Consider the following 118392-nt stretch of genomic DNA (forward strand, 5'->3'; position numbering starts at 1 on the left):
ACTGATCAATTTCTCCGTTTGCTCCGTTTGCTCGAAGAATAATGAGCGCCGCTTCTAAATTCATAAAGTGCGTCACCGTCGGTGACGGCGCCGTCGGGAAGACATGCCTATTGATTTCCTACACCAGCAACACCTTCCCCACGGTCTACATTTCTTTCAATCCATTGCTATATTCACTTGCAGATTCTATTTTTGTAGAATTTTGATAAGAATTTGAAGGGGGTAATTTAGACGATTGATAAATGGTTAGAGGGAAATAATATTAAAAATGCACATAAATAAGCTAAAATATCAGAAATCCCTTATTACGAAGAATACGCATGCCTCGATCCCAAATTACGAAAGGTCAGTGAATTGAATCCTTAATTACGAAAGGTCAGCGAATTTAAACCCTTATTCTGAAATTTCTCAATAATTAAAGTACTAATAATTAAAAATTATAATTGCATCTATGAAAATATTTGTGACATGTGATAATTTACATCCAAATCTTTATGACATGTGATAATTTACAATGTAAAATTTTCAAATTATAATTTGATTTTTTTGGACTACTTAATCTGATTGTGGACATGGACAAATGAAAGACCATGCCTAATTACAATTAAGATCGTACTAATAATTAAGAATCACCTTTTCGGACGTGAGCCCAATCATTTGTCTTCTTGTCTACGTGTTCATGGACAATAAATGTGCTTCCACGTGGTGTACCCTCAGCCTCACATGTAGTACTACAGAGCCCAATGGGCCTACTTTCTTGACATTTGGGGCACCTCAAACACCAAATTTAATTCATTCGACATATTGAAATATGCTTACACTGTCACACTGTACTATCACAATCACTTTATTATTTTTGTCTCATCAATTACAAAAAGGATTTTCATTTTTTTTTATAAATATGAACACTGTTTTCTCCATTTGATTAACTTGATTTATATGAAGAGATTTATGTCATTGAGAGATTTCTCCACGGAACATATTAAACTAAATTAATGAAGTGTAATGACCAAGGAGAGTGTTAACATTATTAATTACGGCATGTATTTTAGTTGCATTCAGATTTGGAATGTTTTTTACATTAAAAAAATGCAAAATCATTAAAAAAATCGTACACCATTCTACCTTTTTTTCTCTTTTTATTTTTTGTCATAGAGCAAAATGCATTGATGATGGTGACTTTTTTTTAACATTTTTAATTTGTTGCGTACAACTGTACAAGTACAATGCTACTTTCACACAATATGAATATAAATATTTGCTTCCCCATAAAATTAAGAGAGATTGAATTCTACTTTTAAAAAGTGATGAATCTGTTACATATTTTCAAGATATTAGGATTGAAAGTTCATAATTTTGACGCTAGACTATATATATACTACTATAGGCGTTTTTATATTTATAAAATAACCGATCCTATCTGTATTAAAATAAATAAGTGGTAAGCTATACATATAGTGTGAAAATGTGATAAAATAGAAGAGTGTTAAAGAAATTAGCAAAAATGAGTTATTTGAAAACCTCCAAGAGCCTCCAATAATGACACATGCTTTGAAGCTTTTTTTTTATCTACGAATTTGAACACTTCTTTCACAACAAATTCAGCCTCATGTAGAGTTACTCTTATCATAAAAGGTTAATATATCTGATCTTTCATTAGTTTTATGATTAAAATTGTAAAATAAAAATACACGCAACAAATAACTCATTTTCAATCCCAATCCAACAATTATGCTTACGTAGCTCTCATTGATGTGCGATAAAATTGATATATATAGTCTCTTTTTTTCTTAGCTTTGTATCTAATTTATTTCTTAATTGTTTGTAACTTGTAACACATATATCATTTTTCTAATTTGCAATTACAAACACAATTTATTTGAAAAAATTAGGTCGGTGTATCTAATTCGAATTAAAAGGTGATTTGTATAAGAAGATTATTTTTCCCTTCATTTTAATACTATAATTTCAGTCAAACTTTAGTATCAATTCTTTAGTCAAATTTTCAAAGGATCCTTTGTCACTATTTGACATGCATGTTCCTGATCGTTTTTTCACTAGTGAGTAGTGAGCATAGTATGTATATAGACAAAGTTATATCCTTCATTGTCAAATACTATTACGTAACAAGATATGAGGTAATAAATAAATAAATAAATAAGGATATTAAAAAAAAATTAATTTGGGGGTGTGGTAACTCTTAAATGGATCCTATGCTTTTTCAATACCTCTATTTTTTGGAGTAGTAGGTTACAACCTTATGCACTGCAATACAAAAAATAAAAGTTGAAAGAATCATCGTGAAAACACATAATTATTTCAATTCTTTGGTAGTAAGAATTTTTCGTCGAATGCAATCTCATTGTTTGACAAATGCAATAACAGATAAGTTCAAATCTCCAATTTTTATTCTTTTATTCCACTTGTTTAACTGTGAAATATGCAGTAACTACTAACTTTATACTCCGTATATTACATGGTGCCATATTGTAAACTTTCTTGCAAAATTAAGGTTTCAAGGATAAATAATAATTACATAGAGTAGTGATATAAGGCAATCATTATTTAAATGCATAACTAGAGAACACGAATTTAGTTACTACAAGAGCGATTTAGTTCACTATAAATGCGTTTTAGTTCACAACACGAACTGAAAACACAGAGTGAACCAAAATGTCATTATAGTAAACTAAATATTTTACGTAATAAATACTTCACTATAAATTATAATGAACTAAATCGCTCTTACAATGAACTAAAATGATTCTAATAGTGAACTAAATTTGTGTTCTCTAGTTATGCGGTTAAGATTGGTTATACTTCGATCATCCCCCTTTGATCATATAACTATTAGTAAGTACTAGTAAGTAATTATCATATAACACTATACTATTTATTTCTAATCTATGTAGTATTTATTAGTATCATGTAACGATATATATGCTGATTATTAATTATGTAAAAAATACACTGATTATTATTCTATAACTATATAATAATTGTCGTATGACATTATACTGATTATTCTGAAATTATGTATAATGTAATGATGTACTCCGTATTGATTATAATGTAATGGAGTATATAACACTATATTGTTTATTCTGAAATTATGTAGCTAGTATTGATTTTCATATGTAATGATGTACTACTAACTATTCTGAAACTATATAATACTAGTTATATTGTAGTAATAGTATTTTGTAACAATATTCTGATTATTTTGTAACTATATTACGATTATCATATAAGAGGGAGTACTATTGTTAAGCAAACCGGCCTTTAACAAATTATATATACGCCTACAAGATGCAATATGTTATATATACTATCTAGAACGAGATGTGATAAAAAAAATGTACTCCATGTTATATTAATTCAGTATATTCAACTAATTACTATAATATTAAAAATACGAAATTGATTAATTAGTTTGAGTCATCTCTACATCATTTATGGATATTTGCATAAAAATAATTAAATGAGCTGACTTGGATTGAAACTTTAGTGTTATCGAAGAAACTCTAGTGACGTAAATTGACAAGCAAACCACCTATAAGATTGGCCATGGTCTTGTCTAATTAAGTCCTATATTGATAAGTAGAATTTCGATGTAAATCATTATTAATCAATATATGAATGGTCGTTTTCTACTTCTTCAATTTATTCCTTCCAATCCATATATTTCTGAATTTGTATAAGGTGGTTCTTGATTAATTTCAATTTTAGTATATATTTGAACAATACGCGATTATATCAGAAAGTGAGCGAACACGAATTTGAACACATAATTTGATTAGAAGCCACGCAATTTTTTAACTCTCTCCAAAAGTGTCATATTTTCGGTAACTTTATTATAATTTTGAGATACAAAAAATAAAAGAAGAAAGATAAGAAGAGGGGCAATGGAGCATGCTCATTAGTTTTATTTGGAGTGAGGGTTCATTCTCAAAGTTCATTGAAATTAGGAAATCACCGTGTCAAAACTTGTTCTTGACCATCCAAACTACTTTTTAGGTTGTGATTATGTTTTTGCTATATTAGAAAGTTAACTTGACAGCCATATGGCCTAGATTATGAATTTATGATACTGCTATTTTAATTAATTAGTACTCCTACGTACAAAAGCATATAAGATCATGGACTCAGAGTCTGATACAATTAATACTCCATGGTGGTGTTCGGTTTGCAAGATTGTATCTCGTAATTAAATATGTAGTGTGTTTGGTTGATGAGATTCAATACCACAACTCAATCCTAGATGAATAATCATTTGATAATTAGTCATAGCTGCCCCCTATGACTAAAATAATCTCACAACTCTATCATAGATTGTATCTTGTTATTATTTTATCTAGAAAATTGAACACCACCCATATATTTTTCTATTATAGCAAAATATAAGAAAATATTAGAATTTTAGCTATGTGAATCATTTTATTTTTTGTCTACTTTTACATATGTTTAATTAGAAATTATTGGCCTTTTCAGATTAAATTGTGTGTTTGAGAATATTTCTACATCAGGTTCACATGTGTGAGGATATCAAATTAAAGTAGTGGATTCACATGTACTATAATTCGAATAAATACGAGAAACTATTAATAGTAAATATATGTTTCTATCTTTTGTGTTTAAATGCTTAATTAACACAGAATATATATCAATCTATCTATTTTCTTATTTTTTTCATTGCGTGTCAACATGAATTTCTAACAAAATTATCATTATTTTCAAAATAAATAAAAGAAAAGACCTTAATTGGTATTTAAAGTATGCGGACAAATTTGAGTGACCAAACCTTAGCCCAAGACTTGGTTTTTTGTAAATATTGAATTGATTGTCGATATCACATAAGAAATCTTTATTATGTAAGCCAAATGCATACTATTATCCTTAAGAAAGTGACAAATGACTAATATGATTAAAAAAGTGTTCATAATTTTTCTTCAATTCATTTCGTCCCAAATTATTGAAAATGATGACTCTAGATATACAGATTAAAACTATTTACGCAAAATCCAATGATTTCCTTTCCTCCCTTCATGAAATCAACAATTAATTTATCATGCATTAAGGCTGGTACAAGTAATTAAACAATTTAGCTGCAAAACACATGTTTTCGTGTTATTCATATTAACACAAATTTCATTTTTAACTCCTATTAATACATTAAAATTTCCACATTAATTCCCACGCGGTTTTATGAGGTGCGCAGTGATTAATGGGTACCCTTCAGAGAAAAATTAAAAAGAAAAAAACAAAAAGAAATTGAGAGAGAGAACATGGCTCATAAGCAAACAGCTGACTTGTTGAAACACAAGAGTAAATGCTCTTTGCTGTCTACATTTGACTATTTCGAAGATTAAATAGCCCTTTTCCTATAGTCAGCCTCTGCCTCACCACCAAAGAACTTGGTCTTTTCTCTATATATTTCCTTGGACAAGTTAGACTCCTGTCTCTACAATCTCTCCAAGATTCAACACCAACAAAACAAAACAAAACAAACCCTCTTTCTTCTTCTCTTCTTCTTTTCTTCCAACACACACAAATTAAAAACTAGCTAGTGCACTACTTGAGAGATAGAATTATATTGAAATGGGGAGACCACCTTGCTGTGACAAAATCGGAGTGAAGAAAGGGCCATGGACGCCGGAGGAAGACATCGTCCTCGTCTCGTACATCCAGCAACACGGCCCTGGCAATTGGAGGGCTGTTCCTACTAATACAGGTACTAATTAATCAAGCATCACAAATCTTGATCTAATCTCTAAACATGTTTGAGTTAGTTGAAATCATTTAATGCTATGCAATAAATAGTGCCACCTTCTTCTTTGATTGCATATTAACTTTTTCCTCAATTTTCATTTTTCTAGGTCTACTGAGATGCAGCAAGAGCTGCCGCCTCCGGTGGACGAACTACCTCCGGCCGGGGATCCGCCGCGGCAACTTCACCGAGCAGGAGGAGAAGATGATCATCCACCTCCAAGCCCTCCTCGGCAACAGGTGATTTGATTTTATTTGATTTAATTTTTAATTTAACACAATGATTCGAAATTAGGGCTTTGATTAGATCTGATATTGATGTGTGCATATTTTGTTTGTAGATGGGCAGCCATAGCTTCGTATCTCCCGGAGCGAACAGACAACGACATCAAGAACTACTGGAACACGCACTTGAAGAAGAAGCTGGGGAAGATCGAGGGCGGAAAGGGGGATTCATCGGAGTCGAAATGGATCTCGAAAGGGCAGTGGGAGAGACGGCTTCAAACCGATATCCACACGGCTAAACAAGCCCTATGTGAAGCTCTCTCCATCGACAAACCCGCTGTGGAATCAAACAAAATCATACCAACTCAACGAGCTGAGCAGGCTCAGACAACAACGTATGCATCCAGCACCGAGAACATCGCTCGTTTGCTCAAGAAGTGGATGAACAAGTCTCCGAATACGTCTTCCGAGGCCGTCTCCTCGGATAGCAGCTCCTTCACCAACAACAACTTCTCCGCCGGATTGAGCTCCAGCCCTAGCGAAGGGACGTTCCACAGCTTCAACTCGTCGAATTCGGAGGCCTCGGCGTCGGTGGAGATGGAGATGGATCGTGAAGTCAAGTTTGAGACGCAAATGCCCCTCACTTTTCTGGAGAAGTGGCTTCTTGATGATGCTGCTGCGCAGGGGCAGGATGGGGATTTGTTGGATATGGCTTTGGGTGAAACTGCTGATTTGTCTTGAAGAAAAATAAGATTTCTTCAAAACAACTCAGGAGTATAGTTTAATTGATGAAATTGTGGTTTTTTTTGGGATATTTCAACTGATGGTTTTTATTTTTAACTTCATGTATGTAGATGATCTCTGATTACTAATGGTGTTTTGGAGATCTCAAAGTGTAATTATTTGTAGCCTTTGCATATGTGCTGGATAGAAATAATTAAGCTCTGAATATTTCTACTTTATTAGAAATCGGAATTAATTAGGGTTTGATTGTAGATTTGTAGTTAGTTTTTTACTTTATAGTACTATTAGATTTATGCGCAACTTAGTTAATGATGAACCATCAAAGTAGTATAGTAGTAATTAGTAAATGAAAATTCAATTAAAGATATTCATAGACGAGATTTTGCCATTTTTGTTGGTGACAATGTATAACTTTATGAGCTGGGATATTAATGAATTCTAGAGAAATACTAGTGCTATCTCTTATCTATTGAATCGTGAATTTTGGATTTTAATTCTACGGAAGAAGCTTAACAAATTGCCAACATCTATGATTTAATCTGAAAGTGAAATTGCATCCCTTTTCATATTTTAGGCGTATAATATTATCTCAGCTTTACATTAATATTGCAAATTGTTTTTGAAGATCCTTACACATGATTGATAACTGAACAATCAAATTTTACTACAAGAAACATTCCGAATTCTGAAACATGCTTTTAAATTTATCGAAATGTAAATAAGTTTCATTTTGATTTAGGAATCTTAAATTTTAGTTTCAATGGCTAGAATCATCATAAGGTATTCTTATATGTTAATCTTGCTACAACTGAAGATTTTTCAAACGGTATTCTTATCATATGTCATATTTTTTTACATTAGAGTATTTAATTGTGTATGAAGTTAAATATATATCATAAAACTATCAGAATTAAATGTTTTATAAATGAGTAGTTGTCATTTGATTGTGTATGAAGTTAAATATATATATGAATGTTTGATACGATGGGATCAAAGGCTTGATCTCATGGAAACTCCATAATCTTGGGTTATGCATGCAGATAATTCAATGTTCAATGAGGCTTTGAGTTTTACTTATAGATTTGGTGAAGAAAGGAGATACCAAACCTGATTCTTTCACCCTAGGCACCTAAGCAGTGCTCTTGGTGCTTGCGCAGAGACATGATCTCTAAGGCTGGGGATCGATACATTACTCTTTTGTTGGTGGCGCGCTCATGTATTGCCAGTGCAACAAAGTAGAAGCTGCAGAGAAAGTGATGCAGAAGGTGGAAGCTATGGATATTATAGTAATATGGAATGCTTCATTGCTTTGCTTTCTGGCTATGCTCATTGCAACGAGAGATGATGGATGAATTTGAACTGGATGTGTACACATGGAACGGGATCGTAGCCGGATGTGTGGAGAATGGGCACCATGAGATGGCAATGCAGCTGTTTTCTCAACTGCAGAGTAAATTTGTATATACAAAGTTAGGATAGCTAGAGGCTGGCTAGTGTTGAAAGAGGCTAGCAGGTTCATGCTTATGCTATTAGATGTGGATTCGAGAAGGATTGGTACATCAGAGCTGCGCTCGTGGATATGTTCACAAAGTGTGGAGCTATGGAGTATGCTGAATGGGAGGCTATGGAGTTCTGGTGACTCAGAACGCGATGCTGAACGCATACACGAAGCATGGATATGGCGAGGAGGAGATAGCTTTTTTCAACGCATACACAAAGCATGGATATGGCGAGGAGGAGATAGCTTTTTTCAACGCATACACAAAGCATGGATATGGCGAGGAGGAGATAGCTTTTTTCAAAGAGATGGTGGCCTGGAACAAAACAATGTAATGTGACTTTCCTGGCAGTTTCTGTCTTCGTGTGTGCATGCCAGTGCAGTGGAGTCTGGGCAGGAGTTCTTTGATCTGATGGGGTGTTATGGTGTAATGGCATGGACGTTGAAGCACTATATGTGCATGGTCGACCTACTTGCCCAGGCAGGGAAGCTGAGCACCCATATGGGATGGTTGAGAGGATGCCGATGGAGGCTGATTCAGTGATCTGGGGCACTTTGCTTGGTGGTTGCATTATACACGGGAAGTTGGTGTGCGTGAGAAGGCTGCACACATACCGGGGAACTCGGGGCACCACGCGATGTTGGCTAATTTGTATGCTTCAACAGGGAGATGGAATAAACTGAGAGAAATAAGACAGCGGATGAAGCATGAAGAGCTGCATAAGACATCAGGGTGCAATTGGATCGAGGATAGAGATGAAACTCATGTGTTTATGGCATGAGACAAATCATACAAGAGAGCTACAGATATTTATGACATGTTGGGTAATCTAACAGCTCAGAAACATAAGAACCATGTTTTCGATAATCTAACAGCTTGTGGTACAAACTAGAATGTTTAAAACCTGTCAATTGTTTTCTGCTCAGTAAAGATCGATTGATTCGAGCACCCTTCGGGCTTGAATCTGCAATGCTGTAAGCCTTTGCTCCGGGTCCAGAGTTGATCCAAACTGGCTGGCTGCCCATATTAAGGAGGCGGATTTTTCACCCAGGTATTGCCTTATTTCATCGTGTATGGTCATCATCGGAGGTGTTTCCCTTCCATTGACATGCCCGATAAGTAGCAATAGAAATTCACCGCATTTCAACCTGGTCACACAATGATAGAATCATGCAACTGAAAAATATGATTGGCTTGGGAGACTGGTGATACAAACAAGAATACCTTAGATTTTCCTCTACTTGTGTGTCTATTATAAGAAGAGCGACTTCCTCTATGCCATTACATTCTTCAAAATCCTGGCACGTAAGTAAGCAGAAGCTATCATTCGATGAGTAAATATATTCCCAACGACAATGTAGGGAAGCGAGGAAACCATTTAGTATTGTTTACAGTTCTAAGTTTCTGATTCTGTTATGAGGCATTAAGAGATTACCATTTGATTGGAAGATGAATCTAGCATGATTGCAACCAAAGCATCGAGGCATGCACTTTGCTCGAGTACTCCACGCGTTGACAAAATATTCATCAGGGCCTACCAAACATCAATGGAAGCAGAAATCTTGCATTAGCAAAGCATGATCAAAACTTGTGAGCAAATTGCAGAATTTCAACCAACACGGAGTCGATGATCAAGTTGGCATTGATGAGAGGAAACACGGAATTTCCAAAAACATACAGTGATTGCCTTGTGCTTGTGAGCCAAGATTGTGCTCTTGCGATGAAGAAGACAACAACCTTCAAGAACTCGTAGTGCAATAGCCACTTCAGCATCAGTAGTCGGGCTGCTTATCTTCATGGGTTCCACGGAGAAGATGTGATTCAAATTAGTTACCGACTGATCCTCAGCCTCTTTAAGGCTGTGTTGAAACAGAACCGGCACCACTGTTACACGAAGCCTAATTGTCATCATAGTATAATTTAGCTTACAAGAGAATTACAGAGGTTGTGAGCTTCTATATGCGTTTGATTTACACTGCAGAATAAGAGGTGATGCTAAGTCCAATGACTGTGAAAAGCCAAGTGTTTATGACATACATTGCTCCTCCACCCAATACTGAGGTCGAGTTTGCTTAAGTGAACATCAATTGAACAATTTAAACGAAGAATAGAGCAAAATCGAGCATGAAACCCTGATAGCAAGATTGCATATCCAGATAAACAGAATCATTTACGAATTGAAGAGTCAAATCTGTTGGATAAGAACCTTGGAGTGCGGGAATGGATTGGGAGTGGCAGAAGAGATTGATGGTGTCGTCGGACTGAGCAACAGATCGGAGAAACTTGAGAATGCTGCGGAGACCGCGGATTCGGAGGAATGAAAATTCAGCTCGCGCCTCGCGTAAGCCGGTGCGGAGGGCGAGGGTGACCTCGCGATAGAGGCGCTGCTTGTCGAGAGACTTCACCAGCTCCGCTACCGGCGACTGTTGCTCCGCCTCTGCCTTCGCCTTCACGGCGTCGCTCCAAAACGGCTTGTTCAGGTACATCTATTGACAGAGTGTTTGTTATTTCGGTTCAGATTTTATAATTTCTGAGGCGAATGACGAAAACTTTATTGCCAACGGAAGTAAATTATGCGAGTTTATGTCAGATTTGAATCAGAGGCGTGTAGATGGATGAATAAATTTGCAATCTTCCATTTCAACAGAATAATTCATAAATCCAACCAAAGGGAAATGAAATTGTTCATCTTCATACCTCAAAATAAGGGCTGCAGCGCAGATCAAGAGATGAGAATCCAATAGGAAAATTAAGCGCTCTTACTCAGGCAATTAGATCAAAAGCATTTTTATTATTTTTGAATTTGAATATCATAGATGGATAAGAGCATCCTCCACGGACACTTTTTTTTGTCCACAACCATTTTGTACTTATCCGCGCTCATAAAAAAAAGTGTCCGTAGCAATAGTGGACACTTTTTTTAGCCACTTTTCACTTTAATTTTTTATTTTATATTTTAATTCAATTATAATTAAAATTATCGGACTACATGTAATTAGAAAAAACAGCTATAATTAAATAAATTAAAATTGAACACTAAATTTTCATCGTATTAAAGTAATGGAAAAATTATACAACGAAAATTGAACCGCCCGCGCTGCATCCTCTCGTCGGCTTCCCTCTGCATCTCTTGAATCAGAGAATTCCACGCGTCATTCCACAAATCATCCATTTTTAATACCAATGGAATCCACAAATTTTAGTGAGAGAAAATATGAATAAAGAGTTGGAATTGTGTGAAAATAATGAGGGAAATAAGGTATATTTATAGGTAAATTAAATAAATTGTTAAAAAAATGAAAAAAATAAAATTGTCCACCCCCTACCGGCGCGCTGCTCACCGCCTAGTCGCCGATCGCCCTTCCGCCCCCAAAAAAGCGTATGCACAGGGGCGGACGCTTCTCCCGCTATAGTTAGTCGCAGCGGCGGCGGTTCCGGGGCGGTCGGCGCGCCGCCCCTATAGTGGATGCTCTAACATCAACTTTAAGCATAGTAGTAGATGATGAAACAAGTTTATATAAAACTGAGTAATTAAAGACATTATTGATACACTTAAATTCTAAATAGTGAGTGAGTGAGTGATCAATTTTATACACTTTCATACAAAAAAAATAAAATTAGTAGTACTACCTAGCTAGAAGTGTCAAACTGGTTCAATTCCAAGTCAAACGAGTTATTTCCCAAACTTGAGTCTAGCTATGTGACTTCGGAAATAGCTCGCTTAACATTGGGTGACCAATTTGGTGCACTTTATCTAGGTAAACTAAATAGTAATAGTAGTATAATTTATTTGATATTTTGGTGATTAAATATTAAAATTAGTTGCAGTTTTATAGCTAAAATGTTTCAACTAATACCAATAATATCCTCCAAAAGAATGCTAGTGTATAAATATTATATACCCAGTCTTTGTGAGTTAAATTGATTCAATATCGCTTGTCAAATTAGGCTATTTCCAAACCCAAGTTCAGCCTGGAACTGAAGCGGGTCTAGGCTCGGTTGGCCCGGGTTGTGTTGGAGGGCTTTTACTGGGCTAGATTTAATTTCAACGTTTTATTAATGTTGTTGTGTGACATATTCATATTGTTAGTAATAAATATTGATTTTTTTCTCAAAGCGTGGAATGTCATGAATAAAGAATTTGGCGATTTTTTAACCGGTGAAATAGTATCTGAAAAATATAGATCAACCAAAGCGGAATGGTAATAATATCCCAAAAATAATGGCACATTTGAATATTTGATATCATAGAGTGTTCTATTATAAAATACTTACTTCATCGTCTTTGAAAATTTGTCACTTATTTTCATTTTCATTTATCCTTAAAAATTTACTTTTCACTTCTATTATTATTGGCAGTGGGCCCTCATATTACACTTAATCATTTTCACTCATGTTTCATTATTAACTAATACTATATACAAATAGGATCCACGCTCCATTAATTATTAAGGACCAACGAAGCAGTACTTTATTTGTTTTAGCATAGGAATCTCGATTTGATTTCACCCAAGTTAAATTTGAAATAAATGGATTAAGCATGTGAGATAGTTATTTGAGTGTGATTTTTGATGAAATATTGTTGAAATATACATGGTATACATTGCTTACTTATCATAAATAATAAAGAATTAATTTATAAATAGTTATTGAACTTTGATGTTCGTATATTGGTGGTCTCTATTATGAGAAGTGTCTTAATTTTGCAATTTGCACCAATTTTAAACACTTGCACTTTTCAATTCTTTTGGACTAAAAATATTTTTAATGGTATTTTATTAAGAGCACATTGGGTATTTAATAAATATGGTAACATATTCATAATACAAAATCCAGATTGTATTATACTGCTAATGAAATAAGAAAAAGGAAAAGACAGAAAATTAAATAAAGGAAAGAAAAAAACTAAAAAGTTGAGTATACGCCTCACCGTGTCTAACACACAGACACTCACAGCGACGTGCCATCGCTTCTCTGGCGATCAGTGACCGCCGCGCTGCATCAACCACGCCGCAGCTGCATCCCCGTCCCCTCTGTATCTCGACCTCTCACTCTGCACACCCACACGTACTCCTATCTCTCTCTGCACGCGGCTGTCCGGCCGATTCGCCGCTGCCGTTACCCGATTCCGGCGATACTAGGCTAGTTGTACCTTCAATTTTTGTAAGAAACTTCCCTACACCTCTCATTCATTCAATTTCAGATTCAAATTGATGCTATGGTTTAGATCATGTTCTTCCCCAATTTACATTCAAGCATATCGGGTGCAAATCTATTCTTCAAATCAAACGGATTTCTTCCAACAGTTTTTGCAGCAAGGAGCTTTGGGACGATTGGTTAATCCTAGGTGTGCGGGGATTCTGGCCGGATTCTCGGTATGTATTGCTGCTTACATAGTAATGTGGGTTGATTGTTGTTGTTGAAGAGACCGTTAACCCTAAACATTCAATAATTCCATGGAATCAAATTGATATAAAAACACATATGTTAATTCAATTATCTTTTTTTTTTGAATTTGGGGGTTTAGATATAAAATTGATAAAAAACAACACTGACAGTAGGTTGTTGTTGGTTGTGAGTCGGATAAGTCCTCAAATATAGACTTAGGTTCCGAGAGGCAGTACACTTACATTAGATTTCATCGACTAAATTAGCAGTGGTGTGCACCTGTGCGCACCTGATGTATAGTTAAACTAAAATGTGCATATAGTTAAATATGAATATGTAGATCCTCGTGGCCTGGCTCGGGGCATGGTGGTTTTTCCAAGAAGTCTTATGGCTCGAACAGTTTCTGTACTTAAGATAGAATATATGTCAGTTTCCTTCTATATGTATTTTTCATGCGATTTTTTCAACTAGGTATTGTAGTTTTGTATCTTCCTCTGTTTCTACAAATCAATTTTTTCATGGACTTTTTAAAGTTTAACTTTTTGTGTCATTCTTAATTTGTCAACATCCATAACAAATTTATTTGTGGTGCAAAAATTTGGCCCTAATAAATATACTATGGTGGTCATGGCTCTTAATTTTGATATATGCTTTATCAAAATCATGAAGTTTGGCAGGAATTGGCCTGCCAAAAGAACTGCGCTTTTATATATGGATAGATAGATAGATTTGATGCATGTGTTGAATTAATTGTACTTATAGATGGGGGAGACCGTACATAAGGCACTGTTTGAGACGCGACGTCATGTTTCGAGACCTTACTCTTCCAATTATCCTCCGCAGCAAAAGGTTTTTGTGCACCTTGTTTATTTTTTCTTTATGTTTTGGTTGATTGTTAGTGCTGTATTGTTTAGTTCCGACCCAGTTTCTGTATAGTTGATTGTTTAATTTTTTCGTTTGTTAAGCTGACAGATGGCGACGGGGGTGGTTTACTTTCATATCTTCCATTTCGAGGTATGTGTACTTGTTTACTGTGAATTTGGTGATTTGACTTTACTTGTTTATTTGAGTATAGCGATTTGAGTTTTGTTAGAGGTTTCAGTTGGGAAGTAATTTCCCAGTAAAGTGATGTTATTTGGCATCTATGTATAGTGTACTTGTTTACTGTGAATTTAGCAAATTGACTTGTTTATTTGTTCTAACTTTGTTTCAGTTGGGAAGTAATGTGCCCAGTAAATCGATGTTATTTGGCATCAATATATAGTGTACTTGTTTACTGTGAATTTGGCGATTTGACTTTACTTGATTATTGGAGTATAGCGATTTGAGTTTTGTTAGAGGTTTGGTAATTTGTTGAGTTTTGCTCTAACTTTGTTTCAGTTGAGAAGTAATGTGCCTAGTAGAATGAAGTTATTTGGCATTGATGTATAGTGTTGATTGAATGATATAGTTGGGAAATATTATTTCAATATGAAGAAATTGATATTCAAATTTAAAGCTCATTTTTCATCCTTTTGAAGTTTGCTTAAGCATTTGGATTGTTTTCTTCCCTTATTTGTTTATTTTTCTCCTTTTTTAAAATTTTATTTAAGCAGTGATTACTTTGTTGCTGATGCAATTTTTTCTGTTCTTTTGTACCATGAAGGGATTACTCAACTCAAAGAGAAATGGAATGCATACAGACAACCGCGAAGATTAAGAAGATTGGTGTCCTTGTTTGTATCTGCTAGTGGTGATTATGTTGCTGTAGCTTATGGCAATCACATAACAATTTTGCGGAAAGAAAATGACTACCAGGAGCCTGTAGGAATTTTGACATGTAAGATTTACATATGTTTTAATGTTGCGTGAATCTTCAGGAAATCATTACTATTTTTAGACACTTTTGTTAAAGGATAATTGTGTATGAGTATCACTACATGAAATTAGAAAGTCGAAGCTTTTTCAGAATTATATTTATTTGGGAATTTGCGGCGAACTCTAATTTTCTTTAATTTGTTAAGGTTTATCATTTAAGTTTCCTCTTTACACTCATGCTGATAGTAGTGGTAGTCTGGTAGACCTATAGAAAGTTGTGTAATATCTTGCTTCTGGTGTTATATGTTGTTTCTGAAGCTTATTTCTCCTTTGCTCTTGAGATCATGAAAAAGTAGCCAAATTCCCAAATAACTAGTAGTTGTGGACAATTTACGAGTAGTCATAAATAGCCCAACAATTTGTTTTTTTCTCTGACAAGATTTGGAGCTTATCACTGCACCCATTGGTACAAAGAGAATATTTAAAGATCTAGGAAGTTCCCCTGAATAATATGTCAATCTGATTCTTGAATAATATTTGCAGTTGATATTGATTGTCTTAGATGTTTTCGCTGATGTAGGTGAGTCTGCCGGTATATTCACATGCGGGACCTGGTCTGAGTCTCATGAATTACTTGGACTTGTTGATGATACTGGTACCATATACGTTGTCAAACCATACGGAGAAGAAATGACAAGAATTACAAAGAGGCATTTGAATTTATCGTCGCCTATTGTTGGCTTGATTTTGCAAGATGATGCTTCTGAAAAGAAATCTTACTTGTAAGTTTGACTAAATGTGTCTTTATCTTTAAAAATTTGTCTTTCACAGGTGTTGGATCAAAACTCTTTCGTTTTCCTAATTTATGAATACAAAACTTTTTGGCAGGTGTAGCTTCACAGTCTTTGCTGCAGATGGTTCTTTTCATGATATCGAGATATCAAAGGATCCTAGTGCTTCCATTTCTTCAGCTAAAGCCATGAATAATTCATCGATGCTTAGACAATTTCCTTCAGAAATTTGCTGCTGGGACTATCATCCAGAACTTTCTTTATTTGCCATAGTCTGTAGCTCTACTGATAGCAAATCTGCCATTAATGAGAGTGCTGGTATTTTCTGACATTCATTCTCAATCTTAATAACTTTTTGTAGGGGGAAAGAAGTGATCATTAATGAACAAGTATTCCGTGACACAAAATCCATCAGCCAGCTAGGAATATTATAAGTCACATAGATGGACCATCGATGGTTGTAGCATGGTACACCAAAGCACGAACTTCTTTATTAGCACTATAGACATTTGAGATGCCAATTAAGGATCATTATGATTACATTGTTCCCCAGGGTTGTCTGACTTATCGTAGTGCTTATTCTGTAGACTATAATACCAAGTCTTACAACTTTGTGGTGCATTGCATGAGTTTTAAAGTTTCGCGCCAAGTTTCAATTGATTCTTTGTGTTCCTGCAGATTTATCAGCCACAAAACATTTTCTTTTGCTAGCTAAGAAATTAGAGGAATCTTTTTTTTCCTTTCAAAAACTCCAGTGGTCTAATTTTAGCTTCTCAAAATTTTACAATGACGAGTTCACCATCTTGTGTAAAATATAGACAATATGAACAGATGCGGTTCCCCTGTTTGGAAACTATAGTTGCTCAAGCCTTTGCAAATGTTACCAATTTTCCTTCCTTACTAGTTGCTCTTAACTTCACAAGAATTTGCAATACATTTGTTGTCTAATAATCAAATTACACAACTCTTCTGTTTCAGGATCCTATACTGTATCTATTTGGCGAAGAAAACAATCTTTGCAAATGGAGCCAGTGGTTTTTAGCGAGTCTGAAGGTTCATACCGTGTAACAAAAGGACATCATGGCCAACTTACGTCTCCAAAAGTGCTGTTTTCACCTAATGGAAACCTTGTTGCTTCCCTAGATGTTAAAGGATGCTTGTTCACTTTTAAATTTGATGAAGAAACATGTTCATTTTTTAGCACTGGAACAGAGTTCTTACAAGATATTGTGGATTTTACTTGGTGGTCTGATGATGTACTTACTATAGCAAAAATAAATGGCATCATCACCATGGTTGACGTTCTTAATCATGTAAATGTATCGGGGAATGATATTTCATACTCAATGCCCCTACTAGAAAGAGCTCATAAGCACCCGGGGCTCATATTTGTTTTAGAGAATAGCTCATCTGAGGATAGCAATAGACCATCTGAACAGAAAGGTGTCTTTGATCGTCTCACAACAGAGAAGCCTGATAAATTTGACTTTTCAAAGCTGGAGTGGAGTTTAGTGTCGTTGACAAAAAGATCTGTTATTGAACTTTATGACAATCTGATTAGAGATCAAAAGTTTCAGGCTGCACTTGACTTTGCTGATTGTCATGGGCTTGATAAAGATGAAGTGCTAAAGTCTCAATGGTTATCTTCCTCCCAAGGAGTGCAAGAGATAAATACTATACTAAACACTATCAAGGATAAAGGTTTCATACTCTCTGAGTGTGTAGAAAAAGTAGGACCAACTGAAGATGCAACAAAGACTTTGCTTTCTTTCGGGCTTCGCTTAACAGACTCTTACAGATTTTCTGAATTGGAGGACGATGAGAATGAGCAGATTTGGAATTTTCGTCTCACAAGACTCAGGTTATTGCAGTTCAGTGACAGGCTAGAGACATTTCTTGGGATAAACATGGGCAGGTAGTAGTTCAAGGTCACCCTTTATCTTTCACATGATCATATTTTGCTATTTGTGTAACTTTCATATTTTGTGGAGCTAGAGTTTTTTTTTTCTTTCTATTTATAGGCGAATGCTTAGTTTGCCTCCTAAATTTGGCTCTTGAAACATATTCCTGATATTCCCGAATAGAGTTCTACAATATGGATAATAATTATTTGCAAAATCAACTTCTCTTGTTGGCAAACATATGTATGATCTTGTAATTCTGTTTCATTGGCACAAATCATTTGCTGATACATATACATGAATATGAACATGCATATACTTATCCGCTAGATTGATGTACAGTTACATGGTTATGACACATACTTGTAATAACAAGAATCCGTTTGCATCCTTTAGATTTGAAACTGAAATGGTTACCTAATGAATGGCGTTAAATGAGCTTCTTTCACTTGTTGTAATGGTAACATCATTCTTCATGTTATCACTGACTTGCAACTTAATAACTTAGCTTTGCAGATTCTCTATGCAGGAGTATAGTAGATTCCGTGAATTGGCCATCAGCAAAGCTGCTATAGTAATTGCAGAAGGTGGGAAGATTGGAGCCTTAAATCTTCTCATTAATCGTCACCTATATTCTTTGATTCCCTCCATATTGGAAGTTTTAGCTGCTATACCTGAAACAATACCTGTTCAATCTTATGGACATCTGCTTCTTGCAACTTCTGCCCCCACACATGTTGTTGTCAGAGATGAAGATTGGGTGGAGTGTGAAAAGATGGCGATGTTTATAAAAAATTTCCATGTGAATCATGAGAGTTCTATCCAATTTATTACTGAACCCATCGCAATGAAATACTTGCCATTTCAGTGGCCATCAATATCTGAACTTTCTTATTGGTACAAGAAAAGAGCTAGAGATATCGATTCCTTAAGTGGCCAACTAGAAAACAGCTTGTACTTGGTTGATTTGGCAATTCGTAAGGGCATATCGGAGTTGAAAGATTTCCTTGACGATATTCATTGTTTGTTCCAACTTATATACTCTGATGAAAATGAAGATGACACCAACTTTTCTATGAATCTTGCTAGCTGGGAGCAGTTATCAGATTATGAAAAGTTCAAGTTGATTATGATGGATGTTAAAGAGGACAATGTGATTCCTAGATTACACAAGAAGGGTATTCCATTTATGCAAAGGAGGGTTAGTATATTGACTGGGGTTGATGCTACTGTTGGTCAACCTACACCAGCTAAGTCTGCCGACTCATTTCTTGTAAGATGGCTGAAAGAAGTTGCTGCACAAAACAAACTAGAATTGTGCTTAATAGTGATTGAAGAAGGGTGCAGAGACATGGCTGAACCTCCTATATATAAAGACAAAATGGAGCTTGTTGATTGTGCCCTCAAATGTATATACTTGTGCAGTGACGTAGATAGGTGGAGTACCATGTCCACTATTTTGTCTAAACTGCCACAGATGCGAGGTACATTTTCTTTAGATATTATAAATAGCAAGAGAATTAGATCGTGCTTGTTTGATCACATTGCCAAATTTGCTTACTTGAAAATGGATTAGTGGATATCAAACCTTCTTCTTGTGGTAGTGTCTCTCTCTCTCTCTCTCTCTCATATCACTATATTTCAAGTATTCTTTGCCCATTCAGCCATTGTTGTTTGTCTTGCAAAGTTTTACTAATAATTACCTGAATGTTTTCTGCTCAGTTTCTCACTGGGTAGTAGTGTGTGCCCATATGTTTAAAGCCTTTCATCAAATATATTCTTGTAACTTTTTAGTAAATCTGCGGAGAGCGAAGAATATAGTGTGTTTACTTACTGTTTCTGAATTTGTGACACAGTTTGCTTGAGGTATGTCCAGACTTAGAAAAGGCAGATAGTATGAAAACTACTTTTTCTTACGGTCTAATCATATAGTACTGTATTTCTCTTCCATGTGATCTCCATTCATTATCTTAATTTTCCATTTGATTACACCAAGAAAGGGATGTGGAAATCAGGAGGTCTGCATCAAATAATGTTTTAAATCACATGTAATGACTAGGCTTTTTTTAATATGCCAGCTGCGGATATAAAGAAAAGGCTTAAACTTGCAGTGGGCCATGTTGAAGCAGGAAGACTATTAGCTTGCTATCAGGTGTCCTTAACTTCCATGTCTGCTTAATTTCTATATGCTAAACCTGTTATCAATATAGTTTTGCATTCTCCCTCTGTTTTATACCCCTCCGTCCCGTGCTACTTGCACTTTTCAGTTTCGGCTCGTCTCATACTAGTTACACTATTTCTATTTTAAGTAAGAATTATGGTATTTAATTAATATATTATAGTTAATTAAGTGTTCCTTTATTAAATGATTTCTCATTAAACTTAAAATAATAATTTAACTATACTAAAAAATCAATTTCAAATTTACGGCCTAAAACGAAAAGTGCAAGTAACATGGGACGGAGGGAGTACGTAAGTAGGGAAGCTTATGTTGTTCCTGGTATTATAAGATATATAGTATATTTCAGTGAGACCTGAAAGGCAGTGAATAGTTCCTTTCTTGACCTGAAAATTCTAATGTTCTTCTTAAGGACCTTGTAGGTACTAATTCAAGATGTGTTTTAAATAGTTTTAAGTGAATTGAAGGTAATGTTCAATTACTTAGGCAGTTTATCTTTTCAAGTAGAGCAAACATAACTTGATATGGCCGCTGTGAGCTGTCTATACTATCATCGTTCTGGTTGAGGATGCATGTCAATACATTTCATCTTTGCACATGCATCACATGCACTGCAGTTTCAGGGGTTATATCCAATTTGATGCTCTTTCAGAAATGCATCCCTTGATTCATGGTACTCATTACATTTATTTCATCTCTGTTTAGGTCCCAAAGCCCATTAACTTCTTTGTGAATTCACATTTGTATGAGAAGGGTGTAAAACAAATTCTCCGTCTTTTACTTTCAAAATTCATTCGCTGGCAACCAAGCCGTACTGATCATGATTGGGCACACATGTGGCGTGATTTGCAATCTCTTCAGGAAAAGGCTTTTCCTTTTCTAGATTTGGAGTTTGTGTTGATTGAGTTCTGCAGGGGATTGCTTAAAGCTGGAAAATTTTCTCTAGCTAGGAATTATTTGAAAGGTACCAGTTCTGTTGCTCTGGCAACAGACAAGGCTGAGAATCTTGTTATTCAAGCTGCAAGAGAGTATTTCTTCTCAGCGCCGACTCTTACTTCCCCTGAGGTTATTCTTGTTCTTACCTCAGAATATTTAACTTATTACTTGTGTAGTGGGTCTATACTGTGTTTCTATTGGCATCTTTCTATTAAATAACGTTAGATTGTGTTGTTGACTAGTGTCTATCAATTTATTCGTTGGCAAGAGGAAAAATGTAAAAACACTAATGCAAGAAACTAGCTCTACGCATATTCTCTTTATCCAGGCACCAGGCTTCATTGATATGGTGCTCTTTTTGGCTTCTCTGTCTTACAATGATCTGGTATAGAAAACTGTATTTCCAACCATAGATTTACTAATCTATCCTCTCAGCTATATGATTGCTGTTTTGATTTTTCTTGAGTTGAATTTTTTGTCTTGGTTTGACACTTGCGGTAGAAAATTAATAAAATTTTGTGGAACTCTTGTGCAGATCTGGAAGGCTAAGGAGTGTTTGAATATCTTCCCTAGCAGCAGAACTGTCAGGGTTGAGGCTGACATCATTGATGCTGTTACAGTTAGACTTCCAAATCTTGGGGTTAACCTTCTGCCTATGGCATTTAGGCAAATAAAAGATCCTATGGAAATAATTAAGTTGGCAGTTACAAGCCAAAGTGGATCTTATCTAAACGTTGATGAACTTATTGAGATTGCTAAACTTCTTGGATTGAGCTCGCCAGAAGAAATATCAAGAGTCCAAGAAGCTATTGCACGAGAAGCAGCGTATACAGGAGACATACATCTGGCTTCTGATCTCTGTCTTGCTTTGGCCAAAAAGGGCCATGGTTGTATTTGGGACTTGTGTGCTGCTATTGCAAGGAGTCAAGCTCTTGAGAGCATGGACTCAAAATCCAAAAAGCTTCTTTTAGGATTTGCTTTGAGTAACTGTGATGAGGAATCAATTGGTGAGCTTCTTCAGGAATGGAAAGATCTCGACTTGCAGGACCAGTGTGAAAGTCTGACTATGTTGACTGGAAGAGTGCCTTCCGAATTATTGGAGCAGAGTTCCAATGACCAAGGTGAGTTTCCCGAGAGGAGATACATAAGTGTTGAGAACCAGGAGCCACAATTTGCAAAGTTGAAAAGTTTACTCTCCCTGGTTGTTCAAAATCTGTCATCTGAAAATGGCTGGGAACACCTTTTTAAAGAGAATGTGAAAGCATATTCTTTTGCTGCCTCAAAGCTCCCGTGGTTGCTCAAATTGTCTGATGATGGAGAACTTGGGAAAAGTTTTACTTCAGATTGGGTCTCCAGATTCGAGCATGTGAGTATAAGGACAAGAGCAGTGATGACTGTATTATCATGGTTGACAAGGAGCGGTTTCATTCCAAAGGATGATCTGATCGCTTCTCTGGCTAGGTCAGTTATGGAACCCCCCGTTTCAGGTGGGGATGATGCTATAGGTTGCTCTGTGCTGTTAAATCTCATAGATGCCTTTCATGGAGCTGAAATAATTGAAGAACAACTGAACATAAGAGAAAACTACAATGAATTCTCTAGTCTGATGAATGCCGGAATGATTTATAGTTTGTTGCATAGTTATGGTGTTGAATGCAGGAATCCTGCTCAAAGGAGAGAAGCTCTGACAAATGCACTTCAAAAAAAACAGAAGACACTCAGTTCAGGTGAAATTCTTGAAAACTTGGGCATTTCTTTTTTTTTTTTACCCAGCATATTTGCAGAAGTCACCTCCTTTTCTTTTCTCAATCTCCTTTTGGTTTCTACGTGCTACCATTCAAAAATTACTCAACTCGTGTTTTATAAAATCCAGATGAGTGCACTAAAGTACACGAAGCACAATCAACATTTTGGAATGAGTGGAAAGTCAAATTAGAACAGCAGAAAAATGTAGCCGATGAATCGAGAATATTGGAGAAATTAATTCCTGGAGTGGAAAACTCTCGCTTTTTTTCTGGGGACATGGAGTATATACAGAGTGTTATTTTTTCTCTTATTGAATCTGTTAGAATCGAGAAGAAGCAAATTTTGAAGGATGTTCTCATTCTTGCTGACACCTATGGAGTGGACCGGAGCAAGGTACATCTATTTGCAAACTTTTTTGGCCGTTATAAGTTTTTTATAATTAAACATTTCAGTGTGCTGTGTTGTTTTTAGGTGCTCCTGTATTACCTTAGAACTATACTTGTTTCTGATGTATGGAGTGTTGATGATATTCTGGAGGAGGTTTCAGTATATAAGGAAGAGATACTTGCTAATGCTGCAGAAGCCATAATGTCCATTTCTTCATCTGTCTATCCTGTAATTGATGGCCATGATAAGCAGAGGCTTGCATTTATCTACGATATACTCTCTGATTGCTATAAGCAGATAGAAGTATTAAAAGAGTTGCCTCCTGAAATTGACCAAAATCTAGTGCAAAGAAGTGCCTTGGAGCTAGCTACATTTTGCAAAATTGTTGGGAAAGAATGCAGCAGGGTCTCCTTTATTAAGAGCCTTGATTTTAAAAATATTGCTCTGTTACAGACTCTGAACTTAGACTGCTTCAATGATGAACTTTGTGCTCAGATAAATGAAAATAATGTGGAGGCATTAGCAGAGATGGTTCAAAACCTGGTTCATATGTATGGTGATATTGTGCCTGGTGGTCTTTTGTCATGGAAATCTGTATATACTCGTTATGTAATGAGCTCTCTCATCACTTTAGAGTGTAGAGCTGGAGATGAGATGCATTTTCAAAGCTCTGAAGATATTAACTCTTTTATAGATGAGTTGGAGCAGTTGTTCGACATATGCAAAAAGTATATTAGATTGATGGAATACCAAGATATGTTAGACGTAGTGCGGCATTTTTTCACTATCATCTTACCCATCGATGAAAGCTTGAGGAACTTTCCTTGTGACGCAAGTGGGAAAGAGTGCCTTGTGAAACTTATAAACTTGTGGCTCAGGTTGATGAATGATGTGGAAGATCTGGTGTCACTGGATTCTTCAGGAAAAAGGTTCTATTCTGAATGTTCTATAATATGTCTGAAAGTTTGCTTGGATTTGCTTGTAAAAGATGTTGTATTACCCAGTCAAGTTTGGTGCACAGTTGTTAATTATGTGGCGTATGGTCTTGTAAATAGTGTTGCTACTGAAGTATTCAATTTTTGTCGAGCAATGATTTTTTGTGGCTGTGGGTTTGATGCTATAGCTCATGTCTTCTGTGCAATAGAGGAAAAGTTCCCACGTGGAACGTTGTTGATAACAACCAGTGGAGAATCATCTGTTGACATCCAGGATCTTTCGAAACTCTATCTAAGTATACTTGAGACTGTCTTACAAGAAATAGCTGGAGGTTCCCCTGAACGTCTGAGTTTGCATTATTTACTTTCGTCCCTGAGTAAAATGGAAGGAGACTTGGAGCTACTGAAGAAAGTAAGGCTTGCAGTTTGGCACAGAATGTCGATGTTCTGTGACGATTTGCAGCTGCCAAGCCATATCAGGGTATATTCCTTGGAGCTTTTGCAATTTCTCTCCGGTAGGAAGAGAGATTCGGAAGCATTTTCTTCAAAAGGGTCTGCATTTCTTCTGCCTTGGGAAGGGGGTGATGATTTGCAGGACATAACTCCAAAACGTGAGAACATTTCTGATGACCCGACTGCAAAAGATGCGCCCAGTAGATTTACAAGTACCCTTGTGGCCTTGAAATCGTCACAGTTAGTTTCATCTGTCTCCCCTAGCCTCGAAATTACCCCAGACGATATTCATTCAGTTGATTCTGCTGTTTCCTGCTTTCTACGAGTATCTGAATTGGCAATTACCGCATCTCATGTTAATGCTTTGGTGGCTGTACTGGCTGAGTGGGAGGGGCTTTTTACAACGAGAATAGATGAAGGCGCTTCTCTCGATGCATCTAATGCTGCCAATAACTGGGCCAATGATGACTGGGATGAAGGTTGGGAGTGTTTCCAAGACGAATCAGTCGAGAAGGAAACTAAAGAAAGCAGTATCCTCTTGATTCATCCTCTGCATATTTGTTGGATGACCTTAATAAGTAAAATGGTAGCGCTCTCGAGCCATACTGACATATTAAGATTGCTTGATCAGAGTGTTGCCAAAAATTGTGGAGTACTGCTGAATGAAGACGATACTCGTAGTCTGACTCAGGCTATACTCGAGTTGGATTGCTTTTTAGCTCTGAAGATAGCGCTATTGCTCCCTTACGAGGCAATACAGATCCAGTGTTTGGATGCAATTGAGAACAAGCTGAAGGAAGGAGGCATACAGGACGACATTGCCCAGGACCATTTCTTTTTCATCCTCGTTTTATCATCTGGGATTTTGTCCAAAATCATAACAAAGGCTTCTTATGGCACCACGTTCTCTTACATATGCTTCATGGTTGGTAACTTGTGTCGTCAGTTCCAGGAGGCACAGGCATCACCTATCAGACATGATGGAGCTACTGGAGAGGAGAGGAAGAAAGGATTCCTCTTCGTGGGACTTATCTTTCCTTGTTTTTTGGCAGAGCTCGTGAAGGCTGATCAACATGTTCTGGCTGGCTTTCTGGCTGTAAGATTCATGCACACGAATGCTTCACTCAATTTAATCAACGTTGCAGAGGCCAGTCTCAGGACATATCTGGAAAGGCAGGTTCTTCAACTGCAGGAGAAGGAGTTATCGGAGAATACCAGCATCTTCGAACCTCTTTCGAATACAGTTAGCAATTTCAAGGGCGGGTTAGGAAAATTGTTGCAATCTGCTCTGTCTTTACTGCCAAGAGATGTTAGGTAATTGATGCAGTTCACCTTTCGCAGAAGTCATGTACACATGTTCTATAGTTTACTACTTTGCTCAGAATTCCACAGCTAAAGAAGAATTGTGGTCTGTTATGTATAGATTTTATAATGCCGACGATGAATTTATGTTTGCGTTTTACAGAATGAAAATCGTTTTTGGGGCGAGACGATAATTTATGTTTTTAAGTGATGAATTTTTTCTATTGATTCTTTTTAAGTCTTAATGAATTATTTCGATCTATACATGTTTTGAATCATCATAGACTACTTCCTTTGTCCTATAAAAATAGACATTTTTTTTTTCATTTTGATCTGCCAATAAAAATAATCCATCCGTCAGCAGTTTATTATCTCACTTAGATTCGTCATGGTTTTTAATTTTTTTTTACTTTGTGATAAAAAAAAATGGGGATATTAGTTAGCGACTATGGCCTTATTTTTACGTATATAGGTTTTATTCTTTAATTAGTAATTTAGTTGAATGTGGGGTCGCACTTAATCAAGATGGAAAACCGTAAACAAGACTTTAAATTGTGGATGTCTCAAAATAGCAAAATGAGATACATTATCTTTACAGTCGGAAGGTGTAGTACGATAAAAAAAATTCTCTAATTAGGTGGCCTATATTTTCTACTAAAATATTTTAATTACTTGTTCTTTTTATTTCACTTTTACTTTATCAATAGTGTATTAAAATCTGTAAAACATCTAGTATTTTATAGTCAAATAGAGTATAAAAAAGTGAACTATAATACTATTGCAAATTGATATGCAAACTAGAAAATATGACGATCGTGCAAGGAATACATTTTGTATATTGGGGCAAGCTCAAACATCCTGCTAAAATAAAAAGGAACGTGCCGAATAATAAACAATTTATTTGACAAAATAATTAAATTATGAGTATTTTTATAATAAAAACGTCTAACGTTTTTATAATATAATATAATAATGAGGGAACATCATTTTTGGTCCACGAACTTTGCCAAAGTATCATTTTAGGTCCGTGAACTTTGAAAATATCATTTTAGGTCCGTGAACTTTGAGTTAGTATCATTTGAGGTACTTTTTACCATTTCCAAGTTTTTTTGGACGAAAATACCCTCAATACCTTAAAGTGTATATATTTTTAATAAATTTATCATATATTCATATTTTTTTATAAATATCTTTACAATATATTTTTGACAAATTTTCTAAATATAATTTGACCTTAAATATTATCACTTAATTTTGTGACATGCAAGTAAAATTGCTTCTTCAATTTTTTATATTAAATTTTTTTTAAATTGAATAAAGAACTTTCTTTAATAATAAAAAATTGAATAAAGATCTTTTTATAAATATCTATAGAATATATTTTTGACAAATTTTCTAAATATAATTTGACCTTCAATATTATCATTTAATTTTGTGACATGCAAGAAAAGATCTTTATTCAATATTTTATTATTAAAGAAAAGTTCTTTATTCAATTTAAAAAAAATTAATATAAAAAATTGAAGAAGCAATTTTACTTGCATGTCACAAAATTAAGTGATAATATTTAAGGTCAAATTATATTTAGAAAATTTGTCAAAAATATATTGTAAAGATATTTATAAAAAATTATGAGTATATAATAAATTTATAAAAAATATATACACTTTAAGGTATTGAGGGTATTTTCGTCCAAAAAAACTTGTAAATAGTAAAAAGTACCTCAAATGATACTAACTCAAAGTTCACGGACCTAAAATGATAGTTTCAAAGTTCACGGACCTAAAATGATACTTTGGCAAAGTTCGTGAACCAAAAATGATGTTCCCTCTATAATAATAATAATAATAATAATAATAATAATAATAATAATAATGGTGGGATTAAAGTTAACGTTGTACTACAAGGAAAGTTATACAATTAAAGGCAAATTCTTTAACGTTATAAAAGGAAAGTTATACATATAAATAAACGCCTAACACCTCTCCAATCTTACTCAGAATTCCAAAATCTACTTTCGATTTGGACATAATTGTTGTGCAAGAAGATGGCTGCCTTCAGAAACCGCACGATTTGGTACGACCGGTCGATGCTGCAGAGCGACGAGACGATCTTCGTGATCCCGCCCGAATCCGATCAGAGCCGTCACCACTCAGCCGCCGCGGCACCTTGGTACGACTGCTCGATTCTGCAGGGAGACGAGACCATCTTCCTTGTCCCGCGCGATCAGAGCCGTCGATTCGTCACCGCCAAAGAATGGGGTTGTTGAAAGAATGAATACGACTTTGCTTGATAAAGTGAGATGCATGTTAGCTAAATCTGGTTTGACTAAAAAGTTTTGGGGTGAAGCTTTAATGACGGCTACTTATCTTGTGAATAGATTTCCATCTGTACCATTGTGGACAATGTCCTGAATATGTGTTTACTGGAAAATCCCTTAACCTTTCTAATCTGAGAGTGTTAGGTTGTTCTGATTTTGTGCATACTAAAACTGACAAACTTGAACCTAGATCTAGAAAATGTGTGTTTTTGGGATATCCTAAAGGTGTGAACGGGTATAGAGTATGGCTGAGAGATGAGCCTGAATTTAAAGTCATCATTAGTAGGGATGCGTTGTTTAATGAAACTTAGTTCCCCTGCTTGCAATTGACTGAAAACCCAGTTCCACAGATTGTGAACAGTGACCCTCTCACTGAGGTGGAGTCCACAGACAAGCCCACTGATGTGGAGCATCCAGAGGATGTTCCAAGTGAGGTGGAGCAGCCATTTTGGAACTCTACACCAATCTGTACTCCTAGTGAAACACCTAATGAGGGGGATCTGCAAGATGATGCTGTTATTAATGTGCCTTTGCCTGATAATGTGAACAATGCTGCTAATATGCCAGTTAGTCCTGTTAGAATTCCTCCTGCTATGTTAGAGGAAATGATCTCTCTGAAAATAAACCTTACCTGGATACTTGTACCTCTGCCTCTCGATGCTTCTGTGGTAGACTGCAGGTGGTCATATAAGCTAAAAACTGAGGTGGAGGGTTTAAGGTACAAGGCCAGATTAGTGGCCAAGGGATTTACTCAACAAAAGGGGGTAGATTATACTGAAATCTTTGCTCTTGTTGTTAAATTTACTACTGTGAGATTAATGCTTACATTGTGTGCTCATTTTGATTGGGAATTGAAACAAATCGATGTCAAAACTGCTTTCTTGCATGGTGATTTGGATAAACTAATTTATATGAAACAGTCTGAAGGATTTGTTGATCCTAAGTTTCCCAATCATGTATGTTTGCTTAAAAAGGCTTTGTATGGTTTGAAACAGTCACCTAGGCAGTGGAACATTAAGTTTAATACTTGTATGCATAAGTCAGGCTTTGTTAGAAGTACCTTTGATGCATGCTTGTATGCGAAGAACTTGAACACTGTGCCTGTTTTTCTACAGGTATATATGGATGATATGCTGATTATGGGTCCCTGTTTGAAGACTATAACTGCTGTGCAAACTGCTTTGAGTGGGAATTTTGACATGAAAGATTTATGGGATGCTCAGAAGATATTAGGGATTAATATTTTCAGATATAGAAAAGAGTGTGTGCTTGTTTAGCATCAAGAACCCTATTTGCACAAAATTCTGAAAAAATTTAACATGTTTGATGCTCATTTTATGTTGAGTAAAGACTTGTGTCCCAAATCTGAATATGATATCAATGCCATGAAGAAGGTTCCCTATGCTAATGCTATTGGATCTGTGATGTATTTGATGGTTAGCACTAGGCCTGATATTGTCTATGTTGTGTCTTGCTTGAGTAGATACATGTCTAATCCTGGTCCTGTTCATTGGGAAGCCTTGAAATGGTTGCTGAGATATCTGAAAAATACTTTTAAATATGGATTGTGCTATTCTAGATGTGAAGATGGTGTTAAATTGACTGGTTATGTTGATTCCAATTATGCTAATGATAGAGATTAGAGGAAGTCCACCACTTCCTATGTCTTTACTGTATGCAGATCTTGCATAAGTTGGAAATCACAGCTGCAGCATATTGTGGCTCTGTTCACTACTGAATCTGAGTACATTGCCATTACCGAGGCAATGAAAGAAGTTGTATGGTTAAAGGGAGTACTTTCTGAACTCAATTTTGTGAAAACTCCTCCTGTTGTGTTTTCAGATTAACAGTCTGCGATTCAATTGTGTAAAAATCCAATTTTCCATGATAGAACTAAGGACATTGATGTGATATTCCATACATCAGGGACATTGTAGAAAAGAATGAGGTTTCTCTTTTGAAAATACAGACTGATAAAAATCCAGCTGACATGGGGACTAAATGCTTACCACTTGAAAAACTTCTTTTCTGCATTAAGTATTTGCATTTTGACCTAGGATTGCTGCATGTCCCGGGGTATAAAAAGACCTCAGCCACCTGACTACTATGGTAAGGGTGTGTGGTGGCTGGAGGCACTAAGTCCTATAGGCTAATGGGTGTCAGCCCCTTTGGAACCTAGTAGGCAAACCTGGTGGTTTCCCTAAGCAAGTGAACTTGGTTCTTTGGTGCTGTGGGGACTGCTTTGTAGGAAATGGTGAATTAAAACCTTAGCAAATAGTGCAATTGGTTTCCTAAAATAATGTCCAAGGTGGAGTATGTTGATTAAATGGGTTGTTATGTTGGTGGACTAATATTTGGGCATGTGATTAATTCTGGCCCAGGTTGTTTGGGCTTCTGCTTTGCCCTAGCACGTTTACTTGGATGATATACACCCCTCACTCCACTCCACCGCCTCATCTTCTGTCTCTCACTTCTCTCTCTCTGCTTTCTGGCGATTTAGTTTCCCTGGTGTTTCTTCTTCTCTGATGATTCTTTGAGTGTTACACGATGGTTTATCACGAGTGTTTGAGTGATTAAACGTGTGTGTGGGTGGGAGATAAGCAACTGCTTCGGTTGCTTGGGTTCCAGAGAAGTTAGGGTTTCTTGTTGAGAGGTTTCTTGTGAAGTGAGGTTCTGAGAGTGAATAGATCAAGTGTAGTGGAGTGGTTTGGGGTTGAAATCCATGGTTTGTGAAGAGTTTTCACGGTTGGATTCAACGTTGCTCCCTTGGATTGTGGTTTTGGTGAATAAATCTATACTATTAGCGGGTGGTTGAGCCATAGCTACAAGATCTATGCGATTCCTTTGAATTCTCTCTTTTTCCCTGCATTATTTGTTTAGATCCGAGAGGATCTTGTATTTTGCTACTAACTAGGGTTTCTAGTGTACAGGGTTCTCGGTGGTTCTTGGAGCTTCTGGTCCAGAGTGCTGTGTTCGAGATCTTAGCTAGTTACTGTTGTAATAGCTTGTATTTGTTTGTAATATCAGTCGCTTGGTTGATAGTTTGACTGAGCTATCTTGTACAAGACCAAAGAGGTCTCAGTAAATAGTGAATCCAAAGTAGTCTCATCCCTACACTTATATATCCCTCCAACTTCCTCCATCGCATCACCACCAAAGTTATCTCCGTTTGTGCAGATGCTGAGCTTAGGCTGGAGCCCACGCACAGCCTCGGCGTTGCTCTTTGCAAGATCTTGAAACACTCCCCCATTTATCATCAAGTAATCCCTCATGGCCAAGTAGTTCCCTCCAAAGACGCCGAGAATGGAGCGTATGTAGGTCCCTTGAGCCTCGACTAGAGCAGTGAGCCCTTCGGCCTCCTTCATCTTGGCAGGTCGCCCTCCACCTTCTGCTTCCGTTGATACAGCTCAGCCTCCGCTGCAGCCTTGACCGCCTCTGACTCCTTCTGCTTCTCGTAGAGATAGGCTTCCGCAGCTTTCTGTTTGGCGTACAAGACGGCGTTGGCTGCCTGCGACTTGGTTTCGAACTCAACGGTGGCTTTGGTGAGGAGATCCGCCTTTAGCTTTTCCGTGGTTGTGAGTGCGTTCATCCTCTCCACCTCTCTCTGGAGTTCGGCCTCGCGGATGGCGACTGTCTTCTTGGACTCAACTGTGCGACTTCAGCCTCCTTAGCCCATCCCGCTTTCTTCATGGCGAGCTGGGCGTTTGCCTCCGCAGCCATGGCCTCCTACTGGTTTTGATAGATCTTAACCTCGGTCTCCACCTTGAATTCCTGCTTCTTCCCTTCTCCTTGCCTCTGGGTGGAGATGATCTTCGTCTCGGCGTCGATCTTGGCAGCATTCTGCATTTGGCCGTTTCGGAGCTTGGCACCAACCTAATTAATGCATACATTGTTGAAATAATTAGTACTCCGATTTTTTATTTTCCTAACTTCTTAGGAATTAAGGTTTTCTAATAAAGGGGTTTCCTAAACTAAATTCCATGAAAAGTACTGTATTAATTGGAGATAAAAATGATAATGAGTTTTCATAATCATTCTGGTTAGCGGCCTCCATCTGGACCTTCTGGCCGAGATAGGAGAAGTATTCATGTCCCGGGACGTCGACGAGCTGCTTGACGTTGGCGTTGTAGATGAGGAGGCCAAACTGGTTGAGCTCCAGCTGGATCTTGTTGAAGACCTCCAGCTGTTGGTATCGTCAGTGCGGGGGGCGATGGTGAAGACGGCGGGGAGGATGAAGGGGAGCTTCTCGGCGCTCATGGCTTGGACTTGGAAGGTGTAGTTGACCGGGGAGAGGTCGATTCGGGTGCATCGTTGACCAGGAAACACCCACGACTTGCGAGTCAGCTTCATGTCTTTGATCCATCCTCCCGTTATCACAAGGTATTCCGATGCTTTAGCTACTTTATACATTATCACAATCTTTAGTTTACACACAACTTAAACTAGCTAGAACAACAAGACAATAATGAGATTTGTGATTCAATACACAAATTGAAGGTCCTATTTGTAGAGGGATAAGCAAATCCCGACAAGGGAAAGAGATGGATTATACAAGGAAAATTTCAAATTATTGTAATCTTTTAACCGTGTTTTTCGGTGTTTATCGCTATCTCTAGGTTTCCCATCACAACACTCATTCCTAAAATAAATACTAGTATAATATATACTCACTCTATTCATTAATATTATTTGGTTTTAAGAAAATTAAAGATATTGATATTTGTGTATTTTTTGTTATTGGATATTGAATATTTTTTCCTTTATGTTTGGCAATTAAACTTTTAATCACATATATAATTGATTTATTTAATTTTAATACTCATTCTTCATTAAAAAATCGACAAACTGTGTTGAACACAAACGATGATTTTTATATTGAAAAAGCATAAACGCAATTACATGTGGGGTATTTTTAGAGGGAAATCCAAAAACCATATATGAATATCCCAAAAGAGGGACTGAAGGTACAATTTGTACACAGAGATGGAAAATGATTCTACATATAACTAAGAGTTGATAAAGATACCACCTGGTGGCATATGAAGAACTTTAAAATTGGGAGTGCAAAACTTAAAATTAATTGAATTATACTATGAAAAGATGCTCTGATTAAAAATTGCAGCAAGTAATCTCACAATCATGAATTGATAGCTGAAAAAGGAGCTTTCCACCATTAACCCACAGGGTTAACATCTCAATATTTATCATAAAGGATTCATATTTTGGGAGTAAGTTGTACTCCTTGGTCATATGCTAGATCCACCTGTGCATGCAAGTCAAGAGAGGTTCATCACAAAAGTTATGTTCATTTGTGTAGACCAAACTTTACACAAGATGGACAAACCATATTAGATGGAAAAATTGTATGTTTCCTTCACAACCTTGGAACTAGCAAAAAGAAACTCCAAGAATATAGCAATAGGCACATTAGAAACCAAGCCAATACATGCCATCACAAAGGAAGTCATTAGGAATTGCATAATAAAAAAAAGGTACACTCATTATTGTCTTGGAATTTTACCAGACATATAAAATGTCACCACATAGAGTTTTTTCACAGATTATACCATCTAGGGATGTCAATTTAGCCCGCAACCCGTGGGCTGACCCGAATAGCCCGCCAAATTTATAGGGTTAGGGCTGAAAATTTCCAGCCCGATAAAATTACAGCCCGATTAGCCCGCACCTGATTTACCCCTATTGCACTTATTTTGTGTCACGATTAGATTAGTGCTCCATTGCCTTATTAATATTTATAAATTATGCATATCAATAAAAGTTTAATTTATTTATAATTTTAAATAAATTACTCAATACTTATAATAACTTTAAATGTTACAAGATTAATGGAAACTAAAGAAGAAAATATAATATGAAAGCAAAAACTGAATTGAACTCGGTGTCCCTGTCTCTAAATAAGAAAATCAAAGATTAAATCGACACATACAAGTGTCCAGAAACTATTGGGAAACAGAGATTCCACATAGCCAAAATATATGCATTAGATAGCCAACGTGGCAAAGAAATGGAACCCACCTGATCTTAGCAAGCCAACGGCATCAAAGAATTAGATTTGTAGATATGCCAACTAGGCATAAAGATAAGAGAACCCGATTCCCATATCAAAATCAGCCGTCCGATCCCAAAAATCTACATATCTAGCGGTCACCTATCAACCTCCAACCGCAACCACAATTGCACCATTCAAAATGGGCACTAACCCCCTAAAAATTTAATAATTTGAGCTAGCAGAAATGGCCGCCGTGACCACACAAGCCTCCGCCACCGTATTCCGGCCAAGCCGGTTCTTGAGCGGTTCTTCGGGAAGACTTAACCGGGAAGTGTCGGTTAAACCGTCGGCATCATGTTACAAATCATTCAAAGTGGAAGCCAAGAAAGGTGAATGGCTACCCGGGCTTCCGTCCCCCGCCTATCTCGATGGCAGGTGCGAATTATTATAAATTTCGGGTCCGTTTGCTAGGGCAGATAACTTATCTGACTTAAAATATTTGTTATTATCATGAGTATATTTCTTTCTTATCTTTTCTATCAAAACGACCCCCTTATTATAACCATATTTGTAACAAATAGTAGTTGTTTATAAAGTTTATTATAATGAAACAGTCTGGCCGGAGACAATGGGTTCGACCCGTTGGGGCTGGCGGAGGACCCTGAGAACCTGAGGTGGTTCATCCAGGCCGAGCTCGTGAACGGGCGTTGGGCAATGCTGGGGGTAGCTGGAATGCTGCTGCCAGAAGTGTTGACGTCTATCGGGATCTTGAACGTGCCCAAGTGGTACGACGCCGGAAAGGCCGAGTACTTCGCCTCGTCGTCCACGCTGTTCGTGATCGAGTTCATCCTGTTCCACTACGTAGAGATCAGGAGGTGGCAGGACATCAAGAACCCAGGGAGTGTCAACCAAGATCCTATCTTCAAGCAATACAGCTTGCCCCAGGGCGAAGTCGGCTACCCCGGCGGCATCTTCAACCCCCTCAACTTCGCCCCCACTCTCGAGGCCAAGGAGAAGGAGATCGCCAACGGTTAGGATAATAATAGTCATTTAAATCACAAAAGTTTCAATTTTTCTCAAATTGTCTCACCCGTGTGTTTCTATGCAGGGAGACTGGCGATGCTGGCCTTCTTAGGATTCATCATCCAACACAACGTCACCGGAAAGGGACCCTTCGACAACCTCCTGCAGCATCTTTCCGACCCATGGCACAACACAATCATCCAGACATTCCAGGGCTGAGACTGAAATCAATGTACTGTAATATATACTATATTGAGTGGATTTTGTCTCAAATTTGAGCTGTATTTGTAAGACAATATTAATGTACAGGGAGAAGCAACTTGGACTTGGAGTTTTTATCATCGATACGCTGCATTTATCTCGTATTTTTCACTCATCGATGATAAAACTCTCCAACAAACACATTATGTTATGTCTGTTTTACTACCAAACTAAACCAATTCTCTAGCCATTGGCTAACGAAAATACGGCCTGGCTCTACGAACCAACTTGTTAATAATCTTCTTTGCTTGCACGAGAGGGTTATAACAAACCCAGCTAACGTGTATTGTCTCAACTCCAGTAAACTCGAGCAAGCTGTGTATGAACCAGACTTTGTATCAATCACTGGAGCAGTCTGGAGGCTGCAAGAAATGACAAGTAGTTTGCTTAGAAGTTGATAATTCATTATATTGCATACCACAAAACTGAGACATGCTCACCGGAGGATAAGAGTTATCGTCTAGCATGGAAATGGCACACGGACCAGCGTTGGGAACCAAACTATGCGGAAGGTCGAAATTCCCGTTTATCTGGTAACCCAAGCTACTCAGTTGAAAATTCATATCCTTTCCAGGTTCCATCAAGTCGGGAAAACTTAAATTTCCAAACGAATTATAGGGATATTGATCACCAAGAGGCGGTCTCATGTGAGCAGAATAAGAGTAATCATCAATGGACAACAAGTCTAGTCTTCTTTCAGTTTTCATCTCTCTTGAATTGTCAAGATCCTGTTCTTTCACATTGGGGAAGTAATCGGAGCATTCCATATCTCTGGTGATGAACAATACGGGTTTTGAACACAAGTTGAAATTAAGTCACATATATCCATATGTGAAACTGCAGAATTATATATGAAACCATCAACTAAAGAAAGACTTACCGACTACCCAGGAACTGCGGTTCGCCCGATAGCATCATATGCTGACCCTCTCCACCGGGAAGCCATGACTGGTTTACACAGTCCTGATCACTGCTTGTAGCTAAGGGAAATTGCATGTTGTTTGCAAACTGTGGTTTGGGAAGTTCTTGCTCATAAACTCTACCAAAGTCTCCACACACCTATATTACACGCCAAACACTATTCAAAGAAATAAATAGAACAGGGAGAATAATGAGATATCTGAACCAGTGGATTGCATTGTTACCTGGCTTGTGCAGTCAAACTGAATAAGCGGTTCCTTAAACATCTTTTCCTGTTGAATGATAATTATATCAGTACACTTAGTTTGGTCACTCTTAGCCTGGATCGTGCAATCAAGATCTGACTTTTTTGCCTACATATTTGACCATAAAACACCTTGTACTAAATTCATAGAGCATGAAATCAGTGAAATGGCTCGTAAATTTACCTTGGTTATGTGGGTCCTATTCAGCGATTCTCGAAGAGAATTTTCCATCTGATCTAGGTGTTCAATATCTTCAATAGTGTCTGGATTACTCCACCATCTGAAGACAAATGAAACACTTCATATATCTACAAGCAATTCAATGAAGAGCTAACTTGCTAACCAGATCATGATTAACACCTCAAAACTGAATTTCAATTTTCAACAAAATCAAGGAAGTACAAAATTGCATAAGTTTGATATTGTATGGTCAATTATAGTCTATGGACCAAAAGTTGTGAGATTTAACCTTATTCTTTCATGTAATTCAGCAATTTGAGCTTGAAGAGTCGTGACTCGGTTTTGCATTTCCTATCAAGTATAAGAACATATTAGGCATTTCAGGGGTTGGGGGTCAGGTCAAACTATGGTAAGCTTGACTTTTAGATCAATTATGGCTAGTCAGAGTACCTCAATTGATGGAGTACTGCAAAACGAAAAATCAGAAAACAGAAAAAATCATCAGAAATTGCATGCTTAAGCAATTAAAATTGTCTAAGGAGTTAATAGTCTTACCTTGCATCAAGAAACTCCTCTATATCAACATCTTGGTCAAGCTTCTTGAAGTTTCTTTTTAAAGTCTTATCATATCACATATCCAAAGGGATTAACATCACTTTCTTTTCAAGAAGAACAATAGAAATTTAAGCTTACATAGTTCACATTATACTTACTTCAAGACTCTCCAACCTCCTGCTTGAGATTCAGAAAACAAAGTTAAAAGAGGTTGAGTTATTATAGCATTGAAAGACGACAGTTAGAAGTACCTCTTTGCCCTTTCTTTTGGTGTAAGTTGAGCATATTTTGCTATCATTTCATCAATGTTGCTGAAACAAAAAAAGAAGATGAATTTCTCAAAATGTCCATGCTAAAGCCAGTTTTACAGAAGGAACACAAGAAATAGCAAGTTCCTAACTAACACATCCAATTATGATCATGTTGCCTCAAACAACACATAAGGTTAATCAGTCATATCTTGCTGCATATTCTTCAGCATCAAAATGGGAACTATAATCAACATCAAACTCGTTACAGAGTCTATAACGACAGCATATAAGCAACACACACACACATACTAAAAGAGAGTCTTTCCATGTATATTGCATTGTCCATCAACATAAAGCCATAATTACAAATGATAAGCCCAATTAAAGTCCACACCAAAGCTACCTTCGCTGACCGCAGAATATGGATGGCTTCCCAGATGGAGAAAATATGATCAGTACAATGGGAATGTCACATAAAACAGAAATTTCCTGGGCCTTTTTCAAGATTCCAGCCCTTCGTTTTCCATACGTAACCTGCCGGCTGTTCAGAGTCTCCAATCTCTGTATCTTGAGCTTTACCCTTCCCATCCTTCAAGTTCACAACCACACTTGTATACACCTTTATCATTTTCACGTAACCAATCATTCCTTATGATATATAGAATACCAAAATTGGAATTAGCTTTACTACATGATTTCCAACATTATAAGAATCAAATCACACATTGTCAAATTTAAAGCTGGATTCAGATATGTATATTATAAAAAAGCGATCTTTCCTAATAGTAGTATATAGCAACAACAACCTTAATATGAAATCGCACAAACAAGTGCAAATTGCAGATACAAAATCCAGCGATAATCCTGTATTTTCCACAAACAAGGGATCAAATTAATAAGAAATGGATAAGAGAAAGAGAAGTGTGAGACAGTCAGAGTGGAGGATATTAATGGAAAGATTGAAACCCTATTTTGGCATTAGGGAAACAAATATGCAGAATAATGCAAATGGGAAATGACCTAAAAATGGGATATCCAAATCAGGGGACGAATAGGCCTGATATATGTGAATGTGGTATAAGTAATTTGCAAAAGTTCATGAAAATGAAAAAGGGGAAAACAGGGGAAGAAGGAGTGATTTTAAGGGAGAGATGCAACGAGAGAGAGAGAGAGAGCTATGGAGAAGGATTGAGGAGAAGACAACAGGTTGTACTATGATTTCGGCAGTTAAAACTCGCGGGAGAACCGAACCTACGTTCACTAGATAGGCGTATCAACCAGATATTTTACTTATGTTTTCATATACCTATACAATTTAACAATATTCAGGTAATATTTTTTACAATTAATTGTTCATTATTGTTATTATCACATTCGGTTAAGATTTTTTTAAACATTTGGGTAGGGATGTCAATGCAGCCTGCAACCCGTGGGCTGACCCGAATAACCCGCCAAATTTTATAGGGTTAGGGTTGAAAATTTATAGCCCGATAAAATTACAACCCGATTAGCCCGCACCCGATTAACCCGCAACCCGTTAGGGTCAGACCCGAAAACCCGATGGACTGGCCCGAAAACCTGATAAAATTTCTATTGTTCTATTTGTTTGACTCCTAATTGGACAATTTCATTGATTATTTTTATAATATAGATAACTAAAAAAATAACATTCAATTTTATATTAAACATATAAATTATATATTAAATTTTTATTAATATAATAATAAATAAATAAATTAGAAACTTCTAATTCATTAATAAATATTTAAATTTGTAAAACATGTTTTAAAACATGCTTTAAAATATTTAAATTTATGTTTTATTTTACACAAATCTCAAATATTAGTATTTGATCATGTTTGTGTTTGAGTTTAAGTATATATCTCAAATTTATCATAATTAAATATTTATATTTTATAAATATAACTAATTTTCGTCATTATTTATTAGATTGATCGATGTTAATTTTATCGGTAGCAACCCGATTAACCCGTTGGGCCAACCTGAAACCCGAGCGTTTAGGGTTAGGGTTGAACTTTTATAACCCGAAAAAATCTCAACCCGATTAGCCCGCACTCGATTACCCGCAACCCGAGTAGGGTTGGCCCGAAACCCAATGGGCCGACCCGATTGACATCCCTACATTTGGGTGAGATATAGATGCAACAGAAATAAAATACTCCGTATATACAAATTAGGGGAAAGAATTGTGTGCGATTGGCTCAAATATAACTGAATTGATGGCCTTTTCTTGATGGGCTTCCCAACCACAGTTTATAAGATACTAGTACAAATGATACTCTGGCCCATTATTACAACCCAATAACTGGGATATAGAAGTTGTAGTAACCAAAGATGTGTATTGTCCCACAAGTAAGCACATCGCATATACTTATAGAGACTGTGCGGATGTTCCAAGCACGACCTTACTTGAACACACGGCCCACACTATTATTATTTTGTCGCCAAAGATGTGTGGGCCGTGTGGCGACAATAGTATTTATTATTTTCCGCAAAAATAATATTGTCGTGCTTCAGTTGCTATGATAAAAGTGTCATTATTTTTTTATGCAAGCGAGCTAAATACTATTGTCGCCACACGGCCCACACCAGTGTTAAAATATACTACTCTCTATTTCTTGTTAAATTGGTCGTTTGTAGGGGTGTCTTCTTGCAAAGACGCCCTCAACAATACTTATGTTTAAATTGTCTTAAATATTGTTTATATTTACTCTTTTCCCCCTTTTATGTGAGAGATTTAGCAGGAGTTACTATAATATTTTTTTTAAATTATCAATAGATTTTAAAGTTTTTCTGCTATTATTTTTTTATTAAAAAAAATAATAGTGTATTGTTATAGAAAATTATAATTTTTTATGAATAAATTAGAAAAATTTTGTTCTTTGGGGGGTGCATGATATATAGATAGATGCAAGAGTGGAGCTTTTCTAAGGCCTTGAATGTGTATTATTTTTGGGTAGGAAGTTTATAGACGTAGGGAAAAAAATCATCAAATACTTACTTGTATGCATATGGAGTACATGAAGAGATGTTTATTTAGCCTTGATCCAGTGACAGTCTGATATTTTTTGCCACATCGAAGATTCATGCTCAACGTTGCAGAAGCCAGTCTCAAGACATATCTGGAAAGGCAGCTTCTTCAAACGAGTTATCTGCTCTGTCTTTACTGCTAGGTTAACTGATGCACTTCACCTTTCGCACAAGTCATGTACATATGTTCTATACTTTACTACTTTGTTCTGTTATATATACATTTTATAATAACGACGATGAATTTATGTTTGCGTTTTACAGAATGAAAATCGTTTTAATTTTTGTTTTTAAGTGATGGATTTTTTCTATTGATTCTTTTTAAGTTCTAATGAATTATTTCGATCTATACATGTTTTGAATCTTGATATACTAGTCCTATAAAAATAGACATTTTTCCATTTTGATTCGGCAATAAAAATAATTCATCACTATGATTTGTCACGGATTTTAAAAAATGTTTTACTTTGTGATAAAAAAATGGGGAAATTAGTTAGCGAGCGTAGCCTCATTTTTATATATATAGGTTTTATTCTTTAATTAGTGATTTAGTTGAATGTGGGGTCGCATTTAATCAAGATGGAAAACCGTAAACAAGACTTAAAATTGTGAACGTCCTAAAATTGCAAAATGAGATACAGTATCTTTATAGACTGAAGGTGTAGTATGATAAAAAAATAAATTCTCTAATATTTAGTTGGGGCGGAGGGAGTATATTTTATATCTAAAAAACATTGATCTTAATATTTAGATATCACAACAAATTAAATCTCCATATCTCTACTCCTAGTACTCCATCGATCAAATCTCCATATCTAATCTAATACTCCTATGTCAACGAATATACATTTGCTGATATGTATATGCATATCAGTATTATATACACTACTGCATGATTGATCAAATGTAGTTATGTAACCCAACCATTTTGACTGCAAAATGGAGCAATAGAACATTGGTGACACATTACTTGATTATTAACTCACATTGACACACGCTACAAAACAAAACAATACTATTGGATAAAAATCACTAATAAATAAAGAGTAAAGGCCAAAATAGGTCCGAACATATGCTCATTTTAAAATTTTGGTCATACACTTTATCTTTTGAATTTTTACATCCTGAACATTTCAACTCGAATCACAATCGGTACTGCACTAACTGTTTCGTCTATATTTAACGATCAACGGTACCAATTTTGACCCATCATCTTCTCTGTCAAAATACTCAACTTCACTAGACCTCCTCCGGCAGCACCTTGTCGGAAAAGACCCCCGGCAGGCCGACGAGCAGACGCGCTGCCTCAACATCACGCTCGCCGCCGTCGCCGCCGTGAAGCGCGGCTACGTCTTCTTCTCAAAGGTCCAATTCATCCCCGCCGAGGCACTCCGGGAAATCGACGCGCTGTGGCGGCAGCACAACGACGGGAAGTTCGGTTACTACGTGCAACAGAGGATCTGGAAGAAATTGAATGGGGATTTCAAGACGTTCTTCATCAAGGTGGGGTGGATGAAGAAGCTGGAGAGCTCGGAGGTGGAGCAGTACAATTACAGGAGCTTTCCGGCGGAGTTTATGTGGGAGATGGAGGAGGGGCCGCCGGAGGGGCATCTGCTGCTGACGAATGCGCTGAGAGGGACGCAGCTGCTCAGCTGCATTCTCGGCCACCCGGCTTTTGACGAAGAAGATGATGTGTTGACCGTTATATATAGACAGAACAAGTAGTGTAGGAACGATTATTATCTGAGTTGAAATGTTCAGAATGCAAATATTCAAAAGATAGAGTCTAGGACCAAAATCGTAAAATAAGTATATGTCCAGGACCAGTTTTAGCATTTACTCATAAAAAAATACTCTCTCCATCCCATGTAAGGACATTTTCATTTTCAGATGTCCCATAAAAGTATCTCTATAATCACTTTTAATATATTAATTTTTTATTCATCCATAAAAATTAGTCTTATTTTAATTTTAATAATATAATCCATCATTTTCCTTTCATCTCTTACTTTTTCTCTATCTTGTCTATTTATTCAATTTCAATTAATTACATTTTTCCTTCTTCATCAAATTTTCCTTTAAATTTTGTATCAACTTGTTTTGGATAAATTTTTTTGATAAATTAACTCGATCTTACTTTTTCTCTATCTTGTCTATTTATTCAATTTCAATTACTTACATTTTTCCTCCTTCATCAAATTTTCCTTTAAATTTTGTATCAATATCTTGTTTTAGATAAATATTTTTGATAAATTAACTCGATCGATACACAGCTAGTTAAAATATTAAAGAATCGCTCTGTTCAATATTAAAGTAGGTGGAAAAAAGTTAGTGTGGGACCCTATTACCATATGGTAAAAGTGAACTGAGACTCATATTCGCGAACGGACTAAAATGGAAAAACGAGACTCCTATTCGTGGACGGAGTGGGTATAAAATATTCGAGAAAAAATAATGTAGATAAGACCATTATCTACATTATTCTCTCTTACTTTGCATTTTCTCTATAATTTTTTTAAAACAAATGCGAAAAAACACTTCGTTTATGGTGGAATGGAGGGAATACTATTTTTAAAAATCCGTGTTGAAGTCATGTAATAAGACACAAAAGATGTACTCCATTAAACAACTTATGTATTTATGTTATACTCTCTCCGTCTCACAATAGATGTCTCATTTTTTTTTAGTTTGTCCCACGAAGATATCACATTTATCTAACATATAAAACAACATCTCTTAAAATTCCATGCTATTTTCCAAGTATGCCATTTATTATGAGATGAATGAAGGGAATCCCTTTGAAGTCAAAATACATTTCTAAATTTCATACAAGTATCGACCATCTATTCTGATCATCAAGAACGAACCGGAGGATGCTAAAACATTTTTTCTAACGAGTTTTCTAGCACAATGAAATTATTAAATTGGACAGAATGAATTGACCCCGAAAATATAATGTTACTTTCGAAATTGATCATGAAAATTATAATGTTATTTCTTGAAAATCAACCAAGCTACATGTATTTTCTAATATAAGTGTCAAAATCTGACTTGGACTTTTAAGTCAAGTCTAATTTTTTGGCTCTTGACTTTTATTTTTTCATATTACCATTTAGACAACTAGAATTTAGCAAGTGCAATGAAACTTTAACAAATCTATTGCATCTCTCCGAATTAGATTTAAGTAAAATCGATACACACGTGATTCAAGACCACATGTTTGTGGAAATTACTATCAAGTCTTAACATGAAGACATAATGCAATTTACCAGAATATCAATATTGCTTGCTATCAACATTATAAAGTATAATATCCCAAATCCAATTACTATCATAAATAATTTTTTTTGTAACATGTGGACTGAATCGGTTGCTATAGAAAAAGGCAACGTTTGGTACGTGTGAGAAAAGTGGCAATAAATGGCACCAAAAGGGAAAAGGCAGTAAAAGGCAAAAAAGAAAGTTGGAAAAAAGGCAGAAACCATAAATAGATTAACGTTAACTAAAATAATTAATAAGATGTGGTTAGCCTTTGCTCCCACAAAATATCTCAACTAATGGTCCACATACTTTTATTATCTTCTCAAAGTCTTCTTTTTTCCCTATTTTGTTGAGTCATGAGTCTATTTATATTTATTATTGTCTAAAAAAGTTCCGATCATATATCTATAAAGATTAATAAATGTTCAATATGATCATCTGAAATTGAAATACGAGTATTACTATATTCCCTTCATTTTCTAAAAAAAAAGTTTTCCTAAAAAATATAAATTTTCTATTTACGAAATCAACCTTAAAATCCACTAATATTAGTTATTCCATTATTTTTACTTTCCATCACTATTTCTTTACCTATTTTTTCTCTTCATCCCTCCTACTTTATCAATTTGCTTTAAAACCATGTCATTTTTAAAGTTTAAATTTTTACAAAATAAAGGAAATAGTTTTGATGGAAATTTTTTCCTGTTTATATGTTCTTAAATTGAATAAACTCTTTTTTTTATGAGATCACCAATCACCATACCACGGATAAGGGTACCAGAACAAAACTTTCGTCCACAAAAAAATAATACTATCTCCATCTATAAAAAATATATTCCATTAACTTTTATTATTTTAGGCCGTGTACCAAAATCAGACCAACTTTAAATATTGAAAGGTTTAAACAATTACTAACTCTATACATCATTCAAAACGTGGATCCCGCAACCCACTAATATTACTTCATCCACCTTTTCTCTTCTCATTTCTAACTTTACCTATTATATATTAAAATTCATGTCATTAAAACTTTGTCTATTTTTTACGGATGGAGGTAGTATTGTTTATGGATGGCAGAAATTTTAAATGCAAATTTGATAAAGTAACGAATATAAAAAAAGTAGTCAAGTATTGTTAGTAAAATATGAAACTCGTCTTATGGATATTTTCTATGGATGAAGGTAATATGTACCAATAGTATTTATACTCCCTCCGTCCTACTCTAAGTGGAGCACCTTTATTCCAGCACAAGATTTTATGTAATGTTGTTTTGTGAGTAAGTGAAGAGAATATTGTAAGAGAGAGAAAAGTAGAGAGACTGGTGTTTCTACTTTTATGTGCCATTTAGAGCGACATTTCAAAAAGAAAAATGGTTCACTTAGAATGAGACGGAGGGAGTATTAATTTCTTCATCGCAATCACTTCTTTGTATCATCCCAATAAGAAACCGACACAAAACATTGTTACTAGAAACTTGAAATTCTCATGAGCCAACGATAAAGTCAGTCAACCAGGTCAACCCACCTGAATCCGCCATTGTTTGTATCATAGCTCAAGAATTAGTCCAAACATCACATATTAAGGCAGGGGCGGATCTACATGCATTAAAAGAGGGGCAATTGCCCCACCTCATATTTTCACACATTTATGTATATATTGTATATTTGACAATTTATTTTTTTCAATTTCTCACTAAATACCCCATCTCAAATTCTTAAAATTTCCTCGTATGTAAACTTGCCCCACTTCCTATAAATTCTTGGGTCCACCCTTATATTAAGGTGATCGCCAAAAGTTGCAAACTCAATTGAAAACCACTTAATCACTTATAAACACTCTCATCCCGAAAAATATTCTTGCTAATGAGTGATATGAATTTTTATAGAATTTGCAAAATAAAGATAAAAGAAGTTGTTTAATTATTATTAACAGGAAATGAAAGAGAAACTTTGCCAAAAATAGACTGAGAGGAACAAAGTCCTCTAGTAGTATTATACAAACAACTTTTAACTGTTACTAGTATATACTAACAATCTACATTGAACAAAGCTACTAAACAAAACATCAAAGCCCAATCAGGCACGCTCTTGGAACGCAACCGACCGCGACAGAGCTGCCGGATTGGCTTGCAGCAGAGGCCAGGCAGCCGCCAATGCCGGTTTCTTGCCACAATCCTTGGGCTGCAAGGCCTTGAAAAGGCCTTCTCGACTAAGGGCATCATACTTGATCCCAAGAGTCGACCATATAGAGCTTCTCGCAGCTTCTTCCGGATCATCCATCCTCAACGTCTTCGGCACCACAACCTCCCCACTCCTCGAACGCTTCCCCAGCGCTGACTCAGCGTCCAGATTCCAACCATTCCACAAATAGTACGGCACTGGAGGGAAAACCGTGGTAAAAGGGCATGAAAATCCATGGTTTGGCGCTCCTCTGTTGCCAGAACAGGGCATTTGGTGTGAGAAGGAAAGGAGAGTGGCGTTTGGGCTGTGGAATCCGTCGGTGGTGAGGTGGCGGGAGGTCTTGTTCTTGCGTCGGCCTCCAATGGGAACGTTGCGCATTGTGCCCCCGGCCGTCCAGTACCTCTGACAGCCCCTGCAGAAGTGGCGGGGCTGCTTGACGTTGTAGTTGTTGTAGTAGCAGAATTTGGTGTTCATGCTGTTGCACCGGGGGCACGGGATGATTTTCTCCGGCTTCTTTAGGGCTTTTCGCTCCGAATTGGCTGCTCCGCCCTTCTCTTCGTCGGATTCCGGTGGAGCACTGCCCTGTGATTCCTCATTTTCTGCACTAGTTTCGCAGATTTCTCCCTTTGCTACCTCCTAAATTTTCGAGAAACAATTCCCGTTAACTCGCTATAAACAAAACATGATAAAAACACATATTTTAAATTATTTCTATTCATATAACTACAAATTAGATGAGTAGTTTATTTTAGGAACTTAACCAATGGTTTGAGGAAAACAAGGCAGAATCAATACTTCCAAACTGGCTAGATTTGCTTTGAACCTTTAAAACAGGGGAATAGTCAAAAAGGAAATGCCCAACTCAGGAAATTCAGAGCAAAAACTAGACACTTCGACCAATAAAAATTCAGCGGTTTGAATATATTGTTATGTGCAACCAATCATAATTACTGAAATACTATTCTTTTTCTTTCTCTTTGCACATTAACATAACCAAATCAAAGTACACAGTCGAGTGCATGATGTCCGAAAAGTCTACCTCATCTCTCTGCTCCTGCCTTCCAATTTCTTCTCCTTTACTCTTCTCCAAGCAGCGATCGCAATCACTGGAACGTTCTCCGGCGGCGCCGTTATCCGGAAAACAAATCTTCCGACCGAACAGCTTTATCTCCGGCTCCTTCACCATCTTCACCTCTCTCCGCTGCTAATCTCAGGGTAATCTTGAAAATAAAGAGTAGTTCTGGAAAAGGTTGTGAAAAATGAAAAAAAGCTTAGTTGGCAAAGCTAGTTGGAAGGATTTAGATATGTTTGGAGGAAAAATAAAGACAAAAGGCGAGCGGTTGAGGATTATAAGGATGTTGGTATTTGGTAATGCCGTAATGGTGTTAGTGTCACGTCATTAGGGATCTGATTTTCTGAGCCACAAGTTTTTTTTGGGTGGGTCCACCAAAATTTATCATTTTCAAAGATTTCACTTATGGCCCTATAATTTTGAGTTAATGTTAAATGGTACACTTAAAAGAAGATAATTCCATTTTCCAAGTGTTTTAGGGGCTCAATCCTGGCCAACCATCACCTAAGGCCATCCACAATGGGGCGCCCTATGGCGCGCCATGTCATCAGTTTTATCCTCCTATCCCCGCCTGTAATGGGGCGCCCTATGGCGCCCTATATGTTTTACTATTATTTTGTTAATTAATTTAAATGTTTTCAAATATATAATGCAAACTAATTAAAAAACAGAACGAGTAACTAAAAACCGGCGAAAATTGCATTAATTACACAAAAGTTACACGATTCAAGTTGACTAATCTACGCAATTCCCAACTTCCGTCGCAGCTCATCGATCAAACATCGGAATATTGGGACTTGAATCCATTTCGTAGTAAATGTGAGTTTCGAGAGTGGAATCGTGAAATGAAATGTTACAAATGAAGGTGGGGTAGGGGTATTTATACAAAAAATCAAAAATGCGTGCCATCGTCCGCCGAGCCCACAATAGGGCGCCCGATGGCGCGGACGATACTTCCGTGGACAATGCATCGGGCGTGGGCGTAGGGCGCGGACGATGGCGGACACCCACAATGGAGGCATCGTCCGCGCCCGAGGACGATGGCCGCCATCGGGCGCCCCATTGTGGGTGCCCTTAGCCCCTTACTTTATAAGTATGTCCCGGATTATTAATGATATTTCAGGTCATTTTTAAGTTATAGTAATAAGTACGGAGTATTCGTTATCGTTTTATTATCTCACTTATCTGTATATCCGTGAAATAAGTGAAAAGTGACAATTGATAGAGAATCTAATTTAATTTTGGGAGAATAATACATTTCATTATTTTGGAAATGCAATAGCCATATCTTTTACTTAATCCGTCCCTCAAAAATATGCACTCTTTCATTTTTAGTCCATCCCACAAGAATATGCACTTTTTAATTTTGAAAAATTTTCTCTATATGAGGTGGGACTCATTCTCCATTAACAATAGTACTTTATTTACTTTTACTCTCTATCTCTCTTTTACTTTACTAATTTTACATTAAAACTCATGCTGACTCCAAAATACATATTCTTTGGGTACGGAGGGAGTATTATAGAATGAATGTTTAGGTCATCTGCAACGCTGTCTCATATCCGTCCCTTAAATTACTATTCATGGGCCCACTGTACTTTTTTACTCTATCTCTTAACTAAGGGACGAAACCTGCAACCCTCCATCTCTTATCCGTCCCTTAACCGTCTCTTAAATTACTATTCATTCAATTTCATTTTTTATTTTATTTCCAACCAAATTCAATTAATAAAAACACACCTCATTAAATAAAATAAAATTACAACATAAAATAAAAATACAACTTAAAATTCAAAAAAAATAAAAAACACACATAATTAAAATCCTAAAAAAAATAAAAATTACATAATTTAAAATACAATTTTATAGAATATAAAAAAAAACTACTCCGCAGGCGAATCATCCCCCGAAGACGGTGGAGGTGCACTGAAGCCACCTGGAGGCGGAATACCAAGTTGTCTTGCCATAAACTCAATTCCGGCAAGATAGGCTTGGTATTGGGGAGGCATCGTCTGCCGTGCCCTCAACCTCCTGCGAGGCAAACTCTTGTGCGGCGCTGCCCGAACCGCCCTCACTAGACGAGTATTGGCCACCCGCCGTGTGCTTCGTGCGCTTCGAGGTCGAGCCCGAACTGGACCGGACACCACCGGTCCACCTTTCCTCGTCTTTGATGACCTCCCAAACATCGACATGTTTAAATTGTTTGGCAGTGTCGTCGAAGTAGACTCGCAAAGCCGACCTTAGAATGTCGGCTCCCGTGGCTCCGCTTTGGTAATGAGCCGCTTCACTCTTGTAGATGACGCATAATATTTTGACCTCTCTGTCGACTCGGTCAAAGTGAGCGCGGAGCATCTTATATGTGCGGCGGGGGGACCCCTTCGGCTTAATCTCGTGGTAGGCCTTGGTGACCTTTTCCCATAAGCACTTCCGGGATTGTTGATTCCCGACGATGGGATCGTACGAGACGCTGATCCAGGCGTTGTACACCGCCAGCGTTTCTTTGGGGCTGTACGGATGCCGGCCTAGATCCTCCTCCTCCTTCTCCTCCGCCTCTGCCCTGGAGCTCTCACCGCCTCGGCCTCCTCCGTAGTGGGTTCAACGGAATAATCCTCTCGAATCTGGGATAATCCCTGCGAATACCTCGGGGCGGAGGGCGGGCATATGCATCTACATCAAAATGGGGAGGTTGGTACCCCCCCGGCGTCGACGAACCGGAACCACCACCCAAGACATTGTACATGCCCCCAGTCGCCGAACGCGTTGATGTCGAACCCGCCGGAGCCGCCACCGCCAGAGTTTCCGTCGCCGGACATTTTGTGATGATAGGCTAGATGAAAATTGGAGAGGAAATGGAGATGATTTGGGAAGAATAGATGTTTATTTGTGTGTGAAATGAGGATGAATTAGGAGTATTTATAGAGTAAAAAAATAAAAAATAAATAAAAAAAAAGAAAAACGGTAATATTACAGTTTTTTGTTTTTTGTTTTTTTAAATTTTAATTTTTTTTTAATTTGATTTTTTTAAAAAAATGATTTATTGCTTCAGCGTGACGATGCTCACTCGCCGGCCGGCGAGTGGGCGACAAGCATGGCGCCGGAGCGCGCCACGTCGCGCTGGGGCGTGACGAGACGTCTTGCCATCCGTCTCGGCAGGACGAAACGCTCAGTGGGCTGGGGACGAGCGCGTCACGCCACTGTCTCGTCCCGGCGTGACGGATTACGGGCCATCCGCATGACGCGTTGCGGGTGGCCTTATTCATACAAATAATAATAATAATATTGAGAAATGCAATAAGCACGTTGCAGTGTTCAAATATTTTTATAGCTTCCAGCCCCACGCCCCCACGTAGTATTGGTTTCGTATTGTCTGTATTAACCCAAGTAAATTACACTCCCAAATTTGATACTCACATTTTGGATAAATACCTTCCAAAAAAGAATAATTAGTATTTTTTAAAATATCATGCATGTGTACGAATTGGCGGTAGAGTAGGAGAGTGACAACCAAGTGATATCACAAAAATACGTGTTGTTTCCATAATAAAAGATTCCATCATATCAATTTTGGAATAAAATGTTTGAGCAAAAATTTTCGACGGTCTAAAAATTGACGTTGGAGCCGAAATACACATCCATGGTTTACAACTTTATATGGCATTTCTACGTAATTTAAATCAAATAGAAAATAAAGAAAAGAAAAGAAAAGTACTAGGAGTATAAGAATACACACCGATACCTAAACTAAACTACTTAAATCTAGGATGTTGTGATTATTAATATATCTATTTTTCTTTGAGTGGATAGTAAATTAGGAACTGCTATCTATATGGTCTACTTCGCGGGAAAAAAAGTCGCTAAAGATTTTAAATTAACTGTAATGCTACTGCATCGACGAATAGCTTTTAAATTATAGATAAATAATGTAAAAGCAATATTATAACAGACACATTAAGTATCATAAGCAGTTTGGAAATTCTATACAATTTAATATACTAATTTGAGGGTTGCAATAGCAATAAGAATTCGAAGTTCCAAGGTTGGTACGATTTTTTTTTGTTCAACGCTACTTATTGGAGTACCTTTGACAAGGGATTGTCAAATTATTTATATTAATACTATCCTTTCCTTTTATATTAATTATTTGGAGCTATATTACTACTTGGAGAGATATTAGATATAAAAACTCTTATCTTATTGAATGATTCCTCAAATATCGATATTCTATAATTCTACATAATGTTATTAACAAATGCCGTGATTATTTATTTTTGTTCATTGACTTATAGAGGACAAGTGTAAATTATTATTATTAGACCTTTTTTTTATTAGGCCATCCACAATGGGGCGTCCTAAGGCGCGTCATATGGCGCGTTACGTCATCAGTTTTATCCTCCTACCCCCACCTGCAATGGGGCGCCCTAAGGCGCGCCCTATATGTTTTACTATTGTTTTGTTAATTAAATTAAATGTTTTCAAATATATAATGCAAACTAATTAAAAAACAGAACGAGTAACTAAAAACCGGCGAAGATTGCATTAATTACACAAAAGTTACACGATTCAAGTTGGCTAATCTACGCAATTCCCAACTTCCGGCGCAGCTCATCGATCAACCCCCGGAGATATTCGGCTTCGGCGGGGTTCGTACACTTCTTGAGGGCCTTGTGCGTCTGCAACAACGTCTTCGCCATCGAGGTTGTTGCCAACGACTCATACGCGGCGGCCGTCCGGCTCAGGGTCGGGATCGGGACCGGGATCGGCGATGGGGCGGCGAAGGTTGAGGATGATGTCGCCGCCGCCTTCCCCTTGGCCTTCGCAGCCTTGACGCCTATGGGACGCAGGGAGGACATCGGTGTGCCGGAACTCTCAATGTCCTCGTACGTCCGGTTGAGGTCCACCGGACGAGTTCCGCTTTCGCTGCTCGTGTAACCACCAGCTTCGGTGGTCTTCGTCTTCTTTGTCACACCGGTGTGCAGAATCCCGCCTTGGAACTTCTGCTTGTCCCTCAAGAGCGCTCAGATGGCCTCATGCTTGAAGTCGCCGTACACGGACTGGTACGACAACAGCGCTTTAGCGCGCACGTCGCTCAAGCTCTCGCCGCTCCCCTGCTCTCTCGAGCACTTCTCGTACTCCACCGCGAACAGGTTGACTTGCTTCTTCACCTGATCCCAGTGCTTGCGGAGCTGCTCCCGTTGGCGCTTGTACGCGTTCGGCGGCTTCGCCGCATTGTAGCGCTCAGTGATGCGCTCCCAGTACGCCACCTGCCTCTGGTTCTTCGGGAATATCGGGTCCTCCGATATATCCACCCAACACCTCGCCAATACTAGGGTTTCATCCGACTGATAGTTCGTACGGCCGGGGGCGTACTCTTCACAATTGCCCGGAGGTGGCAACTTTTCCGCGCGGTGCCGGATCCGCTTCCTTTTGGCGGGGCGGAAGCGGTGGCGGTGCCGCGGCGGGAGGGGGCGACGGGTCGGTTTGGAGACGGCTCCATGTCATCCAAACCGTAGGATTCCGTACCGAATTCAGGATCGTACTACGTGTTGGCGTCTAACGGCTGATATTCGTCGGGTTCTGTACCCGACCAACACGCCTCACCAAACATCGGACTATTGGGACTTGAATCCATTTCGTAGTAAATGTGAGTTTCGAGAGTGGAATCGTGAAATGAAATATTACAAATGAAGGTGGGGTAGGGGTATTTATACAAAAAATAAAAAACGCGTGCCATCGTCCGCCGAGCCCACAATGGGGCACCCGATGGCCCGGACGATAGGCCATCGTCCGCGCTTCTTCCGCGGACGATGCATCGGGTGTGGGCGTAGGGTGCGGACGATGGCGGACACCCACAATGGAGGCATCATCCGCGCCCGAGGACGGTGGCCGCCATCGGGCGTCCCATTGTGGGTGCCTTAGACTTATATTAAGTAACCTTTCACACATTTGTAATGGAACTTTCTAGAGGTTGACAGATGTCCTGATGAGGCTCAAAAGTATGATATCTTCCACATAACAAAAAGAAAAAAAGAAAGAAGACAAAGATAGAAAAGTGGCTACCAACACTTTTTTTTTTTGCTCTTTCCACTCTTTCGGTGCAATAAAGTCATGATGAATTGCACTTTAAAATATTAATATGCCAGTACCTTAATATTCAAAAATTTGATAATGATTAATTACAAGTCTTCTTAGAGAGGGACGTATTTAATTAGTTATTCACTTATTTTAATTTGTGACGGTGGGTGATAATAAAGAAAGGCAAATTTGAATTTTGACTAGTTTGTCTCCGTGTGATGAACCATAATGGCATAAATGACTATTTAGAATATGACGATTGTTCTTAATTTCACCCCTTTTGGGATAAAATACAAAGATCAAACTAATACTAATAGATATTGGTAAGAGCTTTTATTAATTCATTTTCTTATAATTACATAATGGAGTATATGATTTGATTAATGCAAAAATTACTAGTACATTTTTTTTCAAATCCAAATTTCTATTGAAATTTAAACAACGGAAAAAAGATAAAGAGATGATAAGAACTTAATAAAAAGGGACACATGTCCGTCCATGGGCGAAGTGGATCAAAGCCTATATTAAATTACATTTAATAGTTAATTAATGGCATTAATATCTAGTGACTAGTAGTATAATATGAATAACATGTAAAGGGCAACACAACGATGCCACGAAATTATGTTAAAATCTAGCAGCTAGACTATCATGATACTATGCTAAGTACCACTACCAAATTATCAGTGCTCGGGGCATGTAATATATATTATCGACTATGTATACTCAGAATTTAATTACAGTACTATAATATAAACAAGCATTATAGTTTCCTATTTTGGGGATATATAAAACTTGTTTATATTCCCATTCGAAATTATTACTCTAATATCCCTCAAAAGATCCCCAAAAGCTTCGAGTAGGGAGTATATATAAAGAATAAAGCTATGCAGCCACATTATGGCCAGCCATAAATTAATTAAATAAAAAAAAATTGATTTTTTTTCAAATTTTTGGTTTAATACTACTTGATTTTACTTTTATATCATCTTCATTATATGTTGCTCAACATTTTACGTAATGGAATTCAAAGATAAGTATCAACTCACGAGTTCATTCACACACATATAAGTTTATATCGGTAATTCTAATTTTTTTATGCATATAAATGGACTAAATTAACTCTTTATGACCGGCCACATTATGGCCATTTAGCATCACTCATAAAGAATAGGTTAATCCATATCCATTATTCCTGGCCTGTAATTCAATTAAATAGTTATTGGGCCTCGCACATAAATTCTTTATTGGGCTCAGAAATCCATATTTATTGATCTTAGAGAAATATTCCCATGAACGCAGCATCACGCTCCATTGCCTGCAACTTCACCTCAGCCAAGCAAACCTCCACGTCGATACCGCCATCCTCCGCCGCCGGCAAAACCACAACCATCCCATCAAATTTCTGCGCTTTCCCACTCCTCACAGCAATCGGTTTCCCCCACCCGAAATCATTCCCGTACACATCATCCCGCTGCGAACCCCCCACAACAAGACACGGACTACTCGCCGCCATTTCCTCTAACGTGACAAACTCCACCTTCTCTTCAACGTATCGCGCTATTTCCTCACTACTCTGCTGAGAAACCAGCTCATTGATCTTGACCGCAGCTGCGCCCAACCCATTCTTCAACAGATCAGACTCACTAATCGCCACCGTAGCAACATAAGCCGCGTTCGCGAAATACCCCTCCGACAGAGACATTCTTCCCCTTGCACCGATCGCCATCATTATCCGAGTTTCTCCGCAGCTCGAGTGCCCGCAGCGCGTCGTGCTCCGCCATATATGAGCCAAGACGGCTTGCAGAGAAGATATTTTGTGATCGGTCCCAGCTTCGGAGTTTGCCTCGGCCTTAAGCTCAGCCACATTTGCTCCGGTGAAACGGAACACCCTCTGCGGCAGCGGAGACGGAGGGATAAGGTTCTTCTCCAGCGTGGGGAGATGAACGCGTCTATTCACTGCAAAAAAAAAATTTACTAGTACAGTATTTTTAATATAATAAAGATGTTTTTTGAAGCATTAGTGGTATATTATTACGCTCAGCGGTTTTGCTAGGATACCAGCGCTCGAACACAGGGACCTTCGAGATCGTGTGGGAGCCGCGGGAGATCTCGGACCAAGAGTTGATGAAATGCCAGAAGGAAGTGCCGTCCACGACGGCGTGATTGGCGGTGCAGCCGATGAAGAGGCCGTCCGCGAGCTCGGTGACTTGCACCGCCAGCAGAGGCTTCGAAATCCCTTCCGAATTGTTGGTGTCGTTGAGCCGGAACAACGAATGCACGATTTCGGGTATGTACTTTGGCTCGATGATGTCCGAGATGGAGACGGATGCGGCGGCTGCGTGAGTGAACTCGGCTCCCGCGTTATTGCAGTCGACAAAGAAGCTCGCCGTGCTGTCGTCGTATCGGGTGATGGAGAGCCGGCCGGCGAGCGGCGGAAAGAAGGGTAGTGCGCGGGAGAGGGAGTTTTTGAGGTGTTGGATTAGGTTTTTATGGGATTTAGGGGTTTGATAGATGAGACCTTTCTGAATATGATTGGTTTGGAGTAATCTTAAATCCCAAGTGGTGAGATCAAGTTTTGGCATAAAAGGAGCCCTGGTGCTCCCAACAAGACATGAAGAAACCATCTCCACTTTTCCCATCTTCAAATTAATCCCAATTTTGGGTGTGTGGGAAGAAAAGATTAAATTGAGACAAAAGTTACAGAGGTCAAAGATGATGGCCATGACTCCCTGTTAGTATAATGCAATCCAGAATCGATTTGAGCTGTCAATTTATTCGTTGCACATGGGATGGTATTAGATTTTTTTGACAAACCAATAAATTTGGATGAATAGGATTTTCTTGTGATTCTATTAAAAGTTTATTATGCTTGACAGAGCATTACAACATCAACAAACATTGATTTTAAAGATGAAACTAACAAGTACTACTAACAACTTAAATTTGTATGAAAAGTTTAGGTAACAAACTCTTCCTTCATGGCAAGGGAGAGAGCACCTAGGGTGGCTCCACTGCCCACGGTAGATCCGGGCATGGCCACAGCTCTGCTTCCGATCAATCCGCCCCTCCTCACGACGACCTTGCCATACTTCACCTTACCCTCATCACCCTCGTAGATGTGCCCGAACAGCAACGCTTCTCTCCCAACCACACCATTCTCTTGTATTTCCACCAGTTCCGGATTCAACGCAGCCCCCATGCTGTCAACGTACGCGCCCCCATCCCACGCAACATCCGATCCCATCGCCTTCAACCACACGTTGAAGATAACCGAACCGCTTGTCATTTCCATCAAATACTCACCTACGAAACTCTTTATAGCCTGCCAAATTGTGTCCATGAATATCCCAAAACTCCAAATCGGTTCAATTGTGCCCTGTTTCTTCTTCCCTACAAGAATCCATTTGCTCACACCACACACTAGCCCTGCTAGAATGCCTGACCAAACCCAAAAAAATGGAAGCAAATACACCATCTCCATTCCCTTCATCTTGTTCAAGTAGAACATGAAGTTCAATGGTGCAAATGCCACCAATCCCATCACAAAATAAGGCAGAAAAACCTGTAGGAATGGCTGAGCAGACATCAGCCATAATGTGAAATACCAAGGCCTTACAAGAGTTACTTCCTTGACAACAGAGGCGGCCGCCATCGGGCACCCGGAGAGGTCGACCTTCACGTCCGACTGATGCAAGAATGCCCTCCAAGCCTCCGGGAGCGGCTTCTTCTTCCTCAGATGCTGGCATATCGCGTACACTACTGAACGGCCGTGATCCATAGATGCGCTCTCGTTGCACGACGTGGCACGGATGACATCCACCTCAGGGCATTTAAGGAAAGGGTTGAACTCTAGATCATCCGATTCTTGTTTTGTAAGGACTTGATCAATGGTCACCTCTCCTACATCAAGGTGTGGAAACTCTGTTTCGTCCCACGGCTTCGTGCAGTCGAGGGCAGCCTCGCGTGTCACTTCATCATCCGGGACGGGGCGGATTTGGAGCTGCAGGACGTACCTGACCTTATCCAGAGAGTGGACTCGCTGTTGGAAGTCGTCAGCGAGGAAGAGGCGAGGACGCTCGTCGCCCTCGTCTCTAGGGATGGCTCCCGTCTCCGGTGGAAGTACGCCGATTGGCTCGACTTTCCCATTCTCCACACCGATTTCTCTGTCAAAAGGCCTTAGCTTGAATTTAACATACATTTCCTTACCATCTTTGAATCTAAACAGCCTGCAAATATTTGAGTAGTAATGAAGCTCAGTGTAAGAGTCTGCTCTCCTCAATGAGTCCCACATAGCATCCCTGATGTGTGGAGAATGCTTCACATACTCTTCCTTCGCCGCAGCTCCACAGACAAGCCATGTTGCGAATTCGCCTATGCTTCTCGCATGAAACGCATTCCCTGTCTTGAGTGTGAGATCAAGCAACGGAGCATCTCCGTTGCTTGAAATGATCCTCAGTGCTGCTCCGCGAGGATCAAGGCGAGCATCATCATCCGAGCTTAAGCAGTTGCTATGGCGAAGAACGACACAATACTCCTTCCCAGGGGAGAAGATTTCATGATCTGGTAAGCCTAAAACATGATCATACATCCTCAGTGATCCCTTCCCGGCTGCGCCAATCCGATGGAAGTAGCGCGAGTTCAACTTGAGCGTCGAGCTAGCAAGATTCGCAGCAAGGCTTCCTAACACCTTCTTGTATTTCATGTCCATCTCCTCTATCCTGTCGTCGAATCCGTGCAGCGTGTTCTTGACCATGACAGGAGATGGAGAGCCAACAAAGACGCCGCCCGCTTGAAGGAATCTGTTTGGAGGAGCAACTGAAAGTGCCCCAAGAATGACATCTTTCTCAAGGACAGAGCCAGGGAGGACTAGGCCTTGGCTGCCTACAACCGAGTTATCTTGTATCTCGATCCCACCTGAGACGTACCCTCTTGAAGAGTAATAGCCTGGCACGACACGGCTGAAATCACCCAAATGAACGCCATCGCCAAGTGAAACGAGGTCTGGATCCGAGACTGGGTTGATGGCTCTGATGGAGCAATGCTTCCCAACTTTGGCTCCCATACACTGCAGGTATGTGCAGAAAGCCTCTGTTCCGGATAAAAACTTTGCAAATCTTATGTGGCATGTCGTTGCGATCCTGTGGAGAAACCAAGTAACTAGAAACGAACTTGAACTATTGATATATCTTCTGAAGTAGGATTTCAGTAGGCAAGTAAAGCAGCTGAGGATGAGGCCATAGGTTGTGTAACTCAAGGCGATATAGATGGCGAAGACGAGAGGCTGTGGAGGGGCAATGCTAGCCATCATCACTGTGTATGCAACAATGGTGTAGGGAAGCCAGTGAAAAGCTCCACATAAGCAAATAAAAGCAAAGTGTTGAATGGTGGGAGGCTTTTGTGCTATCCAGAGATAGATCAGATATGATGCGGCCGCGGATAAGCTGCCGATACAACCAAGTGCATAGATCCCAACCAAGTGAATTATAGGTTTGTTGGGGATCATTTGCTTCACTGTTTCATCCTGTAACAGAAATGGAAGAATGAGGATGGAAGTGCTAAAATATACTATGAATTGATCATTAAGGGATTTTGTGGACTACCTTTGAGAGAGCAATGTCAGGGGAAGATGCAGCTTCACTGTTTCCTTCACTTGAAACCAATGCAAGGATTTCTTCTCCATCTCCGAGCACGGTGCCTCTCTGAAGCAGAGCATACGGTCCGACTGAAGCTCTAGACCTGATTTTGATAGGGGAGAGACTCAAAATCCCATTTTTGACTTGATGACTTTGGAGCAATGCTCCTTCTGCAAGAACAGCTTCTTCCCCGATCGAAACAAGGTACGGATCAGTGATATCGATTGTATCAATCAATGCTGAGGATGCAACTTTTGCTCCTAGCATCCGAAACCAGTAGTTGATGAACACGGTGCCTCGCAAATGAATTGCCATAACTTTCGAAGATACCTCCTGCGCCTTGTAAAGCGCCCACCACTTGACAAATTGGACGGACCAGATCGACATCTCAGAATCGAGAGCATAATTTGGTTGCAGATATGGAGTGCCGAAGAAGGATATGCAAATACAAGTCGAGAACATGCACAACATCCAACAGAGAGGGGCAAGCACAAAGGAGGCTAAGTAACCGAAGAATGTAGCTCTCTCCACAATGGATAAGGCATACGCGTATATGGAGATCGAGAAACATGCAGGAAGCATCAACAAGAAGCAAACATAAACGAGAGCTATTAGCTGCATAAACCATATACTTAGCTTCTGAGATGAAGAAGCCTCAAAAGAAACTGCTGCTTCTTCTTTGGATGTTTTCTTGGTAGAATTTGGTAGCCCGGTTACTGTCTGAGGGCGATGCTTCTTCAACAGATTTTCAGCAAAACAGGCCAAGTCTTCCACACATGTTGCTGTAAAAATATCAATTGCACCAACAGGCACTCCAAGATAATCCGAGAGTTTCTGAGCAGCTCGAACAACACCTATAGAATCAACTCCATAGGATACGAGGCTCTCTTTTGTGGAGATCTTGGCACTGGAAATTCCAGTCATTTCAGAGAGCAGCTCTATCAAGAAGCTTACTATGTCTGTCTTAGATATGCTCGAAGGCCGAGTTTTCACAGCTTGAGATTCTGAGACTCTTTCATCAGATTGGATTGACCCCTTCTCATGATAAATGATATCAAGAGTCCCATCAGTGAACCTTTTAAGACATTCAAACCTCTTGATTTTTCCTGATGTCGTCTTGCTAATGGTCCTCGGCTTTATTAGGATAACTGAAGCAACCATAACTCCATGCTCCTCTGCAACACTTGCCTGAATCTGTCGAACAGCTTCGTTGGAAACGGACTTAACGTCCCGAGCCTCTGCAATTATGATCAAACCAACTTGGTCAGAAGTTTCAGAAACTAGTATGCCTTTTGACAAAAGTGTCTCATTTGGAACACCGATTGCAGCACAGCATCCGGGGCGTATCACTTCACATGAGTTCTCAGCTGTTTTCTCAATGTCTGAAGAATATACGTTCCTTCCTGCAATGATGATGAGGTCTTTTATCCGACCAGTAACAAATAATTTTCCATCAATGATCCGCCCCAAGTCTCCAGTCCGTGTGTATTTCCTGCCAGGCTCGTTGTTGAGTTCGTTTCTGAACGTCTTCTGGCTTAGCTCCTCCTTGTTCCAGTAGCCAGCTCCAGCACTCGGACTACTAATCCATATCTCTCCTTCTTTTTCACAATTTTCATGCTCGCTGCACGTTTCAGGATCCACAATCTTGACACGAACGTCATCCTCATCGTCATCATCATCTCGGCTGATGTAGCCACAGCACACCCTTTCTTCCCAATCAACCAAAATTTCTCTGCTTTCTCCATATGCACTGCACACATACACGCAGTTCTCAGCAAGTCCATAACCCGGAGCCATGACCTCTTGAGAAAGCCCAAAAGGGTGAGTCAGCTCGAGGAATTTTCTCATAGTCGCTGCACGAATTGGCTCAGCAGCAACCATGAGAAAAACCATGGAGCTTAGATCATAATGCAGTGCCTTGTTAGCCTCCAGCCTGCGGTTGAGAAGCTCAAATGCGAAATTGGGTCCAGCACTATGTGTAGCACGGTACGTTGTGATGGTTTGCAACCATAGCAAAGGGTCCCGGATGAATGTCACCGGAGAAAACAGAATTGCAGATCCACCACTTACCATACTAGTGAAAAGTCCTCCAATGAGCCCCATGTCATGGTACTGAGGCAGCCAGCTCACGAGCACTGTATTCGATGTGCTCTTGTATCTTCGCCTCATCATTTTCACGTTGTGGATAAGGCCGCCTTGAGTAATCATGACTCCTTTGGGCTCACCAGTTGATCCTGATGTGAACTGGAGGAAACATAGATCATGTGCTGCCGGTTGATACTCCTCAGCTGCATGATCCCGAGGGCTTGAGATCTTTGATTTCTTCACCCAAGAATCTGTATGCAGCCACGGAAGAACAGGCCAGCACGAAGATGACTTGCTGCGCCCGTTGAGGGCAAACAGGTTCTTGACAGATGCTGCCTTTACTGTAATGTGATAGCCAACTGTTGAGAGAATGGCAACTGCATTGCACGCTTTGGCAATATTCGAAATGTGAAGCAACGCCTGCCCGCTTCTCTGAGATGGGTCTGGCGGGATTGCAGGCACTGGTACGATGCCAGCTCTCAAGCACCCGAAGAATGCATCAATGAAATCCAGACCTGGAACATACACCAAGAGAACCCTGTCACCCATCTTTACAGACGGGCATTGGCATGTTCGTAGTTTCTCAGAAACTATCGAAGCATTTGAGTGAAGCTCTCTGTATGTTCTCTGAGATATAACATGCCCCTTCTCATTGATCCATGTATAGAGGGTCTTGAATTGGGTGGCGCTGTGAGTTCCCCAATATCTCAGATAATCATCGAGCGAGGAAAGTTCTTGAAACTCGACTCCAGGTGATTCATCCAACTGCTTCAGAGCCGCTCTTCCATGGCTTGGTCTTAGAGTTAATAATCTCTGAAGCAACATAAAATGCAATACTAAGTAAGTCTATATCTGTGCAAATATTATCATGCAGCTGTGGTGAAATAGGACTTATGCATTTTCATTACCTTGACATATGGAAAGCTTGGTTCGAGACTATCAGTTGAGAAATGTTTCCGAACAAGATCAAATGCATAACTAGAGTTCCTCTCTGTGAGCTCAAACGCCATCAGCCCACCAACGAAGTAGGTATTGCGATGGCCCTGTAGTAAAAACTCCAACTTGTCGTAGAACCCGTCCTTCATATCTGTTTATGAAAGTAGTCTAATAAGATAAGTAAATGCATATCTTTTGAAGTTTCTTAGAAGAGTAATTTTAACACACCTTTGCTGCTAATATGAGGAAAGTACTTGAATTTTCGTTGTAAAACAACCCCCTCGATTTGGCCTCCCATTCTTTCAGCTGCAGCAATGGCAAGCTCAGTCACTTTAGTCCCTTGAATATCAGCAGAGTTGCCATACGACCAGAAGAGGAAAACATCGGTATCTTGGTAAAATCTCTGCATTGCAACGGGATTTCCTATAGCCGCAGGATCATCCATGAACTCATCAAAGTAATAGAATCCTTCTGGAATATGGTCCAATCTCTTTATTTTCAAGGCTGTAGTATAATAGTCTATAGTTTGAACTTTACTGAACAACGCCGTCTCCATCTCATCCATGTCGATTCGGTGGTTAACTGCATCTGCATGTAGAATGCTATGAGATGATCTGGAAAAACAATAACTTTCTAAATATTCATACAACGGAAAATATATATACCTGTATTTTTCAGTGAATTAGGTGATCTGTATGTCTTCCCATTACTGAATGGAAAAGCTCCAGAAATAATAATCTTGTCGAATTCCCTCTCTTGGACATCACCATCCTCACATTTTATTTGAACTTTGACAACAGACGAATCTCGTGTGACCGAGAGTACTTCTGTGTTGCAACAGACCTCTGCAGGGAGTCTTTCAGAGAGCCTCTTCCAGAGGCTCATGTATCCACCTCTGAAACGAGACGTATCTTCCCAGCCATCGATGTCCTTGTGAACTCGTGCACATAAGCATAAGCCATGTCTTGCAAGTATCCATACCCCGAGGCTGTGTAACCGTACATTACTGATTTAGGAACCGAGGCAAAGCCTTGATCCTTGAGATAATCTGGAGCCAAATCCGGAGCCAGCTCGCTGACAGCATGCACACCAATCCGACCAGATGCTTTGGCCTTGTCCTGCACGAACATGAGATCGAATCAGATTGGAAGGAATCGATGAAAGAGAGAGATGGGAAAAGTTTGATATTCTTGTGACCTGAAGTTTGAGTGTGAGAGAAATCATAGATACATAATCTTCTGCTAGATTCATTTCACTAAGTGCTCCAGTTGAACTATCGACAAGTGCAAATTTGTGAGTGTCCATTTCCTCCATTTCTGCTCCAATCTCCCTAGCTAAGTGAAAGATCGAAGGAGCGCTGTTCGCTGCAAGAACTTGACCTCCCAAATCATACACCTTCCCTGCATCAAGGCATTATTAAACTTTCTTATATATAGCTTCTTTCATCTTCCATAATCTCTCTCAATTCAAAGTTGCTTTGTTTCTTATATCCATCCAACTAAATATACTACTACTAATTTTCCCATTTCTTTATTGCAGTATTCAAAATCTCCTCTTGTTTAATTCAATCAACTTAATATAGTAACATGCTTATATCTTAAGATACTAAACTATCTTCAAAAACTAAGTTGAGAGCTCAAATATTCCCAAGTATTTTCTTGAATAGGAGATGATAGAACACAAAAATACTTATGTTAAGCAGCTATTACCTTTGATTTCGACTGATTCACACATGCCACCGGGATTTCCATTTTTCTCCAATAGTGTCACACGAGAGTATCCCAATCTGCAGAGAGCATAGGCAGCAGAGAGTCCACTTGGGCCACCTCCAACTATTGCAATTCTTGTGTTTGTAGGAAAACAAGGATGCGACCGATCAACGCTACACGACCCGTCCATCATATCCTCGCTTCAAACTCAGCTGCAGATTATCACTAAAATTAATGAGGCACAATATTCACAAGACTTACGTAGCTATTTTTATTTTTTTTGCATGCATGAAGCTTTTCATAAGAAAGATAGTATGAGATTAAGTGACTCTATGTGAACTGGTTCGACAAGTTTATATAGGCCTACAAAATTTATTCTAGTAGCCGATTCCACAACATAATTACACGTATATATGAACCTCTAACTATTTTCTTTTAATTCTAGAATCTGACATGGTCTCACTAGATAAACCAAAATGATATAATTCCTAGATCGCCTAATTCTTGACTTGACGCCAATTATAAAATGACAATTGAAAACTAGTACTACTATATAGTAACATTTATTTAATAAATTTATGTTTGTTTTGAAAAGCGACTAGGGATACTACAACATGGATTTTTGTCCAAAATAATACAGTCGATAAAATTAACTATATGGTGACATAAAAAATAACCATTAAGATGTGGAATATCTCTCTGAATTTGAATATTCCTTGAAAATAAACTGGGATATTCGAAGAAGTTTTAACACTTTGTATTCGGTCATTACTGGCTTTTCATATCAATCTTACAAATTTGACGGTGTTGTTTATGATGATCAGTTCAAGCGTTACCAAAATAAATTCAAGCATTAGCCTTGTATTTTTCTCTGACCTGTTAAAACCTTTGAAAATGGGAGCTTCATTTTACTAAGGAAAATAAAATTGTTCAAACTTTTGAAAATCAAATCCCAGCTGATCAGATTACTTTTACGTTGACTTTGAATTTTCTATACAGTTTATCACCAACTATATATGATGATATATCATGGCGATAATGATGATAATAATAAATAATGGTAGTAATAATAGACGCCTGATGAAATTTGTGTTGAAAAGGTTATACATGCCGGTCTTGATACTTAATCCTCAACAAATATATTCTGTTCGTCCATTAAAATAAAATTGATAACATAGGAGAGAGAGATGAAAAGAAAAATTATTAAAAAATGATTAATGGATGATGGGCAAATTTATTAGAGAGAGAAACCGACTAAAATGAAATATAACTATTAATTATGGACGGACGAAGTACAAGCGAAGGTACGAACTAGACCCTTTTATTGTTAGTCCAATGGTTTCATATGTGACATTTTCATGTCACACGGCGAAATTAGTAATTCTATACATAATACATTGATTGTAATAAACTAATTAATGTGGTAACGATAAGAAAGAGACTAATAATAACCATATAGAATTCGAGAGGGCAGCAGAATAGTTACAAGCAGAAAGAAAAAATATTTATTTCATTTAGAGATTGGTATATAATCGTACTCATAAGTTACCGTCCGTTCTTTCAAAAATTTTAAACTTTTTGAGTAAAATTGTACTCCCTCCGTCCCATATAAGAGAAATATTTCTAATTCGCCACAAATTTTATGTAGTGTTATTTTGTGAGTAAAGTGAACAAAATAAAGTAAGAGAAAGAGTAAAAATAAAGAAATTGATATTTCTATATTTAGAATTAAATGTGTCATGTAGAGTGAGACATCCCAAAAAGGAAAATGTATAGCTTAGAGTGGGACGGGGAGTACTAATAATTATACATAAGAACAATACATTAGCCGAATATTGGAGTAGCATTTTGTATTTAGTGAAATTTAAATAAGCAATAGATTGATTGGATTTTTTTTAAATCAAAAGTTGCTATTTTTATTAGTCATAAGCTACTACTCTGATCGACTAAGTTTAGCTTTCATATATCTAAGCCTACTTTTCCTTTGCTAGAATCGCATCCCACTTAAAAGTTTAAAACACCGGTACAATAATTAATCCCAAATCAAAATATAAACTCGTTCAATCAAGAGAAGAAAATTACTATAAAAACCGTAAAAAGTAGTAATTAAATGTAGTCAATGTACCATCATGAGGAAAACATAATTTTCATAGCAAAACATATATACTTATTACTTACCTTGAAGATTAAGAGAACTAGAAGATCGAGCTATACTAGTACTAGTTTGTACAAGTAAATTATGATTTGCAGTTTAATTTAACTATAAATATATATCACATATGAGTTTTGATCTATGCAAACCTAGATTTAAATACAGAAACGTAGAACAATATCATACGTATGACACTTTTAGGTCATAGTTAGTTAATTTTTAGGTCATGCTAAAGCATGACGTAAAATGATCTTAGCATGACATTAAACCCAAATATTATAATATAACCTAAAACTGCTTAATTATGACCTTCCGTGTTTTTTGTTAATTATTGACCATTAGATCATCTAATCATAGGGCCAAGATTTGGGGGTTTTGGTTAATTATTGACCATTGGATCATCTAATCCTAGGGCCAAGATTTGAGCTGCATTTCTGGATTTAAATGCATTTTTATTTTAATAACCTTCCGTGTTTTTTGTTAATTATTGATCATTTTGTTAATTATTGACCATTAAATCATCTAATACTAGGGCCAAGATTTGGGGTTTTTGGTTAATTATTGACCATTAGATCTTTGTTCATTATTGACCCATCTAATCCTAGGGCTAAGATTTGGAGTTTTTGGTTAATCATCTAATAGGGCCAAAATTTGGACTGCATTTTTGAATTTAAATGCATTTTTATTTTGATAATCTCCCTATATATATATATATAGACATGCAAGCGTAGAAGAACTAATTGAAAGTTGAATTGTTATCTTATTTTTCTACTAAATTGTTACTCTTGTGTCTCTCTCCCGATGTGGGACATTTCACTTAAGAAGGTCCCAAGGATAAAGGCAAAACAGACTAAACAGTGTATCTTACTATATAGCAATGATATGCTCTTAAATGAGGAGCTATATACCTTGCTGGGCTGGGATGAATCCTCGAGCTATCTATGGGGCCTCCTCTTCACTGCGATCTACTGCGATTGGGTGAAACAATGAAAGCCAATTGCTCTATTAACTTGTGATGAAGAAGCTTTGGGGAGATGGCTGATCTATACATAGCCAAATTTCTTGGCTGTTTGTGACAGTAGATTCAGTCAAATACGATTCTCTCTATTGAGATTTTAACTGATTAGTCTTCATTTCAAAACTGTGCAATGGGGAAAACGATCCTGCTGATTGCATGATTAATATTTGATTCTCATTAGATTTCTTGTTTGAGCTTATATGAGCTCACTAGCACTTGCCCACATTGTTTCTATTTCCATATTGTGATATGCTTGAGCACTCACGTTTAAAACTTGCTTTATTATCATGGCTGCTTGAAAACGACTATAAAAGCGATGCGGGAGCCTCCTAAAATGAGCAGTACAAAATTCTTAAAAGGCAAAAGATGAATTATAACAATATCTGAAACAATTTTTTGATAATTAGTAATTGTAGGGGTCTCCTTGCATGAACACACCCTTCCAAAAAACAAAAAGAAGTATATGCCACTTATAAGCGACGAGCACACGGTATTCTTTAGTAAAAGGCGAAAGAATAGTTCGGTATATGCTCAACGCTCGGCTGCATGAGTTTAGATTTGTAGTGTTTTAATAGCGGCACTTGGGTGTTCCTTTTGTCTCTCTATCGATGTGAGAATGTTATCTCTTTCAACCACCCAGATGAAGAGCTCAAGTAACTAGGCGCGTTCTCTGCCTCTTGGGGTTGCATTGGCCGTGCCTGTTTTGCATATTATTATTCACATTTTTAGAGACGAAAGGGATCGCATATTCTTTCTTCTTAATGGGATTTGGATTTGATTTCTTGTGTTCAAGATTGTGAAAATAAGGACATTTGGGACGGTACGAGAGTTAATGCATAACTAGCAAAGTAATCGAAATGAGCATAAGTGTAGTTAAAATAGTGTTAACAGATAGTATGATCACATGATTATTAGTGTTTAATGGTAGGACTAGTGATATAAGGTATAAATAATGTACTATGGGTAGTGAGTTTGGGAAAATTTTCCATAATTGAAAATGAGATATTTTTATGGAACAGACGAAAAATGAAAGTGTCATTATTTTTATGGGACGGAGGGTGTAGTGTGCAGCAGTGGCGGATCTAGGGGGGGCAGGAGGGGGCGGTCGCCCCCTCCGTGCGACTATTTTTCCCTTATCGGGATGTAATTTTACCATGTCCGCCCCCTCCGTTTGCCTCCGGCGTCGCCCCGAATAACAAAAAAAATAGCCATGTCCGCACTAAACCAAGCTAATACTATATATTCCGCCCCCTCCATTTTCGGATCCTGGATCCGCCACTGGTGTGCAGTGAGTGTTTCGATAGTATACTTGGAACATTGCACCAAAAGTTTGCAAGCTGATGTCTCCAAGCAATTGATTGTCAATCAGATTCCCTTTCTTGTTTCGCCAATATAATGTGGATTCGAGCAAGATTTGTGCAGCAAGTAATAGGTTTGAATCTATACATCTTTAGGCTTTATCTTTGTTAGGTGATCATTGAGTAGCGAGTTCTTACGAATGAAGCTGGTTTTCTAAAATTTAAAGGGCTAGTGATAAGAACCACAACAAGAGGCTGAGTGAGGAGCAGACAAGGCCGACAACAGACAAGTCCAAGTGGAATGACTTCCTCACCTATTAAAGATAACACTGAATTCCACATTATAGCGCAATATTCACAATCTATTCTGGGAAACATTTATTTCCATTTTTATCTTTTTGGGGTTTCTTGTTTTATTTGTTGTTTCCTAAGTTGTATTAGGAGAGTCAAATCATATTAGAATTCTTAGATTAGTTATCATTCAGAAATCAAAATAAAATTTCATAAGGAAAAATGGAAGAAAAAAAAAGAACAGCGTAATAACGAGCCCCCACAGAATCTATGTTCAGCCACATATGATATGATTTGGTCAAATTACAAAATTTGATATCATGAAATTAAAAAAGGAACAGTGAGTTGATGTTTAATACCAGCAGCTTCACATATTTCTTTGAATCTGTTGGAGGTGTATTCACCTGCATTGTCTGTCCTCAAGATCTTGATTTTGTTGTTTGTCTCATTCTCCACCTCATGTTTGAACTTGAGGAAGACACCATCGACTTCGCCTTTCTGTCTCAGAAAATATACCCAACAAAATCTTGTAGAATCATCTATGAAAGTCACAAAATACCTGCTCCCATTCAGAGACTTTTTTGGCATTGGACCACAAATATCCGAGTGCACCAGTTGAATCTTTTCCCTCGTTCTCCAGCTTGATATCTGAAATGGCTTCCTTGCAAGTTTCCCTTGCAAGCAAGTCTCACAATCATCCATTCTTCCTTCCAACTGAGGCATATCCTCTGCAAGACCATTTCTTTGCATATACTCCAAGCCTTTGCAATGAAAATGGCTCATTCTCGTATGCCATAACTCCTCTTGTTCACCTTGCACACATGCCATCGCTTTGCACCCTCTCTTTGCAGGATCAAATGCAAATACTTTATTTTGCGATGGAATTTTGAAGAGAAATTTTCTATCTTTGCTGGAAATGACACACCTTTGATTTTCGAAAGTCACACTCATTCCATTTTCCACCAACTGTCCTACACTTAGATGGTTTTGATCTAATTTGGGAACAAAGTAGACATCAGATAATGATTTCATACCTTCAGTTCCTTCAAGCAATACATTGTCTTTACCTTTTACTTCTAGCAATTCTCCATTCCCTATCCTCACAGTAACATCAACAACTATGTTGTCGATTTCAGGGAAGATACCTTGGTTTCCAGACATGTGGTTTGAACACCCACTATCCACCAACCATCCTTCACTTGTAGTTCCAGTGGCATGACACGAAGTAACAAACAATTGCTCCACTTCTCCTGCAGCAGCATGTGTCTCTCCTTGTGGTGAGTTATTCCCCTTGCATATCCTCTCAATATGGCCAATCTTTCCACATTTTCTGGATTAAACATCTGGCCGCCTCCAACACTTGAAGAACGGGTGACCGGTCTTCCCACAATGTTTGCAGGCTTCGTTACCTCCTTTTCTAGATTGAGATCCAGCAGCATCAGTGTTGGACATTTTGGTGTCTGCCTTCTTCTTCCAGTTACTACCATGCTTCACCTTGGCTCGCATAGCACCTTCAATAGTTGCTTCACCTGTCATCAACATCTTCCTTTGCTCTTGTGCTTGAAGAGCACTCACAACTTCAGCAAATAACATCTCCGAGATCTCTTTGGTGTTCGCAAGAGAGGCTATCGTTGCTTCAAATTTTTCAGGTACCGAACATATGAGTTTCTCAATTAGCCGTTCATCTCCTAGATCAGTGCCTAACAAAGCCAATTTGTTGGCTGTTTCCAGTAGCTTATCTGCAAACTTTGAATTGATTCACCATCCTTCATCTGCAGCCTTTCAAGTTCCCTTTTCAGATTCATCTCCTTCATGGCTTTGATCCTTTTGTTTCCTTCGTACTCCTTCTTCAAGAACTCCCAAATTCTCATAGCAAAATCTAGATGTGTGATTCTGTTAAATATTATGGGAGTGACAGCAGCATAAAGAATAGATCTCGCCTTCGCTTTCCTGGTAACACGTTCCTTGTTAGCCTGATTTGGGCTACTGTTGGATTGTATCCCAAAGGAGGTACTTCATAGTCAACCTCCATAGCCTCCCACAAGTCAGCCCCTTCCAAAAAAGGTCTGCATCCTTGTTTGCTAGATCTGGTAGTTGCTCCCATCCAGAATTGGAGAAGCAACACTCATGACTTCTGCAGTCATCGATCCAGTTTCCATCGCCCTTAAGATGCTAAAGGCTCTAGATACCCCTTTGTTGTTTCAAACTCACCAATCTCTCACTCTCTTCTTTAATATATCTGCTTGAAGAAGCAGAGAGTATAGCTCTAATTTGCTTTGAATAATAGAAAATAAAATGAGAAAAGATAAAGACAGAGAGATGATTGAATGTGGAACTTCAATATATGATTTGTAATAATCACTCGATCTTAAATACACAGAAAAAACTAGCTTAACCACTAAACACGTACTGCATCAGCAACTAATCCACTAACACACTAACTAAGCCACTAAAAAAACTCCCAAAAAATAACAACTGACTTAACTCTAGAAAGATACTGCAAAAAACAAGTCAAAACTTGCTTTTACAGATTATTCGACTAACTTGAAACAAAAAATACTAAATTTGAAATACTAAACATAAAATTCAAATTCAGGTCTAATTCACCTCACCACATTACTCTTAAATCGAACAAAACTTTGTGGGGAAAAGAAAGAAATATCTTAGGATAATAAAGATTAGTAGATAACACAAGTCCTAAGGCGCAATGGCGCCTAGCGCACCGCCTAGCCGAGCGCCGGCGCTAGGCGGTCCGCTAGGCGGTCCATTGCAACCGCCCAACGGATTTCGGAATTAAAAACTGCCGAGCGTTCAGCTGTTTCGCGGGGCTAGGCGGTGCGCTGGGCGATCCGCTCGGCGCTATTGCAGCGCCCGGATCGCCTAGGGCACCGCCGAGCGGAATTTTTTTTTTCGAAACACTATATATACGCGGTTTGCACGTCATTTTCATTCGCACCACTTGTTTTAACGAGTACACTCTCTATCTTACTTTCTGCACAAGATCAACACCGAGAAATGGAGAACACCAACGAAGGTATTCCAGTGACGAGCGGGTCTCAAACTCCCCCGGTACCCTTGGGAGGTGGATGGGGTCCGATGCCAGGGTACTGCAACATGTACCCGCGGCAGGGCATGATGCACGGGATGGCAGCCGGGGGAAATATGCCCGGGATGGCAGTTGGGGGGAGTATGCCGGCATGGCAGGAGGTACCGGGGATCCAACCCGGTATGCAGATGATGCCGGGGTGGGCGCCCGAAATGCAGATGATGCCGCGGAGGAGAGGGGGAGACGGCGATGCAGCACCCGACAGGGGGGGTACCGGCGACGCAGGGGACGCCGAGGGAGGGGGACGTCTATCGACCCAGTTTTGATTTTTCGACTGCTTCTTCGCACACATCGACCCCAACGGATGCGCAGTTCACGCAATTTGATGTTTTTTCCTTGGAGGAGTTGGGGTTTGATATTCTCGGAGTTCCGGATACGCCCGTTCAAACGGGGGGAGCAGTGCAGGGTCGTGGCGCCCCAAAGAAGAAGGGCAAGGGGAAGAAGGTCGGCGAGTCGTCGCAGCCGGGTGAGGACGACTGCTCGGTACGGAGGAGTTGGACGGATGCGGAGAACGTCGCGCTGTCCAAGGCGTGGGTGAGTGTTTGCGACGATCCTCTCGTTTCGAACAACCAGCCTCTCGTTTCGAACAACCACAGGATCGTCAACTTGTGGGGCAAGATAGCAGCAGCCTACCTGACATTTTGCCCGGAGGGGAGGCCACGCACCGGTGAGGATTGCCGGAAGGGGTGGGACCGAATCAGCGCTGCCGTCTCCCGATTTTCGGGGTTGTACGCCAACGCCCTCCGCATGCAGAGCAGTGGCCAAACGGAGGAAGACTGCAGGAGGATACAGAGAAAGCCTTCCCCCAGAAAGGGTTGTATCAGGATTTCACCTACTGGAACTGCTATGTTGTGCTGAACGACTCCGAGAAGTTCCGAGTAGGTGTCGACGCTGGCTGGCCGGAGAAGCAACGACTGAACTATACCGGTGATTATAGTGGCAACAGCGGTGGTTCCCACGACCTCCCCGAGACGGCCCAGGAGGTCCCGACCCCTCGTTCGTTCCCTCGCCGAACTCGCCCGGTTGGGCACAAGCGGGCTCAACGGGAGGCGAGGGGGGCAGCCGGGGGTTGACAGGAGGTCCAGTCGGCATCCCCCATTGGCCAATCCACAGCGGATCTCAAATTCTTCGCGCGTCAATAAACGCGCAATCAGATGGTCAAGACGATGGCCGAATGGCGGGCGGCGGTGGACCCCGTTGAGAAGAGTTTGCTTCAAACTCTTCTCATGAGCATGCAAGACGAGTTGGAGGTGGCACGGAGGGAGACCGGCGGGAGTAGAGGCGGCGGCGACGGTGGCGACGGAGGCGGCGACGATGGTGGCGACGGAGGCGGAGGCCAGGGTGGCGACAACGACGGAGGAGACGACGACGAAGGCGATGAGTGAATTATTGTATATTTTTTTAAATTATTGTAATTTTTTAAAATTATTGTACTTTTTAAAATTTTAATAATATTATTAATGTTTCCCGTATATGTCTCGTAAATTAAATTTCGTATATTGTGTGATTGTTAATTATTTCATTTTTATATAATTGTTATTAGTGATGTGGCTGGGCTATGGCTGAGCTATTTGCTTGTTTTGATGATGTGGCAGGAGGATTTTTAGTGTTGATGATGTGGCAGGAGGCGTTTGTGGCTAGGCTATGGTTGAGCTATTGTTGAGTTATTCGGCCTAACACTAGTGGGGTGCGATTGGATCTGGGCCAGAAATTCAATGATATTTGGACTGGGCTTTCGTGATGGGATTATGCTAGTCTAATCGATCCTCGATAGTCGATACCAAATAAATTCAGCATAATATTAATTCATGTTATTATTCGAAATCAATAATTTATCTATCCAAATCTAAAAAATAAACAATCTGAGTTTCATTTTACTTAATTTATTTTTATACTTAAAAATATTTTGATGGAGTATCTATTAATTAATTTCAGTTTCCTATTAATATTAAATAATAACTATACTTTTCAACAGTGGTTTAATTTAGAGACATTATGTATTCTAACAGAAAAAATGTCAATGTATCAGATTTCTTACAATAATAATTTTAGAAAATCATTTGCTCAACATTTTCCCACCAATTTCTCACTTTAGTCTACCTCTATCATCTCTATTTATTCCTATATTTATTCCTATTTTTTTTATAGATTTGTATTTTTTATTTTTTAGGATTTGTAATTTTTATTTTCTAGGTTTGTATTTTTTTCTATTTTCGACTGAATAATGAATTTTCCGTCTATTTTACGATTAAAATAGCTTGTAGTTGTGAATGATACAATTTAATAGTAGGGGCCTGCAAGATTATGAGAGTGGTGGTCTGACCCTGAAAGTTAGAAAAATGATAATGTGGGGGGAGGGAACTTGAGGCCTGAATCCAGATCGAGTTAATGATGAGTTAACATGATACCACTTTTATAAGCATAAAATACGATCTAGATTAACTTACACAACAAATAAACTAGTATAATCCACCTTTATAATATTCCTTGATCAATTTTAACTATAGATTTTCTTATATGGAGTGTGTGTTTTCTTCTTATTCCGAGTTAAAGACAAATTGAATATTGGACAATGACTGTATTAAATTGACCAGTACAAAACAATTACTACAACACATAATAAAACAATCATCACATATAAGAATTAAAATGCGTATAAAAATTCAAATATTTATTGGTTTATCTTTTATAGCTATATATTACAATTATTATTATTTTGTTCAATGTGAGATAGAATTTTTTTGTCCTACAGTTGCATTCAACAAAAAATTAGAGGAGTATTAATTTTTTTTCCTAAAATGAGATATGCAAGTCCACCTCATATTGCATAACATCATTATATATACATACTATTAACACTTAAATTCCATATCTATCAATTTTATATACATACTATTAACACTTAAATTCCATATCTATCAATTTTATTTCATTGACTTTATAGAAATAAAATGCCGTGACGAGATTTACCTCGTTGTCGACTTAGTGTAACTCCACATGACACCTTCTTCAACGCCGTGATCAACTCGCAACTTTCCGCCACAGCGAATTACTCCCTAGCGTCGGTTTGTGAGATATATATATATAGTAGTGATCTATGGCAAACACCTCTTAACCATATAACTAGAGAACAAATAATAGCAACAAGATCAAAAAAATCAAGGGCTAATATTAATTTTCGAATTTAATGAGATATTAGCTCCCTCAATCACAAATTTACTCCATAATAACAAGTCAGGGGTATTATTGTCATTGCACAAAAAAATTAGATTATGTAAATTTTTACTTCATTTGAAGGTTAACTTCACGGACATGAAGCGAGTGGATCTGATCAAGGAGATCGCGGCGGAGTTCGAGCTGATCGGGAACCGGCTGTCGGAGACGGAGGTGGCGACAGTGGCGTCGGTGGTGGAGCTGGAGCCGCAGCATCTGGCGGAGATCGCGAAGCGCGCGCAGAAGTTGACCGGGCCGAAGAATGTGAAGCTGAAGACGGTGATCGACAAGTCGCTGCTCGCCGGAATCATCATCCGGTATGGGAATTCCGGCTCGAAATTGAGCTTAATTACTCTTAGGTTGCTGAATGTTGTATGTGAATTCAAGAATTATTGAAGAATTCGGAGCTCTGTTCATCAAAGCTAGAATTTGCCCGAGCAAAGGCGGCAATCGGTTTCAGCTATAAATACGGCGAATTGAGCTACGGAAATTCTTGTAATAATAGTAATTGAAGTTCATCCTCTTCTAATTCGGCTAAATTTTCATTCTTAATTATTTATTTGATCAGAGAGAAATTTGTAAATGCTGATGCTAGAAGGTGTTTGATCAATCTGATTTTACTTCACTCTTGTTTAGAAAACGCTTCACTCTTGTTCACAAAACACATCACTCTTAATCTGATTTTACTTCACTCTTGTTCACAAAACACATCACTCTTATTCTGATTTTACTTCACTCTTGTTCACAAAACACATCACTCTTATTCTGATTTTACTTCACTCTTGTTCACAAAACACTTCACTCTTGTTCAGAAAACACTTCACTCTTGTTCACAAAACACATCACTCTTATTCTGATTGTACTTCACTCTTGTTCAGAAAACACTTCACTCTTGTTCACAAAACACATCACTCTTATTCTGATTTTACTTCACTCTTGTTCACAAAACACATCACTCTTATTCTGATTTTACTTCACTCTTGTTCAGAAAACGCTTCACTCTTGTTCACAAAACGCATCACTCTTACCATGATTTTACTTCACTCTTCTTTACAAAACGCATCACTCTTATTATGATTTTACTTCACTCTTGTTCACAAAACACTTCACTCTTGTTCACAGAACACATTACTCTTATTATGATTTTACTTCACTCTTGTTTACAAAACACATCACTCTTGTTTACAAAACGCATCACTCTTAGCATGATTTTACTTCACTCTTGTTTACAAAACACATCACTCTTACCATGATTTTACTTCACTCTTGTTTACAAAACGCATCACTCTTATTATGATTTTACTTCACTCTTGTTCACAAAACACTTCACTCTTGTTCACAGAACATATCACTCTTATTATGATTTTACTTCACTCTTGTTTACAAAACACATCACTCTTGTTCTGATTTTACTTAGACATGTAATGGGGCATGCATCCTATCTAATGACATGAGCAATGAACGAATCCAACTCAATCCTCGAAACGCCGCCCGCCTCCGTCGCGTCGCCTCCCTCACGGCGGCGCCCAGCTTCTCCGCCGTCTCCTTAATCCGACACCCTTCTTCTGACCCCATGAATCTCCTCACGACACTCTCAATCAACGACGCCTTCACTACTCCCGCCCTATCCTTCCACTCCCTTACCACAATCTCCGTCTTCAAAACATCTGCAACCAGCGCGGCGTTGCTCGGCTGGTCGGAATGCATAGGCCACGCCGCGATCGCCACCCCGCCGTCATGCTCTCCACGCACGAATTCCACCCCCGCGATCGCGGAAGCAAGGCGAGCATTGCGGCTACGCCAGCAGCTGCACCTACGCAAATTTGGAAGGAAATCAATGGATATTTGATCGCAGATTTGAAGGAGAAAGAAAGGAACCTACGCAGATTTAAATTTCATATTGTAATTTCCAAAATACCCTTGGCCTATTTTATATAATTAAAATAAATAATATTTGTTCCTTTATATATATATATATGGTAGTGATCAAGATATAACTAATCTTAAGTGTATAACTAGAGAACAAATCTCAGCCACACATTATCTTAATCCAATGACTAAAATAAGTAAACATTTTTAGTTAATAGAAATTGCATAGGGATATTTTAGGAAATAATGTGTTAAACTTCAACTTCAACTTCACGGGAGAGGAGAAGGAGGACTATATTATGTTCTCGGTGCTGCCGTCGGGGATGGCGATTGCGACGCCGTCGATTTCTTCGTATTGCTGTGGAGTTCTGCTTCCTCGTCGATCCAGGTTTCGATTGTTTTGTAGTACTTGAAATTATTTGTGATTGATTTTTTCCGGTGTCGAAGTTGAATTACTGCGGCAGAGATGATGGCGAAGGGCGGTTGGTGGTGGGAGAAGGTATGGAGAGGAGTGAGGACGGTTTATTTCATGGTGGCGATGGTTTCGTCGCTGGTGGTGGTGGCGTTGCCGGTGGTGGTAGCGATCGAAAATTGGGTATAGGACTAGTGGTCGCCGAGAATTCCAAATTTTGGGTGAATTGGATTTGTGATGATGTTGTGCTTAGTGAAAGAAAATTTCAGAGAAGTGGTGCAATTGGGAGAAAGAATGATGTGGAGTATGAAGATGAATTTCTGATTTTAAAAAAATATCAGAAGGAAGTGGATTGGTGTTCTTGGAAGGAGACATGGATGTGAGAATAGGCTATTGTTGTGGAGCGGTGGACTCCTATTTGAGATCGAGTCACTGAACTTGAAACCATAACCTCTTGATTTGTCGATGGAGAACTCGATGAATGCTCGGATTTAGAGGATCTCTCCCTCCTATTTAATTCATAAAAAATGTAAATTTAATTTCTTTACAAATGAATTTGTTTGATGAGTACATTTTATATTAATTAATTTTTTTTATAAATGTGGATTAATTACCTTTAAATAATCTAAAGTGATTATAACTCTTCTCAAACTTAAATCTATTTCAAAAAAAATCATTTTGGGAAAATAAATAATGAGATACGAAATTGAAAATTGAGGCAATTAATTTGGAAAAGGTGGATTATGTGAAATTTTAATTTTACTTATACTTCACTGTTGTTAACAAAACGCATCACTCTTGTTTACAAAACACTTCACTCTTGTTCAGAAAACACTTCACTCTTGTTCACAAAACACATCACTCTTATTCTGATTTTACTTCACTCTTGTTCACAAAACACATCACTCTTATTCTGATTTTACTTCACTCTTGTTCACAAAACACATCACTCTTATTCTGATTTTACTTCACTCTTGTTCACAAAACACTTCACTCTTGTTCAGAAAACACTTCACTCTTGTTCACAAAACACATCACTCTTATTCTGATTTTACTTCACTCTTGTTCACAAAACACATCACTCTTATTCTGATTTTACTTCACTCTTGTTCAGAAAACACTTCACTCTTGTTCAGAAAACACTTCACTCTTGTTTACAAAACACATCACTCGTATTCTGATTTTACTTCACTCTTGTTTACAAAACACATCACTCTTATTCCGATTTTACTTCACTCTTGTTTACAAAACAAATCACTCTTTTACTTCACTCTTGTTTACAAAACACATCACTCTTATTGTTAATTTACTTCACTCTTGTTTACAAAACACGTCACTCTTATTGTGATTTTACTTCACTCTTGTTTACAAAACATATCACTCTTATTCCGATTTTACTTCACTCTTGTTTACAAAACACATCACTCTTATTCTGATTTTACTTCACTCTTGTTTACAAAACACATCACTCTTATTCCGATTTTACTTCACTCTTGTTTACAAAACACATCACTCTTATTCTGATTTTACTTCACTCTTGTTTACAAAACACATCACTCTTATTCTAATTTTAGTTCACTCTTGTTTACAAAGCACATCACTCTTATTCCGATTTTACTTCACTCTTATTTACAAAACACATCACTCTTACCATGATTTTACTTCACTCTTGTTTACAAAACACATCACTCTTAAGATGATTTTACTTCACTCTTGTTTACAAAACACATCACTCTTAGCATGATTTTACTTCACTCTTGTTTACAAAACACATCACTCTTAGCATGATTTTACTTCACTCTTGTTTACAAAACACATAACTCTTAACATGAATTTACTTCACTGTTGTTTACAAAACACATCACTATTAACATGAAATCACCAATAGGCTGATACAAGGTTTCACTTGTTTTTATCATAGGGCAGACAAATTCATGCTTATTCTGATTGACCTTAAAAAACACATGACTCTTCTGAGATTGATCATTTATCACAATAGGGAATAAGCTAAGCAGCGCAAGTGTGCATCATATTTTACACACACACGCAACCTTCCTCCTCCCCTTCCTCTCTCTTCCTCTTCCCGTTGCTCTTTATCACCAGCGTGTTTTTCTCCTCTACCGTCACCTGCAGCAATTCCGCACCAATTTCATAAATACCTTCAGCTCGAGCGAGCTATTTCGCATCAATTTCATGAATTCCTAAAGAAATTTCGTTTCAATCAAGCAACAGAGCTTAATTTCTGGTGAATTTCCAGAACAGAGAAGAGGTGAAAAGAGAAGAGTAATTGCGGTTCTTTTTCAAATGAATTCAATTTGCCGGTGAAATCTAATTTTGGCTATGCAATGACTATTATACCCCCGCCTTGTTAGTGTGGAGTACATTTGTGATTGAGGAAACTAATTTCTCCTTAAATTTGAAAATTACATATTTTAATACTAGCCCTTGATTTTCTTGATCTTGTGGCTATGATTTGTTCTCTAGTTATTTGGTTAAGGGGTGTTTGCCATAGATCACTACCCTATATATATATATATATATATATATATATATATATAGGGTGTTTGGTTGTCAGGATTAAATCTTATGATTAAATATATATCATGTTTGATTAATAAGATTGAATCCTTCAACTTAATCCTAGACTGACAGTCTCATGATAATTAGTCATAGCCTCCCTCCTCCAACTAAAATAATCTCACAACTTAATAGTCTCATGATATTAGTCATGACAACCGAACGCCACCATAGGGTACTGATCAGCCGAGAAAGGGTGATAGTTTATTACTCCATTCGTCCCACAATAATTGTCACTCTTATTATGGGCACGAGTTTTAAGAAATATAAAGAAAAGTTTGTTGGAAAAGTTAGTGGAACGTGAGTCCCACTTTTTTATATTGATTTTATAATAGAGTGGACTACATAAATGGTACATGATCTTTATTTTATACTCCCTCCGTCCCCTAATAGGAGTCGCTCTTTAACTGGACACGAGTTTTAAGAAATGTAAAGAAAAGTTGATTGAAAAAGTTAGTGGAATGTGGGACCCACATTTTTATATTGGTTTTATAATAAAATATGAGTAGAGTGAGTTAATGGAATGTGGGGCCTACTACCATTTATGGTAAAAATGAAGAGTGACTCTTAATGGGGGATGGTCCAAAATGAAAATTAACGACTCTTATTCAGGGACGGAGGGAGTATCATTTTTGGTACCCAGTGACAAAAATAACCTTAGGTACTAAATATGTGATTTTTTTGTTATGGGGATATTTTTGAAAATTTTCAATTAAATAGTATCAAACAAGTGATTTCTTTTTTCTTCATTTTTTTTTCTTTTTTAGTTTCTCTCCTCTCTGTTTTCTTCATTTATTCTTTCTTTTTAGTATTTTATCTTCCTATCTTCTTTCTTTTTTCTCTTTAGTTTATGTTTCCTCTTTTTTCTTTTCTCTTCCTTTTCTTCTTTAGTGTTTTATACATACATCTAATTGTCATCATAATACAAATCAAGAACAAAGCACCTAATTAAATTAATTGAATATTTTTAATTAAATTATTTTATACTCATTTTAGGGTTGAAACACCTAACTAAAAATATCATTATAAATACAAATCACAATTTTAAATTTTTATTAAGACTATATTGATTAGTTATTAATTTAATATAAAATAATAGTAATAATAATAATAATAATAATAATAGTTATTATCATATAATATTATATGATTCATAATTAAAATAATTATACCATAATTATTTATTAAATACTAGTAGTTTTTAGTATTATAACAATAATATTATTAAATTACTAATTAAATATAATTATAACTATAATTTTAATTAAGTGGAGTATATTTGAATGATATTAAAAAATAAATTAATTATTAATTTATAACATAAAAATAATAATAATAATAATAATAATATTGAGTAATAATAATAGTATAAAGAGTGAGGAGAATGAGAGAAGATATAATATCACTTTTGGTACTAGTTTTGTGTATACCTAAAATATCCTTTTATGACATAAATAGAAAAATGTATTGTTTAGAGTTGGGATGAAAATACCATCAGGTACTAAAAATGTGATTTATAGGTACCAAAAACGATATAAATAAAGATCAGATACCTCTTTTGTGCGAAAGTGAAAGACCAGATACCATTTATGTAGTTCAGTCTTTATAATAAAATGTGAGTAGAATTGGTTGGTGGAATGTGGAGTTTACTTACCATTTATGGTAAAAGCGAAATGTGACTCTTATTGTGGGACGGACAGAAATGACAAAATGTAACACTTAATGTGGAACGGATGTAGTATAAAACTAATATACTAAAAGTATGTCTCACTCTCTACTAACTTTTTCAACTCAACATCCATTACATTTCTTAAAACTCGCGTCCAGTCAAAATATGATAAAATTTAAGAGACGAATTGGAGTATTTATTTGCAACTTTTCTTAACGAAATACTATCTCCTTACTATAGTGACAATATGAGAGTGGCAATTATTGTAGGTTTTGATTGTTCATGACTTTGAAGTAGGGTTTGGAAAATAAATAGTGAAAATGTCAAATTTATTATATCAAAAAAATAGCAAAAAAATAGCAAAAAAATTGAATTTTTAGATAGATATGGTTTCCAGAAACTCCACATCATCATCCATCGCCTGCATCGTCTCCGGCGCTAAGCAAACTTCCACGTCGATTCCTCCGTCTGCAGGGGCCGGATAAAGTTTGATATTCCCATCAAACCGCTCAATCGTTCCACTCAGGGCGGCAATCGGCTTTCCCCATCCAAAATCGTTGGCATACACATTATGCCGATGCGAACTCGCAATCATCACCCCACTGCTTCTCTTCGGCGGAGGAAAACCCCCAAATAGCACAGGATTCCTCACCCAATTCTCAACCGTTTTGATAACCGCTTCACCGCCCTGCGCAGCAACATGCTCGTTGATCTTCCTCGCCGCGTGCCACAATCCTCTCTCCAGCAGCTCCGACGCACTCATCGAGGTCGAAGAACCGTTGAACGCGTTGCCGAAGTAGCCCTTCGGTAGAGGTATTCTCGCCCTCGCACCGATTGCCAGCAAGATGCGAACCTCCTCGTCCGCACCGTGCTGATTCCGGCAGCGAGTTGTGGTCCGCCATAGAAGAGCGGAGAGCGCTTGCAGAGTCGATATTTTATCGGTTCCGGCTTCGGAATTGGCCCTCGATTTCAGCTTACTCAAACTCTCCTTGCTGAAGTGGAAAAGCCTCGCCAGCAGCGGAGGCGGAGGGTACCGGATTTTCTCCAACGGCGGGAGAGGGATAAGGCGGCTGGCGGCGCTCGGGAACCAGCGGTCGAAAACAGGGGTTTTCGAAATCGTGGCGGAACCACGCGACAGCTCGGACCAGGAGTTGATGAAATGCCAGAGAGAGACGCCGTCCACGACGGCGTGATTGGCGGTGCAGCCGAGGAAGACGCCGTCGGCGAGCTGAGTGACTTGCACGCCTAACAGAGGCTTCGAGAGGCCGTCGGAATTGCAGTATTCGCCCAGTGGAAAGAGATCGGAAACTGTCTCCGGAATGTATTTAGATCCCAAGATGTCAGAAATGGAAACAGAGGAGGCGTCGGCGTGGATGAATTCGGCTCCGGCGTTGTTGCAGTCGACGAAGTAGTAAAACGAGCTATCGGCGGCTGGATCTGCCGAAATGCGTCCGGCGAGGGGCGGGAAGAAGTCGAGGGCACGGGAAAACGAGTTTTTGAGGCGAAGAATGAGCGAAGTTTGATCAAATTGGGGCTTGTGAAAGAAAAGCCCTCTCTGCATAGGGTTGAGTTTGAGTATTTGCAGATCCCATGGAGTTAGATCTAATCTTGAGATGGGAGCTGCATCGATGCTTGTCGTTCCAATCAGACATGAAGAAATTACCACGACATTCGCCATCTTTGGATATTTCGACGAGGGAACAAACGAGAGGCAGATTTTTAGATTATGTTTCGTGCAAGTAATAGTACTACTCCCTCCGTCCCGCACTACTCGCACTTATTTCCTTTTTGGGCGTCCCAAGTTACTTGCACTCTTTTCATTTTTAGTAAAAAATTTCAACTACAGCCGTCATTTTTGACTTTCCTATACACTCATTCCTTAATCTCCGAGCCGAAAAGGAAATGAGCGAGTAGCTCGGGACGGAGGGAGTACTACTTTTATGAGTTTATCTACTTTACGCAAGTGACTGATATGCTCAACAGACACAATTTGTATTATCCAATCTGTGGCTGACACGTGAGGATAATGAAATTAATAAAAAATTATATTTCAGTCCAATGATAATCCTTCTGTATCCACAAGGGTTCAATTTGTGTAGTATCCTTTAATTGAGAATTAAAACATATTGTAATGTCACCTTTAATTGGGAATTAATAATGTCAAAACTGCTTTCCTTCGTGGTGATTTAGATAAGCTTATCTATATGAAACAGCCTTAAGGATTTGTTGATCCTAAGTTTCCTAATTATGTGTGTTTGCATAAGAAAGCCTTATATGGTCTGAAACAGTCTCCTAGGCAGTGGAATATCAATTTTAATACTTGCATGCAAAAGTTAGGCTTTGTGAGAAGTACCTTTGATGCTTGTTTGTATGTTAAAAACTTGGATAAAACTCATGTGTTCTTGCTGTTGTATGTTGATGATATGCTCATCATGAGTCCCTGCATTAAGTCTATTAAACATGTGCAATCTGCTCTATGTGAAAATTTTGATATGAAAGACCTTGGTGATGCAAAAAAGATTTTGGGGATCAATATCCTTAGGGATAGGAAGTCCTCAACTCTGGTGCTTCACCAATAACCTTATGTGCAAAAAAAATTGAAAAGTTTAATATGCTTGGTGCTAAACCTGCTTCTGTTCCTTTGGCTGCACATTTTATGCTGAGTAAGGACCTTTGTTCTAAAACTGAATCTGAATTCAACTCTATGAAGAAGATTCCTTATGCTAATGCTATAGGCTCTGTGATGCATCGCATGGTTAGTATTAGGCGTGATATTGCCTATGTTGTTTCTTGTTTGAGTAGATACATGTCAAACTCAGGTCCTGTGCATTGGGAAGCTCTTAAATGGTTACTTAGATACTTGAAAAATACTGCTAAGTATGGTCTCTGTTTCTCTAAGTGTGAACCTGGTGTTGAGCTATGTGGTTTCTCTAAAAGGAAGTCTACCACTTCCTATATGTTTACAGTTTGCAGGTCCTACATAAGTTGGAAATCCCAACTCCAACACATTGTAGCCTTATCAACTACAGAATCAGAATACATAGCCATAACAGAGGCTATGAAGGAAGCAATCTGGTTAAAGGGGGTTCTCTCTAAACTCAAGTTTTTTAGAACTGCTCGTGTCTTATATTCTGATAGTCAGTTTGTCATTCAGTTGTGTAAAAACCATGTTTTCCATGATAGAACTAAGCATATAGATGTTAGGTTCCATTTCATTAGAGATGTTGTGGAGAAAATGAGGTTTTGTTACACAAAGTGCATACTGATTCCAACCCTGCAGACATGGGTACAAAATGTCTCTCTGTGGATAAACTGCTTTCATGCATCAAAAAATTGCATTTTGATTTTGGTTGAGCATGTGCATGTCCTGAGGATTAAAGACCTTATAGGCTATGTTAGCCTGGCCACATGAAGCCTTAAGGCAATAAAGTCCTGCAAGACTAATTGGTTTTCCAATTGGTGTCTTTTTAGGCAATCTGGTAGTCCATTACCAATGAACCTCGGTTCTCTGGTATTTTGGATTACCTTGTCGGATGTGATGAAGCAGCAGTGGACCAAGGTTCTCCCCTGTTTCTCCTGAAGTAGTCCAAAGGTGGAGTATGTTGAATATTAGACCACTTCTAGTTGTGGGCTACTATTAATATTTGCCTAGGCCAATATTATTTGAAGCCCAACTGGATTAATACAGGGCCAGTCCCTAGTGGCCCAAAATGGCCGACACGTGGCACCTCCACGCGGATCCAGCTTCGGGGCCGTCCGATTTGTTTGATTGTGCCTGTTTAGGCGGTTACTCTCCTTCCCATTCATTCATTCAAATATTTTTTTCTCTCTCACTCTCTCGAAAGTTCTCTCCACCTTCTCTCTAACTTCTCTCTAGTTTTCCGACGGTTTTATCCGGCGATTTCCTTCAAGCTCTCGTTTCCACTGATGATTCTTAGTTCTAAAGAGATCTATCGGTGTAGTTTGTGAGTTAGGTCACTTCTTCGGTTTCCTTCTCAAAAGTAGGGTTTCGTCTTTCTTCTGTGACCAATTCCATGTGTGCTTGAAAGCGGGGTGTGGGAGTTAGACATGCCCACCGGTTCCGGTTCCGGCGGTTAACCGCCGAACCGGAACCGGCGGTTCCGGAACCGGAACCGGAACCGGCGCAATATTCCCGAACCGGAACCGGCGCAATTCGGTTCGCGGTCCGGTTCAGGTTCAAGATATTTCGAACCGGAACCGTCACCGAACCGGCGGTTCGGGACGGTTCGGAACCGGCGGTTAACCGTGGAACCGCCGGTTCCGGCGCTTAAATCGAGGCAGGGGGATGGGGGCCGGTGGTGATCTTCAAAAACGGTCGAAACCGCCGGTTATTCGGCGGTTAACCGGCGGTTAACCGGAAAAAACCGGCGGTTAACCGCCGGTTTAGTGGCTTTCGAGGCGGCGCGGAGCACGAGGCGACAATGGAGCAGCTTTTGCAGACGGTTCGTTGACCGAACCGGCGGTTTTATTTCGGAAACCGGCGGTTTTGGCCCGGAAACCGGCGGTTCCGCCGGTTCCGCCGGTTTTCCGCCAAAACCGCCGGTTTTGTGAAAATTCAAATTTTTTTTTTTTTTCAATTTCAAATTCGAATTCTTCCATTTTCCCCCTCATTTTTTTCTATAAATACCCCCCTCTATCCTCATTTACATTCACCCCACTCTTGTGTTAATAAGAGTTTCTCTCTTCAATCTCTCAATTCTCTCTCTTTGTCTCCAATTTCTCATTTGTGCTATTGTGCTTCCATTTAATTACGCAATTGCTACTCTTATTACGCATTGTTATACACTTATACAGTTATACTTGTTCCCGTAGTTCTATAAGTTGTCTTTCTTTCTCAATTACTAAAACAAAAAAAAATATATTATTCCATATTTCTACATTTCTACATACCATTCCAATATGTCTTCATCCCGAGAAGGTCGTGTTGATAAGGGAAAGGGAAAGGCCAAGAGGCCATCTCGGAGATCCGTTATTGATGAAATTTCTCAAATGAACATGGATGAGTGGCAGGTTAATATTTATTATCTACTAATTTCATTAATTTTGAATTACATTTCATTATTGTTCATAATTTTATTTTGTATTTACAATACAAATATTATTTTGGAATCTTACCTTGGAATCAACTTAGCCGCATCCTGAATGATCTATGAAATCTTACCTTGGAATCAACCTTTTTTTCTTGCAAAATGTTGCCCATTTTCTAAGCAAACACATATCAGCACGCTATATACACATTGCTGCATTTCTAATAGGGGCAATTTGATCTTCCAAAGCAATCAATGCATCTCGAACACACATAGTCAGAACATTATTCAAGCATCTAGCATGGAAAAAATCAGAACAAACTATCTATTAGTACTAATTTTTTCCATGCTAGATGCTTGAATAATATTCTGACTATGTGTGTTCGAGATGCATTGATTGCTTTGGAAGATCAAATTGCCCCTATTAGAAATGCAGCAATGTGTATATAGCGTGTTGATATGTGTTTGCTTAGAAAATGGGCAACATTTTGCAAGAAAAAAGGGTTGATCCCAAGGTAAGAGAACTACGTGGGCTTTGATTCCTCAATAAAATTGTGGATACGTAGGCAACTCAACTTAAATTTGAAAAGTTTAACTTTGAAAGTTTAAGTTGATCTCAAGCCCTTTTCAATTTTTCCTTTTTCCCCCCCATTTCATTTTTTTTTAAATTTACCTTCCGAGTCCGACGAGGCGACGAGCCGATGCCCGACGACACTTGTAAATTATATTACATTGTTGTATGTTGTTGTATTGTATACTTATGTATTGTAAATTGTAATGTATCGTTGTCCGTTACAACTCAAAATCAATAAAATTTATTTCATTTTCTCCTTATTCGTCTTATTTGTGCTTGAATTATGCATTGTCTTGTTCCGATTTGTTGTTTAAAGCCAAATTTCAAATTAAAAAAAAAATAATAATAATAATTGAACCGGCGAAACCGCCGGTTCAAAAACCGGAACCGCCAAAACCGCCGGAAAACCGGCGGTTCCGAACCGGAACCGGAACCGCCCGGTTTTCGAACCGGAACCGGAACCGTGAAATAGCCTCACGGTCCGGTTCCGGTTCCGCTTCCGCCAAAACCGGAACCGGCGGTTCCGAACCGGAACCGCCGGTTTTCGAACCGTGGGCATCTCTAGTGGGAGTTTATGGTGTGCAAAGCTGTGTCCGAGAGTTGTTTGTGGATCTGTGTGTTTAGAAGGCCATGGTATACGGGAATCGGTGAGATCTAGGGTTCCACAGATCTCTGATTGGGTGGTCCGTTCAACGGTGCTCATCTTTGAGACTTGCAGTGAGGATTGGGGAGGTCTGAGGCCTAGTGCAGTCGCTGCTGTGACCTGAGCCATTCGTGACCTGATTCTCTGGCCTTGTCTTTTGTTTTCTTTTGTTCTGGTATTTCATTAGGATCCTTTTGGGATCCGGTTTCTTGTCTTACTAACAGTGTTACTCAGTGTGCAGATATCTAATTGAACTGGAGCTTAGTGTTTAGTCTAGTAGAAGACTAATTAGAAGCTAGAGTTTCAATTGTAGTATTCTGTAGTTAGGGTTTCTGAATCTTGTAAACTTCTTTTGTATTTTGGCTTCTTCCTCTGAGTCTAGCCAACTCAGTAAGCGGTGTAATAGCAAAATAGGTCCTAGTAATTAATGTCATGGTGGTCTGATCCCTACACATTCAATACGTGGTCGAATTCAAATACATGACTTAATTATTAGTTATAACAGTACATTTTTTCAGTTATTGCATTAAAAGTTGACACACAAATTAAATAAATAATTGCATTCAAAATTTATAAATATTCAACATCCTCTTAAAACTTATAAATATTTAAATTCATACCCAAAATTCATTAATATTTAAATTAAGGTCAAAACTCGCATTATATATATATATATATATATATATAGGGTCTTGTTAGGTTGAGATTTTTTAGCTTAATTGAGAATTGAGATGCATTTTCAGCCACTCATTTTGAAATGTCAACTACAAGTAGATTATATCAACTAAGGGTATTATCGTCATTTCATTTCAATAGCCAGAATATCAAATGTCAACAACTCGTATTAAAATGTCAACAACTAAAAAAAATTTATTTTTTTATTTTTTTAAAATTTTTTAAAAAATTTTTTTAAATTTTTTTTTAATTTTTTTAATTTTCACGCGATGTCAACTACGATGTGTAGCCTGCACATCAAATGTCAATAGCCCTGCACATCATATGTCAATAGCCTGCACATCAAATGTCAACAGCTTATAGTTGACATTATATGTGTATAGGTGATATGAATCATATATGTAGTTGACATTATATATGTGCAGTTGACATGAATTGTATATGTAGTTGACATTATATGTGTGTAGTTGACATGAATTGTATATGTAGTTGACAAAAAAAATAAAAAAATAAAAAATCGAAAAAAAAAATTAATTTTTTTTAAAAATAAAAAAATATTTATTAAATAAAATGTATGATGAAATTACCATTCTGCCCTTTCACAATTAATTAATGTAAAAATATTTTCCATGTGGTAAATTCTGGACCACTCATTTAATAAAAATGAGTGGCTAATAATGCATCTCAATTCTCAATTAGGCTAAAAAATCTCAATTGATCACAACCTTATATATATATGGGTGCATTATAATGATAACCCCAATTTTCGTAATAACCCTATAACTAAATCTGGATCACACATTTTTAAAATCACGTGGTCTAGATTCAAACTTAGTTTTCCTTCATAAAAAAAGCGCAGAGGGTAAATATGTCATTTCACTTATTTAATTTCTGAATTTCGCTCATGATAAAATTTACGTATCCAAATTTCGCTCATTTAAATACGTAAAATCTTATTTCCCATGATATACAGATGTATGAGGTTCAGTTACACGTATGTATGTGGTTCAGTTATACGTAAAATCTTATTTCCCATGATATACAAATTTCGCTCATTTAAATACGTAAAATCTTATTTAAGTATCATTTTATCATTTTATCATTTTATCAGTCAAAGTATCATTTTATCAACTCAGAGTATCATTCTATCCGGCAAAACTATCATTCTATGCAATAAACCTAACATATATCATTTTATCATTTCATCAGTCAGTCAAAAGTATCATTTTATCAACTCAGAGTATCATTCTATCCGGCAAAACTATCATTCTATGCAATAAACCTAACATATATCATTTTATCATTTTATCAGTCAGTCACAAGTATCATTTTATCAACTCAGAGTATCATTCTATCCGGCAAAACTATCATTCTATGCAATAAACCTAACATATATCATTTTATTATTTTATCAGTCAGTAAAGAGTATCATTTTATCAACTCGGAGTATCATTCTATCCGGCAAAACTATCATTCTATGCAATAAACCTAACATATATCATTTTATCATTTTACGTGATATTTGGCGAAATTCAGAAATTAAATGAGGGAAATGACATATTTATCCCGCGCTTTTTTTTATGAAGTAAATCTAAGTTTGAATCTCAGCCACAAGATTAGAAAATATGTGTGGTTCAGATTTGATTATATGATTATTACGTGATTTAGAGGTTATCATATGATCACAACTATATATATATATATATATGATTATTATCATGTACTTTTGTTGTTTTTAATTTGATGTGAACTTCAAATGAAAATTTCTAAGTACTATCGTTTTCTCCGTTTAAGTTGTTGAGGATTTTATTACTCCATGTATATTTGATTTCTCTCGTACATAAATTTATTAAGGGAAAATGAAGCACTCCTACAAAAAGTTAAACAAAGCAATTTCCCAAACGAGATATGATAATCGATTTGTTAATGGTTATTCCTTTCTCAATAGACCCTGAAATAAAAAGTGATTTTATCTCAAATTAAATTTTAATCTCATTCCTTTCTCTATTTAAATTAATTCATAATTTATCTTATTTTTCGTAGGAATAAAGTATTTTATTAATAAAACAAATAAAAAATAAAATAAAATTTAATATTAAAATAATGGTGATGGGTGAGGTACATCCGCCTCCATTAATTTATTAGTACTACCCTAAACCCTAGTACTACCACGTGATTCACATAAATTCATTTCAACAAGAAGCCAAAATCTGACGGATTTCAGTTTCATTAGCAAAATAAGATGAAATTAAAATTTCAATAATATTCTCTCCATCTCATTTTAGGTGACGAGTGTTTTTTTTTAATATTCTAAATGACATATTTTAAAATAAAAATATGTCTTTCTCTACTTTTTCACACTCTCTCGTCGTTGAAAGCCACCAATTCGTTCTTCGTGCCATTTTTTTGTTGAAAATATAGAGCTGTTTTTTTGCTAGATTTCTGATTTTCTTTATTGTCATCTACTACTTCAAGAATAATGAAATCAATAAGGGAGTTCCATGTGTTTTTTCGACGTTACATTTAAGAGTAGGGAGACGACCGTGACTAGTGGTTCTTTCTTTGAGAAATAGGAAATGGCGACGAATGGCAGAGTCCGCAGCCAGGAGGTGGAAGTAGAGAGTCGATATTATGATTATCCTTAATTCATTTTTTTTCCTTTTCCCTTTTTTTTTGTGAAAATAAAGTTGAAATATTTTATAACAAGCTTTACCGATCAAATGATATTATCTTGATGGGTCGACAGTGGCGAAGCCAGGAATTTTAAAATGGGGGCCCAAATTATCGTTAATATTTATAGAATTTTTTCGATGTTCGTGACGGTGAAAGTTTGAAATAATCAATATTTTCAATTTTTACGTAAATATTGTATAATGGATGAAAACACATTTTTATGATGTTTAAATGTCATCATAGAAAACATCAACCAAAATATAAATTATAGTACAAATACTAGAATGTAATAATTATTATTTTATAATAGTTTAAGAAAACAATTATGAAATGATAAAAAAAATTAAATTTAATATAATTAGTGTAAAAGAGAACAAATAGAAATTATGTTCCAAAAAATAGAAAGTAAAAGAGAATAAAAAATATTCACATTATGATCGGTAAACAGAAAGAAGAATAACAAAGTTGCATAAGAGCATTAGCAGTGGTGCGGATGTCCCGTCGGACATCCCAAAAACACCTCCTGCCACGTCATACGGACATCCCACTGCACAATGGCGGACATCCCGACGGACATCCCATAATAATAAAAAATCACAAATTCACAAATTAAACAATTTCCGGAATTAAACAATTTACGGATATATAAAAGAAATTTATAGAGAGATAAACTTGTTAAAACAAGTGGTGCGAATGAAATGGAGTTCAACGAGCCGTATATATAGACTTTTAAACAATAAATAAATAAAAAATTGGGACGTCCGTATCCATCGCGACCTTGCACAAAATAACACTATATAAAATCACATACCAAAAACCAATGGTTTCATATTCAATGAGACAAAGGGAGTATAATTTAATTTAGTTGAAATACTTGATCCTAAAAAATTAACTATACGGTCAAAGTTCATATAGTGATACTCCTTTCCATCATATTCAAAGTTTATGAAAAAAATCATAAATTGGTCCATATATAAGCTCGACTTAACTATTGGTTATTGTGCTCGATCGATTATCGAGCATTGAAGTAGGAGTATATCGAATTAAAGTGAATCCTGGAGGCCCAATTCATTTTGGACCCCTTAAGAAGCAAAGCATAGAGTAGAGAATCAGCCCACTTTTGGTGGGTCACAATTCAAATGGGTTTTTAATTTGAATGCATTGTTTAGCTAGGAAAAGAATTTAACACCAAGAACGATTTTAAATTTGAATGCAGTGTTAAACTAGGAAAAGAATTTAACACCAATTCACGTGGCTAGATAACAGCCATTGAAAGCATGCAGAATCAAGCCCTCATCTTACATGCTAGTAAAGCGTGCCTCAAACCTCCACATATCCAAATAAGCAACGATACAACCAAAGCCAAAATCTCCACCATTATCCTAAACCAATCTCCACCCTCCATTCTCCCCATCCTACGCCTCTCCCTCCCCAAATCTCCCAACCATATCCATCAACCCTCATAAAAAACCTCTCACTCTCCCCTCCCAAAAATATCCCCACAAAACCATGGCCGCCTCCATCGCCCTCAAAACTTTCGTCGGCCTCCGCCACTCCTCGCAGGAGACCAACTCCGCCATCACTCTCTCCAACCCCGCCGCCTCCCCCTACCGCCGCCGCACTCAATTCCGGATCTCCGCCTCCAAGTCCAGCCCCCGCGTCACCGGCCGCAACCTCCGCGTCGCCGTCATCGGCGGCGGCCCCGCCGGCGGATGCGCCGCCGAGACGCTCGCCAAAGGCGGCATCGAGACGTTCCTGATCGAGCGGAAGATGGACAACTGCAAGCCTTGCGGCGGCGCCATCCCCCTCTGTATGGTCGGCGAGTTCGACCTCCCCCTCGACATCATTGACCGCCGCGTCACCAAAATGAAGATGATCTCTCCCTCCAACGTCGCCGTCGACATCGGCCGCACGCTCAAGCCGCACGAGTACATCGGCATGGTCCGCCGCGAGGTCCTAGACGCCTACCTCCGCGACCGCGCCGCCACCGCCGGCGCCACCGTCATCAACGGCCTCTTCCTCAAAATGGACCTCCCTCAGTCCAAAACCGCCCCCTACGTCCTCCACTACACCGACTACAACTCCAAGACCGGCGGCTCCGGCGAGAAGAAGACTCTTGAAGTCGACGCGATAATTGGCGCGGACGGTGCCAATTCCCGCGTCGCCAAGGGCATCAACGCCGGGGACTACGAATACGCCATCGCCTTCCAAGAGCGCATCAAAATCCCCAACGAGAAAATGAAATACTACGAAGACCTCGCAGAGATGTACGTCGGCGATGACGTGTCACCGGATTTCTACGGTTGGGTTTTCCCCAAATGTGACCACGTGGCGGTGGGGACGGGCACGGTGACGCATAAAGGGGACATCAAGAAACTCCAGGTTGCCACTCGCCTACGCGCGCGTGACAAGATCCAGGGAGGGAAAATCATCCGCGTGGAGGCCCACCCGATTCCGGAGCACCCGCGGCCGAGGCGCGTGCTTGACCGCGTGGCTTTAGTAGGGGATGCGGCCGGGTACGTGACGAAGTGCTCGGGCGAGGGGATATACTTTGCGGCGAAGAGCGGGAGAATGTGCGCGGAGGCGATCGTGGAGGGGTCGGAGAACGGGAAGAGGACGGTGGACGAGAGCGATCTGAGGGTGTATTTGGAGAAGTGGGACAAGACGTACTGGCCGACGTACAAGGTGCTGGACATTCTGCAGAAGGTATTCTACCGATCGAATCCGGCGAGGGAGGCGTTTGTGGAGATGTGCGCAGATGAGTATGTGCAGAAGATGACTTTCGACAGCTATTTGTACAAGCGTGTGGTGCCTGGGAACCCGTTGGATGACTTGAAGCTTGCGTTTAATACCATTGGGAGTTTGGTGAGGGCGAATGCGCTCACTAGGGAAATGGAAAAGTTGAATCTATGAGATCAGGAGGATTCTTTTGTTTCTACTACATTGCTGTCTATTGCCTCTTCATTCATACATTCCTCTTATGTATGTTGGTTGTAAGATTGAGCTATAATTAGACTCTACATTTTCTATTCTTGTAATTTTCTCTAAGCGAAAGAAATGAATCAAACCTCAAAGTAATCATAGTTATTATAGAATTATAAAATAAGAGTGAGGGATTCGAATCTAATCTCAAGCGACATTAATTGACCCATATGGGACGCAAAAAGATTTGTTTTTCCTCCAATTGTTTCTTTTCAAATGAAATTTTGAGGAATGAAAATACTTGTTGTCAATGTCATATAGGGCTGGCAAATCGTGCGGATTGGGTCGTTATCGGGTCAACCTGATAATGACCCAACCCAATAAGGCCTAACCTGAACCCGACCTGTTAAGGAAACTGTAAATCCGAACACGAACCCGACCTGCTACCTTCAAATCCGAACACGACCCGCACCCGACACGAAGCCGTTATCGACACGATATAATATGGGTTGACACGACACGATAACAACCCAAACCTGATATTACACGATTAAAACCTGATATTACACGATTAAACCTTAATTTTTAACCTAATTTACACAATTAAAATTCATTTTATACTATTTAAACCTAATTTATAAAAAATTAAAACATTAAAGTAATATATATTTTTTTAAATAATAATAAAAATAATAATATTATTTCTTAATGGGTTACCCGTATCCGACCCGCATCCGACCCAAACCCAACCCGAAATTATCGGGTTCTTAATGGGTCAACCCGATAAGGACACAGATCCAATAAGACTTGATCCCAACCTAATAATTTCGTGCGGATTCGTGTCAGATTATCGTGTCGTGTCGAAAATTGCCAGCCCTAATGTCATACTCTCAAGTCCACAGTAGTTTACAATGATTTTCTTCCTCTCAAACCATTTTTAGAGATATGAAGCCCATCCAACGTATAGGTTCCCAAAGCCGCAATATTGTAAATCATCTTCGCCACATCATGCCAGTCACTTGGTTGATATTTTCACATTAGAAGAAATTATAGCCGTTAATTGAAACCTCTAATATAAGGTTAGATTTTATAGAGAATCTTTCAGTTCCAAAAAAACAAGATTCTTATTTCAAATATCAATAGTTTGAAAACAGAAACTGGAAATTTCTAAAGAAGACAGTCCTGTCGCTGCTGCTGCTTATGTGTTGATTTCACAAAGGCCATTCGGCGGAGAAACTCAGAACACAAGCACTTAAATTATCGACACCTTCCCATAATTCTTCTTCCTCTATCACCTTGATGGTTGGGCGAATTTTTGATGGTAGTAAATGCAGGTAATAAATACAGATCACGACACAAGGAATTACGTGGTTCGATTTACTGAGGTAAATCTACGTCCACGGGAAGAAAGGAGGGCAAGATTGTATTGCTTGATCTGGTTTACCAGCTTACAAATACAGACTTGCTATATGATATTTGATGTCTAGAGAGCTCTCTTTCTCCTCCCTAGTCTATCTGATCTAAGTTCTATTTATACATTGAACTAAGATCGTGGCTTGCATCACCACTAACTAGGTCGTGGCTTACATCATCACTAATTAGATCGTGGATGTCGTGGAGGTCATGAGATCCAGCATGGGTCCACCACTAAATAGATCGTGTAGTGGAGGTCGTGGAGGTTCTGCATGAGTCCACTATCTCCCAGTTCGGTCGAATACTGAGACCGAACTGCTGAACTATTGCCGAGCAGCTTTTGCCGATCTGAGAGTAGAGCTTGATTGGTCGGCTTTTACCGAGCTGTAGGCTGGGGCCGAACTCTTTGGTAATGCCGAACTGATACTCTTCCTTGGGCTTTGGGCTGATGGGCCGTCACTGCTATTGGGCTTGTTTAGTACGTACCCCATCACTACCCCCCCCCCGAAAAGCGAAGTGAATCACTTCGGCGAAGCGAGTCACTTCGGCATTCTGGATAAAGGTACGGGGGAGGCTGACGTTAGGGGACGTGCCTTGCGCGTGACTGCATTAAATGCGACAGTAAAATCCGGCCGTTGAATCCTGAAAAGGTGGGATTCGAAACGGTGCGATGATTTTGAAATCTTCTCCGAATCTGATAAATACGTCCTTTCTTCATCATTTGAACACTTTTGCTATTGCTTCTTCTGCATTCTCTCTCTTTTGCGAAAAAATTTCCTTCCGCTTTCAAGAATTTCTTCAGAATTTCTTCAGACTTTCAAAGAGTAAGAACTATGTCTTCTTCTTCTTCTGAGTCAGGTAGCGGTAGGAAAGGGGATAAGGGGTCTTCTAGCCGGAAAGAATCCGGGGAGAAGACCGTAGAGTATTTTCACAGCATCTTGAGTAAGGATACTGTGATATCCCTACACGAAAAATATTTTTTTCCTGGGGGGAAGGTTGCGATTCCCGACGACCTTCATAGGGCTGACTCGCCGCCGGAGGGTTACGCCACCGTTTATGAAGCCGGCTTGGAATGCGGGCTTCGTTTCCCTCTTCCCCCTGCCTTTGTAGAGCTGCTAGATTTTTTTCAACTCCCTTTAGGTCAGGTGACTCCGAACTCTTGGAGGCACTTATCGGCCTTTGCTGCCGAACTGCGTAGGCTAGACAAGGATCTGTCTCTGAGGGCAATCCTTAATTTTTTCCAGTTTAAGAGAAAAGGATCTTGGTTTTACTTGATCCCTTTACAGCCTTTTAGGGCCTTCTGCAAAACCAAGTGGCCAAAGTGGCAACATCGTTTCTTTTTTTATAATAGGACAGCGGCTCCGGGCTTTCCCTGGAGAGGGCCGAAGTCCGTGATTCCTCATCCTCGGTTAGAACCGTTGGACGAGCTCGAGGGCGAGCTCAATAAGATTCCTATGATTAGGAAGCAGTACCTGGAGTCTGAGCTCGTCAAGGGCGACTTCGTGTTCGACTCCTCGTCTTCGGACGAAGAGGCTGAGGGTGAGGATTTCTTTTTTATGCATTACTGCCTTGACGACGAAAACTAACCTTGTTTTCTTGCTTTTTGGCAGTGAACTTGCTAAACAAGCTCGGTCGCAAATCCTCCGAATCTAAGGAACCGGAGAGGCCGAAAACCAGCAGCTCGGCGTCTGATGCCGAGAAGAATCCGAAGAGGCAAAAGACCTCTTCGGATCCAAAGAAGCCGGAGTCGACTTCGGCAAATAGGAAGGGGAAGACCCAGAAGCCCCCAAGAGCGCCGGAGAAAGACGTGGTCTTGGCGCCTCCTTCGGAACATATCTGTGAGCCCTTTTTATGGCCCACGGACTTCGCCGAGGTGAATTCTCTTCTTGATTTTCTGGCCTTGCTTTTTTTCCTGTATTTTGTGTGGCCCCTCGGTTGACTTTTTCCTTTTTCCATTTTCAGAGGAACGATATGCTCTCCAAGCTCGTCGCCGTTGAACTCTCCAAAGCGTCCAACGATTATGCTGAGATGCAGAGGAAGTTGGCGGCTGCTCGTCACCAGGCCGAACAGGCTAAGGCAGACTTTGAGAAGGCCCGAGCTGCTAGGATCTCGGCCCAGGATGAAGCCCAGTTTGCCAAAAACCAGCTCGTCATCCAGCGAGAGCAGACGAAACGGAGGGATGCTGCCGCCGTGGTTGCCCAAGGGGAGGTTCTCCGTGCTTTCGCGGAGAAACTCTTTCTGAGCAATCAATTTTCGGCCTTTGTCGGTGATCTGCTGAAACTGATGACCGATAATGCCGAGCAGGGGCCCGAAGTCGTCCTGCCGCTGTACGGCCGAGAGATAGCAGCTCGTCTCCAGAGTCTGCCGCTCCTTGAGGAGCTTGCTTCGTCCTCGGTCCTGCTTTCTGCTGACCGAGTTCGTAGTTGCCGAGCTGACCGGGACGAGAATATGGAGGCTATCTTTGCCTCCTTAGGGCCAGTTTCACCCGCTCCAATTTTCCACGGGGAGGGTGAGACCGAGCAGCTTGATCAGCAGACCGGAGACAGGCAGGCCGAGCAAGAGGTGCTGCTGATCGGTGATGGGGGCACCGAGCAGGCTGGGGGGAGCAGGGAGGCCGAGGCTGAAGCTGAGGCAGACAAGGAGAAGGAAGCTGAACCTCACCGAGGAGCCGGAGACGAAGCTGGCGGAGTATGATTTCGTCTCCCTTCTCTTAGTTTAGTTTCTTCCTTGTTGTAAAATGGCCTTGAAGCCCTCCTTGTGTAAAATTTTTTTTCTTATGAATGAAAAAATTCTTCTTTCTGCACTTGTGTCTTCGTATAGCTTTTCGTACTCTCTTTTACTCCTGTTGTGGTTTACTACCTGCTCAGCAAAATGAAATGCCGAACTGACATAGCTGCTTTGTATTCTTAACTCTTAAGGAGCTGGAGGTACTTCACTGGAAGCGGCTGTACTCTTCCGCTTTAGACGAAGCTGAGAAAAAAGCCATAGCTGACCAGATGAAGAATGACGAACTCTTGGCTTGTTTAGTGAAGCTGGAGGCCGACAATAAGGACTTAGAGTCCGAAAAGAAAGATCTGGAGGCCGAACTGAATACTGCTGTCGCTGAGAGGACTGCGTATGAGGATTTCATCAGCAGGCGCGGGGGAATGACCATCTCTGAAGTTCAGGAACGAGTTGACGAACTGTGGGAGGAATATCATGTACTCCGGAGGAACAATGCGCTGGAGAGCTCGGCTTGCCAACAAGTCGTGAAATCATTGCGGCGTTGGGCTTCTCGGTACGACATCGTTCTTTCCCGGCGTCCTTCAATCGAGAGATTCCTTAGGCATTTCCCGCCAACAGATGCTCATACTTCAGCTCAAACCTCTGATCCACTTGCTCAAAATCCTACTCCAAATCAGCAACGAACTCAGGAGCAACCGGAAACGTCAAGACGAGAACGGACTCAGGAGCAACCGGAAACGTCAAGACAAGGACGGACTGAAGTTCGTAGAGGAGCTGTGATTATGAGTGAGCAAGATCAACAAATGCTTCGTGAAGAGACTCTTCGCCGCCGAGGTGCTAGAGCTTCCCGGGCTCAGGGAAGAGGCGGTAGGTCGATTAGAGCATCTCGTCGACCTGCTTATTCTTCAGCTGCCGAGAACGCCCGAACTCGGCTTCACGAGGATTTTTTGAATAGGTGGCTCAACTTTAGCAACCGTGGACAGTAGAATAGTCCTTTGTAATAGCGTAACGCCTTCTCGTAGGGCAGCGGAGTTGTATGCCGAACAAGATTTAATAAATGAAATTTTCATTTCGCTTCTATCACTGCGTATTTACAGCTCAGCGAAAAAATTTCATCGTGCTTGTCCTCGGTCTTATGAAGTAAAGTTCTTTGACCGGACTCGTCCTCGGTCTTATGAAGTAAGCTTCTTTGACCGGACTCGTCTTTGGTCTTATGAAGTAAACTTCTTTGACCGGACTTGGTCCTCGGTCTTATGAAATAAACTTCTTTGACCGGACTCGTCTTTGGTCTTATGAAGTAAACTTCTTTGACCGGACTCGTCTTTGGTCTTATGAAGTAAATTTCTTTGACCGGACTAAGCTTGTGTCCTAATTTGGCGAGTTTCATCGCTCGGATCGGACTTTCCCTTGTCCTAATTTGGGGATCGGACTTTCCCTTGTCCTAATTCGGCGAGTTTTATCGCGTGGATCGGACTTTCCCTTGTCCTAATTCGGCGAGTTTTATCGCGTGGATCGGACTTTCCCTTGTCCTAATTCGGCGAGTTTTATCGCGTGGATCGGACTTTCCCTTTGTTGCAGTTCGTTTCAGACGAACTGCTTGTTTCTTAAGCTGAATTGTGGTCTTGTATCCTCCTTAGAAGCTTGGACTCACAATCGTTGGCTTATATATGTTCTAAAAAGGGGATCAGCCTTCGAAGAACAAGATACCTCAGTAACATTTGTAAGAGACGACACGCACATAGACAGACAAAACGCACATAGACAAACAAAACGCACATAGACAAACATGAAAAACAAGTAAAAAACAAAGAAAGCACATACCCCTAGGACCGAACTAGACACGAAACTGACTGACCGGACTGTCTCTTACAAATGGAACTTCTTGAGGTTGGAAATGTACCATGTTCGGGGTACTTGTTCTCCTGACATGTGAGTCAATTTGTAAGACCCTTTGCCGAGGACTTCTGACACCCGATATGGACCTTCCCATGTGGGTTCGAGTTTGCCCAGCTTTTCTGCTCGGCTTACTTCGTTGTTTCTCAAGACGAGATCTCCCACTTGAAATTGCAGCTTTTTCACCCTTTGGTTATAATACCGGGCTACTTGCTCCTTGTACTTGGCTGCTTTTATGCAGGCCAATTCTCTTCTTTCTTCGGCCAGATCTAGTTCGGCTCTCAGTCCGTCCTCATTCAGTTCTGCTGAGAAATTAAGAGTTCGGGGACTGGGTATGCCGATCTCAACCGGAATCACGGCTTCAGTGCCGTACACCATCGAGTTCGGCTCCGGTGTGACTTCGGTCATTTCGCCTGCCTCTGACTCCGGCTGCTGTGATTGCTATGCTTGATGGTGCCGATCTGATTGCTCGGCACTTTTAAGCGCAATCTGCAAACACTCGCTCTTTTTTGATCACCTCGGATGACCGCTATCCCTCCTTTAGTGGGGAAGGAGTTCGGCGAGGAAGCCTCTGATCGCTATGATCGGGCTTCTTTTTGTCTTCTCTAGATGAGCTGTCTAAAGACCGTTTTCGACGGTCTGCCTCATCGGCACGAGAAAACTGATCCGCAATGTCCCACATCTCTTGAGCTGTTTGCGGACTGCATTCCACGAGCTTTCTGTAGAGAGCTCCGGGCAGGATTCCATTTTGGAATGCCGAAATGACAAGTAGATCATTGAGATTATCTACTTGTAGGCATTCCTTGTGGAATCTCGTCATAAAGTCGCTGATCTTTTCGTCGCGACCTTGACGTATAGAAAGCAGCTGAGCCGAAGTGATTCGGGCTTCCGCTTTCTGAAAGAACCTCCTGTGGAAAGCATCCATTAGATCTCGGTAAGATCTAATGCTGCCTTGGGGGAGGCTATCGAACCACCTTCTTGCGTTCCCGATAAGCAGCTCGGGAAACAGCTTGCACATATGGACCTCATTGAGACCCTGGTTCGCCATGTTGTACTGATAGCGTCCCAGGAAGTCATGAGGATTCACTAACCCGTCATAAGTCATCGACGGAGTTCGGTAGTTCTGTGGCAAGGGAGTTCGGGTGATATCGTCCGAGAACGGAGTCTTCAATGCTCCGTACATGGCGAACCCGACATCTCTTCGGTATGGAGGAGATGGAGTACTCCTGTGATTCCGGTACCGAGGAGGAACAGGAACATGTCGGGGTTGAGGATTCTTCTTCCTGGAAGACACGGCACTACTGCGGTAGTGACTTTCATGTCTGGATGAGGAGGGAGAATCCACCGTTTTCGTCTCCGGCTTTTGGCCCTTTTGCAGGAAAATTAAGAACTCTTCCTGCTTCTCGGCCAAAAACAACTTGACAGCCTCGTTCAAATCGGGCTGCTGGGAAGACTCGGTGCGATGAGTCTTCGAGCGGCTTGTTCCTTCTCCATGAGAACTGGAAGTAGATTTCTCCCGAGGCTGTTTTCCAGACCTGCGGGCTGGACTAGCTTCCTCATGGTTATCACGGACGGAAGCACGGGTATTATGTGATCTGGTATGCATTTTTTTGGTGGAAGAGGATCAAAAACTCGCTTTTATCACAGATTTGGTTCTCTGTTTCCCACAGACGGCGCCAGTGATGGTTGGGCGAATTTTTGATGGTAGTAAATGCAGGTAATAAATACAGATCACGACACAAGGAATTACGTGGTTCGATTTACTGAGGTAAATCTACGTCCACGGGAAGAAAGGAGGGCAAGATTGTATTGCTTGATCTGGTTTACCAGCTTACAAATACAGACTTGCTATATGATATTTGATGTCTAGAGAGCTCTCTTTCTCCTCCCTAGTCTATCTGATCTAAGTTCTATTTATACATTAAACTAAGATCGTGGCTTGCATCACCACTAACTAGGTCGTGGCTTACATCATCACTAATTAGATCGTGGATGTCGTGGAGGTCATGAGATCCAGCATGGGTCCACCACTAAATAGATCGTGTAGTGGAGGTCGTGGAGGTTCTGCATGAGTCCACTATCTCCCAGTTCGGTCGAATACTGAGACCGAACTGCTGAACTATTGCCGAGCAGCTTTTGCCGATCTGAGAGTAGAGCTTGATTGGTCGGCTTTTACCGAGCTGTAGGCTGGGGCCGAACTCTTTGGTAATGCCGAACTGATACTCTTCCTTGGACTTTGGGCTGATGGACCGTCACTGCTATTGGGCTTGTTTAGTACGTACCCCATCACACCTCAATTTGAAGTCGCAAGCTCCAAGGTAAGCCTACCGACTCCTCTTCTTTTGGTATTCCACTTTGTTTAATTGTTGTGTCTCTCTTTTTTGTGATGATGATCTGTTGCGATTTGTGAAATGGTGGATGAACTTGAACTTATATCTCGGTTTTTGCTCCTCTGTTTCTTTGATTTATGGGGGTCATTGGTTAACTGTCCCTTCATTTGTTAATAACACTAGTCACGTACTGAAGGAATTTCGTGGTGCACTATCATCATTGAATGTAGTAATATGAATTTGAATTTAGTTATACACAGGTCGAATTCTCCGGAGTTTTTCTTTTATTTGTTTTGAAGATTTTAGTATGTGTTTCTATATTAGATAAAAAAAACTATGCTCATCTCCATCTGATTTCTTAATTTTAGATATCTTTTGATCTTGCCATTGTAGAATTTTGTGAATTTCCATTATTATTGATTTTTATACTCAATAATTAGGCAGCACATCAATCATCAATGATTTTGATATTCTTTCTTGCTCATTTGAAAAGATCACATTGATGATCATTCTTTTCATAATCTTTGTAATTTGCATTAGAAATTATGGTGGTATTCGTTAGAGCATCCACAACCGTGCTCTTGCCAACGAGCACGGTTGTGGGCCCGGCCCCACTTTTTTTATCTGCTCTTAGGCAGGAGCACAACACTCACAGTCGTGCTCTTCCACAAAGACGAGCACAAAGGTCCCACCATTCCATTATTCAATTTAAATAAAAACATTTCCACAAAATTAAAATACATTAAACATACTCGGAATAATATTACAAAATACATTAAAAATTTAAAATTTCATAATTAAACTCCTAAAAATTAAAAATTACATAATTAAATTAGTAAAACTAAAAAAACCCACTACTCGTTGCCGAATTTCGCCCACATGTGTTTGATTAGGTCTTCTTGTAGCTCAACGTGGGTTCGGGTATCGCGCATTGTGTGCCTTGTTTCGATCCTCTCACCCACCGTCGTATGCACACCTCGGCATGGGGGAGACCTCGCGGTTGAGCTTCCGGCTTCATCCTCGTCGTAGAAGCTAGCTGCCCTCGGTCCTTCGTCGGCTATAATCATGTTGTGTATGAAATAATATCATATTTAGTACATCACTGAAATAATATCAGATTTAAAATATTAAAAGTGTAAAAAGACCAAATTGCCCAAACCCTCAAAAGGGTATTTTCGTATCTAAAAATGGCAAAAGGACCAATTTCGAGATAAACCCTTAGTCTAGGGATGTCTAGCGATATTTTTAAAGTCCAGGGACTATGGGCGAGATAAACCCATAGTCCATGGACCATTTTTGTAGTTCACTCTAAATTAAAATAAAATAATACTCCATCCGTCTCCAAAGAATATGTACTTTGGGTTCGTCTCGGTTTTAATGCAAAATTGGAAAAGTAAGAGAAATGTAGAGAGTAAAAGTAATCAAAATATTGATAGTGGGGAATGAGTCTTATCTTATTAGAGAGAGAAGTGTTTCTAAAATTAGAAAATGCATATTTTTGTGGGACGGACTAAAAAAGAAAGAGTGCATATTCTTGTGGGAAGGGGGAGTATAATATTTGAACATTAGTTAACATTATTAATATAGGGTAGTCTTAAAATGCAAGCTCTAAATATTGTACAAACTCTAAACTATGATTTGGACCGTTAGAAAATATCACCAGATGACAAAAATAATAGCAATAGAAAATGTCAACACAGTGTCAACTGTTGATACTGTGAAAATGTCAACATGTACAGCATCAACAATTGACATTGTGTTGACATTTTCTATTGCTGGTATTTTGTCATCTGTTGATATTTTTTAACAATTCAGATCGTAATTTGGAGTTTATTCAGAGTTTGCATTTGATCGTATCCCTATTAATATATATATATACGTACGTAGTCAGAATGCAGCGGAGTGGTTATGTTATTTCTTATCTTGGGTCGTTGAACATAATTTCCATATGGACTCTACTTAGATAAGCAATAAATGACATTATTTAATTACTTAAAACAAGAATTCATTATGTTTTCTTTCAACTAGCTCCTTTTTTTCTTGATGGGTTTCTCACCATTCTCAATTGGATGTCCGCTGGTCGTTGGAAGCCACCGCATAAACTTTTACTTCTCAAATCGTTCTTCCGGCCATTTTTTTCCCAGAATATGAGCTGTTTTTTTCTGCTAGATTTCTGATTTTATTTCTCATCGTCATCTACTTCAAGAATGATAAAATCAATAAGGGAGTTCCGTGTGTTTTTTGGATGTTGGAATTAAGAGTAGGGAGACGGTCGTGACTGGTGGTTCTTTCTTTGAGAAATAGGAAATGGCGACGATGGCACCACAACTTTATGCTGCTAGAGCGCCACCCATGAGACAAAGGCAGTAGGTGGAAACATAGAGTCAATATTATGATTATGACTAAAGACCCATTTTGGTCCTTAATATACTGTGATTTTTTGATTTTGGTCAAAAACATTATCTTTTGTATTATTCGTTCCCTCACAAATAAAAACGGGCCACATTTGATCAATTTTGGACGGTTCCGTCAAAAATTTGACGGTTCCTCCCTCCAGCATCTCTGCCGCCAAGCTCCGCCGTACCATCACCTTCGGTCCTCCTCCTCCCTCTTTCTATCTCTGTCATGTCCTTCTCTCGCTCTTTTCTTCTCAATCAGAAGTTCTAAATTGAAACACTGTCTTCTCGGTGTCATCCCCCTCTGCCTCAGAATTGATTTCGCGGCACCCTCATTTCTCCTCGGACATACCGGCTTCCGACTCCCGGTGTTCTGCCACTGCTGCTCACCGTCAAGTCGTCGTCTCCATCGACCACCTCCCCCTCGCCCTCGCCGTCGTCCAGGAACCCTCCGCTACGGCTGCCTCCCCCGCCGCAGTTCCACCTCCTCTTCTCAAATCGTGGCTGCGGCAACACCAGAAGGCGTCGTCGTTGCTAATTTTGCCGAAGATGAAATCGATCGGATACACCCCAGATTGCGGCACCTGCAATTACCTGTTTCTCACTCTTTAAAAAATCGGTCAATTTGGGGAAGCAGTGAAGGTGTTGAAAGGGATAGGGAGGGCGGGCTGCGTCCCAGATTGCGACAGCTACGGGGGATTGATTGCTGAGTTGAGCGAGGCAAGGAAGGTGGACGTCGTGTCGGAGGTGGTGAGGGAGATGATGTAAGGAGGGGGTGAGGCTAAGGGATGAGACGGTGACGACGGTGGGTGAGGCTGAGGGATGATGGAAGGTGGACGCCGTGGCGGAGGTGGTGAGGGAGGTTTGGGATAATTACATATTAGACATTAATAAAATATAATTATTAACTCTTAATCCGGTCAAAATCGAATTAAAATTCGTTGACCGTCAAATTGTTGATGGAACCGTCCAAAATGGATCAAATGTGACCCGTTTTTATTTGTGAGGGACCGCATAATTTTAAAGATAATGTTTTGGACCAAAATAAAAAAATCGCAATATGTTAAGGACCAAAATGGACTTTTAGTCTATGATTATTCTTAAATCATTTTTTCCTTTTTTGGTGAAAATAAAATTCATTTTTTACTCCTTAAGAAACAAAGCGCATACTAGAGAATCAGCCCACTTTTGGTGGGTTACAATTCACATGGATTTTAAATATTAATGCACTGTTTGGCTAGGAAAAGAATTTCACACCAAGAACGTGGCTAGATAACAACTATTCAATGCTTGCAAAATCAAGCCCCTCATCTCACATGTCAGTAAAAATGTGCCTCAGACCTCCCCATATCCAAATTAGGGCATCCACAACGCGTTTCGTTCCGGAAGAACGAAACCGCGGAGAAACGCGTTGCAGGCCCGCTTCCGTGCCCAGCCCGTGCCCAACTCGTCCCGTTACCCGCGACCGCGAGACGCGGCACGGAACGTTCCGCCACGCGCCGAGGCGACGTGGCGGGCTCGCAGCGTATGTGTGACGTCCACTCGCCGGCCCGCGAATGGGCGTCGTCATGATGATGCAATAAATCATTTTTAAAAAAAAAATCAGATTTTTAAAAAAATATATGTTAATAACCAAACGTTGTCAAATTCGGAAAGACACTATATTTAAATTTATTGATCTCAATTACATATACTAATATTACACTAAATAATTTTGAAAAAAATAATTGAAAGTCCCTTTGTATTATTTTTAGTATATTATAATTGGGATTTAATAATTTAAAGAATAATTGTCATTTATATTTTACTTTTTTATTGACTTCCTATTGTTGATCTCATAAATAAAATTGAAATATGAATTATAATTTTCAAAATTTTCTTAATTGTCTTACAATGACAGAAACTAATTTGACAAAATCAAACATAATAAGATAACATTACGTTGTTTTTTGATAAAATGATGTCATTATATATTTGGAGTGTTAATTAAAATATGTTGATTTATAAAAAATGATGTGGTTATATTTCCATATCATATTATTGATTTGTCATATTAGTTTCAAATTTCATCATCGTGGGACGATTGAAAAATTGAAATAAAAAAATATTTCAATTTTTAAAAATTGAAATATTATATTCTAGTTTCAAATTATGTTTTTTTTACGAATTTTATGTTGTAAGTTTATTTTATTTAACGAAGTGTGTTTGTTTTAATTGAATTGAGTTGGAAATAAAAATAAAAAAATGAAATTGAATGAATAGTAATTTAAGGAACGGTTAAGGAACGGATAAGGAACGGAGGGTTGCAGGTTCATTTCCTTAGTTAAGGAATGGAGTAAAAAAGTATAGTGGGGCTCGCAAATAGTAGTTTAAGGAACGGTTAAGTAACGGTATAGCAACAGCGTTGTGGATGGCCTTAAGCAACGATACGACCAAAGCCAAAATCTCCACCATTATCAGCTGTGGATGTTGTGGTGTTAAACGGCGGCGTTTTGGTTCATTAGCTACATCCTCATTTTAAGTTTATACTTGGGTCATGTTTGGTTGCCAGGATTCTGTCTGCGAAAGTAATCTGATTCTTTAAATTTTAAATTCATGTGTTTGTTTCCGTTTTTAATCAAACTGGGAAAGTAATCAAAATCCTGAAATAAGGAAAGTTAGTACAACTTTCCAGGATTCTGAATCCTAACTTTTCTTCGGTATTCTTTTTCCCAGTTTTAGGATTCTTACATATTTAATGCAATATAGTACAATTTATTATTATTATTATTATTATTATTATTATTATTATTATTATTATTATTATTATTATTATTATCATCATCATCATCATCATCATCATCATCATCATCATTGTTATTATTTATTACAATGTTTTAAAAATAATTTAAAAGTATAAACCATACTTAATTTCAGGATAATAAATAACTATAATTCAAATTATCATAATTATAACTATATTATTAATATTTATTTTTATTTTTATTATCATAATAATAATAATAATTTATTAAATAATTAAATATAATTATAATTATATAATAATATAATAATTACTAATTTATAAATTAGTAATTAACAATAAAATTGTAGTGAAATTTTAAATTATAAAATTTATTCAATTAAAAATTATGTAAATATAATGATAATAATAATAATCTTATTTATTATTATATTATTATATATTATGATGTATAATCCATATTTAAACTATCCATCGTAATAATAAATAAAATAATATAATTATTATCATTTGTAATTAATAATTTATTAAATAATATGTATTATTATTTTTATAAATAAAAAATGATAAGTATATTTTTAGTTTAGTGTTTAAATCAAATATATACTTTCAAATCTTGATATTTTCCAAACACGGGAAAGTAAAGTTATTAGAAATCATATTTCCGGGATTCATTTTCCCAGGAATCATTTTCCTTGCCAACTTTACTTTCCCGCCAACCAAACATGACCTTGAAGTATCTATGGACCAAGTTTTATTTAAACTATGATTTTGGTTAATAATCTACCGTCTACACTCCTAAGGCATGAAATCAAAATAAATTAACTACTATTTAGGGCATCCACACAGTGGGGCGCCTTAAAGTCCGTCCTATGCACCGCCACGTCAGCATTTTATCCTCCCGCCTTTCCACCTACAGTGGGGCGCCCTATAGGTTTTACTATTGTTTTGTTAATTAATTTAAATATTTTCAAATATATAAATGCAAACTAATTAAAAAACACAACGATTAAATAGAAACGACAAATAATACATTGATTAAAAAAAGTTACAATGGTTATAAATAAAAAAAAATGACTATTCTACAAAAGCCCCAACTTCCGGCGCAACTCGTCGATCAACCCCTGGAGGTATTCGACTCTGGTCGGATCCGTACACTTCATAAGGGCGTTGTGCGTATCCAACAACGTCCGCGCCATCGAGGCCGTCGCCAAATCCGAGTAGGCAATTATCGCCGGGGTGGGGGTAGGGGTCGGGGTCGGGGTCGGGATCGGCGATGGGGGGCAGCGGCCAAGGAGGATGTCGCATTCGCCTTCCCCTTGTTCTTCGCAGCCTTGACGCCTATGGGACGCCGCCGGGAGGACATCGGTGTGCCAGAACTCTCTTCCTCCGTGCACGTCCGGTTGAGGTCCACCGGACGAGTTCCGCTTTCGCTGGTCGTGTAACCACCAGTGTCGGTGGTCTTCGTCCTCTTTGTCGCACCGGTGTGCAGAATCCCGCCTTGGAACTTCTGCTTGTCCCTCAAGAGCGCCTAGATGCTGAAATGCTTGAAGTCGTCGTACATGGACGGGTACGACAACAACGCTCTATCGCGCACATCACTCAAGCTCTCACCGCTTCCCTGATCCCTCGAGCACTTCTCGTACTCTGCCGCGAACAGGTTGACTTGCTTCTTTACCTGATCTCAGTGCTTGCGGAGCTGCTCCCTTTGGCGCTTGTATGCTCTTGGCGGCTTCGCCTCATTGTAGAGCTCGGCGATTCGCTCCCAGTACGCGAGCTGCTTTTGGTTGTTCGCGAATATTAGGTCCTCCGATATATCCACCCAACACCTCGCTAAGACGAGGGTTTCATCCGGCTGGTAGTTCGTACGGCTGGGAGCGTACACTTCATTCGTTGCCGGAGGTGGCAACTTGTACGCGCGGTGCTTGGCCCGCTTCTTTCTGGAAGGGCGGCAGCTGCCGAGGGGGTGGCGGCTGAGGGCTCGTCGGCGGAGGGGGCAGCGGCGGCGGTGACGGCGCGACGGGAAGGGGCGGCAGGGCGAGTTGGAGACGGCTCCATGTCAGAGAGACCGTATGAATCCGTACTGAAGTCGGGGTCGTACAGCATGTTGTCGTCGAACGACCGATATTCGTCAGGTTGTGTACCCGGCCACCTTGCACCATCTCCAAATATCGGGCTACCAGGACTTGAGTATCTACCAGAATCCATTTTATAGCGTAATTTGAGAGTTGAAAAGTGAATCGAAAAGTTACAAATGAAATCTGAGGATAGGGTATTTATATAAACAAAATTTTCGAATAAAAAAAAAACTAAAACGCGTTGCATCGTCCGTGCCATCGTCCGCGTCGCCCACAGTGGGCGGACGATGGCGCGGACGATGCCCTATCGTTCGCGCTTCGTCCGCGGACTAAGCGCTTAGGGCGCGGACGACGCATCGTCCGTCGTCCGCGCACCCACAGTGACGGACGATAGCGCGCCCGATGTATCGGGCGGAATCGGGCGCACTATCGTCCGTCCCATGGTGGATGCTTTTACTTTGTTGAATAGGGAATTTACTTATATAATAGTAATAAAGGTTGTTGAATATCGTCCCCCCTCGGCAGGTCTACCGAGGAGCTCAAATTCTTCTCGCGCCAACAAACGCGCGCTCAAATGGTGAAGACCTTAGCCGACTTCCAATCGGCGGTGGACCCCGAGGTGAAGGATTATCTTCATGTATTACTCCAGAGCCAGCGTGAAGAATTGGAGGCGATGAGGAGGGAGACCGGCGGGAATAGCCGCGGCGTAGGTGGCGACAGAGGCGGCGGCGACGACGGTGAAGAAGGGCTGGGCGACGACGGAGACGAGGACGGCGGTGAGGAGTGATTTTTTTTACTTTTTAAATTGTACTTTTTAATTTTTGTACTTTTTTTAAATTATTGTACTTTTTTTTAAATTAATGTACTTTTTAAATTTTAATAGTATTATTCGAATTTCCCGTATTTGTCTCGTAAATTAAATTCCGTATGTTGATACGATTGTAAATTAAATTATATAATTGTTATTAGTGATGTTGATAGGTAGTGTGAAGGCTATGTGAGGGCTATTTGATGTCCAGTTGATGTGGCAAGCTGATGTGGCAGGAGAATTTTAGTGCTGATGATGTGGCAGTGTGAAGGCTATGTGAGGGCTATGTGAAGTCCAGTCTCATTGTGGATGCTCTAAGCAACGATACAACCAAAGCCAAAATCTCCACCATTATCAGCAGTGGATGTTGTGGTGTTAAACGGCGGCGTTTTGGTTCATTAGCTACATCCTCATTTTAAGTTTATACTTGAAGTATCTATGCACCAAGTTTTATTTAAACTATGATTTTGGTTAATAATCTACCGTCTACACATGAAATCAAAATAAATTAACTACTATTTACTTTGTTGAATAGGAAATTTACTTATATAACAGTAATAAAGGTTGTTGAATATTAATTTTAGTTAATCATTTGAATTTTAACTAATAGTGTTATTATAAAGTAATGTAAGTATTTTATTATTTTTAAATTATAATTAGAGCTTATCTGTTGAATAATATACTCTCTCGTCCCTAAAAAATAGACAACATATGAAAAGACACGGGTCTAAAAGCACAATTGAGAAAGTAAAAGAGATAGAAAGAAAGTGATTGAAGTATTGTTAGTAGAGAATGAGACTCACATATATAAAGAGAAAAAGGTTTCCTTGAATAGAATTGGTTTATTTTTAAGTGACATCCCAATAAGATAAATGTGGTCTATTTTAAGGGATGAAGGAAGTATAAATTAATATCATGTTTCAATTCTAATTTATTTTTGACTAAAAATTTATCAAATTTGAAAACACATTACTTTATAGTAAAGCTATTAGTTAAAATAATTTTAATTGATAAATCGTACTCCCACCATTTCTTGTTAATTGATGCATTTCTTTTCAACACGAAGATTAAAAATAGTGTGTTAAGTGGATGATGATTAAGTAAGAGATGTGAAGATGGAATAAAATAAGAAAGATAAAGAGAGAAGGTTATCATTTGCCAAAAATAGATATGACTCAATTATGTTGGAATTATGCCAAAAATAGATTTGACTTAATTATGTTGGAATTATGTTAACATGAAACGGAGGGGAACAGTTACTAAAATTAATTTTAAACACACTTTATTACTCCCTCCGTCCCATAATAATTGTCGCACATCATTTTTACCATAAATGGTAAGTAGGTCTCACATTCCACTAATTTTTCATCCAACTTTTTTTATCTTTCTTAAAATCGGTGCCCACATTAAGATTGACAGTTATTGTGGGACAAAGGGAATATATATTAGTAAATTCCCTATTCAACAAAGTAATAATAATTAATTAATTAATTTTCATGTATGTGGAGTGTAGACGGTAGAATATTAGTAAGTATTAACCAAAATCATAGTTTAAATAAAACTTTGTCCACGGATACTCAAGTATAAACTTAAAATGAGGATGTAGAACCAAAACGCTGCCGTTTAACACCACAGCAGGGATCCACTCTTATAAATAAACCCATCTCCACACTCCATTCTCCCCATCCTACGCCTCTCCCTCCCCAAATCTCCCACCGACGGCGCCAATTCCCGCGTCGCCAAGGGCATCAACGCCGAGGACTATGAATATGGTATCGCCTTCCAAGAGCGCATCAAAATCCCTGACGAAAAAATGAAATACTACGAAGACCTCGCCGAGCTGTACGCCGGCGATGACGTGTCACCGGATTTCTACGGTTGGGTTTTCCCCAAATGAGACCACGTGGCTGTGGGGACCAGCACGGTGGCGCATAAAGGGGACATCAAGAAACTCCAGTTGCCACTCGCCTACGCGCGGACAAGATCCAGGGAGGGAAATTTTGTGGAATGAAAATACTTGTTGTCACTGCACTAGTTTACAATGATTTTCTTCCTTTCAACCCATTTTTAGAGATATGTGCTGATTCCCCAAGATATGTGCTGATTCCACCAAGGCCTTTCGGCGGAGAAACTCAGAACACACGCGCTCAAATCATCGACACCTTTCCCATAATTCTTCCTCTATCACCTCAATATGAAGTCGCAAGCTTCAAGGTAAGTCTACCGACTCCTTCCTCTATCATCAGTGTGTCGTCTCTTTTTGTGATGATGATGATCTGTTGCGATTTGTGAAATGGTGGCAGATCTTGAACTTATATCTCGGTTTTTGCTCCTCTCTTTCTTTGATTTACAGGGGTCATTGGTTAATTGTCTCTTCATTTGTGAATGCCGCGTTCACTTTGATGAATTAACACTACTTGTCACGTACGGAAGGAATTTCGTGGTGTGCACTATCATCATTGAATGTATATGTATTTGAATTTAGTTACACTACCTAGATAGAATTCTCCTGAATTCTTCTTTTATTTGTTTTGAAGATTCTAGTATGTGTTTCTGTATTCGATAAAAAAGTATGCTCATCTCCATCTGATTTCTCAGTTTTAGATATCTTTTGATCTTGGCATTGTAGAATTTTGTGATTTTCCATTATTATTGGTGTTGATACTCAATAATTAGGCAGCACACCCATCATCAACTCAGCAAATTTCTATGAGCCTCTAGCATTAATGCTCATATCTATCATGAAAACCAGAGGTTGCACTCACCTGCAATTGGATGTCTCGGTAACTTGGCGTCAATACTTCTGTAAAACACAAAGACTGATTGCACGAACCGTTAACAAATTGAAGTTGTGCTTAGTTTACTATGTGGATAATGGAAGTAGTGTTTTTCTGTGAAGTTAAAACGTTGTATCTCTTTGCAGGTTGCAAGACGGCAGCAACATCAGCAACCGCCTTTTCAGTTATATCCACTGCACCTTCCGGCCCCAAAGTTGGCCAGGTGACGCACTCTAAGGCCGTGAGCATCAAGTTCAACTCGAAAAACTGCCTCACGAGTTTCAGTGGCCTCAAAGCAAGCAAATCTGTCAACTGTGAATCAGAATCATCATTCTTAGGCAATGAAAACTGTGCAGCCCTTAGTGCCTCTTACTGTAGAGCTATCAGAAAACGAAGCCAGAGATGTTACAGTTATGTCCAGCCTCATGCATCCTACAAAGTAGCTGTTCTTGGAGCTGCTGGCGGTATAGGCCAGCCTCTCGCCCTCTTAATCAAGATGTCGCCACTAGTCTCCGCCTTGAATCTCTACGAAAATAGCAAATGTCAAGGCTTCACCGGAGCTTCTGAGCTGGCGGATTGCTTGAAAGGAGCTGATGTTGTCGTGATACCTGCTGGTGTTCCGACGGGACGACCTCTTCAACATCAAGTTCAACGCCAGCATAGTGAAGACCTTGGTGGAGGCCGTCGCTGACAACTGCCCTGATGCCTTGATTCACATCATCAGCAACCCTGTGAACTCCACAGTGCCAATTGCTGCTGAGATTTTGAAACAGAGAGGGGTGTATGATCCCAAGAAGCTCTTTGGTGTCGCAACTGTTGATGTTGTGAGAGCAAACACATTATATTTGTTTCCGAAAAGAAGAATTTGAAGCTCGTTGATGTTGATGTCGGTGGCCATGCGGGGATTACTATTCTACCCCTGCTGTCAAAGGCAAAACCTTCTGTTACTTTCAGCGATGAACAGGTGCAAGAGCTGACAGTGAGGATCCAAAACGCTGGGACAGAGGTTGTGGAGGCGAAGGCCGGAGCAGGATCCGCCACTCTCTCCATGGCGTATGCTGCAGCGAGGTTCGTTGAGTCCTCGCTACGAGCTCTTGATGGGGACTCTGATGTGTACGAGTGCGCCTATGTTGAGTCCAACGTTACTGAGCTCCCGTTCTTTGCTTTGAGGATTAAGCTCGGGAGGAAGGGGGTCGAGGCCGTGATTTCATCAGAACTTCACGGACTAACCGATTATGAAATCAAGGCTTTAGAAGCTCTGAAGCCAGAGCTGAAGGCCAGTATTGAGAAAGGTGTTGCTTTTGTTCAAAACCAACTAGTTACTGCTTAGCTTTTTGCTGCAGTTGGTTTAAAGCATATTTTTGCCATTAATAAAGCAGTTATGTTTTCTAATTGGTTGTTACCCCTTTGTTTTAAAGTGATTATTGTTTGCTTGTGTTTGGGCCTTTTATTGGATTTGCTCTGCATTTTCTCCTTGGGCCAAAACCCAATTACTTATGGCATAACATACAATCCAATTTGTTTTGTATCAATAATATGATGAAAATTTGGTGGAAGCATTTTTATTAGTAAACAAATTTAAATAAATTGGGGCATTTAAGAAACAAGGTACTAGCATATATGGAGTATGAGAGATTTGATTGATATATATATATATGCCCCCAACTAGGAGCTAAGGTGGATACTTTCTTTATGTTATGACATCATAGTCATCTTGTACAAAGGAGAGTTGACGAGCATAAAACCAACCATGAACCATATACATGATGCCACTGATTTTAGTTTGAGATACAAAAACTAGTGTATATTCTAGCTTACTCCACCTCGTCTAAGCGAAATAGCATGGCGGATTTTGAAAGATTCACAGCACTAGAAACTAGGAAGAATAGAAGCAATCTGCAAAAAAATACTTGAATTCCTCATCTTCTTCGTCATAGTCAATAACGTCAGCAGAACTACACAAAGCTAGAGCATTCTGATGCGGCAAAGCAGCAGGCTCTGCGGTTTTCGACGACGAAGACTCAATCCTTCCCACCAGCTTCCTCTTCTTGTAATTCGCCTTGAAAAAGGCTTGCCGTAGTCTCTTAGTTTTCTCCTCCAGTTGCAAGTCTGGAATCTCCTCCATCAGCTTCCGCTGCTGTTCCAGAATCTCCAACGATTCTTGCAACTTCCCTTCCCCTTCCTCCTTCCCGAATTCCTGTTACAAATGTCAGAAAATCAAACCCTACAATTATCGAGAGAGAGAGAGAGAGATGTGCCTGAACATTCTTGATTAGGGTTTGGAGGCTCATGAGCTTCCGATGCGGCCATCTCCGGATCCCTAACTCTCTACACCTTTTCTTCAAGAGAGTTAGCCCCACATTGAGCTCCCTTGCCGCCTGAGTTATCGGCATATAGAAGTACTGAGAAATTATTTGCCTTGTCAATTTCTTCTTATTCTTGTTGCTTTCCTCCAATTCTTCAAACGATCTATTACTAATTTTCTTCTCCTCTTTCACTACCACCTTGCCATCATTGATCGTAGAGCCATTGATGTTATAATCCAGCAAAAGCAACTGATGCTGCTGTAGCTGTGGCTGAACTTGCAATCCTCCTCCCATTTCATCAACAAACACACACTCTGCAACATGTTTTACATAAGGAATCAACCAAATCTTCGAAATGGGGGAATGATAATTGAGATTTAAGAGTGTTGGATTTACCAGGAACTAGGGTTTTGTTTTGATGAAGATCAAACGGGGGGTAGTAGAAAGGGTCATGAAAAAGACACAAATCCGATGATAAATGAATAATTGTTTCTTCCATCCCAAACTCGCATCCATGAAAACCAAGGATTCCACTGATTTCAACCACAATTAACAAGTAAGATTGATGAAATGAGAAAAATTAATACAGTACGTATATGATGATGACGATGATGATCACTACTACCTTAAATCGAGAGGTGGAAGTTGGGAGGGGATGGAGAAGACGTCGTCGTAGTCTTCTTTGGGAATTGTGGCGAGAGCTTGATTGTAATTTGACCAGCCCATGTTGATTTCCATTGCCTTAAAGTAAGGAGTTGTAATGAATGAAAATGGCGATAGGAGAGGGAAGGAGGTGGCGGTGGGAATGTGTATATATGGAAGAGAAGAAGACGAGGCAATGGTGAAAACAGTAGGAATGTAATTATGATCATTTAATACTCTGGAAGATCGTGCGCCGGCGCATGAATTAATCGTATTGCATATACATGCCATCTGTAATATAAATATACGAGTATGATCCATTTCTCATGATTATGTATGGTATGTGGATATGTGCATGACAATTAACTAGTGTGGAATCTGTGCTTTAGATTTAGATCAGTTGATTTATGAAAATCGCACACGCATATATAAATGATTTCGAATTGGAAGTTGGAACTAGCTAAGATAAATCAAATTGCTCGTTGAAACAGGAAACATATTTTCGAACACCTAGAGTAAGAGTGCTCGATAATATTTCTAACTACTTTCTGAGCCTAATATTTAGAAGTTACAAGCATTGGAATGTGCTTGGATAATTGGTCGACACTACAGTATGATGGGCGTCTTAATGTGAATAATTCCGAGAACCAATAAGCGATGGAATTTTATGAGCATGATTTGGTGCTCGGAATTTTGGTTGCTAGGAAAAATGCTTCGAAAATACAAGTAATTTTTTTAGCGTTATGAGGTAAAATAGATCAAATCAAATATAGTATTATCGGAGTCGGCAAACGATAACAACAGTAAGAAAACTATCTATTTAATCATGTGTTATTTGATAGTCAATTCATGTCCGTTTTCTTATAATCATGAAGAACGTTTTAAACTCATCAAGAGACCCTCAATTGACGCTTTTGTATGCTCTCATCCGAATGTAATTTATTGTTGAAAATTTTGTTTATTTGGTGGAAGGGAAATTAATACTCCATATCCGGAAATTTAACTTATTTTCTAACTTAAAATAATAAGTGTAGAAACATGATGCATTATAGGATATATCATTTTCATAGGTGGCGTTCAGTTGTCATGACTCATTGTCATACGATTATCAGTCTAGGATTATGATTATTTAGGTTGGAAGAGGGTGGCTATATATGACTCATTATCACATAATTATCCATCTAAGATTAAATTACGATTATCTATCTAGGATTAAGTTGTATAATTATTATGGTTGGAATAGGGTGGCTATGACTCATTATCACATATTTATACATCTAAAATTAAGTTGTAAGATTCAATCTGATGAACTAAACATAATACAAATTTAATTATAAGATTTAATTTTGTAACCGAATATTGCCCATAGTGTATAGGACTATTTTCAAAACCCAAAACAGAGAAAAGAAAATAGTTCTAATGGTACCTTAAAATTTGTACCAGTAATTTAAAATCTAAATAAAAATTTAAAATTTCATCTACTTTAATATTTTATCAGTAATTTGAAATCTAAAATTTAAAATTTCATTTTACAAATTTGAATTAAAAATGTAATCTAAAAAGCTTTGTGTAAGAGCATCCACAATGGCGGATGTCCCGGTAGACGTCGGACCGGCGTGCCTGACGTTCACGCGGGACGTCCGCCATTAGGCAGCATTCATACGGATACGGACGTCCGCTGCGGACACCGGAGTTCCGCGGCTTTCCGGGACGTCCACCATTGCATTGACACGACGGACGCCTCGATTTTTTATTGTTTTTTGTGGATGTCCGTCGGAATGTCCTTGGGGATATCCGTCATTGTGCAGTGTGATGTCCTTATGACGTGACAGTGCAGTGAGATGTCCTTATGACGTGACAGGAGGTGTTTTTGATAAATCCGTCGGGACATCGTCTTATTGTGGATGCTCTAATGTGTAGGATGCTTAGCATATTTTTTTGAGTAGTGCTAAATGGCCACATTATGGCCAGCCATAAAAATAAAAAAATAATAAAAGATAGTGTATTTAATGCCATTTCATTGAAATCAATACTTCTAAAAAGTATCAATTTTATTTGTACAATTGTACCCTTAGTTGTGAAATATAAATATGAAGAGACTAGAATTTATTTAATTGGATCATTAGTTAACTCATGTTACATGAAATTTATATAAATAAAAATTAATATTTATTAAGGTTACATGATAATTAATTTAATTATTTCTTATATTTATAATACCAACGCATCGTGGTAATACTTTTATTTTTCATATTTACTTAAAATACTCTAAATGTTTGTATATTTACAAATAAGTAAAATTGAGCTTTGATCAATATACTTATT

The 118392-nt window shown here is 38.9% G+C and overlaps 12 protein-coding genes, 1 non-coding gene and 3 pseudogenes across 19 annotated transcripts; 7 read left to right on the top strand and 9 right to left on the bottom strand.

Annotated features, from left to right (window-relative positions):
- The first annotated feature begins 5389 nt into the window (after positions 1 to 5389).
- Positions 5390 to 6956, top strand: LOC121763227 (myb-related protein 306-like). The gene is made up of 3 exons (XM_042159182.1): positions 5390 to 5731; positions 5877 to 6006; positions 6108 to 6956. The coding sequence occupies exons 1-3, from the start codon at positions 5599 to 5601 to the stop codon at positions 6730 to 6732; spliced, it is 888 nt and encodes a 295-aa protein (XP_042015116.1). The 5' UTR covers positions 5390 to 5598; the 3' UTR covers positions 6733 to 6956.
- Positions 6957 to 8076: 1120 nt separating this feature from the next.
- Positions 8077 to 9126, top strand: LOC121764413 (annotated as a pseudogene).
- LOC121763519 lies at positions 8962 to 11077 on the bottom strand. The gene is made up of 6 exons (XM_042159549.1): positions 10932 to 11077; positions 10441 to 10720; positions 9913 to 10118; positions 9670 to 9768; positions 9459 to 9532; positions 8962 to 9382 (listed from the first exon to the last, which is right to left on the bottom strand). Exons 2-6 carry the CDS (start codon positions 10718 to 10720, stop codon positions 9157 to 9159), a joined length of 885 nt encoding a protein of 294 aa, XP_042015483.1. The 5' UTR covers positions 10932 to 11077; the 3' UTR covers positions 8962 to 9156.
- Positions 11078 to 13141: 2064 nt separating this feature from the next.
- LOC121765541 (MAG2-interacting protein 2-like) lies at positions 13142 to 26243 on the top strand. Of its 3 annotated transcripts, none has more exons than XM_042161732.1 (14): positions 13142 to 13397; positions 13541 to 13609; positions 14385 to 14471; positions 14588 to 14636; positions 15268 to 15441; positions 16000 to 16201; positions 16308 to 16528; positions 17189 to 18125; positions 18628 to 19595; positions 20190 to 20263; positions 20996 to 21355; positions 21762 to 22953; positions 23100 to 23365; positions 23444 to 26243. In XM_042161732.1, exons 3-14 carry the CDS (start codon positions 14385 to 14387, stop codon positions 26063 to 26065), a joined length of 7152 nt encoding a protein of 2383 aa, XP_042017666.1. In that variant the 5' UTR covers positions 13142 to 13397; positions 13541 to 13609; the 3' UTR covers positions 26066 to 26243. The 3 variants fall into 3 exon arrangements, with proteins under 3 accessions (XP_042017666.1, XP_042017667.1, XP_042017665.1); XM_042161733.1 differs by having other exon boundaries at positions 14595 to 14636; XM_042161731.1 differs by having other exon boundaries at positions 13142 to 13609.
- A 5058-nt stretch (positions 26244 to 31301) lies between these two features.
- On the bottom strand, positions 31302 to 32814 carry LOC121764728 (annotated as a pseudogene).
- A 1764-nt stretch (positions 32815 to 34578) lies between these two features.
- LOC121765824 (chlorophyll a-b binding protein P4, chloroplastic-like) lies at positions 34579 to 35743 on the top strand. Its single transcript, XM_042162075.1, has 3 exons — positions 34579 to 34814; positions 34994 to 35409; positions 35488 to 35743. Exons 1-3 carry the CDS (start codon positions 34624 to 34626, stop codon positions 35619 to 35621), a joined length of 741 nt encoding a protein of 246 aa, XP_042018009.1. The 5' UTR covers positions 34579 to 34623; the 3' UTR covers positions 35622 to 35743.
- Positions 35744 to 35791: 48 nt separating this feature from the next.
- LOC121765823 (agamous-like MADS-box protein AGL65) lies at positions 35792 to 39080 on the bottom strand. 5 transcript variants are annotated; one of them, XM_042162071.1, is made up of 13 exons: positions 38836 to 39080; positions 38622 to 38679; positions 38219 to 38434; positions 37816 to 37875; positions 37723 to 37741; positions 37565 to 37629; positions 37460 to 37475; positions 37299 to 37360; positions 37013 to 37109; positions 36809 to 36937; positions 36544 to 36722; positions 36104 to 36434; positions 35792 to 36025 (listed from the first exon to the last, which is right to left on the bottom strand). In XM_042162071.1, the coding sequence occupies exons 3-13, from the start codon at positions 38401 to 38403 to the stop codon at positions 36002 to 36004; spliced, it is 1167 nt and encodes a 388-aa protein (XP_042018005.1). In that variant the 5' UTR covers positions 38404 to 38434; positions 38622 to 38679; positions 38836 to 39080; the 3' UTR covers positions 35792 to 36001. The 5 variants fall into 5 exon arrangements, with proteins under 5 accessions (XP_042018005.1, XP_042018007.1, XP_042018004.1 ...); XM_042162073.1 differs by having other exon boundaries at positions 38219 to 38463; XM_042162070.1 differs by having other exon boundaries at positions 38219 to 38679.
- A 3025-nt stretch (positions 39081 to 42105) lies between these two features.
- Positions 42106 to 42591, top strand: LOC121764415 (tetrapyrrole-binding protein, chloroplastic-like; the record flags this gene model as incomplete). Its single annotated transcript, XM_042160436.1, has 1 exon — positions 42106 to 42591. A coding segment is annotated over one exon (486 nt), but the record flags the coding sequence as incomplete, so codon positions are not given.
- Positions 42592 to 46023: 3432 nt separating this feature from the next.
- LOC121763562 (cyclic dof factor 3-like) lies at positions 46024 to 47637 on the bottom strand. The gene is made up of 2 exons (XM_042159604.1): positions 47347 to 47637; positions 46024 to 46943 (listed from the first exon to the last, which is right to left on the bottom strand). Exons 1-2 carry the CDS (start codon positions 47491 to 47493, stop codon positions 46203 to 46205), a joined length of 888 nt encoding a protein of 295 aa, XP_042015538.1. The 5' UTR covers positions 47494 to 47637; the 3' UTR covers positions 46024 to 46202.
- Positions 47638 to 54531: 6894 nt separating this feature from the next.
- Positions 54532 to 56255, bottom strand: LOC121763960 (protein ENHANCED PSEUDOMONAS SUSCEPTIBILITY 1-like). The gene is made up of 2 exons (XM_042160050.1): positions 55490 to 56255; positions 54532 to 55410 (listed from the first exon to the last, which is right to left on the bottom strand). Exons 1-2 carry the CDS (start codon positions 56175 to 56177, stop codon positions 54728 to 54730), a joined length of 1371 nt encoding a protein of 456 aa, XP_042015984.1. The 5' UTR covers positions 56178 to 56255; the 3' UTR covers positions 54532 to 54727.
- A 149-nt stretch (positions 56256 to 56404) lies between these two features.
- On the bottom strand, positions 56405 to 63749 carry LOC121763959. The gene is made up of 5 exons (XM_042160049.1): positions 62774 to 63749; positions 62337 to 62696; positions 62081 to 62259; positions 59055 to 61985; positions 56405 to 58975 (listed from the first exon to the last, which is right to left on the bottom strand). Exons 1-5 carry the CDS (start codon positions 62991 to 62993, stop codon positions 56411 to 56413), a joined length of 6255 nt encoding a protein of 2084 aa, XP_042015983.1. The 5' UTR covers positions 62994 to 63749; the 3' UTR covers positions 56405 to 56410.
- Positions 63750 to 67411: 3662 nt separating this feature from the next.
- On the bottom strand, positions 67412 to 67532 carry LOC121766199. Its single transcript, XR_006042935.1, has one exon. It is a non-coding gene; the product is annotated as a U5 spliceosomal RNA (small nuclear RNA).
- A 14202-nt stretch (positions 67533 to 81734) lies between these two features.
- Positions 81735 to 83466, bottom strand: LOC121766065 (uncharacterized acetyltransferase At3g50280-like). Its single transcript, XM_042162398.1, has one exon. The coding sequence runs from the start codon at positions 83098 to 83100 to the stop codon at positions 81799 to 81801; it is 1302 nt and encodes a 433-aa protein (XP_042018332.1). The 5' UTR covers positions 83101 to 83466; the 3' UTR covers positions 81735 to 81798.
- Positions 83467 to 92490: 9024 nt separating this feature from the next.
- Positions 92491 to 94073, top strand: LOC121765547 (geranylgeranyl diphosphate reductase, chloroplastic-like). Its single transcript, XM_042161739.1, has one exon. It carries the CDS (start codon positions 92545 to 92547, stop codon positions 93946 to 93948), a length of 1404 nt encoding a protein of 467 aa, XP_042017673.1. The 5' UTR covers positions 92491 to 92544; the 3' UTR covers positions 93949 to 94073.
- Positions 94074 to 112038: 17965 nt separating this feature from the next.
- LOC121763870 lies at positions 112039 to 114569 on the top strand (annotated as a pseudogene).
- A 426-nt stretch (positions 114570 to 114995) lies between these two features.
- On the bottom strand, positions 114996 to 116163 carry LOC121764416 (protein NLP1-like). The gene is made up of 4 exons (XM_042160437.1): positions 116051 to 116163; positions 115822 to 115958; positions 115378 to 115739; positions 114996 to 115316 (listed from the first exon to the last, which is right to left on the bottom strand). Exons 1-4 carry the CDS (start codon positions 116161 to 116163, stop codon positions 114996 to 114998), a joined length of 933 nt encoding a protein of 310 aa, XP_042016371.1.
- Positions 116164 to 118392: the final 2229 nt, after the last annotated feature.

This window comes from Salvia splendens, chromosome 14 (assembly GCF_004379255.2).
Source record: "Salvia splendens isolate huo1 chromosome 14, SspV2, whole genome shotgun sequence".
NCBI classification, from domain to species: domain Eukaryota; kingdom Viridiplantae; phylum Streptophyta; class Magnoliopsida; order Lamiales; family Lamiaceae; genus Salvia; species Salvia splendens.

Excerpts from the sequence above, each read along its gene's own strand:
- LOC121763227 (XM_042159182.1), top strand. The coding sequence starts at position 5,599 with ATGGGGAGACCACCTTGCTGTGACAAAATCGGAGTGAAGAAAGGGCCA. Across the intron at positions 5,732-5,876 it reads GGCTGTTCCTACTAATACAG|GTCTACTGAGATGCAGCAAG; the intron begins GTACTAATTAAT and ends TCATTTTTCTAG. Across the intron at positions 6,007-6,107 it reads CAAGCCCTCCTCGGCAACAG|ATGGGCAGCCATAGCTTCGT; the intron begins GTGATTTGATTT and ends TTTTGTTTGTAG.
- LOC121763519 (XM_042159549.1), bottom strand. The coding sequence starts at position 10,720 with ATGTACCTGAACAAGCCGTTTTGGAGCGACGCCGTGAAGGCGAAGGCA. Across the intron at positions 10,119-10,440 it reads ATCCATTCCCGCACTCCAAG|TGGTGCCGGTTCTGTTTCAA; the intron begins GTTCTTATCCAA and ends TTCGTGTAACAG. Across the intron at positions 9,383-9,458 it reads CAAGTAGAGGAAAATCTAAG|GTTGAAATGCGGTGAATTTC; the intron begins GTATTCTTGTTT and ends TTGTGTGACCAG.
- LOC121765541 (XM_042161731.1), top strand. The coding sequence starts at position 13,448 with ATGCTATGGTTTAGATCATGTTCTTCCCCAATTTACATTCAAGCATAT. Across the intron at positions 15,442-15,999 it reads GCCTGTAGGAATTTTGACAT|GTGAGTCTGCCGGTATATTC; the intron begins GTAAGATTTACA and ends TCGCTGATGTAG. Across the intron at positions 18,126-18,627 it reads CTTGGGATAAACATGGGCAG|ATTCTCTATGCAGGAGTATA; the intron begins GTAGTAGTTCAA and ends TTAGCTTTGCAG.
- LOC121765824 (XM_042162075.1), top strand. The coding sequence starts at position 34,624 with ATGGCCGCCGTGACCACACAAGCCTCCGCCACCGTATTCCGGCCAAGC. Across the intron at positions 34,815-34,993 it reads CCCGCCTATCTCGATGGCAG|TCTGGCCGGAGACAATGGGT; the intron begins GTGCGAATTATT and ends ATAATGAAACAG. Across the intron at positions 35,410-35,487 it reads GGAGAAGGAGATCGCCAACG|GGAGACTGGCGATGCTGGCC; the intron begins GTTAGGATAATA and ends GTTTCTATGCAG.
- LOC121765823 (XM_042162071.1), bottom strand. The coding sequence starts at position 38,403 with ATGGGAAGGGTAAAGCTCAAGATACAGAGATTGGAGACTCTGAACAGC. Across the intron at positions 37,876-38,218 it reads ATATTCTGCGGTCAGCGAAG|CAACATTGATGAAATGATAG; the intron begins GTAGCTTTGGTG and ends TTTTTGTTTCAG. Across the intron at positions 36,723-36,808 it reads AGTTTGACTGCACAAGCCAG|GTGTGTGGAGACTTTGGTAG; the intron begins GTAACAATGCAA and ends CGTGTAATATAG.
- LOC121763562 (XM_042159604.1), bottom strand. The coding sequence starts at position 47,493 with ATGGTGAAGGAGCCGGAGATAAAGCTGTTCGGTCGGAAGATTTGTTTT. Across the intron at positions 46,944-47,346 it reads GGCAGGAGCAGAGAGATGAG|GAGGTAGCAAAGGGAGAAAT; the intron begins GTAGACTTTTCG and ends TCGAAAATTTAG.
- LOC121763960 (XM_042160050.1), bottom strand. The coding sequence starts at position 56,177 with ATGGCCATCATCTTTGACCTCTGTAACTTTTGTCTCAATTTAATCTTT. Across the intron at positions 55,411-55,489 it reads TCCTAGCAAAACCGCTGAGC|TGAATAGACGCGTTCATCTC; the intron begins GTAATAATATAC and ends TTTTTTTTGCAG.
- LOC121763959 (XM_042160049.1), bottom strand. The coding sequence starts at position 62,993 with ATGAGCCTCTGGAAGAGGCTCTCTGAAAGACTCCCTGCAGAGGTCTGT. Across the intron at positions 62,260-62,336 it reads TCCTCATATTAGCAGCAAAG|ATATGAAGGACGGGTTCTAC; the intron begins GTGTGTTAAAAT and ends TTTCATAAACAG. Across the intron at positions 58,976-59,054 it reads CTGACATTGCTCTCTCAAAG|GATGAAACAGTGAAGCAAAT; the intron begins GTAGTCCACAAA and ends TTTCTGTTACAG.
- LOC121766065 (XM_042162398.1), bottom strand. The coding sequence starts at position 83,100 with ATGGCGAATGTCGTGGTAATTTCTTCATGTCTGATTGGAACGACAAGC.
- LOC121765547 (XM_042161739.1), top strand. The coding sequence starts at position 92,545 with ATGGCCGCCTCCATCGCCCTCAAAACTTTCGTCGGCCTCCGCCACTCC.
- LOC121764416 (XM_042160437.1), bottom strand. The coding sequence starts at position 116,163 with ATGGAAATCAACATGGGCTGGTCAAATTACAATCAAGCTCTCGCCACA. Across the intron at positions 115,740-115,821 it reads AAACAAAACCCTAGTTCCTG|AGTGTGTGTTTGTTGATGAA; the intron begins GTAAATCCAACA and ends AACATGTTGCAG. Across the intron at positions 115,317-115,377 it reads CCCTAATCAAGAATGTTCAG|GAATTCGGGAAGGAGGAAGG; the intron begins GCACATCTCTCT and ends CATTTGTAACAG.